This window comes from Pteropus medius, unplaced genomic scaffold (genome assembly GCF_902729225.1).
Source record: "Pteropus medius unplaced genomic scaffold, Ma_sr-lr_union100, whole genome shotgun sequence".
NCBI classification, from domain to species: domain Eukaryota; kingdom Metazoa; phylum Chordata; class Mammalia; order Chiroptera; family Pteropodidae; genus Pteropus; species Pteropus medius.
This window is the reverse complement of record NW_024352787.1, coordinates 28613658-28757836: the sequence shown is the minus strand read 5'-3', so window position 1 is coordinate 28757836 and position 144179 is coordinate 28613658. Positions and strand designations below refer to the sequence as shown.

Sequence of the window (144179 nt, the reverse complement as noted above, 5' to 3'; positions counted from 1 at the left end):
GCCTTTTGGGACACGGGAGCCAGTTCCACCTTCAGCCTCAGGACAGGTATTTAAAGATAGGATATACCCAACCTGCTTGCACAGGTTCACAGGACACTCTCCCCAGCCTCCCCCATCCCTAACTGGCCTTGGGCTTGCCTCTGTCTTTGTTCCATAGAAGTGGGGCACCCAGTCCTCCTGGGATGAGCAGGACTATCCTCTCCTTAGTCCTGGCTGAGGCTACTCCATGAATGCCCTTGCTAAGCGACCTCGGCTTCTGGGCAGTGAGGCCTGTTGATCTTACAGCACTGATGGTTCCTGCCTGCACCAAACAAATTTGGCTGGGTGGTCTCGGCTGACCCAAGAAGGAAGACTGGACATCTCACCTGCTCCACTCTCACAGGTAGGCATCGGGCAAGTCTGAGAGCCCCGCAACACACCAGCTGGGAGAAGCTGGGGCAGAGGGGCAGGTGGAGTGGAATGCTGGGTGCTGGGTGCTGCCTTGAGCAAGCTTTAGGAAAGTGCAAAGTGCCCCCAGGATGCCACATCCCTGGGACTAAGCTGGCTCCTGAATCATCCACGAAGCTTGGCTTCAAGACAAGCAACTGCAAGCTTATGTGCATACCCAGCGACAAACTCTCACATGGCTGGGAGCCTGTCTGCCTGTCAGCAAACAGCCACACTCCTTGGCCTCACCCTACAGGTTTGGGGTCCAGGATGGAGCCTTTTTGTTCAAGGAGGTTTGGACTCAAGACTGAAAGCTAACACTTTCAGGGGTTCTGGAACCCATGTTCCAGAGAGTTCTGAAGCGTCTGCTTTCAGAATAGTCTCGCACAGCCTCTTCTCTGGAATTCAGCTCTGCTCGCCTCTCAGAGATTCCCATCTCACATTCATGATTTTGCCCTTAAATATGATTTACATTAATCGTTTCCCTTAAATCGACTCGCGTACATACATTTCTTTTGAAGAAAGCTTTCTAAAAATCTCACTACCAGAAATAAAAAGCTAGTCTCACATAACATACACAGAAGATGACCATAAAAATATATAGAATGAAACAAAGCTGTGCCGTTCAATCCTGGCCGGCTGCTGTAGCCAAAGGAAAGCTCTTACCTGTGGTCTGCTCCCTGCTTGTTAAGAAGGGCAACGGGCTGGCCAGAGACCAGCACCAACCAGCACCAACCGAGCCTCTCTCCTTGATGTAATCAGGAGTGGACTTCCTGCAAGAAGATTCCCTTTCTCCATCTTTTACCTGGAGGCTTGTCATCATCTCCTCTTTGTCTGCATTTCTCCCACCCAATCTTTAGGTTATTGTCTCCTCCAGCCTTCCAAACTGGATTGGGCATCTCCTTTGTGCTTCCTCAGTTCCACAGGCCTTTTCAGACTTGGTACTTGTCACCCTGAGTTATTAAATTGCATGTTATCATGCCACTCTTGCTGAAATCAAAGTGTCCCTATTCCTGGAACAGCACTTTACCATGGTCTACATAAGTGGCCTACTCCCTCCTCACCTGCCCCTGGCCCATTGTTCACCTCTCTGCCATCTTGAGTCTTTGCGTCATGATGTCGTCACTAGTCATGGTGTCTGCCTTCCCAATGGATGTAGGCTCAGTGGGGGCCCAGATGATAATCTGCCCATCCACCACCGGATCCCTGAGGCTGGCCTGTGTGAAGGAAGGAGCCAACCTGTGAGGTTAGTTTATCATTATCTTCATTTTCCAAATACGAAAACTGAGTCATAAAGAGGTTAGTGACTTGCCCAGGGTCACCAACCTACACGTGGTAGAGCCAGATGCAAACTCAGGCCTTGGGTTCCAGAGCCAGTACAGGTCCCCACCATCTTGGATTATCTTGCTTATAGGACTTTTCTTCCTTTGTCAAGTGAGACATGAGGGCTTTATGTGTGAGACAGACAGGAAGAAACAGACACAGACGGACACTTGGGGGTCCCTGACTAACCCTAGGCCCAGACTAACTCTTGGCCAGACTGAAATCTCGGCCCATTCCAGGGCTCAGCTCTCAGCAGGAATGGAGTAGAATTTCCCACCAAACAGACTGCGGCTATGGAGGCGACCCTCAGAATGTTACCGCATGCCCTCCTCACCCCTGAGGCCTGAAATTCCACTGGGACGTTTCATTGCTCAAGGTCTAGTGTCCCTGGCTGAGGACACCATCAGCACTCCCCACCACCACCACCATTCACCATTAGCCACTTCCTGGTCGTGAAAAAGAAAAGGTACAGAGTCCCCCAGGGTCGCTATACAGACACAGAGTAATGGTGGAGGAACGTCAGGCGGGGTTTCTCCAGCAGCCACGCAGTCCTGGAGGGGCCCCGCCCTCCCGCGGTCAGCAGAGGCTCCCCAGGAGATTCCTGCCCAGCCAGCTCCAAGCCCCTGGGGTCTGTCTTGGAAAGACCTTCAAAGGACTTGGCCATTCTTGAGTGAGCGCCAGGAGGGAATCTGCTCTCAGAGTCAATTTAACCAGCCACACGGGTGGAAGGAATTTGCCGTTTCTCTTAACAGCTACCCCCTCATGATTTATACAGGGGCCACTGTCCGAAGGCCCCGGCTGACAGATCGCAGTGGAAAATAAAATGCCAAGATCCAGGCATCTCCCTGGACTAATTATCCTCAATGAGACACAGCTGGCTGGGGGAGGGAGCCGGTGGGGCCAGGGCAGTGCCAGATTCCTGCACCCAGCTCCCTGGAGATACCAAGGCCTGTAGTGGCCATGCCTGGGCATTGCTGCCCATCACCTACCAGGTCCAGGTTGGGGCCACCAAGAATGCCAGGAGAGCCAGTCTAGCCAGCTCATGAGACATGTTGCCTTTGGTGTAGTACAGCCAGGCAGGCCCAGGGATGGCAGATCCTAGAGACCCCTGAGAGCCACGGAATCCCATTATGCTTGTGGGGAAACTAAGGCCCAGACAGACAGGGCAGGCCCCATGGAGCCCTGGGGATGGATCCGGACAGGCTACAGGCCCTGGGCTAGCCTTCTGGCCTGTAGCATCTTCTTAGAGGCTCAGAGCCTGCAGTGGCTGGTGACAGAAGCTGCCTCTAGGGAACTGTGGAGTACGAGGTCAGCTCTCTGGCCTCCTGGAGTTGGGTAAATGTTTTCCAAGAGGCAACTAAGTGCCAGGCCCTGTGCAGGGTACTGGGGGTACAGTGATAGACAAAATTTAACCCAATTTCAGGCTTACAGCTCTGTAGGGAAACACCGCAAACACCATTATATCTCCTCATAAAAGTGCATGGGAAGGGATGTGACCTATCCCAGGCATCAGGGCCTAGGGATATGATGTGAAGCTGAGAGCAGAAAGCTGAGTAGAGGATAACTGGGCAAAGGAGGGGGTGGTGTCAGATGGGATAGTGTTCCAGGAGAAAGAAGAGCATACAAAGGCCCTGTGGCAGGAAAAAAATGGAAGGCATACAAGGGACAGAATGAAGCTGTGCAGCTAGAGCCCAGAACCAGGAGGACAGTGGTACAGGGGGAGGCTAGGGAGGCCTCAGGAGTTCTTGTCCCTTTAAAAAGTTCTTTCCAGATATGACTCAGGAGAGATGACGTGTCCATCAACATGCGTGCTCCTCCCAATTTCTCTCTGGCTTTTGGGACCCTCAGCCCCAACCCTGGAAGGGGCAGCTCTGCAGACTACCCCAGCTGCCTGGATCAGGGTAGGGCCTGGGGAAGGCAATCTGATGGTCTTGTGGAGGCCATCCAGGTATCCCTCAAGAACCGGATGGAGAGTCATGGAGACTGAAGGCAGATGGTGATGGGCCCAGGTCAGGGTAACCAAAGCCATCAATGACCCCTAGCTGAGGGGAGAGGGGCCATGAGGAAGCAATGCTGTAGAGATGCCAAGAAAGGCAGAAGCCAGGGCCTTGGAGACACCAGCAGTGTCACAACTATCCTGCCACTCCCTCCCTCCTTCTTTTCCCTAGGCCATTAGAGCCCGGTCGCAGCTATGCTTGTGGCTCCTCTATCTAGAGCCTCTTGAGTACAGAGGTAGGCCTTGGAGCAGAGCAGGTATAAGTAGATTCATGTCTGAAAGATGGAGGAATAAATGTGCAAAGGAGCCACACAGAGCCCCTCTGACCTTCCCCACTGATTGCCCCTGTGTCCTCGTGGAGCTAGGTTACTGCAAATCAGGCAGATCTAGTTTTCATAGAGCAGGGCAGCTGGGAGCTGCCAGGCAGGCGAGCAGGTGCCTGTGGCACCCACTCTGCAGCTTGGCTCTGGCCTGGTTCCTTGGGACACAAACAGGTCTGACAAGTTCCTCGGCAGCTGAGTCCTTGATTTCCAGGAAAGTGGAACTCTTAGAGAGCAGAGGGAGTGAGGCCTGGGCGGAGGGAGGGCTGTTTCAAAATACTCCCCTTCCTTATCCTCCAGCCTCCCACCCCTGCTTACGTCCTGAGCTGGGGAGCTCAAGGCTGATGGGGACACCTCTCTCCCCACCTTCCCCAGAGGGAACAAGAAGCTCAAGACAGCCAGAGACAAGGAAAGGGACCTCCTTGTTGTGACCCTAAATTCAGTCCCAGCCTCCCACATCTCCCTGCTTTGAGTGGCAGTATCGGGGAGCACTTAAGAATGCAGGTTCAGAGCCAGGCTATCTGGTTCCACTCCCAGCTCTGCCACTGATCTTGGACAAGCTCTAGACCTGTTTTCTCTCTGGTCTTCACAGGGATAAGATGAATAAGAGCACATGCAGACTTTAGCTTGAAGCCTGGCACATTGGATCCCACGTTGTTGGCATTTTTCCACCTGAAACTTCCCCCTCATCAAATCCTCCAGTCCTCAGTTCCCACGTCCCAGCCAGCTGACTGATCCTCCTCCTGCTCTAAGTGCTCAGGGTTGGTTCATGGCCTCTTCTTGTCCCACTACCTCTCTCCCTGTACAGGCTCAAACAGGCTCTGGCTCTTCATGCCACACCGGCCACTACTTCCCCTTAGCATCCACCTGCCTCCTGGACCTCACCACCTCACAACCAACAGCCCCCAAACCAAACAGCCTTTCTTCCCAGAGCCACATCTCTCAAGTTCTCTGCCCCAGGGCATCATGCCATCAGTCACCAAAGCCATGTCCCCTTTAAACCCATTATCTCCACCCTACTTTCTGACCATGCTGCCTTTTCTCTTTCCTTCCCTTCCTTCCTTTATTCCTTCTTTTCCCTCTTTCCTTCTTTCTTTCTTTTTCTTTTTCTTTTTCTTCCTCCCTTCCTATCAGTATATAACAGAAATATATAAAGGGCATTAATTGCATGAATCTTAATGGTACAGCCCAATCATCTTTCATATATGTTTATACTTGAGTACCCACCACCTAGATCAAGGCATAGAGCATTTCCAGCTCCCGTAAGGTTCTCTTATGGCCCTTTGCCCCAACTCCAGAAGTAACCATTATTCTGCCTTCTAACTCCATAAATTAGTTTTGCCTGGTTTTGAATTCCACAAACATGGAATCAAAAAGTACGTACTTTTAGACATGGAGATCAATGAACTAAAAATGAGAGTCCAAAAATCAACTCCTACATCTCCGATCCATTGATTTTTGACAAGGATGCCAAGACCATTCAATGGGAGAAAATAGTCTTATCAACAAATGGTACTGGAAGAACTGGATATCTACAGGCAGAGAATAAGTTGGACCCTTACCTCACAATCATATATATATATATATATATATATATATAAAAAAAAAACCTCAAGATGGCTCAAAGTCCTAAATTTGAAAGCTAAAATTATAAAACTCTTAGAAGACAAGCATAAAAGAATATTAAGTGAAAAGGCAACCCACAGAATGGGAGAAAATATTTGCAAACCATATATCTAAAAAGAGTCTAGTCTCTAGAGTATACAAAGAACTCTTACAATTTAACACCAAAAAAGACAAATTAAAAATGGGCAATGAACCCGAATAGACCTTTCTCCAAAGAAGATATACAAATGGTCAATAAGAACATGATAAGATGCTCAACATCATTAATCATTAGGGAATGCAAATCAAAACCAAAATGAGATATTACTTCACACCCGCAAGGACAGCTATAATTTAAACAAATGAAAGAAAGAAAGAGAGAGAGAGAGAGAGAGAGAGAGAGAAAAGAAAGAAAAGAAAAAGAAAGGAAGGAAGGAAGGAAGGAAGGAAGGAAGGAAGGAAGGAAGGAAGGAAGGAAGGAAGAAGGAAGGAAGGAAGAAAGAAAGAAAGGAAGAAAGAAAGAAAGAAAGAAAGAAAGAAAGAAAGAAAGAAAGAGAAAGAAAGAAAGAAAAGAAAGAAAGAAAGAAAGAAAGAAAGAAAGAAAGAAAGAAAGAAAGAAAGAAAGAAAGAAAGAAAGAAAGGAAGGAAGAAAGAAAGGAAGAAAGAATAAGAATAAGGATTGGTGAAAATGTGAAAGAGTGGAACCCTTGAACGTTGCTGGTGGGCATGTAAATGATGCAGTCACTTGGGAAAAGTGCTTTGAAAAGTAGTTTAGCAATTCCTGGAAAAGTTAAATACAGAGTTACTACACAACCCAGCAATTTCACTCCTAGGTATATGCCCAAGAGAATCAAAAAAGATGTTCACACAAAAACTTGTACATGAATGTTCATAGCACTGTTATTCATAAAAGCCAAAAAGTGGGAAAATACCAAATGTTCATCAAGAGTTGAATGGATAAATAAAATGCGGCATAGCCATACAATGGAATACTATACACCTATAAAATGGAATAAAGTATTACAACACAGATAAACCATGAAAACATTGTGCTAAGAAGCCACACACGAAAGGCCATGTATTTTCTGATTCCATTTATGCAAAATGTCTAGAATAAGCAAATCCATAGAAAAAGGAAGATTTGTTGTTGCCAGGGACCGGGTACAGGAAGAATGGGAAGTGACTTCTCATGAACTTCTTGGGCTAATGAAAATGTTCTAGATATAGGTAGATGGACATTTGATGGACATTTGTCTTATTTCCAATTTGAGACTCCTGTAAGTCTATAAATTTTACACATGTCTTTTGAAGAATACATGATGGACATTTCTGGACATTGCACAACTCTGTAAATGTACTTACTTCACTTTATGCCAAGGAATTATATACTTTAAAATGGTGAATTTTATGGTATGCGAATTATACCTCATTAAAAAAATTTTTTAAGTAAGCTCTTATAAAAATTTTTTAAATAAATGAAGCAAGCTCTCTTTTGTGTGTGTCTTCTTCCATGTTATGTAATATATGAGAGTGTGACCACGTTATCCTGTGTATCAGTAGTTTATTCTTATTGCTGTGTATTCCAATGCACGAACATATTATAATTTATTTATCAATTCTCCTCTTGATGGACATTTGTCTTATTTCCAATTCGAGACTCCTGTAAGTCTGTAAATTTTACACATATCTTTTGAAGAATACATGATGGACATTTCTGATGGTATACACCTAGGGGTAGGACTGACTGCTGGCTCAGGATATGTATATATTTTAACTTTAGTTGATACTTCCAAAGTGATTGGTCCTCTTTACACTCCTGCTACCAAAATGAAAGAGTTCTGTTGTTCCACGTCTTCAACAACACTTGATATTGTCAATCTTTTTAATTTTAGCCATGGTAAGCATATAGCTTATAAAAGTTTTCGTTTTTTCTTTTCCTTATGAGACACAAAGTTGAACATCTTTTCAGGTCTTTATTTGCCATTTGAATATCCTTTTTTGTCCCCTTCCTGGTTTGTTTGTTTGTTTGGGTTATCTTTTCATTATTGATGTGTAGAATTTTTTAAAACTATATGAGGGATGTGAGACTTTTGTCAAGATCTATTGTTGCCAATATCTTCTCTAGCCCTGTGCCTTGCCTTTTGGGGTTCTTTATGCTGTCTTTTGCTGAGCAGAAGTTTTTAATTTCGATGAAGTCCAGTTTATGCACTTTCATTTTATGGTTGGTGCCAAGTGCGTCCTGTGTAAGAATTCTTTGCTTACTCCTTAAACAGCCCTTGAATCCACCCCCTTCTCTCCACTTCCTTTGCCTCTGCCCAGATTCTAGCTTCCAGGCCTATCCTAAACTGATCCATTTGCTTCCCTACCATGTTCCCATCCCAATTCTTGTCCTCTTCACTGCATGATCTTCCCACCAAGGGACAAGACTGGTTCATCGCTGTGCCTCAGAACTGGCACTGGATCTGGCATGCACTAGGTGCTTAATAAAAACTTCATAAGTGATGGCAGTGTCCTGTGGCCCAGCTGGGGATCATTAAAACTGTCAATTAGTTCTAAACACTAGCTCATCAGGAACATTTGAGCTAAGCCAGGGAAGTAAAAAGTTTTGGAAAAACCAACAACATAGTAATGTTTAGCTTTCTCCCCAGCCAGAGCATTAATCAAGGAAACTCAGACTTTATTAGCATTATTTATTCTTGCTTCGTCCTTAAGCCACAGGGCCCCAGGGTGAGGGGAGCCTTTTTGTCACACACGTTGGCTGTAGGAGCTCCCTATCGGCGGCCCCCACACCCAGTGTTTGCTGCCTCTGGCTGTAGGGGAGGTTCATGATCTCCTTCTAGTCCTTCTCTTCACCATGCGTGATGATGTAGCACAGGTTTCTGTAGTCCAGGTTGCCACATACATCTGGCGGGAAAGCCGCAAACATCTGCTTGATCTGGAGAAGGGGCAGGGAGTCAGCCCGGACCAGGGCTGAATGGGGGCCAAAGCAGGGAGTCACCCAAGGGTGTCAGAGTCCACATAGAGGCATCGCAGAAGAGGGCACAGAGGCCAGGCCAGCAGGCCAAGGTCCCATAGCCACCCCCACCCCATCCTTCTTGTTATCATCCAAGGAGTCAAGGGAGACATCATCTCAGCATCTAAAGGAAAAAGATCTGGGTAGGATGGGGTGGGGGTGACTGCTGAGAAAGGCTGGACTATGCCTCAAAAGAAGACTCTTAGCAGCACTGAATGGCACCCTAAAAAGCCAGCACTTACCTCCTCCTCACTGAATCTGTCTGCCTGGGTCATGAGCTTCTCTTTGATGCTGCTCAAGGGAGAGAAAAAATCATGTTCACGGGAAGGACCACCTTGTGTGAGGACACGCAGATTCCAGGGTTGATGAGGGCAGGTGGGCTGAGGGGAGGAGTCCTGGCCCAGGAGGACACCAGTGGGAGCAGGGATGGGGATGGGGCTGGCTCTAGAGTCCACAAATAGCCATGTGGCCTTAACAGCCACTTCAGCCCTGAGCCTCAGTTTCTTCCTTTGTAATATGGACTTTCCTCTCTGCATTAGGCAAGAACCAAATGAAATGATCTTGGGACCCCAATGTAACCTCGGGGGCCACTCTAATGTTCCATCGTGCACTGATAATCAATCTCATGGTTACCGAGGGCATCCTCTCTGCTTTGGTTCTAGATGCATTGCTTTCCCAGCTTGTGATGGTTGCTGATGTCTGTAAAGTGCTCTATAGCATGCAAAGTGCTGACACTCAGCCCAGGGACAGGAAGGCCTGTTATCCAGGTATATGTCCTCCTGGGCCTGCCCTCAGAAGTGAGGGCCATCATCCCCCTTTACGAAGAAGGAAACTGAGGTTCCTTCTTTGTAAAGAAGAAGGAACCTGTGGTTTGCAGTGGCAGGGTGGGGCCTCTCCCCCTGGGTGGTCCAGAGCAGCTGCCCACTGGGGCCAGAGCTGCCTGGGCCTGGAGGAGTGGCAGGAGGTGGGGCAGGGCAACTGCATTTGAGGCTGCTGGGAGACTGTTGCCCTGGGAGCAGGAAAGGGGGCGGAGCATGGGCAGAGGGTTCTCAGGGGGAGTAGTGGGCAGGGTTGGGATCAGAGGCCTGAGCCAGGGCCCTGAGCACCCTGTCTCCTGTGGCGCCAGCAGCAGCAGGCCCCACTGAGGACCAACACACATTTTCCATTATTTATGTTACTGTAGGACAGTCACAGTTTCCAACTCTCCAAGCTGGGGACTTTCACAGACTCCGTTTTGTCCGGAGCCTCCTCTGTGGCCTGCCTGGCAGGCAGCCACGTCTTCCAGGTCCCATACCCTCGGGGTGGCACCTTTAATTCCCAAATCGAGTCCCCAAAGGGTTCCTCCTGGCTCTTGACTCCAGCTAGTGGGAGTGAAGGTGAATGGCAGCAGAGGGGTTGGTCCAGACCACTTCTAGAGGTGCCCCAGAGCTTCTCTTGGGTCTCTAAGATGGGGGTGGAAACCACAGACCCTGAGGGAGGGGTGAGGGAGAGGGCTGCAGCCTGGAGAAACCCTAATTACCCCCTCCACTACCTCTGGAGATTATGTGACTCACAGCTTTGGGGGGTGGGGGATGGTGAAAATGCTTGAGAGACAAGACAGACTCTCCCTCTTCCCTCTTCCCCGCTGCCCTCTCCCACTCCACCTCCATTAAGTGATGACTCTAATAGGCAGCAAAACTAGCCTCAAAGCCAAGGCCTAAAGCATCGCAGTAATTGGTCAGGAAACCTGTGCCTGAGGAAGAAATCCTGCCTGCCACAGGCCCAGCAAAGCCTTGGAGACTCTGAAGGGATGACCCAGGAATAGCTCAGAGGGTAGCTCAATGTCCCAGCCCCTGGGAAGCTGGTCACTGCCCTACCTGCCCCTGCTAACCACCCTTGGCTATCTGCCCTGTGCTCTCACTGGGCTGAGGCTCCCAGGTATAGCAGGAGTCACTGCCCCCATCTCTATCATGACAGCCCAGTGGCCCACTGGACAGCTGCCTACTGTCATCTCACTCTCTATGCATCCCTAGCTGAGCCAGTCCCTTCCCATGGCCCAGCCTCCATCCTCGCATCACTTCAAGCCCTGGATAACAGCTGGCCCATTTCTCTCTCCAGAAGCCTGGATCCCACTGGTGCTGGCCTCTGGTATTTCACTTACCCATCTACTCCCCTCCATCTCAATGGCCAAGGCCTATGTGGTGGCTGCAACTCTGTCATCCTCCTCCAGACTGGCCTCCTTGTTACCCCTACTTAACTCCTTTCCGGGCTCTTCTATGCTTCCAGGACAGAGCAAGGGTTCAGGGCCTGGTAAGTGGTTACCCCACACAGTCCTTCCCTGCCTCTCTGAACTCAGTCTCCCCCATCCCACGTGCACTTACACCCTCTAGCCGCAGCCCACTCCTCCTCACCAACCCTGCACATGCCAAGCCCTGGCCCTTCACTCACTATGTTCCTGCATCTGGCATGTTCACTGATCTAGCCTAGGCACCCTTAGTCATCCTTCAAAGATCGCCTCTACCCCAACCCCCCTCACCACTGGGGAAGCCCTCTCCTGGTGATCCCTTGGTGATCTTCCACACAGAAATGGGGACACTGAGACCCAGAGAGGGGAAGGGACATCAAGAGATGGCTGAGTTGGGCAGGGCAGTAGCCTTCTGGCTTCTGGATGGACACAGCTTGAGCTGACTAAGTTCTGGGCGTAGAGGAGATGCCACCCACGAGGACCCCACCCCAGCTCCTTCATCACCTGAGCCTTTGCGGAAAGAAAAACCAAAAGAAAGCAGAGGGAACTTACAAATCAGCCTTGATGAAACCTTTCCCTTCAGTGTCGAACACCCTGAAGGCATGGAGAATGGTCTCCTCTGGATCCGTGCCTAGAAGCAGCACACAGGGGCAGGGAGAGCGCCAGGATGAAGAGAACCAGCAGGGGCTGGGCAGGGGCTGGGGGCGGAGGGTCCCATGGCCCTGACAGAAGGCAATGACTTGGGGAGCTTCCTCCCCAACTTCTACTCCACTGTCAAGGCCAAATCCACTTGAAGCAAGAGAAGGGAGGTTTCCGGGAAACAAGAAATCATAGTAATAGTCAAGGGTACTGTATGTAGTTATGCACAATGTGACTCCGACTAAGCACTTATTATGTGCCTAACTCTCCTGATGATTGGCCTGATTTTATGAAGAAACTGAGGCTCTGAGAGGTTAAGTGACTTGTCTGAGTTCTCACGGCTGATGCTGCCACATGATTAGTGAGTTGGGGCTGGCAACTCTGGGGCTTTCTCGTTATCCAAGGTGTGCATGAAAGGTAGAAGAGAAAGAGCACTGCACTGGGAGGCCAAAGGCTGGGCTTCAGGCAGTGGCATTGGAGGGGTCTGCAGGATTGTCCCAGCCAGAGGTGGGGCAGATGGGCCAACAGGCTGTGGGGTGGGGGCAGCGGAGGGGGGCAGTGGGGAGAAGTAATTCTGGTTTGATCACTTCTATAGCACAGGTTATGAAAAGATGTCGTTAGAAGAAACAGCTCTGTTTCCACAATGAAATTGAATCTCCAACCCCCTGGTTGTACAGATGGGGAAATCGAGAAAAAAAGGGTCTCATCCAAGGCCTCTCAGACTGTGTGAACAACAGCAGATGACCTGGTGACCCGTACATAGTACTCCTTCCCCTCTGTCACACTGCCCCCCACCACTCATTGTGGACCAGGAGTTGGCCCCTTCCTTCTTTAAGGCTCAGCTATGTCATCGGTGAAATGGAGACAAAGGTGCTGTTTGCTGCCCACCTCCCAGGATCAGTTAAGATAATATATTGTTAATGGTAAAGATCTGGACAAACATTATTCAAACACATCTGAGTCCTCTGTGCCAAGTTCCATCCTGCAGTTTCACCATTTTATCCCATGAAACTCTCAGAACACTGCACGTGGTAGTTATTGATGTTCCCAGTTTGTCAAAGAGAAAATTGAGGGCCTGAGAGGCTCTATTGTTTGCCTGAGGTCCCCACTAATAAGGGGAAGATGGGGTTTGAAGCCAACTCTCTGGGGCTCCAGAGCACCTGCTTGTTCTGCCACTCTATGTCTTCCCCATGAGACTGGGTCAGAGTTAGTGGCATCTCCCTCATCAGACTGAGAATTCATGTAAGACAAGATGCTGTCTAGGTCATCTGACCCTAGTGATGAAGCTGGCCCAGAGTGATCAAGCCTGGCACAGTGCTGGCCCCGCAGCCAATCTGCTCTGTGTATTGTGAACCTCATCAAATGGGTGCAGAGGGGCTACATCCATCCTTCCACTGTGGGGAATCTCATGATATGTGTCCTCGTCTCAATTAGAGAGATAAGACAGTGCTGCCCTAGGCCTGGCTCTTATGCCAACAGCTGGTTGAGCATGCCAGCTCAGCCAAGTTTGCGTGACATGTTCAGCTGGAGCCCCAGTCCCAGTGCCGCTGTAAAAAATGAGAAAAAGCTGCAGCCCTAGGCCCCCACCTGGCCCTGGGTCATAGCTCTTAGCTCAGCCACAGACCTACATGAGCTTCGGGTCTCACTGGGTCATTGGTTGGAGTCACATGTGCCTTTCCCTGGGAGCATACTCCCACCCCATGTCCCTGGGCTTCTGAGCTCTTCCCGTAAATAACCCCTAATGGCTGCCTGGAGGTAGGCCCAATGGCACTCGTGAGTTAGCCCACAGCCTGTGCCCTCTCCTGCCCTCAGTTTCCTAGTCTCTAAGACAGGAGGGCGGGGCTGTTCAGTCATAGGTCAATTGTTGGCCTCCTTCTAATCTGGGATCAGACAGGGCGTTGTGTGTGGGGCTATTGTAATTGCTAGCAGGTCAAAACTCAAGAGAATATTTGATTTTTTACCAAATAAGATCTGTGTTGTTAGGTAGGATCATCCCCATAGTGGATTGAATCATGGCTCCCAAAAGATATATCAATGTCCTCATCCCCAAAACAGGGAAATGTCACCTTACTTGGAAATAAAAAGGCCTTTGCAGATGTAAAGAAAGGACCTTGAGATGGGGAAATGATCCTGAATTTCCAGGTGGATCCTAAATCTTATGACAAGCATCCTTTCAAGAGTGAAGCAGAAGGAGACAGACAGAAGATGGTGGGGGTTGGGGGGGATGGGCAGTGGACCACGAAGGCAGAGATGAGAGCAATGCAGCCACCAGAAGCTGGAAGAGGCAAAGAATGGGTTGTCCTCTGGAGCCTCTGAGGGATCAGGACCCGACAGATTTCTGACTCTGGGCTCCAGAGCTGAGAGAATGAATACATGGCCAATTTTTTGAGCCGTCAAGTTTGTGGACATTTGTTACGGTAGCCTTGGGAAACTAACATAATGCCATTTTACAGACAAAAAACTGAGATTCAAAGAGCAGACAAACCTTGCCTAAGGCGACCCTGGGGGTCAGTGGGAGGCTAGGTGTTGAACCCAGGTCTAGCTAATGCAGGGAGAGCATCAGGCAGGGGAACCCTGGGAATGGGGGGCTACAAGGCCCACTTCCCATGTCAGCCGCACCTCAAGCTGAGCCTTCCCTCTGACCATGGAACCCTTGAGCCCAAGGGATGTCACTAAGGGACAGGGGGCAGCTCCCCACAGCCCAGAGAGAAAAGGACGAAAATGCTCTGGCCCGAGCCCCACCCCGAGCCCCATCCCAAGCCCCAGGCCTGATGCTGTGTCTCAGGACTTGCAATGGTTAGAGCCAGGAGTCGGGGTTAGGTTCTATCTCCACGACTTTGATGCTGGAACACCTGGGGCAGGTGTGGTGATCCCTCTGAGCCCAAGTTTCCTCACTTGTGAATGAGGCCCCTCCATTCTTTCCCTGGGGGGCTGCACTGGGGTCTGCCACAAGAACTTCCAGAATGCCCTCCCCTCACCCCTGTACCCGCTCCTGCTGTCACAGTGAGTGGTGATGTAGAGCAGGCAAGTTGAACCCAAGGGTAGGGAGGTGGGGCTGGAGCAGTGTCCTGATGGTGGGTAAATTGCCTTGCTGGGCTCCTCACAGCCCTACAAGGCAGGGTTACTACAGTTACCCCTACTCTGTGGTGTAGAGGTGGTGGAAACTGAGGCAGGGCTGGGAAGGTGTGTGCTCCCAGGAGGGACGCCATGCTCCCAGTTGGGGTGTGCATCAGTGTTGGACACATCTGTGCACAGGGACCACCTGCCCACACCCACTCACCCCTCCCTCCTCAGGGCCACCTGGAGTCTCACTCACCCTTCAGCTTCTCCCCAAACATGGTCAGGAAGACGGTGAAGTTGATGGGCCCGGGGGCCTCTTTCACCATGGCCTCCAGCTCCTCATTCTTCACATTGATGCGGCCTGAAGGAGGCGAGAAGTGGGGACACCCAGGAGCACAATGAATGTCAGAAGGAACCCTGCACTCAGGCACCCCGGAAGAACAGGGTGCAGAACTATGGCGCATCCTGCAGAGTCTCCCAGCTCTACCATTCACCCACCCTCACCTCAGCCCTAAGGCCCCACCCACATGCTGGGGGACCTCAGGCGGTGGGTACGTTCAGCTTTAGTCAGCACTGGGCTGCCCCTGGCCTCACTGCCACCACCTCAGCTTCCCTGGAAAGGAGAGCAAGTTGTCTGTCATCCTCATTTTACAGCTGAGGATACTGAGGCCCAAAGAAACTGAAGCTGAGGTACATAGAGGCAAGAAGACCTGGGTCTCAGGCTCATGTGCCCCAGGAGGGGCAACAGTCTGCCTGGCAGTGGGGACTCTGGGATTCCTTATGGTCCCAGGAGACAACCAGATCTCTAGAAGTTCAAAGCTCAGTTCAGACATGACTTAGTTTACCCCATTCCTCCAACCTCAGCCCTTACCATCACCCAGCCCCTCTTCAGGCTCACTCCTTGGGCCTTAGAGAGTACAAAAGGCTTCCCTGGCAGCCAAAGCCCAGCATCCCTGAGAGCGGCACACATCTCCAGCTTCCTCCACACCTGCAGCATCTCTCGACCCCTCACCCTACCCTGGCCTCCCACCCCAGACCTTTGCACAGGCCATTTCTGCACCTGAAATGCCCTCCCCACTTCCCTGGGGAAGTCTCTTCTCATACCTAGAAACACTTTCAGACCTTCCAGGCAGTGGCTGCCCACTCCCTGCACCCTCAAATAGCACATGAGCCCCTCACACCCGCTGTGCCTACTGCCCTGGCTGCCCCCAGTCGCTCTCTCTTTCTGGATGGTCTGGGCTCGGCTCCACCCCAGGTCCCAAGACTCTCTGGCTGCTGATTACCCACCCAGGGCAGCAAAAGTGTCCCTCAGATCCTCCTTGTCGATGAAGCCATCCCGGTTCTGGTCCATGATGGTGAAGGCCTGGCAGAGACACAGGCACTGAGCAGGCATCTACCTATCCGCCAAAGCCCAGCTTCCCTCCCCAGAAACAAACCCCCTACCCAAGGGATTGTCCTCCTGCAAACTGCTGCCAGGCTGCCTCAATGCAAGCCCCTCTGGTCATCTGGTTACATAGCTCAGCATGACACCAGCATGAGAGTGATGGCCAACTTGCACTAAGCTCCAACTGTGCACCAGCATGCTGGCAGGGCTCCGTGTCCACCCTTCATTTCATGCTCACAGCAATCCCCTTTTACAGAGAGGAAAACTGAGGCTCAGAGAGAGAAAGAACTTGCCCAAGGTCACTCAGCAAGCAAAGGCTCAGGTAGAGAGGGGTTGGGACTGCTCAAGCACAGCAGTCACATCTGCAGATTTTGAAGCACAGCATGGTGGTCACTAAGAATTGTGGCATCATTGCCCCCCAGGGACTAAAGGTTGACACCACACCTTCCCATGCACATTACATGAATCTTTCCAATGCCCCCAGGGGGCACTGACCAACCTCTTTAAACTCCTGGATCTGAGACTGATCAAACATGGAGAAGACGTTGGAGATGGCTCCACCTTCTGTTCTTTTCCGGGCTCTTCTTGGTGCCTGTGAGGTACCAGGTGAGGCCTTGCAGAAGTCCCTTTCTTGGGAGGTCAGCTATTTACCATGCTCCCAACCCTCATGCCTCATCTCCCACCGTGTCACCATCCTGAATGACATGCCCACCACACTCCAGCCCACAGCAGACAGACAGACAGAGCTCCTAATGAAGCCTTGCAGATAAGCAGGGTGGTTTCCCAGCCCATGGCAAGAAGCCTGCAGAGCGCCCACCCCACGGGGCCAGACAGCTGCTTCCTGACCTGGGCCCCCGCGCTCCGGAAGGCAGGTTGTCTACGCCCAGGCTGTGAAGCAGAGAGGGGCATCTTTTCTAGCATCAGACTCCAAATGAGACCCACCTCCGCTCCTGCCATCTTCCCCAGTGTTCTTAGGATAATACCTGATCTCAACCCTGCAAGGTCTATCCTTTTTCCTTCTCCCAGAGCTTCTACCTCCACCCACCTCGGTCCCCCACTCTGCCCTAAACATGCTTTGAGCTTCCTTTTCTCCCAACATTTGCTCCTGCCATTTCCACCATCTAGAATGCCTTCCCTGCCTTCCATCTGGTAGAATCCTCATCCCCTAGGCTCAACTACTCTGCCACCTCTTCTGAAAAGACTTCCTTGACCCCCAGGCCGATTTAGAGCTCCCTGATTCTTCCCTGCCCACCAGTCCAGGGCAGCCACACCCTGTAGCACGCATCCCACACTGTCCTGACATATCTCTGTGTCTGTCCACGTCTGAGGTCCCCTACCCAACCCAGGGCCTGGCTCAGAGTGAAGATCAGTTTGGAAATAGCTGCCCAAAGCTCAAGATGAATCCCCAAACAGGTGGAGCAGGTGACCACCATCCACATGGAATAATTCCAGGGTCTCTGGTCAGGCTTCCTGCTCCCATATGTTTCTTTCGGGATGTCATGGTAACTGGGAGGCCACTACTGGGCATTCGCTGAAACCTCTCAGGGGATCTTTTCCTCAGCAGCCATCACTAGGCCCCCATATGCAAGGAGTCCCTGAACTGGCTCAGAGAGGTAGAACAGACCCAGGCTTCCTGCTCCTATCTTCTCTCAGCTTCTGCCTCCACCTCAGCCTACATCACCCTCCTTCCAAACCCTGTCTACCCATTCCCAGAACATGGGCTTCCTGTGCACCCCCCACCCAGTGCCTGTGTGGTCTCCCCTCCCCCCAGCTCACTCTTGTCCCACCACCCAACTTCCCCCACCCCTGCACTCGCCCCATTTCCCTCTGGCGCCTGGGCTCACTTCAGGAACAGCAGCACCCGGCTGACTTATAATTAGCTTTTACTGGGTGCTTTGTCTCCACTAATCCTTTGAAAGGGGGCTGGCAGGGCAGCCAGGACATTATGATGCAGTAAAACCTCTGTAATATTTATAAATCCCTTTAGACATCATAAAGCAAAGAACCTCCGTGCAGAGTTTATCTCACATAATTACATATACATTTCTCTCTGATTAATAAACACGATCACTTCCATCTGTGGGGTATTCTGCCTTTTCTTTCCTCAGACCTGCCCTCGCCCTTGCCCTTGGCCTTGGCGTCACCCATTCCTGCCTCACGCTAGTCTTCCACAACCATCTTGTGAAACATTGCCTTACGGTGTACTGTCTGCCAGGCCCTGTTCCGGAACCTCAAAAGGGAGGACTGCACAGGGGGAAACTGAGGCCTAGGGCCCTGACCAGCTATCTGATCTCCTAGCCAGGACCCTTTGCAACCCAATCATCTTGGAAATTCCCTTTTCTAATGTCCCTCTAAAAAAGAGTCCCGGAAACGATCGCCTCAGGGCAGAAGGAGGTTGCCCAGACCTGAGTTCTAATCCTGACTTTGCTGCTCACAGCCCCTGTGATGTTAAGAAAATCAGTTGCAGGTTGCGAGCCTCAGTTTCTCCCTTTTGTACCTATCTCAAGGCATCAGGACACTTATTAAGTACTTGCTGACCCCCAGCCAGGCTCCGTGCCCAGACTTGGGGACCCAGAGCTGAATTAGGCCCTCCTTGTCCCCAAGGAGCTCACATGGAAGAAAGGACAGGTGCTGAGAACACAGAGAAGGCCCTCTAGCACTGGGGCACTCAAGGCACACCTCCCAGGGGATGTTGTTTCTGAGCTAGAGTTTGACAGCCGAGTCAGAGTTCTCAGGCCAAGAGGGACTGATGAGGATGTGAGACTGGCCTGAAAGAATAGCGTCCTTGAGAGCCCACAGGGCCTGGAGGACAGGGGCAAGGGGAAGGCAGCAGGACAGGCTCCACACAGCCTGAAGCCAGGGCCCCATGCCAGGCTCCTTAGGACCCAGGCTGTCCTGGAATCCCAACCTGGCCTTCACAGGAGCCATGTCCTCTTCTCATGAGCAGAACTCCACTCTGCCATGAAAAGTCCAAGCCTGGCCCACTCTGGTTCCCTCCATCCTCCTCTTCCTCATCACCCCCTTCTCCTCAGCAGCCCTACCCAGTGCAAGAAAATCAACCCAAATCAGGACCCACATGGATGGACCAGCCACCCTTTAAGGGCCACCCAGGATGAGTCAGGTACAGGCATGACACCAAGGGTGAAAAAAAGGTCAGGACCAGGGATATCAGGTCAAGGGTGAGGATGTCAGCAAGGGGAGCAAGGTCAAGGTCAAGGTGAGTTCAAGCAATGCAGTGAAGGTCGGAATTACAAATGAAGTCAAGGTCACAGGATGGGGTCAGGGTCAGGAGGCAGGGTAGCCCCAGCCTACCATGGTGTGGAGTGCTTCCTTGTGCTGTAGCAGGCCTGGGGCAGCTAAGAGATGGGTCTTTAAATAGTGTTCCAAGTCTGGACAACAGTTTGGAAGGTGACAAAGGACAGGATGGGGATCTCCCTGCCAGACACCTGTCTGGGCCATTCGGAGCGGGTGGGGTTGTGGGATCCAGAGACAATCCAAGCCACGAAGATCTCCACCAGCTCTGGGGCAGCTGACTCTCTGTAGCCAAAGGACCAAGGCCCAGGAAGGGGTTCTTGGCAAAGGACACACAGTAAGGGTAGGCCTGGAACCAGCTGAGAAGACTTGGCCTTGGGCCATGCAAGGTCAGCAGAGCTCCCAAGGCAGGGCCGCCCATACTAGCTGGGGAAATTCAGGGCTACAATGTGGTCTGATCCCTCAAGCTGTGTGACTTTAAGTGGGACACCATCTTCCAGAAGGCTCAGTCCTCTCATATAAAAGCACAGAGCACACGACACTCCCTAGTCAGCTCATGGAGAGGGTTTCTGCATCAGCCTGGCCCACAAAGGGCTACTGCCCTGTGGTGTGAGTGCCACCATTACCTACCCCAGCCCAGCCTTCTCAGGGCATTGGAAATAATCAGGGACTTAAAAAGCAGAGACAACAACAACAACGACAACAACAACCAATGGAGGTGACTCTGATGAAGGAGAATTGAAAAATCAGATCTTCGTTCTACTCTGGCCACAACACGTGTCCGGACATGGCCCAGCACAAAAATTCTCTAGCACCTGTGCCAAGCTGAGTCTGCACCTGCCCCTCGTAGGCCTCCCATGTGTCCAGTGCAGCACGGCTGCCCCATCTGTCCAGCCAAGTCGGCCCCCGTGTGGGGCCCAACACATCTGATCAGCTGCCAGGGCCGGCAGCGCTGGGCTCAGGCAGTGAGCCCACCAGTCCCTAGGCACAGGACAGCTTAACTGTCCCCGGAGCTGGCCTTAGGCCTCCAAACCCTGATATGATTGATCCTCTGCCTTGTGGGAGAGAATGTGATAATGATGAGAAGCAACGTAGGTAATATTTATAAAACACAGAAGGTCAGACTATGTTCTAAAACATATGTCTTCACAGTCAATCCTTACGCCATTTTCCAGGTGAAGAACCTAAGGCACACATGGGTCCCCAAGGCTGAGAAGTGGTGGTGCCAGGATGAGAATTCTCTTTCTAGTGGTTCTGCCCATCCCAGTGCTCCCCTCCCTGGGCCTCCCTGGACTGGCTGACTGTGGCCAGCCTCTCTGACCTCCCTGAGACCGATGATGGAACTCTTCACTCTGAGCTGGAGCCAGACCACCATGCTGTACCCTGGCAGAGACCAACCACAGGCTCCACCCAGGCCCTGGATAGGGTGAAGGGAAACTGACTCCGGGGTCAGGGGCCTGGATTTCAGTCCCAGCCCCACCTCGACTTGCTTCAGGAATCAGGCTGTGTGAACAAGGCAGGTGCCCGTCCCTTCTGGGCCTATTTGGAAGAGCAGGTGGCCACGTTCTGCACCAGCCCTGGAGAGAAGCCTTTCCCTGCCCGATCCATGAACTTGGCTGGGAGGGGCCTCCTGGCTCTGAGCTTGCTGAGCAAAAGAGGTGATACCATCCGGTCCTGCTTCCTGCTGGCCAAAGGCCTCTTCATGCAAGGGCTGGATGCCCCTAAGCTCCTGCTTCCAGGATCACTGCCCAGGACCACAGAGGGGCTCCTGAGGGCCCAGGGTGGCCCAGAGCTGGCCAGCCTGTGGGAAGGGGGAGGAAGGGAAATGCAGAGGGAATCACGGTGAGATGGGGTGAGTCACAACAGAGTTCACAAGTGCTTGGCAAATTAGTCCTGACAGTTTCCTGCCCTGGCCTCCTTCTCCTTCATATTATGAAAGCAGGAAGGCAGGAAGAGCTGTTCATAAATCTGGTGGAGCCCGTGGAACTCCTCGTGGAGAGAGAGAGGGTTGGGAAACATTCGTCCCTGAGGTGCAGAGGTTGGGAGTCTGGGGAGCATGCAACAACCGTAATAAGGGGAAGCTCTGAGCTCTGCCCTCACTGTGGGACCCTTGCTCAGCAACACACAGATCCTGAGTTTCTGCATCTGAGAAATGGTGCCAGCGACCCAGCAACCCTGGCCCAGTGCTGTGGGAAAGAGGTGGGCACTGAAGTCATTGCCAGGGTTTGGATGGCAGACCCCCCACATGGATGGAATCCTTGATGAAACCTCACTGCCAAAGTCCCACTCAGCTGGGCGGGTCTGTGGTGAATCTGTTGCCATTGCTGGATCATATTATTTGGCTCAGCTGACTACTTCACCAAACTGACTGCTGTGACAGCCAGTTCTTGGGTCAGAGAGACCCCTGAGGGGTCTGTGCACCCAGCCAGGGGCCTCTAGGAGCAAGTGGCTCCAGAACTGAAATTCTGGGTTGGCTTCAGCAAGTCAGAGGAGTACGTAGCCCCTTATGAAGAACATCTCACTTTCTTGAGGGCAACCTGAGGTCCCTGGGGCGACCAAGCCCAGAAGGAAACTCGAAAGAGACCAATTGCCTTAGGATTCAGCCGCACCCCATGCCGGGTGACCGCTGTCACCCAGAACACTTGAGAACAAGCTGGGGCAGTTTACTTACCCTGTCACCCCTCACTCCTAACCTCTTGTCACTAACTTCTCATGGTCAGCAGGCTGTCTCCTGCCCTCCCAGGCCCACAGCCCTTGGTCCCTTTCCTGGCCAGCCACCACCTTGACTTCCATTGTTTACAAATACTTTCTTCAGTCTCCTTCCTCAAAGCCTTTGCTCACATCACATGCTCCCTTCCCTCCCCTCTTCTACTGGAATCACTGTCTCTCTCTCATCTCCACTCTGCAGAGCCAAGACCACCTGCTTTTCCCTTGGCCTTGGGCCTTACCACCATAGCCCCACCTAGAGCCCTCCAACTACCTGACCTCTAGGAGCACAGGGAAGAATCCATCGGCCCTCTGAATCCAACCCTGCTAGATCTGAGTGTCCTTTGCCACCTCCCCATCAAGTGGTCCTTGCTTGCATATCATCTTTAATGGGGAGCTCACCACTTTTCAAACAAAAGCAAATCAGATAGGCAACTGAGTTGCCAATTAGGTATTCTGGGGGACTAAGAACTCATCCTTGACAATCTGTGGGGTTGAACCATTTTAGTAACCCAGTCAGACAATGTATGCTTTTATTCATTCATTCATCAAATATTTATTGAGTACTTATCGAGTGCTGGGCACTGCAGATACAGTGGTGAACAAAAGACTGAGAGGACCCAGATGGAAAGTACTATTACTCGCTCAGAGGGGACATTATGGGCTGGGGTCCAGCAAACCAAGCCTTGAAGGATGAACAGGACACAACAGGAATTGTCGTTGCTCTGGGAAAGGAGCAGGTGAATGTGTAAAATGTTCCAGGGCGCCCACATTGCTGCTCGGAGATGCAGGTGCATAATGCGAGGGACCAGCGTCAGGCAGAAGAAGGGCACAGAGGCAAAAGGGCTGCTCCAAAGTGGCATCTAAACCACTGAGAGGTGACTTCAAAGGTCCACACAGGACCCAGCAACGGGTTCCCAGATCTGGCTTGGAGGCGTCTCTTCTCCTGGTTTAGGGTGACTCGGCTGGCTGGGCAGATGAACTCTGCCCTTTCTCTTCCTCCAGCCATTAAAACCGCAGCTATTTTTACAGCAGGATGCTGTGGCCACAGGCCCCTTGAACAGGGGGCCTCTCTCGTGCTTCTGCAGAACAAACGCATTCGCCAGCCCTCTCAGCCACAGCTATAAAACAGGCAGGATGCATTCCGGGCGACATTATTAGCTTTAAAGGCTTCCTTGTCTTTTCTAAGTGGCTCCAAATTAGAGGAAGGCTCCAGACAGGGGCAGGCCTGAGGAGGAGGGGACACCAGGGAGTTTGGGAAAAGAAAGACCTCCCCCTAATTGTCCTCAAAATCTCAGTCATCCCATCTGGTAATTAGAGAGTTGATGGATGGGTAAGGCAATTTCCTTTGGGGTAAGAGGGAAAAAAATGCTAATTGGCTCTAAGTCCGGGTTCCGCCTGAAATATTAATTGCAGGGGTGTAGGCTGCTCTGACCTGACCCAGACTCTTGTACTGGTCACTTGGGGGTGGGGTTTGCCTCAACCACCGGCAGGGAGGCTACTGTGCCAGCAGCACATGTTGAATGTCTCTTGACTCAATGCCAGATTCGTTTGTCTGGATTCTGGGTGAGGAAGGTGGGCCTCAGGGAGCATGCAACTCCCTGGTAGTAGGGCCCTGTCTCCCAAGGCTTATTTGGGTAGTCTTCCAGGGGGAGGGGACCTGCTCCTTCACCCAATCTCTGATTGCATTACTGAGGAAGTAACAGAAAGACAGGAGATGGTGAGAAGCAGGTATAAGAACCCAGACCTCCTGAGCCCTGGCTTGACTCCCCATTCCTGATCCCTGAGGAAGATCCTTCCCACATGCTCAAATTGCCTTCCTCAGATATGAGTGGCTACAGTGGTGGACAGGGTGGTCTGGTGACCAGGCCACAGCCAAGAGGACCCAGACGTCCAAGGGTCCAGAGCTCTCTGTGCAGTATCACTTCCCAGAGAGCTTTGGTGACTTGTCCCTCAGCCACAGGGGCCACAAGGCAGGTCGGACCTAGCACTAGCTTGAGCTGAGGAGTTGCAGGGACTCAGAGCAGTACAGGAGCAACCTAGGGATTGTAGTTCGCAGTCAGCTCAACTCAGACGTGTGATTGTAAGAGTGAATGTATTCTTGGGTTGCATTAATAGAGGTCTAGATCCTCAATCCAGGGAGGTAACAATACTACCTTCCACTGACCTATGCAAGCAACAGAAACTTTATGCTTCATCCTAGTACTGTGCTTCAGAGGGAGGACTTTTTGGAGGGTAGTAGTATTTAGTCACATGAATTATGCCTGAGAGGCTGAGAGGCTCAGCGAGGGGAGCATAATTGAGGCAGTTGTGTTAGTTTATCGGCCAGGCCAGGGACTGTTTACCCACCCAAATGAGACCAGCACTCAGCTCTACAGCTGCCATCTTCCATCTCCCCAGTGTTCACAGCCAGGCTCATAGTCCTCTCCAAGCTCAGCCCCTTGGGAAGAACTTTCCTTCCATTACTCCACTTAAATACAACTGTTTGGGTTATTAGCTATTGCTGCATAATGAATCACAAAATACAGTGGTGCTTTCACGGATTCTGTGGGTCAGAAAAATTCAGAAGAGGCACAGCGAGGACAGCTTGTCTCTACTTCATAACATCTGAGACTTCAGCTGAGAAGATTCTAAGGCTGGAGTGGCTGGACGGTTAGTGCTGGAATCATCTGAAGACTTGACCATTCCTGCATTAGGTGTCTGGGCTGGGAAGACTCCAAGTTAAGAACTTACCAAAGCACTTATTGTGGCGTCTCCATAGGACTTGGACTTCCTCACAGCATGGTGGCCCCATAGTAATCAGATTTCTAACATGCTTGTTCAGGGTCTCAGCACCAATTTCCCAGCAAATAAGGTGAAAGTTCCTTGGCTTCTTGTGACTTAAGCTCAGAAGTCACATGGTGTTACTCCTACTCTACTCTTTTAGATCAAAGTAGTCACTAGAGCCTGCCCAACCCAGGTGGAAGGAGAGGTGATATAGAGCCCCTCCCCCCATCTCAAAGAATTTGCAGACACACAACTGCCACTCCCACCCAGCCTGGCTCAGGACACTCAAAAAGTGGTCTATGGTCACAGACCTGGTAGATAGGGGAAGCAGAATTGGAACCTAGGCCTGAGGACCTCTGTCCCACAGCTGAATATGTGGCAGGTGGTTACTCTCTCCACAGCCAAGAAGTCCTGAGTTAGAAAGGGTCCAGGGCAAGGACAGAGGTCGGGCCCCCTTTTCCTGCTGAGAACAACCTCAAGGGTAGACGCAACCTCATCCTATGCCAGCCCTTCCACTTGGCCTGGGCCCGGACATCGCCCTGTGTATCTCAGTGTCCGCATCTGCCCTCCCCATGCTGCCTCTTCCTACCTCACTCTCTGCGGCAGCTGTGGAAATTAAGGCTCAGAATGGTTCAGGGGTGTTAGGCCAGCAGTTTTACCACCTTCCAGCTGGCTCCAGCCCCTTGCTCCTTCTGTTGTATCAGACCCCTGTTTTCCACAAGCGGGACGATGGGAGTCGGGCTCGGGTACATGCATCCCCCCAAACCTCACTGGGCATTTCTGTGCGGGCTCAGAGCAGAAGAGAACTCTGGGGTAGGAAGAGTCTAGGAGGTCAGCCTGGAGGAGGGGAGAAGGGACAAGCAGAGCTATAAAAGATGGTGGGGCCAGGCCCCCTGGTTTACAAAGTGCATCCTTTTCCTTCCCCCAAGACAGGCAGACCTTATCTCATTGGACAGCTGAGGAAACTGAGGCCTGGAGTGAGGAAGGGCTGGTTTAAGGTGCCACTGGAAGACTTATAACCCATCCTCAAAAGGATACCTGAGAGCTGAGCCGGAGGGCAGGGTGGGGGGGGGGCAGGGGGAGAGGTCCAGATGGGCCGTCCCCTGAGAGTTGGGACGTCCTGCACCAGACGGTGGGTTAAGTGGTGCTTAGACTTGGGGCCCTCCCAGGGACCTGGAAGCTGCCAAGTGGGCCCAATTTGCTGTGCTAATGTGTGCTTTCGGCTGCTTGAAGCTTCCTCACACCCTCTCCTGTGAGCCAGGCCAGCAGCAACAAAAGAAACTATAATTATGTCAAGCCACACCCTGTTGCCCTCGCCTAGCAATTAGCCAGGTTGCCCAGCATCCAGCAGCTTCCACTCCAGTTTGGCTCGGAGTGGGGTCAATCAGAAGCTGGGATGGGTGGTGAATCACTTTTTAAACTCCCCTCATGCTCCACCCCCTCCCAGAAATGAGCCTGCAGACAGGGTTCCCTTTCCTAGCTGGTCACCCATGGTCCCAGCAGGATCTCAACCACCTTCCAAGGGAGATCACTGAGCCAGGAACCCCAGCTACCCACCAGGCCAGGTGCCCTTGGGAAGGGGAGCAATGGAGAGCAGAACTCTCCCTGGGTGGCATCCCTCCCAGTGCCCAGATCTGTGGGTTGATCTGTAGGGGAACAGGCAATACACCCACAGTCTGCTCCCCAGGAGACTCTTGGAGCTATGGAAAGACTAGAGCATGAACTTGGAATCAGATAGATTTGGATTCGAGTCCTGCTGGGCCTGACTACTCTGTGACCTCACATATATCACTTAATTTTCCTCAAGGTCTCCATTTCTTCACCTGTAACATGGATTTGGTCGTATTCCCTTCATAGTTTATGAGGATTAAGGTGTTGTGATTGGTGCTTGTAAACTGTGGCTATAAACTCTGTCTGATTATTGGCAGAGGATATGGCTGTCATGACAAGGTCTCCCTCAGTTTCAAGACTGTATGGCCTAATCCTCCTTGGGTCCAGCAATATGTGCCAGCCGTTATGTCACTGTACTTCCAGAAGGTGAATTCCCAGGGAACGCTTCACCCCAGAATGGGCCTGTACCTGAGCCTCAAGCACTGCACCTAATAATCATCATCAGACACTCTACCATCAATGTTTGTGGATTGTTTTCAGTTGGTTCCTTCCACAAAGGCTGGCTCGCCCACTCAAGCCTGGTCCTGCACCTGCCTCTGTTCAAGAATCAGATTAGCTTTGGATTTGTCCAGTTGTGTGAAAACTCTTCATTGGTACCTCTGGTAAGACCAAGGAAGTGGCAACAACTTAGACTGAATGGAGCACGGGTATACCAGGGAGGTTGGTGGGTTGGGAAATGGGATCAGGGTGTGTGTGCGTGTGCAATTTTCTAGAACAGGAGTCCCCAACCGGTACTGGTCTGTGGCCTGTTAGGAATGGGGCCTCACAGCAAGAGGCGAGCGTCAGGAAAGCAAGCATAGCTTCATCTGTATTTGCAGCACTCCCCAGCACCAGCATCACGGCCTCAGATTATCAGGCATTAGATTCTCATTGGTGCCAAAAAGGTTGGGGACCACTGCTCTAGAGCCTGGCCTACGGTGGAAATGATTACCTCTGTAGTTGAGCAGTGTACAACCTGAATGGTTATACATGGCAGCCCTCCAAGACACAGATTCTCAACTCCTTCCCTCAACCAACTATGATACATGTCCTGGAGGCACAGGACCAGCCACCCAGCTGACCTCTCCTGTGGGACTGTAATCCCAGAAGGACAACGTTCTCTGTGAAGTAGGGAAAGGATTCCTCTTTGTTCCCCCTCTCTCTTCTGAGTGGGTACTATCCTAGAGTTCTGAGTACAGTTCTGGGCCCACTTTGGGAGAAAAACAGGAACACTGAAGGAGATATTTCAGGAACTTGGAAGATGGTGAAGACCAAGAACATTGTCCTGTTGCAGGAAACAACACCCGACCGAGGAATATGGATGATCAGACAACTTTGTTAGAGGAAGGAGAATTTATTAGGCCAAAGCTTAACAACCCTAAAGCACGAGCTCCCCTTGGTTAGATTTCTTACAGCTTATATACACTAGCAGTGACCATGCAAGGGCCGCGTGATTCCTTTGTCTGAGATTTCACGTGTGCTTCATGACTCAAGATGGGAGAGAGAGCTTCAAGTGGGTGGCTGCAAGGGGGGAGGAATTTCCAGACTACTGGTCTTATCTATTTACAGGTCATTTTGCCTTGTAGAACCCGCGACCTTGGCGTTATCAACACTGTTATAGGATTCTCAAATGGAGAGACGGAACACCGAGGCTATAAGCAGAAAGTAGCACTTTTTGATGCCAGCACCAGCTCAGCGGATTCCTATCCAAGGGCTGAGCCCCGACTGTAACGTAGCAAGCAGTTTTACACGGTCTTGTTATTCCTACACAGCTACCGAGATAAGGAAGGGCATTAGTTGGATAGCAAGCTCTGAATCAACAGATGTGAGCTGGAGAGTCCTTGAGGTGGGGGAGGTAGCTGTGGGAAACATGTTAGCTGGAAAGCACTGGGCAGAATGGGGGGGAGAGAGCTGTTTTAACCAGCTGAGTCAGTCATTTCTTCAGGCCCTTTCCTTTGTTTTTTCAGATGCCTTCTCTCCTCCCCTCGACCAGGTCTAGTGGGTCTTTAGTCAGAACTTCTTGAACCTCAAGTTTACAGAATTAGATTAATCATGAACTTTAGTTAACAGGACTCTCTATCATTCCTTTTCTCCATTTAATTGATTGGTTGGCTGATATAATGAATACCAATGAAGCCCCACCATCCAACCCAATAACTAGAACACCAATAACTTACATTCTATCCACCTGTCTTCTTCCAAGCGAAGTAACAACCACTCTGAATTCTGTGTATCAAGAGTATCAAAATACTCTTGATATTTTTATTTCGTTACATATTCATGTATTCTTAAATAATGTATTGTTTAACTTGGCTTATTTTTAAACTTTAATATAAAAAGGCAGCAAAAGTCCTCTGGGACTGCTTTTTTCACTCAACATTGTATTACTAAGTATGGGAAATCAATGACTGGCTCTGATCTTTCACATCTCCCAGATCAGCACCCTCACCATGGCCTTATCATGGATTGACTATTTGCCTGTCCCAAGACTGAGCTTAACCATGTAGTGTTGTAAAGCCTAAAAATTCAAGTACTGACTTGACATCTTTGAGCAGAGCAGCTCGGGCCATTCCACAGACCCTCAGTTGAGGCAAGGCCACCATCCAAGCTCAGTCTAGATCAGCCAGGACCAACCAAGCTTCAATCAGGCTAAAGATCCATGAGAATGAATGATTGTTGCTTTCAACATTGGAGACTTGGAGATTTTTTAGGCAGCATTATCGTGGCAATAGCTAATCATTACAGCAAAATTCATTTATCTTATTATATGAATCTCTAAGTGATTTATTCTAAATCATGTGACTATGGCACCATTAATGTGTCCGATTTTCTATTGATGGGCGCCTTTTTGCAGTCATGAACAGTGCTGCCTTGGACATTCTTGTAAGTGTCTCCTGATACACATGGCAAAAGTTTCTCTTGGGAATATAGCTAAAAGTAGAAATGCACATATTCAAGTTTACAAGATAGTGTCAAAACATTTTTCAAAATAGTTGTGTCAATTTTCACTCTCATCAGCTACATACAAGATCCTGTTGAACACATCCTCTCCAATACCTGCCGTCAGACTTGTAAATTCTTGCCAAATCAAAGTTTCTAATCTGATATCTTACAGTGTATGGATGGAATTGTATCCCTTCCCCACCCAAAAGTATGTTGGAGCCCTAACCCCCAAAACCTCAGATTGTGACCTGATGTGGAGATTGGGTCCTTATAGAGTAAAATCAAATTAAAAAGAGGTCATTAGGGTGGGTTCTAGTCTATTAAGACTGATATCCTTATAAAATGGGGAAATTTGGCACAGAGAAATGCATAAAGGGAAGACAAAGAGAAGAAACAACGAGAATGCTATCTATAACCCAAGGGATGCCTGAGGCTACCAGGAACCAGGAGGGAGGCCTGGAATAGATTCTCCTTCACAACCCTCAGAAGGAACCAGTCCTGACCACAACTTGATCTTGGACTTTCACCCTCCAGAACTGAAAAGTGAGACAAAATATCCCTGTTGTTGAAGCTCCCCAGTTTATATGCTTTGTTATAGCAGCCCCTGGATGCTAATACATGCAGAGTGATCTTGAATGATTACTCAGTGAGGCCGAACATGTCCTCTTATGTTTATCGGTCTTACTTTTTCTTCTTGTAGGAGATGTCTGTTCTGGTCTTTTGACTATTTTTCTTTTGGATTTTTTTCTTATTGACTTTCAGGAATTCCTTATTTATTCTTAATACCAAGCCTTTGTTGGCATTTTCTCCCAGTTTGTAGCTTATGTTTTTACTTTCTTTAGTCTGCTTTTGATGAGTAGTTCTTCATTTTAATATAGCCAAATTTCTCCATCTTTTCTTTGAGGTTTGGTATTTCTTGTACCTTCTTTATTAATAGCAAATGTCAGAGAGAAGAAATTTTCCTCTACCCTTTGTCGAAGTAAGAAACATCCAAACCTGTAGAGAATTTTTATAAGAGTTTATTCGAGTCAAACTGACAACATATGCCGGGGAGCAAGATCTCAAATGCTCCAGAGAATATCAATTTTGCAGTTTCTTTTATGCATTTGAGATTAAGGAGGAAACCAAGGAAGATTATGATGAAATAGGAGAAAGCAAGGCAGGAATTGGATTATAAAACAGTTAACAAGTTTATGTGCTTTCTTGAGAGTGGTCACGCTTTAGAAGACAGGGTCTGAAAGGGTGGTCTCATATTAGAAGGAGGGGTCTGAAAAGAGGCAAAGGTGTGTTAACAGAAACAATGGGCGGGGCTTGCTTAAAGCAAAGATAATCCTAAAGAAATTACTGCCTGGGGTGTGACTATTCACCTGACCTGCCCAGTTAGGAATTTATGATCAGATCACCCTGTGAAGTCACTTTCCATAGAACTCCTTTTTCTTCCACACCTTCTAGGTTTTTCTGGCTGGTCTAAGAATTAAATTGACATGTCACAAGTTAACAGGAGAAGATCAATTTGATTTCATATGTTCAGGCATTCCACCAGAAAATGAAGGGCCAAGGACAAATTGGGCAGTTAAAGCTTATATGTCATCTCGAACTAAGAAGTGGGTAGTGGTTTGGGACTTCAAAGAAGAGGAAGGCAATTTACATGAAGATTGAAAAGCAAATGTATGGTAAACAAATATTTGCTGGGCCATGCAGAGAGATGGGGCACAGAACTGGACTCTGATCTCTAGGCTCCACCCAGTCTCCCCCATCACACCTAGTTCTTATTCTTCATAGGTGTCTCTGGTGATGGCTTAATTCCAGGAACAAGACCTTTATCTAAATTTTTGGGGGTAGTTAAGAGAGAGATAACAAGAAAAACTTTCTGAGTCTTCTGTTTCTTAAAATCAGCTTAAATTGGTCCTCATGCCAAAGAGATACATTTTGGGATGGCAAGTTTTGCTCCTCTGCACAAACCACAATGACAACAACTGGGCACTAAATGTTCCACAACAGGGATGAGTTAAATTATGTCAAATTCGCACAATGAAATACTATATTGCAGTTAAAAATTATATTTCAGGTGAATATTATGATATAAAAAGATATTCACATAATAAGTAAAAACGGCAAGTGACAAAATATTACTCATGACTTTGTTTTTGTATGTGTCAGATGAATGGAAGCCTCCTCCACCTTTCATTAGGCCCAGACTTGGAATAAAAGTTAAATAATTCGAGCTGGGTCCATCCTTGCAGGGAAGAGAGCCCTTTACTGCTAAAGTGGGCTCTATTGTGATCAAGCCAGGCTCCCATCAGCAGAACCAATGTTCTGAAGGGAGCAAAGCCAGGGCTGCACTGCCAAGGGAAGTACCTCCACCTCAGTTTGAAATTGGCCTGTGTTCTTCTGAGAAAGAAATCGTGAAAACAGTGCTCACTTTGGCGAGATGTGTGTAGCTCTTGAATTTATAAGGGCGGTCCCACAGCTGTCTCTGGAAGGTTCTTTACCTGAGCCTGGGTGACCATCTTCCTCCTGAGCATCTTAAAATGGGGAGTGAGGGTAGCTGGGGAAGGTGGAGATTTCTCTATCAGAGAAGCTTAAAAGCAACAATCTATTAAAAGGAAAGACTTTGAGATTTATACTGAAGTTATATCTGTATAACAAATGCTCTAATTTATTTATATTGTCTATTTCAGGTAGCTGGGGATAGGAGAGGCACCAAATATTATTAGATGAATTGGGGGGGGGCGCTAAGAACCCCTAAGTAATCACTTACACCATGTCTGTTCTAGAACCAAAAGGACAGCAGATTTCTTTCTCCAGAGCGGGTGGGGAAGAATATCTAAGCCTGGGAGGCGCCCAGGATGCATCAGACAGAGAAACTTTTTTTTTTTTTTAGGTGAGGCAACCCTTGGTTGACCTCACAGATTGCAAGGACCTTGTCAGCTTACGAAGCCTTATTTTTTTTATTTTTTACACCTGTAGCACCTGGTCTTCCTAGGTGGTCTCCCATCCAAGTACTAACCAGGCCTGATCCTGCTTAGCTTCTGAGATCAAACGGGATCGGGCTTGTTCGGGGTAGCATGGTCGTAGACCAGACAGAAGACTTAATGGGGGCTGCAGGCGTAAAAAGAAACAGGAAGAGAGAAGATGGGAGCAAGGCCCTTCCCCCATGGAGAGCATTTCTCTACTAATGATGAAGTTTCTTGTTTCCTTACTCCACAATGTTCTGTCATGCATAGTCTCCAACCTTTGGGAGTCTCTGGCCTGTTGTCTGCATCTCTTCATCGGCCTACCTGGGGGACTACAATAGTTAATTTTATGTGTTGACTTGGTTAGGCCATGGTGCCCAGATATTTGGTGAAACATTATTCTGAATGTTTCTGTGAATGTGTGTTTTGGATGAGATTAACATTTAAATCAGTGGACTTTGTATAGAACAGATTGCCCTCCATAATGTGTGTGGGCCTCATCCAATCAGTTGAAGGCCTTAAAAGAACAAAGACAGCAAAAAAGGAATCCCTCCAGCAGATGGCCTTTGAACTTGGACTGCAACTTTTCCCTGGGTCTCCAGCTGCTGGCTTACCCTGCAGATTTTGAACTCATACCTCCACAAACATAGAAGCCAATTTGTTAAAGTAAATATCTCCTCTCTCTCTCTCTCTCTCCCTCCCTCTCTCTCTCTCTCTCTCTCTCTCTCTCTCTCTCTCACCTATACAGGTACTGAAAAATGAGCTAGCTATGCCTTGTAGGAAGAAAGTTGCAGGAGTCAGTTGAGCCTGGGCTGGCTTAGGTCAGATGAAAAAGTCAGATTTCCACCCCACCTAGGAAGGAATGCAAGGTAGTGAGTTCCCCATTGTTTCCAAAAGCAGTATTGGGAAGAAACATTGAACCCAGCACCTGGTAATTGCTCAGTAAATATCGTCAGATGAATGGTGATTAAATGAAGATTGTGAAGGGGTCCTCGGCCCCCGGGGGAGGAACAAGAACTAAACTCTCCAAAGATAAAGAGAAAAGAAGGGCCTTTCCCTCTCCCTGTCCCACCTCAGAGCCCTGTGCCGAGCTGAGCACACTGGGGTTCTCAGTGAAGCCTCCCAAGGTCAAGCTGCTACTCCCACTGGACCGTGGGGCACAGAGGTACAGCAACACCCTCCTCTGACCTTGGGGTACTCACACTGTGGGGAGCCTGTGAGGCGCCCCAATGAACTAGGGGTATGTTTGAAGTCTCGGCACCTTCTAAGGATTCAGTTTAACAAGCTGGGTGCTGCGGGCACCTTGATGAAAGACGCTACATAAAGACATGAGATAATTACCAATTAAAGCCATTTTCTTAGAAACAAGAAGGTTCCATTTGCCAAGAGTAAACAGTGGGGACAGGCTCTGCCTGGGCACAAGACCCAACGGCTGGGAAAGCCGTTCTGGGTGGGCTCAAAAGTCAGTGTGAGTCAGAGCATGGGGTCAAGTGGGGCCAGAGCTCCCCCACCCAAACCCCACGAGTGAGAAGTCAGCAGAGATCCAGCGGTAGGGTCTCCAGGGGACACGAGGCGCCCCAACCCACTGCCCTGCACTCTGCCTGGCAAGAATGAAGGAACTACTGCACAAGCTTAGCTGGTGAGGGCCATTCTATCTAACTCAGGGACTCCCTGACATCCTCTGGAGGATGTAACTTTGATGAAGAGACAAACACTGGGAAGCTGGCCCTGTGGCTCCCTTTTCATTAATTTCATAAATATCTATTGAGCGTCCCCTGTGTGACACTGGGTGCTTGGGGTGGACAAGAGACAAGCATGCCTGCCCTCCCAGGACTGACCTGGCCGCCAAGACTCACTGGTACTTACAATGGACTAGACACCGTGGTGAGTGCTTTACCTGGGCCGGCCCATTTCGCCCTCACCCTGTCCCTAGAAAGTGGTCTGTTAGGCTCCCCATTTACAGAAGAGGCTAAGTGACTTCCTGAGGTCACCTAACTAGTGAGAAACTCCAGGTTCTGAGCTAGTAACCACTGCTCTGCCCCTGCCCTGCCCGAGCTCTTGGGCATCTGCCCAGCCTGTGTGTTGGAGGTTGGCAAATGAGGCCTTCAGAAGCCTCTCCAGTGTCCAACCCTCGATGGGTGGCATCACCTTGCAGACTCCCAGCCTCCCTGTGGACTCCAGACCACCCCCGAGCTTATGCCTCTCTCCTGGAAGCCCTTAAAAGCCAGATCAGGGAATCAGGCTCTCCCTCCGCACACCCATGCTGACCACATCCCCATCACTGAGAACCATACATTCAACCTTTTAAGCCAGAAAGCTGGGATCAGCTCTGACTCCTATTCCCTCACTTTTTACATTCTACCAGCACAAAGAATAGAGGTTCCATATTTCCCATGGGCCCATTGGAACCTGGAGCCAGGACCCAGAGGCCCAGAGCAATCCAAGAAGGGACTCGGCTCCTTTTATCACCTTGGTTACCTGGTTACCACTAGCCGATGATTAATTCCTGCTTCCCTGCCTACTGGGAAAATTCCTTGTAAACTATAATGTCCCCAATAATGGAAGAAAGTCTTATAACACTCAAGTCAAATGTGCAGGCATAGCCCAGTTTCCCAAAATCATGTAGCACTTAGAGGTGATCGTATTCAACATTTCACAGAGGAAGGCACCTAGTATGTGCCAGCTGCCATGCTGAGTGGATCTCAGATTTAGCTATCCCAGGGTAGTTCCAATTACCCCCTCCTTACAGATGAGGAACTTGACTCTCACGGAATGTAAATACTGCCAGAGGTGAGGGACAGCTACATCAGGGTCAGTTCTTTCCCTGATGCCTCCTGAATTAGTTTTCTGCTGCTGTGTAAAACATAACCATAGATTTAGTGACTTAAAACACACATTTATTATCTGACGGTTTCCATGGGACAGGCATCTAGGCACAGCTGGCTGAGTCACCTGCTCAGGTCAAGCTGTCGGCCACTCTGTGTTCTCATGGGGAAACCTGGCTGGGGAAGAACCCACTCCCAAGCTTATTCAGGCGGCTGCAGAGTCTATTCTGTTTCTTTGTGACTATATGACTGAGGGCTTTTTGTTGGCTGTCCGCTAGAAGCCACCTCGGGTCCTAGAGTCCCCTGCAGTTACCTACTTCAACATAACTATTTACTTTGTCAAACCAGCAATGAGGGGCTCTCTCCACTCAGCTAAGACAGGCTTCTATAAAGTAACATAATCATGGGAGTGACATTCCATCCTTTTTGCCATTTTTCTTTTAATCAAGTCACATGTTTCACTCACATTCAAGTTTATACAAAAGCATGAACAGGAGGCAGAAATCATGGGAGTCACCTTGGGGTTTGTGACTGATATGCCCCAGGAAGGATGAAGGGCACTCCCAAGCCCAGTGGAGTTGTCACAGGTCAGGCTTCCAGAGGCACATGCACACATACACACAGCCCGAGTATCCTCCTGCTGGAAGTGTCACATCAAGATCTGATGACAAGCTCTCATTTTCTTGGATTTTCATCTCAGGAACTTCCTCTGAGTCAAGGTGCCAAGCTATAAGCTGGATTCTGCCACCCCAACAAGAACCTGAAGGGTCTCTGTGACCCTCTAGTCCACCCCCTGGTCTTACAATTGGAAACTGAGGCCTGAGGAGGGAAGGACTTGTCTGTGATCATGAGAATGAGCTAGGGCAGACCCCAGCCACACCTGACTCTCCAGTTCCCAACTACCCCCTTGGTCATCTCAGTGGTTCCTTTGTTCCCTCCAACCTTGACACAACTGGTTGCAACCTGGCTTCAGATCCTCCTCTCCCTTCCAGCCCTCCCCACCCAGAGGTCTCATTAGGGCCTCTCAAGACTAGCCAGAACTAATGGCCACTTCCTGCTCAGACTCCCGGAGAAGGGGCTGAGTGCCTGATCTTTATGGGGACATTTTGTCTCCCCTCAGATCCAATATTAGTCAGCATGGGCTGTCACAACCAAGTACCACTAACTGGTAGCTTACACAACAGAAATCTATTTTCTCCCATTTGCAGAGGCTGGGAGTACAAAATCAAGGTGTAGGCAGGGCTGGTTTCTCCTGAGGCTGCTCTCCTTGGCTTGCAGACAGCTGCCTTTTGGCAATGTGCTCACATGGTCTTTCCTCTGTGCACACACATCCATGGTGTCTCTTCCTCTTCTTATAAGGACAGCAGTCCTATTGAATCAGGGCTTCACCCTTGTGACATCATTTAGCCTTAATTACCTCTTTAAAGGCTCCATCTCCAAATACAGTCACAGTGGGAGTCAGGACCTCAACACATGAATTTGAGAGAAATATAATTTAGGCCCAAACCTGTCCCATTCAAGGGAGGACACGCTCCCCTCTCCTGGCTACTCCAGTTTAGGTTTTGGAGACATCTGTCCCCTTCTTGCTCACTTCCTGCATCCAATCCCAACCATACACCTCTAGCTTCTGCGTGCCATCCCAGGGCCCCTGTCCAGGTCCAGGAAGTGTTCAGACACCCCCAGGGTCTTCACCGTCTCCATGACCCCTGTTCTACAGCCACTCTAGGAAACCTAATGAACTTTTCTAGTCATTTTGGCCCAATACACCTCATCCATTCCCAGAAACACAGGTGCCTCACTCTCCAAGCCCTCCTCATCTTCCAGGACCTAAACACTCCCTCAGGAAGCCCTCTATAATTGTTGTGGCCTACGATAACAGAATCAAATTAGCCACTTAGAACTGAGGGTCTGCTATATGTCAGAACTTGCATATATTATCACTAAGAACAAAAGTCAAGGTAGGGGTTACTTCCCATTTCGCAAATGAGGCAACTGAGGCTCAGAGAAGCTAAGTAATTTGTCTAAGTTCAAATACTAAATAAATGAAAGAAAGATCCAGTATGTTGATTCAGGTCTGTCCTAACCTGGAATGAATGAATGAACAAATGAAAACAGACAAATCTGTGCCAAAGAATTCCAAATAATTTATGTAGCTACTCCGCCCTTATGAAAGAGGAGCATAACCTCCCACTCCTTAAATGTAGGCTGCACATAGTGACTTCTTTCTAAAGAGGGATAAAAAGAAACTTTACAGTGGAGAAACTTGACAAACACTACCTCAGCCAGTTGATCAAGGTCAATATCAACAGTGATGAGTTATGTTGATAAGCACGTAACCTTGATATGATGTGATGAGAAGGGCACTTAACCTCTGTGGTCTTCCTCCCCCAAACTCATAACCCCAGACCAATTATGAGAAAAATACCAGGCAAACTCCAATAGTGAGGCAGCCTACAATATACTTGACTCATACTCCTCAAAACTGTCCAGGTCACCAAAAAACAAGGAAAGTCTGAGAAACTGTCACAGCCAAGAGTTGCCTAAGGAGACATGATGACTGAATGTAATGTGGTATCCTGGATCTTGGAACAGAAGAGGATATTGGGTGAAAACTAAGGAAATTGAATAAAGTATGAACTTTAGTTAATAATCAGGTATCAGTATTGGTTAATTAATTATGACAAATTTGCCGCACTCATGTAAGGTAGTAATAATACGTGAAACTAAGTGTGAAGTATTTGGGAACTCTGTACTATCTTTGCAACTTTTCTGTAAATTTAAAACTATTGTAAAATTTTAAATTTTAAAAAGGAGAAAAAGGAGTACATATTGTATAATTCCATTTATATAAAACTCTAGAAACTGGAAACTAATCTATAGTGACAGAAAACATGCCAGAGTTTGCCTGGGACAGGGGTGAAAGGGCAGAGAAGGAGGAAGGAATCCTGAAAGGGTCTGAGGGAAATTTGGGAGTGATAGATGTGTTCATTATCTAGGATCTAGATTCTAGATTGTGGCGATGGTTTTAAAAAGTTTATACTTCTGTCAGCTTATCAAATCGTGTGCCTTAGATGTATATATTTTATCATATATCAAGCATATATCAATAAAACTGGTTTAAAAAAAATCCTAGGGAAGGAAAAAGTGGTCTTACCTGGGGTCAGGGCCCCCCAGGGGCTGTGCCAGAAAGGTTTTCCCAAGCGTTTGGCTTTCGTTTCTAACATTCCCCTGATAGTATTTCTGCTTTACATAAACTGTGTGCAGTTTCCCAGAGCTGCAAGGAAGCCAGCAGGAGGAAGTGTGTCAGAGGGAAGCAACCATCCTCTGTTCCCAGACTGAGGGGTTTCCCAGGACGTGGACTTGATGAGTGGGTTGCCCTATGTGGCCACGTGGGTTGTCAGGATGGGAGCAGCTGGCGGGATAAGAGCAGAACAGACACAGGGCACTGCAGAAGTCACTCTGGCAACTGCAGCTCAAGATAGAGAGGGTTCAGGGAGTGGCCTGTCTATGGGAGAAAGCAGTATCCCCACTGAAGTTGTCCCCTAAGCTCCTATCCCAGGTCAACCCTCTGAGGAGCTCTCACTCCTCCCTCTACCAGAGCCCTCTCCCTCTCCATGTTTTCCCAGGAGGCCAGAGCCCTGGGAACATGGGAGTCACCAGGTTGATAAATGGCAGGGCTGGGATTCAAACTCAGACAGCCTGGCTCTGCGTCCACACTGTGAAGCACTGCACTCTCCATCTCTCTCTCCTACTGCGAGGAATGTAGGAAACAGGCGGTTTCATCACTCACTCACTCATTGCCTCATAACCTGCTGCTCGTTTGGCAGCCAGCTTTGCCCTCAGAGATGGGGACTCCAGGGGAGTCAGACACAGCTCCTGCCCCAGGGAGCCACATTCCTATGGACAAGAACCAACTCCTTCCAGCAGCTGTGACAGAGGCCAGTCCAGGGGGCCTGTGGAGCCCAGGGTACTGCCCCAACCTAGGCTGAGGGAGGGTAGGCTGAGACACTGTTGGTTGCCCATGCAATACCCGTTCTCCTCTCCTTTCTTCCTAACAGAACTCTGAGTCTGTTAGGGGCATCAATATGTCCAGGTCAAGAGATGACTTTTCTCAGTGTCCCTTGAAGATAGAGGTAACTATGTGATTAAAATCTTGCCCATGACATGTGAAAGGCATTGAATGCTGTTTCTAGGAAAGTGCCTTCAAAGGGAGGCACAGACCCAGGGGGTTTGACACTTTTGCACTTTGCTTTCCTTCTTTGTGCCACTGAGAACATTGATGTGATGGCTGGAGCTGTAGCAGCTATTTTAAGGCTAGGAGAGAACTCTAAAGATGAAAGGCACACACTAAGGATGGTGAGAGAAGAAAAGAAACCAGAGACATTGAGAACATCATGGAGTTCCAGCATCAGCCGTGAACTTCGTCTTTGTTACAAGCTAAACCCCTAGTTTGTTTAAGCCACATTTGGTAGAGATGGTTACTCATAGCCAAACACAGTCCCTAACTAATACAAACTACTTTTTGGAAGAGGTGATGCCTGAGCGTCACCTAGAAGGACAAAGAGTTCAGTGGCAGACTGAGCAGCAGTTAGGACCAGCACCTTTCCAGCTGCACAGCAGCTGTTGACCCATTGCCTCTGGAAATCCTCACGCGTTCCCCAGAGCGGGAAGCAGGGCAGGGGTTGTCATTTCTTTGTGAGCACGAAGACTCAAGGTTCCTAGTAGGTCTGTGGCCACACTGTACCCCGGCTTCCTGCCTCCGCTCAACTCTCCTGCCATCCCTACTGCTCCAGGCTCAGCGTGCAGCCCTCCGCCCTGGCGCTGAGGCTGTGCCATCTCTTCGTGTCCTTCAGAGACAAGTCCCCAGCGTCAGCGCAGCCTCAAGCCACTGTCCTTTCTAAGCCCTGAAGGAGTTAAGGAGTCGCTTCCCAGAGTGTTTCCGCAGCCTCGTTTACAGTTGTTGAACTATTTTCAGCAAATTAATTAAATACATGTTAAATTCTCTCCAATTTGTTGTGCGATAAAGATGCTAAGATTGTGAAATGCACAACAGAACCTGTTGATTCTGATAAAAGCACGCGCGACAGTCCCGAGTCCAGCATTGGACGGTCCTGAGTCTGATTCCGCCGCAGGCTTTGTTAGAGCGGGGCCTCTGCCACCAAGCCTCTCAGCCGCTGGGGTCCCAGTTAGCTTGCATAGCCATTCAAAATGGTGACTCAAGGCTCAAAGGGAGGTCACAGCCCTCAGGTCAACAAAGAAGATGATACACGGAGGCCAGGACTACAAAACATAGAGTCCTTCCCCAGAATCTTCTGCAGGGTTCTTGCCTCTGTGGGGTCAGCAGCTTGCAAGAGTAATAATAGCTAACGTGGATCTGGTGTCTCGGCCCAGAAACTCAAGTCATGCTCATGCAGCTCTCTGAGGGAGGTGTCTCATTGTACAGAGGAGTAAGTAGAAGCACAGCAAGTAACTGGCCAAGTGCACACAGCCTAGGACAGGGAGGATCCCAGAGGGCAACAAGTGATCCAGCTAGAGAGTCTGTGCCAGTTACCATTATACGCACAGAATCCTCCTCCAGCTCTGGCTGCCCACCCCAGGCACCCCAGGCCAGGCCACGCAGGATGTATGCCACCACTACCACCACCTGTCCCACAGCTGGCATCTGTCTCTCTCTATTCCTTCTCTGGGCAAAGGTGCCCCACCGGCCTTTGTGAGCATGGCAGATCCCCTCGAGAATCCCCTTCACTCATGCAGGGGCCTCCCGTAGCTGCCTGGGAGGAAGAGGGCATGGGCATTCCAACCAGAGAAACTGAGGCATAGGGATCCTTGCATCCATCAGCCTGTGGCCCAAACCTCCTTCCCTAAACATGTGGATTTAGAGATTTCAAGTAATTCCACAGCTACTTCCCATGTGGGTCACTTAGCAAATCCCAGAGCTGGGTTTTGTTATTCTTATTTTGTGGATAAGGGGCCTGAGGCCCAAAGAAGAAAAGAGACTTGCCCAACTCTCATAGAGAGAGATGGTGGGAAAACGAAGTTCAGACCCAGAAGAAGCTGAGCTGCCGGTGCCCGAAGCATAGCTTCCCACTCTAGCACACCCTGGCCACCTCCATCACAGGCCCTCCAGCCTAACCAGGCACTCTGGGCATCTTGGAGCTCAGAGCACATGTAAAAGAAATCCAGAAGCAGGCTCCACTCCACTCCAGTCCCAGCTTCCACCCCTGTGAGTGGGCATACAGGACCCCACACACTGAGTCCCCGAGAAGGTCAAAGGAATCGTGTACTGAAAACACCTTATAAATTCTGCTGCTGATGATGATGAGGAAGAGGGCAAAGACAAATTGAGTGAGCTCCTGGCTGTCATCTCAATGCCCTCTGCCAAGGCAGGCACACCTCAACAGACCTCATTTCTGTGTGTCCACTCAGGTGGGCAGGGGCCCACACTGCCCAGAGCCTGGCCTGCCCTGCCCACAGGCTTCCTGGGAAGGGAGGCAGAGCACACACTCTTGGTGATCTCTCCTGGAACTCTCTTGCCCCTTCGGTGGCCATGAATAAGTGCCTCAGTTCTGTCAAAAGCCCTTTGATGACAGGCTGACCACATGACTCCCACCCCGAGACTTCCCTCTGCTCTTCCATCTGATTCCTTCTATGACCCTGGCACACAGTAGGTCCCCAGCCTTTCCTAGGTACCTCCTCTGGGCCTGTGCTGGGCCATGCAAGGACATAGGGGTGGATCAGACCCAGTGTCTGCTGCCTGGTCAGTCATAGGCAGAGGGAGACAGAGAGTAAAAAGGCCACTATCATCCAGTGGTACAGGATTAGGACATGGGAAAGCCCAAGGAACCAGGAGAACAAGAGGTAGTGATTGGTTCTAAGTGGGACCAGTAGAGAGAGTGTGGCCAAGGGAACAGGTGAGCAGAAGTGACACTGAAGCTGAAGAGAGGGCAGGGGGGTGGGGGATGAAGAATGGGATTCTAGGTGGTCTGTCCGCAGGACACTGCTTTCCTTTTCATTTTTCCCAGGACAATCAAATGCTACATTGACTCAGCAGTGGGGGCATTTGGTGTGGCTGACACAGGGCATGGGGCAAGGAAATCGTGAGGACTTGTCTGAGAAGGTAAAGAGTGTCAGGCCCTGCAAGGGGGCTCTGAACCCCAAGAAAGGGCTTGGTACTGTGTGTACTGGGAGCCTCTGTGAGGTTTGAGGCAGAGAGAAATATGAAGCAATCAATCACTGGCCACAGACACAGAGCTGGACTAGAATCAGAACACCAGAAAACCCTAACCTTCTGAAAGACTCTGAGGCAATAGTGCAAGCAAGAGTGGGTAGAGGCCTGGATGGGGGAGCCCATGAGGGGAGGACATCAATTAGGCTAATGGGGTAGAGCCAACAGGACATGGAGAGCAATTAACCATGAACTGAAGAGGAAGGGAGGGATCCAGGCAGACGACCTCCTGCCCTCACAACTTGCTCTGATTTGCCTTGATCGGGTAGGTATCATTCATGCTCAGTCAGGGAAGTAGAACCACGATTAGTATTACAACGTTCACCCCTGGGGAGTGCCTGGGAAGTAAAGGTTTAAAGAAGGGCATTTGACAGGGAACAGGGAAAAGTCACCAGTCAGCCCTCTCAAAGTAGAGGTGTGAGTGAAGATTACAGAGGAATCTGGAAGCCAGGCAGATCTGGCTGCTGGAGTGGGAGGCCAGGGCCGGTGTAGACATCAATGTAAGTCTGGGAAGGGCCATTGTGTCTTCACAGCCTCCTCTTGTGAGATCACAGCCAAGCATTCGGTGGAAGGCCTGGGTCACTGTGAATCAGTGGGGCCAGCAGTGTGGAGAAAGAGCTAGCCACGGATAGGGAGGAGGACACGCAGAAAAAAGAGTGAGGACAAACCTGCTGTCACTTCTGCATCTGTCTCTCCCATCTCTAGCCACGATGGCCCTCAAAGCACAGATTTCTCTTTAGGCCTACTCAGACCCAAAGAGGGGAGGGGACTCTAGGAAACAAGTTTCCAGCTAGATTAACTTGACCCAGCACAAACCACCACAGGAGAAAGACAGAGCCACTTGTTGAGACCAGGCTGCCTGGCATGGTTGTATATGTTGTTCTGAATCTTTGACCCTTGCACGAAGCTGCGTCTTCCTAGAGGAAGGGGTATCTTTTTATAATTTATATAAGATACCCTTTGAACTTGGGCAGGGTGGAGGAAAGATGATATGTCCCAGCTGTGATGGGAGGCATTGACTGTCTGTGGGGATGAGCTTCTCCCAGTACTTGTCTTCCCCATCTGTGGCCAACACTGAAAAAAGGAGGCCACCTACCTTTTGGGGCTGGGCACAGAGGTTCCTTGTTAATGGTTGGACTCCTAACAACAGGCTCAGGGCATATGATGATGGTTCTAAATTCCCCAGAGGGTAGACCTAGGCCCAAGGGAGAGGCGCAAATGGAGGCAGAGGCTGGCTTACTCTGAGGGAGAATTTTGCTCTTTTCAGATAGAATAAGCTGCCTTTTGAGGTGGTGAGCTCCCCATCACTGGAGATGTGCAAGCAGCCTGAATAGGTGCTTGGCAGGTTTGGTCCTCGGGATGTCATGAAGCATGAGGTGCAGTTCAGCTACCTGCCCCTCCTGGGCTGAGTCAAACAAGAGAAAGACCTCTGAGGATGGAGGGTGCGGCTCCTCCCAAGCCTTCTCCCACACTTTCTCCCTGCTCACTTCTTTCTGGAACCAGCTTGGGTATTTAGAAGATTAATTTCATGTTTGTACAAAGCAAGGGATTAGGAGGGGAGGAGACTGGAGTTCTCTGTAGGTTGTAAGAAAACATCATCTAAAAAAAGACTCTGGCAAAATCCCTCTGGATACAAGTTACAGCTGAATGCGCCGCTTACCACCACCAACCCACGGCTTTTAGTCGGTAATTTGCTTTCATTCTCTGCAGTCTCAGAACCAAAACCCTGAGCTCTAGGACATTAAAAGACAGAGCATGGTGGGGTTGCCCCCATCCCTCAGAGCAGCGAGGGTGAGGGTATCCTACCACCACCCCTGTTCTACCAGGGTCCAGGCTGCAGACCTCAGACAGAACTATGCCATGGGCAGAATCCATCCTCTGCTGCTTCCTGCGTTACACCTCAGTGTCTCTGGGAAAGCCAGGGGAGAGAATGAGGCTCAGAGAGGGCATAAGCTCTCCCCAGCACACATAGCAAGTTGCCGACTCCCAGTCCAATGCTCTTCCTCTGAGCTGCCACTTGCACTTAGAGATTGAGACAGTGGGAGCTGCTGGACCACAGCAGAACTTTCCAAAGGCCTCAGGAACACACGCCATCCAGAGTCCTCTTCCTTCTCCTCCTCCTCCTCCTCCTCTTCCTCTTCCTCCTTCTTTGTCATCCTCTTCTTCTTTTTGGTAACAGCATTATTGAGGTATAATTCACATACCACACAATTCGCCCATTTAAAGCATACAGTGCAAGGGCTTTTAGGATATTCCCATAGTTGTGTAGCCATCACCACAGTCAATTTTAGAACATTTCCATCATCCCCAAAAGAATTCAATAATTAAACAAAAAAGAACTCTAGGAAATTAAAAATATCTTTGCTAATATTTTTAAAATGTAATAAAACAGTTATTGATTTAAGTTGAGGAGTCTCTCAGAAAGTAGGGAAAAAAAGAGAGAGAAATGGAAGATAAAAGATTAGAGGAAGCAGGCCAATTAGGCCAATTAAGGAAATCCAGTGCCTCACTTTGGGAGTTCCAGAGAGAATAGAGAATACAGAAGGGAATAAATCATCAAAGACACACTAAAGAGAAGTTCCCAGGACAGAAAGGCCATGAGACTTCAGACTGGATCTGGCTGAGCATTTAGCACAGTAAAAAAGACACATAGAAACATCCCAGTAGGTACCTCAGTAGGTACACCAGTGGTAAACAGACAGTCCGCAATACTTCTGGTGGGCAGAGGTGGGAACACGTTATCTGCAAAGGAACTAGGAACCAACTAGCCACAGAACTCTTGTCCACAGCCCCGTCTACCAGAAGATAATGGAGCAGTGCCTTCCACGGGCTGAGGGGAAATTAGTTTTAACTTTGAATTCTAGACCCAAACTAGAAATCAAACCAGAGAACTAGATAATTTTTTAGACATGCAAAGTCTCAGCAAGTTTATCACCTACCCACTCTAACCCTCAGAAGAAAAATGTAAGTAAACCAAGGAAGAGGAAAAATAGACTTTGGGTTACAGTAGTGCCGACCCAGGGGGGTAATGAAGGAAAGTACTGGATGACTGTGTCCTGATTAGTGAAGAGGATGGGCGAATAGCAAGCACCAGTTAGAACGGCCCGAGAGAAACAGGGGACTCCATAGGCTTGATGTTCCTGCACTGGAATATCAAAAGCACTTAATGCAACTAAACCTAAGCAGAAGAACAGCAATGAGCAACTTCTGGAGAAATAGAAGCTGGACTCCAAGAAAAGACACTCACCGAGCACCTCGGACTATTTACGCAAACACAGCAATGGAAGCACTTTATTTTCAACTTTCATAATCAACCAACAGTCAAAGCAGAGAAGATTTTGTTAAGGTTGAAGAATGCAAATATTTTCAACCATGACAGTGGAAATGACAGATGTAGGGAGAGGAGAGTGAGGAAGAGAGTTGACATAAATGGGAGAGGCATCAATAGCTTATCTTATGCAGCAGGTTGTCAATGATTGATGAAACAATTGAAGTTCTGAAGATAAATAATAGAGTCATTCGAATGGGGTCTAACTATGTTGGGAGGAGAGGTGGGGCTGGAGTGGGGATGAATAAGTTAAATCTTCAAGTCTCAGAGCAAGAAGTCTTCAGCTATCTAAAATTGAAAAATCAGAAAATATCTACATAGTAGACATGCGTCAACCTTATTGGCCACTTAGCATCTGGGTCCCTTTCCATTGTTTGGGGAAAATGCCAATACTCTTTCCCAGCCTCCTCACAGCCAGGGTCAAGTTCATGCCCCAGCTCACCCAATCATTTGCACTCGCTCAGACTATGCTACAAAAGCCAGGAGATGAAGAGGCAGACACTGCAGATTCCATTCTGGAGCCTCTGAAGCCTGCTTGAAGTGGCAGGGATCACAGAGCCGTGTCCAACATTGGGATGCTGGAACCAAAGGTGGAGCATCTGGGCCCTGTGGGGGTCTTCACCAGGTCGATACCAGGCATGAATTGGGGTGCCATCCTTACTGGGGTCCCCCTACTCCTGAATCTCCAGCCTCCTTTTGATTTTATGAACTTCCCCATACACTTCTAATAAATGCCCTTTCTACTGAAATTACCCAGAGTTGGCTTCCATTGCTTACAACTCAAAATGCTGATAGATACAAACGATATGAGTACATATTTAGAAATAGGAAAGTAATCTCCAGGAAGACAGGAAAACAAAATAGTTACAGTGGTGTCACTGAAGAAGGGGACATGTGCAGGGAGGAGTGGGCAGGGGTTTACTGCTTTTCCTTGTATAAGTCCCACTGTGTGATCTTTTTTGTTGTTGTTGTTGGTTGGTTTCTTAACCCATGTGCATTTATTATTTTAATTGAAATTTAATTTACATAATTTTTTTTTTTTAAATTTCAGGGGTCAAATTCTAGTTGATGATATGGCTGAGGTGTGACAGTCATGGAGAGTGGCTGAGTGGTGTGGAAAAGAAGTCTCTGGTCAGGGTATGGTTGACCCAAAAGGCACAGAGGCCATCAAGGTGATGGCGCAAGAGAAAGCCTGTGAACAGGGGATGGAGAGGCGGCTAACATCTTCCATGAACGAGGGGCGATAGGGGAGTGTTGGCTGCCAAACCAGGCTAGTACCTTGCAGCCCTGTATTTGGTCCATTTTCCCAAGCTCCCTGCAGGCCCCCAGGGTCATCTTCCTGCCTTCCTACTGGTCCTTCCTGCCTCATATCCAAGCCCACGCAAATTCTGACCAAAGCCTGTAAGAAACATTCCCAAGATCTTGTAAAGTCTCATACTGGTATGTGCACAAGAGAGAGTGAATTTAGTTTTCAGACAAGTTAGCAATGATGTAGGGAATGAACAGAAACTAAAGAAATTTTCCCAGAATGAGAAGACTTTGGGGGCGAGGGAAGGGATAACCGGGGCTGCTATGGTGACCATCTGCAGAATACACAAGGACGGGAAGGTAGACTGACTGTGGTCTGGGACCCCAGATTGCCGAACCATCAGCAATGAATAAATGCTACAGGCTGTTAGAGTTGGGTTCAAATCAGGAAGCCCACTGGGAGGAGCGAGTTCCCTGTCATGGGAGGTGTGTAAGCAGAGGCTGCGCCTCCACCCAGCTGGGATGGGGTTGGCAGGATTTCTGCATGGAATGAAACTCTCCTCCAGCCCTGAAACTCTAAGAGAAGGAGATGAAGAAGAGTAAGGGAAGGGAGGGGGAGCAAAACAGGGCCCAAGGCAAGAAGGGAGACGCCACAATAGCAGCTGCTGAAACAGCAGCTCAGGATGGAAACATGCCCTTATTTGTGGGGAATTTGTTTCAGCAAATGAGAGACAGTGATGATGCTCAGGCTGTCTCCTGAAATGAATACCATCTGGAAAAAAATACCAAATTTAACAGGACCAAATTTTTTTTCCATTTAATTAACTAAGCCAAATTTTGTGCCCATTCTGATTTATCTATTTAGAAAGAAGCTCCTTATTCCCAGGAACCAGATCACCGCTCCCACCAGATGAAAGCTCATGACCACAGAGAAGTTCCATGTCTAAGGCTTTTTCATAAAACAATGTTTATTGTAAAATATATCAGTTATACACAGAATGGATTAAATGTGTAGGTACAATTTATATGATAAACACTAACTTAGCACCCAAGTACTCACCTTAAGAACTAGAATATTACTAGAACCATAGATGGCCCCCATGTGTCCCTGGGAGTAATCACCGTTTCAAATTTCAGGTTAATTTTTCCCTTGCTTTTCTTTAAAATCACCCATATATGTTTCCCTAAGTAATATATTATTTCGTTTTGATCATCTGTGACCTTAAGATAAATGGACTCATACTGCACACATCCTTCTGTGACTTTCTTCTTTCACTATTAATTGGAGATTCATTTACACTGATGTGTAGTTACATTTAAATTGTTTTTATTCTCTATATTATCCCACCCAATGAATATCAATAATTTTTGATTGACTTGTGGATTGGGAAGGTTTTCTTTCTTGATTTCCAAAAGTAGACTGGTTTTATAGCTATCTATTGTCATTGATTCCTAAATTAATTTTATTGTAGTTTTTATCGTATCATATTGTGAGTTATTTTATCATATAATTTTATTATAAGACTAGGATAGAGTCTAATGATATACATCCTTTGAAATTTGTTGAGCTAGCTTTAGGAACTAACGTGGTCATTTTTCGTAAGCGTTCATGTGCCCTTGAAAAAAATAAATATGCTCCTATTGTTGGGTCCAGTGTTCTCTACATAGCCACTTGATCAAGTTTGTTATACATACCATAAAATCTTTTAAGCATTTTCTTATTTTTATCTACTTGATTTATAAGTTATTGCAAGCAATAATTTTAACTATCCCATTATAATAATAAACTTTCATATTTTTTGTCTGTCAATTCTTGCTATAAATATTTTAGTCCATGTTATTAATATATAAAGATGAGAATTTTTCTATCTCCCTGGTGAATTAACTCTTTTTAAAATTCTTCTGAACTCAATATGTCCTTTCCATTTTTCTTTTCTTTTCTTTTTTTTCATTTGCCTAGAACATATTTTTCCATCCTTTGACTTTTGATCTCTCTGTATCCTTATGGGTTTTTTGTGTGTGTCTTCTGTAAATAGCATATGGTTAAATTTTATTTTAATATCTGTCTTTCAACTAGAGAGTTTAGTCCATTTACGTTATAGTGATTGATGATCAATTTGAATTTATTTCCACCATCTTATAATGTTTTCTTATTTGACCTATATTTTTTGCTTCTTTTCTCCTCATCTTTGCTTGTCTTCTTTTTATCTGTGTATTAATTAAATATGACTACAATAATAGTGCATAACAGACGATCCAAAATCTCAGAGGCTTACAACAACAAAGACGTATTTTTCACTCTCAGGTCTGAGGTTGGCTACAGCTCTACCTGATCTTTTCATTATTCCACATTGTGGGTATATTCCAAGACTATTCTCACTGGGGCCAGGCTGAAGCAGCAGAGTCTATCTGGGGCAAGTGGCAGTGGCAGAAACACATGAGACAAAGCCAAATCGGGCAAGGACATTTATAGCCTCAGTGTTACATCTACTCACATTCTATTGGCTAAAGCAAATCACATGGTCAAGCTCAATATCAATGAAGCGTGGAACTGCACTCCTGCCATGAATATTTTCTGAACAATAATACGTTCACCATGAGTGATTGAAATTTTTAGGGTTTCTTTCTCTCTCTTTTCATTTCATTTTCCCACCTCATCCCCATTTGTTTGAGTTATAGATTATATGTCTATACTATTAGTCATTATGCTAGCTATATCCATACTTAATAATTCTAAAGTTAATTAGTTTCCTCTTCCTGACAAAATATGAGACCCCTCGAACTCTTTAATTTAGATATTCTCCTTCCAATTTACATGCTATTTTTGACTAGCATTTTAGTACTAAACTGTGTTTGCTACACACATTAGACATTATTTTATACAGTCAGTGTTTATTTTTACCCTCACATTTATCATTGTTTTTATTCCTCATTCCTTTTTGCATCTCAGTTGTTTCTCCAGCGACCACACTCATTCTTCAAGTACAACCAAATTTCAATTCATAAGGGTCTGGCTGAACTTTTGTTTATCTGAAAATGTCTCCACTCACACTGAATATAGAATTGAATCATTCATTCAATGTTTATTTGGGGGCCTATGTGCCAGAACCCATTCTAGACATTTGGGACAACTCAATGAACAAAATTCAGAAACTTCCCACTCTTGTGGGCCTTGCATTCTAGAAGAGAGAGTAGGAAGAATAAATAAAATAGACAAATCACGTATTTTATATATGAAAGTGAAAAGCCATGTCAAAAAGAAAAGTAGAACAGGATAAGGGAGATCATAAATGCCTATGGGAGAGAGGGCATATGACAGTATTAAATAAGCCAGTCAGAATAGACCTCACTGAGAAGGCAACATGCGGGCAAACACTTGTGAATATCTGAGTGGTGTGAGTCATTCCAGGTGGAGTGAAGAGCTGGTGCAAAAAGCCCTGAGATGAGAGTGTGCTTGGCATGTTCAAGGAATGCCAAGGAGGCCAACATGGATGGAACAGAGTATGTGAGGGAAAGAGTATAAAAGGCCATCAGAGATAACAGAGGGACCAAACTACATGAGGTTTGTAGCCACTGTAAAGACTTTGAGCAAAACGAGGAGTTACTGAAAAGTTTCAAGACAATAGCATTTACCTGAGTTTTTATAGTAATCATTCTGGCTGCTGTGTTGATAGCTGAAAGTTATCTTATTTCAGCACATTGAAATAGTGTATTATCCACTGTCTTCTGACTTCCATTGCTGCTGTTGAGAAGTCAGCTGTTAACCTAATTGCTTGTCAGTGATCTGTCAGTGATGTCTTTGCTCTTTTTTTGGAGTTCTGCAGTTTAGCAGTGATGTGTCTAAATGCATATTTCCTTGTATTTTTCTTGCTTATAATTAATTAGAATTCCTAGGTCTGCAGATTAGTCTTTCAACAATTCTAGAAAATTCCTAGCCATTATCATTTCCCCATTCTCCTTATTTCCTCCTCCTAGAATTCTGATTAAATATATACTAGACCTTCTCTATATATCCTTTATGTTTCTTTGCTTCTCTTTTATATTTTTCATTTCCTTTTGACCCTTTGCATTATGTTTTGAATAATTTCTTTAGATCTCTCTTCCAGTTCATTAACTTTTTCTCTTCAGTTGTGTTTAGCTTTCCTCTTCTTTTGTGAACATGTATTTGTTTTATTTTTCAGGTATTGTAATTTTTGTTGGGAGAAAACCATTTGGTTCTTTGCTTCTTTTTTCTAATGTGTTTATTTCAAGTTCATATTTTTAAGCTTACCTTATATTTCTTAAACATGTAAACATAGTTATTTTACATTCTGTTGAATAATTCTAGAGTATTAATATATTTGTGGGTCCATTTTTTTTAAGCCTACAGCACCCAGTATTCGTAGGTGGTATTCTGTCCAAGTACTAACCAGGCCCAACCCTGCTTAGCTTCCAAAATCAGACGAGATCGGACGTGTTCAGGGTGGCATGGCTGTAGTTTACGGGTTCATTTTTGATATATGTTTTTTCTGCTGGCTCTCACTCATGGTACTTTTATTCTCTATGGTTTTTGTGATTTTTGACTGTGAGCTGCTCATTCTCCTTGGAAATTTATGAGGATCGTTTGAGGATAAAAGTTGTTAACCTGAGAGTTTCTGGTGTCATAGACAGCAATACTCTACTAGCTTCAAGCTCCTCCTGCTCCCCATCTCTTAGTATCACTTTCCAAAATTCCTTCATCCTCTTTTTTGTGTACAGTCAATTTGCATCATTCATGGTAGTCAAGTTCTATAAACTTGCCACACGCACTGAGTGAATACTGAAATATTGCTCTTAGGAGCAATATGCACACGCATGCGCGCACGCGCGCACGCACACACACACACACACAAACACACACACACACCCCTTTCCTACACGTTATAATTGTAAATCCTAAAAACAATTCATCTTGGTAGATTCAATTTTCTATATTTTAAAAAAGATCAAATGAAGTTCAAATGTGTTAATTGACTTGCTTCGGGCTACCCCACTAACAGGTTCCAGAGTTGGGATTCAAACCCCATCTAATTGGTTCCAGAGCTGGAACTTCTTACACTACACTGCGTTGTGCCTGCCATCTCCATCCTCTGGTCTTCTCTGAATGACAGCTGAAAGAAGAAGAAGAAGATAGAGTGCAGCCTTGTTCAACCTCAGCTGGGAATGTGCACAATAGGCAAATGAAAAATTTCACCAATCTGCAAATGTATACTTATGACAGAGAAAGCACCATGAATATTAACTTTAGGATTACAAATTTTACTGAGTAGGTAAATTCACAAATACAGAACCTGCAAATAATGAAGATTGACTGTATATAATCTTTTATCCAGTACCGCAAGTATCTACTCAATAATTTGTCCAATTCTTTAAGTACATCTCCAGGAGTGGGGGTGCTTGAGCAACTGGTCTACATCTCTATGCTTCAGAACCTTCATCTATAAAATAGAAAGAAAATACCAACTCAGAGGACCAGTAGAATAATGTAAAAGTGCTTAGCAAACAATGAGTTACTGCTGTTTGTATTCTTATAATAGTACTGGACCAAAGTGTGGTGACACCTGGTTCCAGTCACCATTTCTAGTTATCCCCATGGAATTCAAGTTTATGTGGATAATAAATGTCCTCGGAGCTATCTGACCCTATTCTCCTTCTCTTGTTGATCATTTAATAAACTTTTATTGAGCATTGATTATGAGTCGGACCCAGATAGCTGCTTGACAGCAGGAATGTCATAGTTGAACTTAAGAGACAATCAAGTACCAGATCCAGACCTCAGAGGATGAGGCAAAAGAAAGATCTGTTCACAATTGAAAAACTAAGAAAATGATGCATCTACCCAGACTGCCCAGGAGGAGCTGAAAGAACAGTCTGTCCACCCAGACAATACCAGGCTCTAACGTCTGTCCATCCTGCCCACACAGGAGTTGCTGAGGAGCAGCCCATGGAGAGAAGAAGAATGTAGGGTCACAGAGGCCAAGTGGAGAACATGCTTCCAGGAGGAGAGAGGTCAGCTTGTCAAATGCTGCCGAGAAGTACAGTACGATGCAGACTGGGAATGGCCCATTGGATTAGGCATATCATCTCATTTCACCCTCACACAGCCCTCCAGAGGTGAGTTCAGAGGGCAAGTGTCTTGTCGAAGGTCATGTAGGTCATGTAGAGGTAGGATTTAAATGCCTCCATCTGAGGGCTTCCTTCCTGGCCCCTAACATCCTCTGGGCAAGAGACACATGGGCTCTATCAAACGACTCTGAGCTGGATGGTCCAAGAAGGACATTTAACTCCTGGGCAGTCACAGAAAACACTTCCTGACTACTTAATACCCAACAAGCCCAGTTCTAAGGGATTGCCCCATGTGGAGTCTTGTTCCTCACAGGAGTTCCAGAACATTCTATAAGGTGACACTGACTTTTGAGGAGAGGTCTCAGAGTCCAGTCTCACACTCATTTCACAACTGAGGAAACTGAGACAAAGTGTAGTAACTTAGCCAACATCACCCACAAGCCTACAGCAGAGCTGAGACTTGGACCCAGGCAGTCTGGATCCTGAGCCTGCCCTTATTACCTCCAGCGTCAGTCAGAAAACTCTTTTCAGTGAGTTCTTCCTGGGTCACAATCTTCTTATATGGCAGAAATTCAGCTCCTGCCTTGTTCTGTCCAGTCCTGAAGGTCTGGGTCCACTGTCTGAACCGGTCGGGTGCTGGATAGAGAAGGGGAAGGTGCCAGAGATGGGAGAGAAATTGCATTTATCTGAACTAATCTCAGAGGCTGTTTGTTGCCATGAGTGGGAAAGGGGGGAGGGGTTTAGACCCCCACCCCCATTGGCCTTGACAAGCCTGCTTCTGCTGTGTTCATTTGCCTTCCTGGTAAGGTTTCATTTGAAACAAGGTTACTGAGGCAGAAAAAAAAGAGTTTGAAAACCATGACCTCAAATTTATTGGTTTTGAAACTTGAATGCAATCAGGATACTTGTTAACTTGCATATGGGATGGTACCTGGATATCCACCACAGAAGAGGCCTGAGGAGATTCTGGGGGCCTGGTTGGAGGCCCAAGTGGGGAGAAGAGCCTCCTTCCTAATAGGCCTTGTAGCTGGAGGCGCCCTGGCTTCTGCTGGGCTCCCCGTCTTGGCCCTGCCTGCCAACACTGATATTTGAGCCCACCATCTCCACTGCACCTAGACCTTGCAACTCTGGGGTGGAAGGTAGGAACACAACCCACCCTCACCTATGGCCAACCTGGCTCTGAGCTGCCACAAACACTCCTCATTAGTGACTGAAAGGCTGACCTCACCGCCTCCCAAGGCCTAGCAGGGGCTGAGAGAGGCTGAAAAAACAGCCCAGATGCCCTTTCAGCAACCCATCATTATCTCGTCCCTCCCCAGGTCCCACTACCAGGTAATTCCATTGTTAATTAAAATCCTGCAGCCTTAATAACACAGCCCATAATTGCTATTTTCACCAGATTGGATTGGCTGTACAGGCCTTGGGGGGACACATGGTTTTGTCTCCTGGACTTGGCTGTGACAAAGCTCTCCAGCTATATATTTACCCACTGGCCCTCAGTCAAGAATCCTCCACAGGCTTCAACAGTGGGGTAAGAGGGACCAACATCTCCCACCCTGGGGGCCACCCCAGCACCCCCTCGATGTCTCTAAGGAAGGAGGCTGGCTCACCCCACTCAGAGACAGGACTTCAAGGTGCAACCTCCAACAACACAGCCTGGGTGAAGGCTGGCTCCCACACACACACACAGTGTGCACACGCGCTGAGCCTGTCTACATGTAGCCTTGCTCTTTCTCATCCACATCTCCTCTGATGCTCTCCAGCGCCCAAGCCCCCACTGTGCAAGATCAGAGGGGAAGGAGGATTTCCCCAGACCACACAGCAGGCAGGCAGCAGAGCTGGGAGGCCTGGGGTCCAGACCTGCTCATTGTTCCTTGGCCATACTCTCTGCCATTGACTTGAATGAACTTTTCCACTTTGTGGCTCTTGGCCTCTCCCTTCTCCTCCACTCTCCCACACTCCTCCCAGCCCCTGCTGCTCTTCCTAAGTGGTTCTGGGTGAGGACCTGGGGCCCTGGAGAGGCCACTAAGAGAGGCTGAGGGTGGGGAGAGGAAAAATGGGAAGGAAACAGGAGGACCACAGCTAGAGTTCACGGAAGTCAAAGGTTGGGGGTCCTATGGGGCAGTGGAGCCAGGACAGCTGAGTTGGGCCCTGTCCTAATGACCTACTGGAGTGGACACTCTGCTGCCACACCCAAAGTTCTCTTAAGGTCTGAAGGATTAGCCCTAACTGCTGAGAAGGTGAACGAATTATCCTCTGCTGAAGAGAGCCAACCCACCAGAGACTGAGGCCCAGACCTTTCCTGGGGCAGCCTGTTCTCCAATGTGAGTGGTGAGTGTGGGGCTTTGAAGGCCAAGCCCCAGCCATGAGGTCTGGTTGTGACCTCAACTCTCCCCACACCCCTGCTGCTGTCCCTCTCTCCTGGGTGCTGATCCCAAGAGCATCCCCATTAAACTTCCTGCACACTATTTCCATTCAGAGTCCATCTTCAGAGACCATACCTTCCAGAGCCTTCTTTACCTTTGGGATTCCAGGTCCTCCTCCCTTCACTCTGCCCATTCCCTAGGAACCCCTCCCCCAGGAGCCCCAGACTCTACACCCCACTGCCAATTACCTAAGCCCAGCTCATGGTCCTGGATCCTCTGCTCCTTTGGGACAGAGTACATGGACAGTGAGCTCAAGCTACAAATAACCTCAAGTACCCATAGGCAAAAGACTCTAGAGGCCAAGGACCCCTTCAGTGTTTTGTATGCCTCTGTCATCCCTATTTTGAGGATTAAAGAACTGGAAAAGTTGCTGCCTGCCCCAGTCTGCAGAGCTGAGAAGTGCCAGAGATAGAGCTCAGGCTTCCTCTGCTTCTCATAGCTCACAGCCTCAGCCAACCCCCTAAAAACTCCCTTCCCTCACTGCTGGCTTTGTGAGAACGTAAGTCCCTTAACCACCCAGTCCTCACTGATGACTTAGTGGGATAATCATATTTACAAAGAACTGCTTTCATTCATCCACTTTTTCATTCATTCACTCAATCATCCACTCACTCACTCACTCATTCACTAATTCATTCAATCAACAAACATGTCTCGAGTACCTACCCTGTACCAGGCTTTGTGTTTGGTGATGGGGACACCTCAGTGAGGAAGGTGGACAAAGACCCTCTCTTCATGGAGCTCATAGTCTATGAAGGAAGACACATAATAGACAAGAGGAACAAGTGAAATAAACATAAAACAGGTTAGATGATGGTACATGCTAAGGAGAGATTGGGGATGTAAAATGTCTGGAGTGGGGCAGAGGGTGAAAGTTAAGACAAGGTAGTTAGGGAAGACCCCACTGGGAACCCTTTACCTGGGGTCTTGGTGGGGCGGGGAAGCTCCCCCAGGCAGAGTCCAAGCAGAGTGGACTGCCGCTGCACTGGCCCCGCCTCCCTGTCTGTTGTCCTGGCAGGGGGCAGTCGGCAGGACCATGGCCCCACCCAGGGGAGGCAGCTGTGAACAAGCAGTGGGCCCTCTTGTCCCTGGCCTCCAGCCAGTGCACCTGACTTGAACCCAGCCTAGGCCCAGCTCACCATTCTAGGTGGCCTTCCCATCACTCAGGACCTCAGGTGCATCCTAATAAAGAAATGCCTGTGGGCTCCTTGCAAAGACTACTGCATGTTGGCAGGGCACCCTAGGATCCCAGATGAAAAAAAATCACCAACCCAGTGGTATGGTATGTCCCCCCAGTGGGCCCCAACTACTCAGCTTCAACCAGATGCCCCAGCCTCTGTGGGGGTGTGCCTGGCACTGTCATCCTCAGGAACCCCTGAGCAAGTCATCACATTCTGCAAATCTGATTAGCTGGTTTCCATGTGTTCTTTTCTGTTAGGTGCCCAGTGAGTGAAAAGGCCCAGTCCCAGCCTAGAGCCCTGTGACCTGCCACTGGAGACCTTTAGTGAAGTAGGCCAGCCACCCTCTATGACTTCTAACAAGCCTTCTTTCTGAGGGATCAGGGACAAACCCCAAGCTTTCCCCACTGTGTGACCAGAACATCTCCTGGGCTCTTATGTGTGGAGGAAAAGGTGGAAAAGGTGCCAACTAAGGACAAATGGCAAATACAAGACAAACTGCCCAGGGTCCTGTGGAACCAACCTGGCCCTGGAAGGTATCTGAATCTATGAGACATTCAGTGAGAGTTACAAAGAAGCATTCTGCTCAAGACTGAAGGGGAACAGGATGAGGTTAAGCAGTAATGGGAAAGTTATAAATTCACGGAAAAAGGGAACTGCCACGGATTGGGCAGCAGGGACCTTGCCTCAGGATCCTGATACAAAAGTAGGCATCATCATCCCCTTTTATTTATGAGGAAGCTGAGACTCAGAGGAAGTCAGCACCTTTTTCCCGAGTCGTAGTGGGATTCAAACCTGCATTCCTCCCACTCTCACGAGGCATCTTGTTTCAAGAGACTGGCCAACCCATCGACCTGTTGGTAGGTGGGCCCTGGTCTCTGAAACTGGCCTTGCGGTGAACCTTCCTCATTTGGGGTCAGAGTGAGCTGCCTGAAGACTTGAGGAGGTGTTTTGTTCAGAGCTATGGCCTTAAGGGGAGGCCCGCCCATGGCCAACAGGGTCACAGATCCCTCTCTCCTCCATTTGTGTTTCTCCTCTCCATTCCCTCAGACACCCAGTGCCCGCAGCTCACCCCTCTCCCACCCCCACCTACAGTGCCAGCAGGAGGCAGTGTGCAGCAGAGGCAAAATGCCAGGACTCTGGAGTCAAACTGACCTGGACTGGATCTCAACGCTGTGCCATCCTTGGGCAAGTTGCAAAGCCTCTCTGAACCACACTGTATTAATTTCCTATTCTTGTTGTAACAAGTTACCACAAATCCAGTGGCTGAAAACAGCACAGATTTATTATAGTTCCGGGTCTCACTGGGCTAAAATCAAAGTGTCAGCAAGGCTGTGTTCCTTTCTGGAGGCTTTAGGGGAGAATCTGTTTCCTTATCTTTTCCTCCTTCTACACACTTTCCACATACCTTGGCCCATGGTCCCCTTTCACCTTCAAAGCCAGCAGGATAGAATCCTTAAATCCCTAACACCTACCTCCCTTTCTGCTTTAAAAGACCCCGGGATTACAGTGGGTCCACCGGATAATGCAAGATACTCTCAATGTCAGTGGCATTATTCTGCCCACAACACCCACTTTCCTGACTGGGATTATGAAATTAAGATGAGTTTATGTGATAGGAGCCTCACACATAATGGCTATCACAAGCAGGTGTTTAAAAATGATTCCTATGAGTATACGTTTTTATACTAAATTATTCAAGTAAAAACAGTTTGGAGGGAAATGCAAATACATCAGGAAAATGAAAATCAAAGCCACAGTGAGATATCACCTCACACCCAAGCTATCTGGCTCCTGGTCTCTGGAAGTGCTAGTACTTTGGGTCCATCAAGCTTTCTGACTCTTCCTCAGATATTTCAAAAAACGCTGTTCTAAGTGAATTTCCTAATTTAAGGTTTTGTGCATTTAAGCAAAAGTCAAGCCATTGATTCCTGAGTCTGATGTCACCAGCTTGTTTTACAAAAAGACATGCAAAATCCTAGAATCCTTCAGCTCTTCTCCTTAAGAGACAAGAAATCAGTCCTGAGCCTTGAAAGGTCTAGTTACAGGGAGGAAGGAAAGGTTTAGGCTGCTCAAGTTTTTACTGCAGGGTCAAGCCTCCACTCATGGCTACCATGAACAGTTGTGCAGCTAGTGCAGTGCACTAATGTATCCAGCTGGGGTGTCAGGAAAGTGAACATGGGGGCTGAGATCCAGTCCACATTGCACTCGCCAGTGGCATTAATGCCCCTGGGTTGGCTCTTCCCAGAAGGGATGCACAAAGGCACAGTACGTGCTCAAAATCTGCTTTGCAAATTAGATATCCATCTTGGACAATACATGGTCCTTCTGCACATGACCAGGATGCTTCTCAGGTCAAATTTGACATACCTCACACGTTGACAACAGTCAGTTTTACTGTATACTATCTCCTATTCGAAGAGACAAGTTCATATATCGAAGCTTAGCTGTTACGGTGATATCAAATTTCTATCCAAGTGTCTAGACGTGCTCGATGTCTGTGCTCATCTCATCCTGACCAGTTAATTGTTTGCATAGCACTGGGCCTGGAAGCAGCCCTGCTCTCACCCATTATGGGTCCCCCAGGGACACTCTGGGCCCTCCCGTCCTCATTTTTGGGGAGCTGGTCAGAAACCAAGGCCAGAGGTGAGGTCTGAGAGTGACTTGAGGTGAGGGAGGGCCATCCAGAAGGGAAGGGCAGTGAGGCCCTCCTTCCACAGGTCCCCTGCACATGCTCTCAGGGGATTCTCTGTTGGGGTGGAGAGGCCATATCAGAGGAAACACTGACTCTCTGGGCTCTGAGAGGCCACCTGCCTCACCTGTGTCTGTGAGAAGGCTAAGGTTGAAAACTCCATGTTGCCCTAAACTCCTGGTCCAGGCCCAAGTGTCATTAGCAACACAAGGTGTTCTGGTTATCCATTGCTGTATAACAATAATGGCTTTAAATTTCTTTATTATTATCTCTTTCATGGTTCAGCTGGGTGGGCAGTTCTGGCCCAGGGTCATCATGTAGCTTCAGTTCAGTGGCCACAGAGGCTGGAGTTATCTAGAAGCTCAGCTGGGCTGGAAGTCCAAGATGGTTTCTTCACTCACATGTCTGGTGCCTCAGCTGCAATAACTAAAATAGCTAGGGCCTGGCCAGATCTCTCTCCCCTCCAGACTTCTCCACATGGCTAGCATGGGCTTCCTCACAATACGGCAGCCTCAGAGAATTCAGACTTGGTCCACATGGTGACTGGCTTCCCCCAGTGCAAGCCTTACCAGATAGCCAGGTGGGAACCGCAAAAGCTTCTTCCGATGTGGCCTTATAAGTCACTCAGTCACGTCTACTACATTCTACTGGTGTACACGAAGCCAGCCCATATTCACAGGGAGGGGGCTATGCAAGGGCATGAATACCAGGAAGCACGGTTCATTGCAGGAGCCATCTTTAAAGACAATCTACCACGATGGGGCTTCCTATGGCAAGGGCAAGGCTTGGGGAGCAAGGTCAAAGGCAACCAGGGTAGGACGGCCCAACTGTTGAGCTGGACTTTTTCAGAAATGTTGTCATTTATTGATTTCATAGTCATCCTCTGTCACCTGTAACTCAGATCCAGCCTGGCCCTCAGGGTACCCGGAGTCACCAACTATCAGTACTATAAGTGCTTTTTCCTACAGGAAATTATCCTTTCAGGTGGAGAAACGGTATGAGATATTCCTGTCCTCACTACTTAATCCCAATCACTGATTAAAATCTATATTTTATTAACTACGGTCTACTCCATGGTCCAGCTACTTTAGAAATTTTGTCCTCATACAGTCTCAAAATTTTTTAACTCACTAGAGGATCTACAGCCAAAACAAGGAAGTACACAGCTCTATACCCATCCACTCCTGTTATTCTGATCAAGTTCATGCTTTTACAAGTCTCAATTTTTTTTCCTAGAAGAAAAGAGGTTTGGGGAAGGAGATGAGGTTAACCAGATGACTGGATTCCAAGAGACACTATCGTGATCAGTGGGCTCCAACTATCTCTGTGGCCTTGGGCAAATCCCTGTCAGGTTCTAATGGCCCACCTGTAGCATGGGAAGTCAGAGAAGATGGCTCTGTGGTCTCCTTGCACCATGGACTCCAGCACCATCATTCTTCAATTCAGATTTCCATCTGGACCCACTTCAGCACATGCAAGAATGCATCCATCACCTTAGGTGTGAGATTCAAGTCTGGCTGTTCGGCACAGATTTTTGTTCCCAGATCCGAGCCCCCAGCGGTGCAAACATTGCAGACAGGCAGACACTGCCATGGAAACTGACCTGGAATCCATTCACTGTCTCCCAGCTACAGCTGAAGGATGAGCTAGGCTGGATGGCAGGTTGGTAGAGGAGAAAAGATTGAAATGAGGGGTCAGCCAGGCTGGGTAAAAATCCAGCCTCCCACTTGGTTTTGGTGTGACCGCAAGAAATTCCTTAATCTTTCTGAGCCTCAGTTTCCCCTCTGTAAAGTGAGAGCTATAAAGCACACGTCCCAGGAAAGGCCCAAGGATCAAAAGTCATATTTGAGAAATCCTGATGTAGTGTCTGTTATTATTCAAACTGCACACTAGAAAGCAATGTCTGTTTCAAAGGCAGTGGTGCTGATTCTTGTCACCAGTGCAGAGCCTTCCCTGAGATAATTTAGGAGGCCTGGGCTTGAGAGCACTTCCTGAGCTGAGCTGCCATCTCTCTGTCGGCTCTGGGATGGATAGGCCCAGCAGCGGGGCTGGAAGGACTCTGCATGCTGCCGTCTCTGAAGATCTCTGGGCTGTCGCACTCTCCGACACGCTGTGCTAAAAAATGACTCTGAAGAAAAGTAAGCAGACACTCCGGGCCATAAATATTTCAGAGCGGAATGAACGTCCTTTCCCCAGCACTGACTTGCCACATATATTATTTATAAAACCATAACTTGAGTTGAAAGGTAGTCGTCGAAAGAATAGACAGTCTCAGATTCACTTGGTGATTGAAAAAACTATCTAGAAAGGGAGAAAATTGTGTCTGGGCTAGATGAGGTCACAGGAGGTTATCTGGCCTCGCCCCCTGGCTCCAGCCTGGCCCAGGAGATATCTGGCCAGAGTGACAGGATGGTACAGCTGGGAGAGGCCCTGGACACAAGCAAACTGCTGGGTTCACACTGCCCAGGGCCTCACTGGCTTTTGGGGAAGTCTCCATTAAATTACAAATGAAAGTCCATACGTTTAAAAAAAAGTCTTCCATCCACTTTTATAAAAGAAAATGAAGCTATCATGAGAGAAGAGGCTGAGAAGGACTGCCAAAAGCTATTGACTGGGCAGAAAGAAACCTGGACCAGAAATTGGGAGACCTGAGTTCTAATCCTGGTTCTGCTCATTCATGGTGTAACATCTGGCGGGTCACTGTGCCTTCCTGGACCTGGTTTTCTCATCCGTGAAATGAAGGGCTCAGTAGTCCTTACGATATAAGACCAAGCATCCTCTTCCTGTAACAAACGCGTTGTAACATCTTATTTCTCCAGAACTAAAGTTTATCTATAATATAACCTATCTATGCATGTAATTTTATAAAGCAACATAGTAACACCTTAACCTGTGATGTAAAGGAGAAATCAAAGAAAAGTGATTTATAATCAAACAACATTTTAACATGTAAAGGCTTAGGCATGTCTACACTAGAGGATAAAATGAAGCCATGGAATTGGGGCACCTGATCATATACTCAGCACCACGGTGGCATTTCCAAACGCAACCTGTCGTCGTGCTGGTGTATCGGCCACTCAGATTCCATGAGCAGCCTTGCATCGGGAACGTGACTGTCTGAAACAGTGGACACCCTCGATAAAATCCTGTACCAAAACAAAGGACAATCTTGCCTCAGTTTTCACTATAGCTAGATTCTGAGATCATGTATGCTAAAAACCGGCAAAAAAAAAAAAAAAAAAAACTATGTGTTTATATGTAAAACAGAGTTCGATTCTAGGCTAAGGTTTTTTTTAAAAAACAGGTTTTTTATCCACAGGAATGTCTAGTGGGACATTTGCAATTTGTGTGGGATGCAGTAATCATTCCTCACAGAGCAGGGTCATTGGACACATTACAGAGTCATGGGCATCTCTGCCAGCCAAGTGCCAGTCCCCCCACCAATGGTTGTGATGACCAATAAAGCTCCTACACATGTCCAAAACACTCCCAGGCCCACACGGAGCCACTGGACTATCTGTCCCCAAGGCCCTTCTGCACTGCTCTGACTATCTGACACCACTCACCAATGGCTTGATGACAAGCATGAACACTTCGGTTTCTGCCCTGCTGTCATACTTTGCAGAGGTGGCCAGACTTGCCAGACACACCCAACACTGCTTGAATGGAGCCTGGGACCGGCATATTAGAAGAGGTCCCTGATCTTTCCTGTCCCCTAATCTGCCCCCTTGGAAAGTCAGGTATCTGATGGGCACAGAGGGAGTCCAGCACCCCATAAGCCAGGACTTCAAGTCGTCCAAATAGCAGTGCCATGAGCACCCCAGAGGAGGTGAGGGGCCCAAGCCGGTCTCCTGGGCTATGAACCCCACATTACCCACTCCTCACCACTCTCCAACTGTCAGCAGCCAGTCAGTGGGAAAGGGGACAGCGGCCACAAGGAGTGATGAAGAGAGTGTGAGTTTCACCCCTGAGCTTTGGCAATGGCGAGGGCTTCTTGCTTGATCGAATATTAATGACTCTTAACTCTCTTCCACCCCAGCTGGGGAGCAGCTGTCAACCATAAGAGTCAAGATAACTTGAAGACAACAATAGATATGCTCCAGAAGGTCCAGAAGGCTCCTGCATCTTTCCTTTGAGTATGCATCTCCCCAACAACCCCACGGCCCCACATCCCATCCACATCTCTCAGCTGCCCACGCTCCCCCAGACAGAACAAGATACACAGAGCCCTGTGGGGCCACTGTTCAGGCCCAAGAAAGGTTTCCATGACCACTGCCTCAGATGGTTGGGGAGCTGGCTTTGCTTTTTAATTGTTCTATTATGTGCTCATTATAGAAAATTTAGAAAATATAGAAAAGCATAAAGATAAAAATAAAAGTCATCAGTAATTCCATGACCCAGAAGTAATTCCAGTTAACATTTGGTGTGTGTGCACGCACACACATGTGTAGCGTGTACACATATACATGCCTGCACATGTATACATGTATGTATACACATACACACATTCACATACACATATACAAATATGTAGATAGCCTATAGAATAGTCAGAATGAACTTTAATTAATTTAAACTGTCCCCTATTTTTGTTTCCACCTAAGCAGTAGGAGTCCCAGTTGCAGAGAGATAGTCACTTAGGACAGCTCCATGGAGGCCATCAGAGAGGTGAGTCACTGCAGAAACGAGGGCCTCCTGGTGGAAAGCGGAGGTCTCAGGAGACGCAGAAGAAACTCCTGGCATTAAGGCCCAGCCCAACTGCTTGGGGGCTGCACAATATATGGGGGCTGACTGAAGAAGGATCAGGATCCAGTGGTGCTTTTTCTTGGTAACATCCTGTTAAACGTGAACACAACATCATTCTCAGCTTCCTGGCCAGAGAGGTTGCCCTGAATTTCCTACTCTCTTCCAGTGGTCAGCAAGCATTCAGGATGTGGGTGCCCCACCAAAGAAGATCCAAGTCTCTATGAGCCACTTTGCAGGCTGCCTGGCTTCTGCCAGGAATCAAGAGGGTCCCCAAATTCTGAGGGTCTTGCCCAGGCCTGGGGCTCACAGCTACATTAGGGTGGCAACTTATCCATTAAACCATGGAGAGACAATGCACAGCCATGTGCCACCACAGGCAGCCAGTGCGGGGCCTAAGGGCAACCTTGCTGTCAAATGCTCTGCCACTCACCAGTTGCCCTCTAAGCCTCAGTTTGTTTAGCTTTAAAATGGACATAAAAACTATACCCATATTATAAGTTTATTGGGAGGACCATGCATATAAACTGCTCAAAAAATGGTCACCCATATAATTATCACATCCAGAATTTCCCCAGCCAGTTTCTTATAATAAATCCTATTTCTCTAATCCCCTCCCCACCGGCTACTGTAGGACCTCTCTCCCAAAACCTAACCTGGCAGCTAGAAGTGCCATGGAGTGTCTCATATGACCTCACGGTTTTCTCTGTTACCAACAGAACCATCATGCTGCTTTCTCCCTCCTGGCCAAGACCATCTGCGTATACAGAAGCCCCTTTCTCACTGCCAGAAAGAAGGCCTTCCCTCCCAGGGCACTCCCATTTGTAGGCCAAGGTGGGGGTGCCTTCCCATTCTAAGCTCGTCCCCTCTGGCACCCAGGCTCTGGCGCGGAAGGCCTGTATGCAGGTCCTCAAGGCCCAGTGCCCCAGGTCTTGTCTGCGGCTGCTTCCACATGGACCAGACCCCAGGCCAGGGACCAGGCTAGGTGTGGATTTCATCTTCAGCCTCCTGCTTAGACTGATGACTCTGGATGGGTGACACATCCCACCCTACAGCCAATGCATGCTGGAACGTTTTTCTATGATACAGTGAACACAAATCTGATACCCAAAGTTAGCATATCCTGGTACAGAGTAGTGGGAGGTGCAAGAAGGGTGGGGGAGGGTACACGGGCTGGGAACAGTCTGGAAAGCTGCTTGGAGAAAGCAGAACCTGCACCGGTAAGGCCTGGGCAATGATGGAGCCTGATGCCAAGAGAGGGGTGAACCTCCCAGCAGGAGAAGGATGTGCACCCAGGCCCAGTCAGAGACAGATGTCGCTCAGCAAGCTGGGACCCCACAAGACCACAGTGTCCCCTCAAAACGTTAGGTACTCTCGGGCTCTTTAAGATCAAATACCTTTTGTGTCCCCAACATTTGAGGGGAAAGGAGCACGTGCTGTGCCTAGAGACGACAGGAGCAGGGTCTTGCATCTCCGTGTCACTTCTCAGAGGGCAGAGACACCTTACCTTTGAAATGAGATTTGCGATGCCTGCCTCCGGGGTAGGTGTGAGAATGAAAGGCAGCGTGAATATGAAAGCCCTGGAACGGTGGCCGGGCCCTGCAGTGTGCCCACGCCAGTGACTGCAGTGTGGTCATCCCACCCACAGGCAGACCTGGTGGGAACTTCCAGACTGCTGTCTTCTGGCAACGGGACGATACGTCGCGGGAGGCCGGCTCAGGTCCCAGGAAGCCTCACCCACTTGCTCACTTCAGGGCTATTATGTCCTTCTAGTTGGTGAGCATGGGAAAACAGTGTCCAGGAAACGTGCTTTGGGGGCAGTGAAGTTCTTCTTCAAATGCATGTTTCCAGGTCCCAGCAGAACCTGAGGCTGCAATGGCCCCTGCCCTGGTTTCAGTCTGGATCCACCTTCTCTCAAAACCTGTTCTCGGCAGCCCTCCGGGACTTCTCAGAGCAGCCGCCTCAGCTCCGTCCACCTCAGGCCTCTACCAACCTCCTCCCCATCTGTACCCACCCACCCACCCCAATTAAAAAAATAGAAATAAAAAACTAGACGAGTTAATTTGCTAAAATAAAACAGAGTGCAATAACTGATTACATTTTTCCCCAAAGGAAACCAGTTAATTTGGCCGGTGACTCATATGCCAGGCTGCCAGTTACAACACACTATCCCAGACACAACTCCTCACTGGGCCCAGCTGGCAGCCGCCCGCTCCCGCACTCACTGCTGCAGCCCCAGTTTCCCTCCTATGAGGGGTGGGGGCCAGGGGAGCAGAGTGCCCACTGGATAAAGAGCCATTTGTGGCACTTCTAAAAGTGCAGAGCACACACACATAAGGCCATACAAGAGCATGTGCCACAGCAAAACTGTGGCATGGGTCACTCTGTAAATCATTCAGTGATAACCTCCGAATACCAATACCGGGGGGAAATCCAATTAAACTAACTCCTTACTAAGTCATTCCTATTTTCCCAGCATCTTAATGCTCATGGGGAAAGAAGAGGATAGGCAGAGGGCTAATGTGACCTTCAGATGGGAATCCCTAGGCCAGCATCCTGTGGGCTCCTCCATTTGCTTGGCGTGAAGGTAACAGTGGGACTCTGCCTCCACCCCCGTGCTCCTCACATGGCCACAGTGCTATGAAAGCAGCACCCAGTTGGGGCAGAAGCCCTCAAGGCAGGCCCTAGAATCAGAAGATCCAGTAGTCCCCAATCTTGTCGTTCACATACTGTGTGACCTTGAGCAAGACACCCTCTCTGGGCCTCAATTTTTTTTCCTATAACATATCTTGGCAAAGAGCAGGGAGGAGCAAGAATGGGGTCCAAGTAGATCTGATGGGGGAGGACAGGAGCAGAGAGGGGAGAGGGATCCATAGCACCCAGCACTTGGTCCTTTTGCTAAACCCATCTTTCAGAAGAGGAAGGTGAGAAAGAGATAGGAGGTTGGAGAAGTCGGCCAGAGCCCAGAGGCCAGCCAGGAAGAGCGAGAGGCCAGGAGGCCCACAACCCAAGCCCCACCAAACACGTATAGGTGGTCAGAAGCTTCCCAGAGCCAACGCCCTCACTCCCAGATGAGAAAATGGAGGCAAAGTCTACCCCTGAGTTCAGGGCTCTGTGTGCCCTCTCCATCCCCTGGAGTCCCTCTGTTAGAGCTTATACTGTGAGTCTCCCTGGGGCCATGTGGAGGAGCTGGCCAATCTCTTAAAGGAAGATAGCAAGGACTCTAGTGACCCATCCCAGCACTTAGAGTGGGGGTAGGGAAGGAAGTCAAAATAGGTATTGCTGGGAATGGGGAGGGGCGGAGAAACGTCTGCTGGTTTCCCAGGAGGGCCTCTTGCCTCTTTGGGAAACCCAGGAATTGCATCAAGAATGAAAGACAGAGATGCTTGTCCTAGAATATGCTCCAAGAAAATCTCTCCCTGTCGGCTGACACGTAGGGGCAGTGCTCAGAGAGGCAAGACCCCACTCCCAAACTCATGCCTAATCTTGAAGCCTTACACCCAAGCACAGAATTGCAGTCCACCCATGACATCACAGCCTGGGTAAAGGAAGCAGTGTCCAGATCTCTGGGCAGCGGTGCCTAGCCTGAGGCATGCCCTGGTTCCACCATGCCCTTGATACTGATCTGTGCTCCTGACTTTAGGCATCCACGCAGCCTTGGGGGTCATTCAAGCCCAGCTCAAATCCTCCCTCTGTCGCTTACAAACAGAGGGACCTTGGGCAAGTTTTAGTAGCCTCCCTGAGGTTCGGCCCCACCCCCCACCTCTGTAAGGAGATACCTCCACTGGGGGCTCAATGAGCTCATAGCCCTCAGCCAGTGGGAGCTTCTCCCTCTCTGCCAGGGACATCTGTGGCCTGCTCGCTCCTGGGAAGGGCATGACAGAAGGACAAACAATGCTGGTCAAATTTGTGCTCAGCATCCTCCAATTTCCACAACCATTGTCATTTCAAGATATAAAACACATGCTGACATATCCCTTCCTCTCCAGAAAACAGACTTCAAGTGTGGCCGAAAAATAAACAGGCACATAAGTGCCTGGGTCCATGAGGCCCCACTGAGCATCTGGGTCTCCCTTCCTCCTCACTCTCGGGTCTGGACTTTTCCAGTCCTCAGACACTGCAGAAGAAATACTCATGCACCTGGCTTTTTAAAACACACACCAAATGTCTGATGAATGTCCTCATATTTTCCACCTGAATGTCCTCATACAGGACGTTTGGACTGAAGGCAGACAGCTGGGTGGCCCCAGTGTCCAGCTTTAAGGAGAAATTTCCCTCAGTGACCAAGGCCCAAGTGAGCATCCGCTGAGAGTGGGACTGTGGGCATATGTGGGCATGGAGGGCTGAGGCGTGGAGGGGGAGAGGCGGAGAGAAGGAGCCCCCACCGGAGGAGTTTGCAGGTCCCTCTGAGGACAAAAGAGGGCACCCAGCTGCCCCAAGAAGGGGTGCAGAGCATGGAGGGCAGATTGCCCTAAAATGTACTGTCAAAGGGGCGGCTCTGCCCAGTGCTTCACTCATACACAGGCACAGAGGTACGTTTACACGCAGACACACACACACACACGCACACACACACACCCCGCACCACACTAATGTCCTAACATTCTAAAGCAGGTATGTGCAGCCTTGCCTTCCACCGAGGTTCCAGCAGTAATGGGCTCCCACTTACCCCTAGGCCCATGGACCACAGAAACCTCCAGCCTCACCAGCAGGAATTACCCAGCACCACATGCAGGGACTTTTGCTAGTGAGGAGCTGTAGCTTTCCCAAGATCACTGGCAAATTCAGAGCAGAGCCAGAAGAACCTCATCCCAGGCTTGAGAGACAGTGCACACATCTCCCACCCCGACTCCCAGTATCATACAGACTGTGCAGCCCCCATCATCAGGCTCAGTGAAGATGTGTTAGGTTTTTCTTGACTCAAACATGGTGTGTTCCTTGCGTATGGGAGGGAGGAGGAGCAAGCACAGGGCAGGAGAGTCAGGATAGAAAAGGAGCCGTTGAGGGGAGTTCTGTTGGAGAGAGGTGGGGGAGCCCCTCCAGCCTCCTCCTCTGGCAGCCCCAGGCAGGTCCTTGACCTTCCCACTACATCTACCCCATCTTCTGCCTTGGGCCCCCATCCATAGCCTGACTACTTCCAGCGTCACCCTGAGCCCCAGGTTTGTATCCAGACCTCCCCCAGCCCTGCTGAACCCCCAGGGCCTTCCTTCCTCCCCATCGCATCTGCACAACTCCCCCTTTCTCTCTTCTCCTTCTGCCCAGTTGCTGGAGCTGAGGAGGGAGCAAACTCCTGGGACTGGGGTCAAGGCCAAGGCTTAGAGTGCTGCCCCACCTCCCTCCAGCCTCCTCTCCCAGACTCTGCTGCTGTCCATTCAGCCGTAATGTGTCAGGTGTCGCCTCAGACCCGGCCAGCCAGCAAGAACAAGATCGCACCGCCGCTTCCACGAGGCGCCGCTAGGTGGCGACGCGCTAACGGGGATCCAGACTAAGGGGCCAGACTGCGAGGCGAGGGGCAGAAAGCCAGCCGTCCCGCCTAGCCCTCTCCAAGGGCAGCAACCGCCTGGGTTCTCATGGCTTCGGGTCCCTGTGCCAGCGACACCGGCCCAAGCTCCCCTCCAGGCCCTGGAGCTCGCCCTGCGGCCCCCTCTACCACCATCGCTCCTGGCGATGCCTTGCCTCTGGGGCAGCTCCCTTGGTCTTAGGGCCTGGTCAGCAGCTCCAGCCCCAGACCTGGAGGCTTGGCCCTAGTATGGCGTGGCCCCTGCCCGGCGACAATGGGGAGCAGTACAGAAGTGGATAAATGGGAAACTTGGAGAGGGAGAAGAGCCTGAGAGTCTGGGTGGGGGCTGGCCCTCCGGGTGGGTCCTTCCCTCTCTCTAAGCCTTATTTCTTTTATCTATAAAATGGGATCGATACAGTCCATGGCATAGATGAAGTCAGCATGCACAAGTCCTGACACAAGGCATGGCACAGACTCGGTGCTCAATAAGCGGTAGCACCTCAGTTTCCCCTTTACAACTTTCTAGATCGTACCTCACCTCTGCCTTTACCCTCTTAGTTTCAGGGTGCTGGAACTTCCTCTAGGCAATGTAGGCAGCAGCTCAGAAGCATCTAATGAATGAACACCTGCGCCACACCTCTGACACCCCTGTTCTCCTCCTTGGCAAAAATGGCCCAATCCCCACCAGTTTCAGACTCAGAGAGACAAAGGAGGCCTTTAGGACACTCCCATTGATCTGAGTCTGTCCTGTGGATCCACTCCACCCCCACTGCCAGGCCATAGGCCCCTGGAACAGCTACCCCATCTGCTGAGTGTGGCCTGTCACAGGGAGGGGGACACAGTACATGTTTAATAAATGCTTGCTAGTTAGATTCATGTGAGAAACAGGACACGAACAACACATATTGACCCCACTCTGTGCCAGGCACTGTGCAAGGGGCTTCTTTAATATACTTCTTACAATTCTGTGAATAGTTTACCAACAAGGAAGCTGGGCTCATAGAACACGACGTCACACAGGGAGTTGACAACAGCTGGGGTTGGAACTCAGCTCTGGCTGACATCAGTTCCTTCCCCGCAGTCACCCAGGGAGCCCCAGATACTCAGTGCTGTGAACCCCTCCTTCCCTGCCTAAGGCTAAACCCTGAGGCTTGGTGACTGGGCCACTCTCAAGTTTCCCAACTCTGTCCTTCTGAGGCTCCCAATGTCCTCACAGCCTCCCCCTAGCCTTTGCAGAGGCTCGTCATCCTAGGAAAGATGGCTTCCCAGCATCATCATCTCTAGCAGGAAGCCTTCCATTACTAGTCCCTAAGTGGAGGCTTCAGTGGACCCTCCATGGCAGGAGTCCCTGGCCTCAGAGCCTTGCCGGGTCCCTGGCTCAAAGACACTGTGGACTCAGCCAGTTGTCAGGGACCAGCTGAGAATACGCCACCACCATGATGCTGTTCCATGGGGTAGTCTTCACCACACCCAAACCCAGTTCACAAAGAAGCTTTTAGAAGGGCATTTAGGGCATGTTACAGACAGAATGTTTGTGTCTTCCCCAAATTTATACACTGAAGCCCTAATTCTCAGTGTGATGCTATTAGGAGGTGGGGCCTTTCAGAGGTAATTAGGTTTAGATGAGTTCATAAGGGTGGAGCCCCCATAAGGGGATTAGTACCTTTATAAGGAGAGGAAGACAGAGCAAAGCTCTTTCTTGTACACACAAAGAAGAGGTCATGGGAGGACACAGCAAGAATGTAGCTATCTGCAAGCCAGGGGGACAGATCTCACCAGGAACTGAATCTGCCAGCACCTTAATCTTGAACTTTTCTGCCTCCAGAATGTGAGAAATAAATGTCTATGATTTAAGCTGCCCAGTCTGTGATATTTTGTTACAGCAGCCCGAGCTGACCAAGACAGGGTAGATGATGGAACTAGGGCCCATAGGGGCTCAGAGACCAGCACAGTCACACGGCACCCAGAGCAAAGACAACACAAATCAAAGTCTGTCACTACATTTGGTGAAAGAAAAAAAAAAGTAGGAAAAAGGAATTTAAAACACACACATTCACAAGGGGCAGGGCAAACTGAAGTTGTAGAATGCAGCTGGAATAAGGGATAAGTCCATGCTGGAGATGCCCTGCACTGGGCCCCGAGCCTCTGTCACTTCACCACATACCTGTCATCACCTGGCTTGTGTAACTGAGAAAGCTCTAGCTTTCAGTCTCCAGGACTAATGCCCCTGAACGCCTGGGGCCAGGCCAGCACAGGCAGCCCCCGAGACCCTAGAAGCCCACTAGCACCCATCTTCTCAGGGTCCCAGGCTAAAAGACACTGGGCATTGGGAGCATTCTGGAAAGTTCCTTTAAGATGGCATCGTAGAGCCAGCCCCAGGCTGGGGTTGGAAGTCTAGGTTCTCTTTCTGCTTTGCTCCTGCCCTGGGCCCTTCTTTGAGCTTCAGTGCAACAAATAATAGGCTTGGGTGGAGAGCACTGTGCTGGAGGAGGCTCACACTGCTCTAGAAAAAGGTTGTGTGCATCTGGCCTTGGTGGGAGAATTTATACCGTGGAAAGCATCAAACTCTACTACTCCCTCCCTCCCTTACTCCCTCCCTCCTTCCTTCCTTGCTTTCTTTCCTTCTTTCTCTCCCTCTTTGTCTCTCTCTGTCTCTCTCTGTCTTTCTTGTTAGAGCAAGTTGTTAATTATTTACCTTCATGGGCTAGTTGGGCAGCGCATTCCTCCACGCACAGGACTAGCCGGCCCTGGAAGCAAGCTGGCACCTCGCAGCACCCCTCCGGTGCCCTTGCCGCCCACCAGGCCGCACAGAGTAAGGTTACAACATGTTCTTCCACTTGCTAGATTTCTTCTTTCCCATGCACAGTGCTAATCCCCCCGCCCTGCTTGACATCTGCCTCAAGCATGTCCAGTCCCAAAGTGTCCCTAGAGGAGATAATATTTTAACAGAGTCACTTCTGGGCCTCATAGAGACCATCAGTAACAAGGGGGGATGGTTTCTGAGGTTCAATGCAGGGAGACACAGCAACAAACCCAAGCCACGGAGAATCCGTCAACGCCATCCCAGGCGATTGCAGAGCTGATCAATCAGTGAGGTCGGCAGGCAGAGCTGTCAGGAATTCCAGCAGCACCAGCATGGAGTTGGCCTAATTTGGACATGGGCTCGGCTAAAGCTGGCCTTTGAACACTCTAAGGCAAAAAGGGGAAAAAAAAAAAGAAAAAGAAAAAAAGGCTTTGCTAAGCTTATAGCAGGATCGCAACAGAGATGCTTAACCTACTTAAGAAAAGCGATCTCTCTCAAACACTTTTATTTTAATGCAAGCTTTTAGGCACACCATGGCTGATACCCTGATTATGATCTGCCCTTTGTTCCTAGAGGTTGACTCCCTCCTTAGAACTACCCAGAAGTTAAAATTGCTGCCTACACCGGGCATTAAAAAAACTCCCTTTTAAGAATATCCAGCCGTCCATTCAGCCAACCAGCTTTCCTCTCTTTCATTTAGCAGCATTTATTAAATGACAGCTGTGGCCAAGCCTTATTGTGCCTGCACACTCAGACACTGTCTATGTCACATCGGCCCCACTGCCCGCTTTGTGGGATCTGACTGCAGAGGCCCTGGGGATGGGACATCATTGGACCAAACATAGCCCTTATCATTACAGGCGCTGTAGACTGACTTCTCACTCAAGTCTAACTTCACCTAGCGGCTGCTCCGATGAATGTTGACTGGTGCTGCTCACACCCCAAGCAAGTGGCTGGCAGGAAGGCCTGGGGAAGGAAGCCAGTAACTGACTGCTCTGGACTTGATCAGTGGCTTTTCATTATGTCTCAGCAGTTGAACTCGCTTTACAAGTGAAGTCACAGGCAGAACCCCAGGATGTAAAACGCATGAGAACAGAGTAACCCTCACTAAAGCATGTCCTACCAGCTGGCCCTTTTTCTTGGACCTTCCCTGGACTTTCCAGCTCTAATGTCTTTGGTTTCCACTGAGGTCTGATCTTCCCTTCATCTGAGAACCCACGTTTAGAGGTCACTCCAACCTAGGGATATTAAAACAATACAAGGAACAAGAATTGGAGGTTACGGCAACAGCCCCAAAGCACTACTTACTGGGTGCCACCCTCATCTCCTTCACCCTTATTCACTCCATGGACACTGCCTCCTGAAAACCTCCAGACAGAAGAATCCTCTTGTTTTCCACCTGATGGCAGCCCTCTCCCGCTACTGCTCCAGGTCGCTGCGGCGATGACGTTTCTGGTTATAGCCTCTGCCAAACCAATGACTGGGATACTGAGCCCCGCAGAAGACACCATGGCCCCTGCCTCATTCATTCAACAATGTCTATGTATCAGGCCTTGTGCTAGACACCAGGGAGACAATGAGACCTTTTGAGACAAAGCTCCGCCCCCATGGAATGTGAAATGGATACTGGAAAGGATACAGGCAATTCCAGCTTGGAGCCATACGTGCACCTGTGAGGGCAGGAGAGGAGTTTGGGGGCACGGTGGAGGAGCCTCACTCAATCCAGGGCTTAGGGAAGTGTTCCTAGAGCAAGTAGCCTCTGAACCGATAGTTGGAGAATTAGCCAGAAGCAAAGGGTACAGGTGAAGTGGGTTTTTGCCAAAGAGAACGGCAGGTGCAAAGGCCTGGGGGCGAGCAAGAGTTAGAGAAACCTTGGGAGGAGTGTAGGAGCTGGAGTTTGGTGTGGCTTAGAGTAAGACGGCAAGACAAAGGGCCAGGCCAGGTAATGCTAGAGAATGGCCTGCAGGCAGCAAGGGCAGATGGCCTGGGGAGGGTAGCCGCCAGCCTTCATGAGGAAGCAGTCTTTGCAGTCAAGGTTGCACTCTATAGGGTTCAAGCCAAGTTGGCGGTGGGTGAGCCAGGGCCGCAGTGGTCTAGGTGTGCCTTGAAGGACAAAGAAAGGCCGCTGAGGAGCTCATCCTTTGTGCTCCAGTGTCCCAGAGCCCTCGGGAAGCAGGTCTCAGAGTCTATGCGGCTCTTCACCACAGTCTTCCCCTGGGCCTTGGGCACCGATCCCTGGGTTCCTGGGCATGGCTGAGCAACAGGCCCGGGCCACTCATCCACAAACAAGGCGGGCCCTCACTGCTCCAGGATTCCAGACGTTACTAGCCTGAGGGACCATGGACCAGGTCCATGGGGTTGGGTCCTCACAGAATACTTTCTCTTGGACTGCACTGGGCAGAGGGCTGCCAATACCCTCTTGATAGGAATGTTGTCTGCAATGCTGTCTTGGTGTGCGCCTATAAGGATTTGAAGAAAGCCATTCTCCCAGGCCTCAGTCCCTAGAATGAATGTTCCTCTCCCCGGCAGCTATTTGGGTCCCCACAGACTTGTGGATGTACTGACTGATCATTTCCCTCTCTGCTTGGTCTATTAGGACATTAAGATTCCAATTGTCAGGCCCAGCAACTGGCCTGTGGGGCATGCAATAATCAAGTTATTGATTATTGATTGATTGATGATTGGTTATGTATTGAGTGGTTTGTATCAATCACTATATTGACTGCTTTATGGGTTTCATCTCATTTAATCCTCACAACAGCCCAAGATTCTATGTTACCCCATTTTAGAGATGAGGAGATGGAGGCCACAGAATTTTATGGACTTGAGATTCCAACCAGCCCTGCAACCTTCTGCCTCTCACTTCCTTCCCCCAGGGGACCCTCTTATTTTGCCTTCGTGTTCATTTTATCCTATTGTCTATCTGCATTTCTATATGCCTGGTGAAATCCTTTTCTGGACAAGGTAAATATGGCTAGCCAACAAACAAATTTTAAATGACCACCTCCCCCGCTCCTCCGCCTGCCCCAGCACTGAGCCATCATCCTCAACCCAAAGATGTGTGTCTCGAGTCCTGGGTGACTTTATTCCCAGGAAGCTCAAGGCTTCTCACACAAACAAACCCAGTACAGGCCTGTCCTGCTCTCCATGTGTTCTGACATCCCAGGGGGACATGGCTTGGGACCAAGCTAGGATCTTCCTGCCCAAGCCATCCATTCTTTCACTCATTCATTTGTGTAGCACACGACTGATCTGATGAATGGGATCACCATCATGGCTAACCTGAGCCTCAGAGGTTGGCTGATGGGGCCAGTGGGGGCAATACTGCAGGCCGAGAAGGGAAGAGTCACTGTGTACCTCCAGGGCCAGGGTCTGTCCTAGGGCTGCACCCTGGAGCAGATGTAGGCTTTCAGGTTGGGTCTCAGAATGACTAGCCCTGCTCATTGCATGCACCTCCCTCACCTGCTCAGGCAGCCCCAGGCCTCCCTGCAGACAGAGCCTCAACATCCTAGAGCACCACTGCAAGGCTTCCTGAAGAATGGCTGCCACTCCGATATGCACGAAGCCCCTTCCTCTTCAGAACTGTTCAAGGCCGACTGGGGCCTGGAACCAAAGCACTTGGAAAGGACTTGAGATACCCCACCTTGCCCCCTCCTCTTATTTCAGCTTGGCTCTGCCTCCCCAGCATGAGAGGCAGTGGGAGAAGGGAAACTGCCATCTCTCCTCTGTGCCAACAGACAGACAGGCAGACTGGGTCTCAGCACTGCAGGACTTTCAGGCCTGGTAAGGACTCTATGACAGAACAAAGTAGCACGTTTCCTAGGTCCCATCTACTGCGGTGATGAGGGAAGGGGAATGGCCTCCAGAGATGCAGGAAAAGGCGGGGCGATGGGGCCACCCAGGTCTCACCCTGGGCCACCCCAGGCTGCCACCTTATGGCACTCTGCTGGCCCATGAACTCTCCGTGGCTCCCAGAGGCGCTAATTCCCTCATTTTCCAGAAGGGCGCCTTGTGGGCTGAGAGGTAGGGAAAGACTGGCGCGTTATTGTGCACTTTTTCTTAAGTCTGTGATAAGCTCCTTCTATTAGACTATAGATCTCGTCACATAAAATAGATTTGTGGACTCGCAGCCAGGGAGAGCCACGCTCCTGAGCTGCGGAAATGGCTCATTTCTCCCCTTCTTCCTCGAGTAACTGATGGTCATGAATTTTTCACCCAAATGTCGCCACTAAAGATGTCACCAGCCTCCTACCCCTGGAGATTTTATGATCTGGCCCTAATGGGGTGGGGATGGGGGGACAGGGAGAGGGGATGGCTATGTCCTGGAACCAGAAAGAGAACTCTGAATGTAGAGGAGTAGGGGCCCAGTGGGCATAGGCTGGGCTTTCGATGCTGGAGACAGTAGAGCTCCATTTCTTGAGCAGTTACTGTGTGGCTGACCGGAGCCAAGCACTCTATACCCACTATCTTGTTTCATCTTTGCAACAACCTGGCAAAAGAGGTGGCAGCTGAGTTAGGCCTCAGAGAGGTTGAGTAACTTGCCTAAGGTCACAAAGTTTATTAAAGCCCCAGAACCACAGGCAAACCCAGCTCCCAAGGGTTCCAGAGCCTGGGCCATTGATTGCTACATTTCACTGCCACTGTTACAGACTCAGGACCTGGGGCAGGCCGTCTGCCTCCTCTTCTCTGGCTCAGGAACTTGATGAGCAAATAAGACAACCTATGGAACAGCAAGGCTGAGAAGTAAGACATACACTTGCATTCTCACCTAGGTGGGGAAATAAACTCTTTTGCAAGGATCAGAGTCAAAGTCACATTCATTGGAAAAACAGCCTTTCCTCCTGCAGCGCTAAACTCTGAGAAACTGAGATGCTGCCTGTGGTAAGGTGTGTTTTCCTTTTGGGTAACTAGTTAGGGTGATATTCATAGCTGTAGCCAGAGAGGGGATGGAATCGGGACTGGAAACATTCACTGTCTTAGTGCTCGGGGAACCACAGGCAGACTCCCCCATGGTGGGGGTAGGAGGGCTTCATTGGCTTTTGGCCAACACCTGCAGCATCAGAAGGAGGAGCCCCTGACTCTTCACCCTCTGGGAAGGGCTAGGATGCCAGATTGAAAGAGAGGGTTCCGGGAAACAGAAAGAAGAGAGAGCTGGGTGTGGGGAGGGAGGATGTCCTTGGGGTACAGCCCCCAAAGTTTCCAAAGTATCCTCACGTCCACTGTCTACTCAATACCTAATCCTTTGAGATAGGAAGTGTAGGCCAGGGCTACTTTCCCCATTTATCAGTTGAGGACATCAGGGCTACATGTGGAGGTAGTAGAAAAGGCTGGAAGAGGAGGGCTCTGTCCTCTGCACCAGGTAACCATATATAGTTCCCCCCACCTCGTCTCCTCTGTTTCATATCACCTGCTCAGAACCAGCTCCAGCAGATCTCTGGCTCTGCTGTGGGTTAAGCCCTGACCATTCCACGCTCTCTGGTCATGCTCTCCCAGGCCCCAGGCCCCAGGGCACTGACTGAGAAATCAAGGTTATCGTAGGACGCCCCAGGGCGGGGAAGGGCACTGCCAAAACCTTTCCATAGCCTGAAAAGCTGGAGGTCTTGGTTCTAGTCCCTTCCTGCTCCTCCCCAACTCACCTCAGCTTCCTCCTCTGAAAGATGAAGGAAGGTTCTCCAACGAGGTGAGATCCCCTCACCTGCATCCTTTCTGTCTCAGTAGCAGCCAACACAGCAGTCCTTCATGACTTGTTGCCCATGAGGCTGACAGGGCCTGGGGATGGGAGGTGGGGATGTGTCAGCTCGGCCCATGGAAAACTGGGGCAGGCCTGGTAGGCCAAAGCAAGGCATCCAGGAAGAAATTACAGTGGCCCTTCAGCTCTCCAGGGCAAGTGGAGGTCCAGGCCCTCAGCCACTTTGCAAAGCCCTCTCCCCAAGGGTGAGGGTACCCATCTGGGGGTCTGTGTGGAGCCTGTGGTGGTGGGGGTCGGGGGTGAGGGGGTGGGCAACATGGCTGAGGAATGGGAGCTATGGGAAGAAGGAGAAAAATCTAGCACCTAAAGGGAACTAGAAAATGTCCTGGATTGATTAACACTTTACAAGAATCTAACACTTTGCACGTGGCACTCCAGGCTGCAGCCAGATTATTGCCCTATAAATGAGTAAGAAACATCTTGACTGATTCACGACCAGGAGGAATCAAGCCCCAGACAAGTAAACAGGCAATTACAATGCAGCCCAATAGCTCTAATAGGAGCTTTGAGAGAGGAGTGAGCTCAGGGTGCTTGCTGAGCAAGTTGCTAACTCTGCCCAGGGGCAAGAAGATGGCAGGAATACTTCCTGGAAGAGGGGACAACTCAGTTAATAACCATTAGAGGCACTTGGGCTGCAGTTCTGATGATACAGTGACTCACACCTTGAGGTGGGTCAGTTATGTGAAGGAGAGATAGACTGGTGGGGGGATCAAGCTCAGAATTGTTTGGAAGCTGAGAGTTTTAGCTTGAAAATACATTTTTAAATTACTTACCACACTCATGAGACGGTTCAATGGGACAGAAAGAAAGCCCAGAAACGTAGCCAAAATACACTGGAATTTAGTGTTGATAGAGGTGGCCTCTTATATCAGGCAGGTAAAGATGAACGTTTTAATAAATGGTGTCGGCACGACTGGGAAACAAGCTGGAGACCAATAAAGCTGGAGACCAGGACACCAGGACAAACTCCATAAGGATCCAAAATTTAGATGTAGAAATTAAAACTGTAAGAGAATCAGGAAAGCATAAGTGAGTCCCTTTATAACTGTAGCATGGGGAAAGTCTTCCAACAATGACTTGAAATCCAAAAGCCAGAAAAGTAAAGATAATGAATTAAATTAATAACAGTAATAACAAACTTCTACACGATAAAGAGCACCATAAACAAGGTCAAAAGACGAACAGAGAGAAAACAGGGAGCAACTCGCATCATAGCTAAAGGGCTAATCTCCCTAATATGCAAAGAGTTCCTAGAAAACAAAAAGAAAAAGACTAACGACCCAACAGAAAAGAAGGCAAAAGATTTGAACAGAGCATTCAGAGGAAAAGAAATCTAAGTGACCCTTAAACATAGAAAAAAGTACTCTACCTCATTCATATTAAGAGATATATGACTTAAAACTACACCAGAGTACCATTTCTTAGCTATCAGATAGGCAAAAATCCAAAAGTATGACAACACAGTCTGCTGGTAAGGCTGTTGTGTTGGGAAACAAGCACTCTCACATGTTGTTGGTGGGAATGAAAAAAAGTACAATCCGATGAAAGATGATTTAGTCATTTCTTATCACAGTTATAGACACATTTACCCTTTTTCCCAACAATGCCACTTCTGGGAATTTACTCGACAGATACGCCTTGAACACTTGAAAAATGAAGTATGTATAAGCTTATTCGTCGCAGCTATGTGTAATAAATAGCAAACACCTGGCAACAACTCATGTGTCTATCCAAAAGGACTAGTGAAATAAACGTTGGTATATCCACATAATGGAATACTATACAGCTGTTGGAGGAGGAGGAGGAGGGAGAATGGGAGGAGAGGGAGAGAGAGGCAGAGGAAGAAGAAGGAAGCTGCTCTCTATGTTCCGATATACAAAAATCTCCAGTATGTATTATTAGGTCGGAACACGAAGAGTAGAACAGCATATATATATATGTAAATACATGTTGCTTTATGCAGGTACATAAAGAAATACTGGACGGATACACGAGAAACTAATTAAGAGTTTCTCTAGGGATCAGGGGATGGGGTGGCTGGGACATGATTGGAAATGGGACTTCTGATGAATGCCTTCGGATAGCAATTTGGATTTTGAACCACATAAATGTATTTCACATAAAACTTTGATATTAAAATAAACAACTTGCCATGTAAGTAAACATCGATGTTTATCAGGTATGTGTCTGGTGATCAGTTTATCCCTAAATACAAAGTCCTAGACTCATAGCGTCCTGTCTGCGCCCCTTCGCACACTCAGTTTGGGAGAAAGGGCTATAGCACTGGAGTCACTCACTGACAGGTTCTGAGCAGGGCAGACATATGGCAACCCAGGAAAGCTCACAGCCCCACTGACACCTGTAGGGCAAGGGGACTGTGGCTGGGGCCCTGGTGGCAGCTCTGGATCAAGATGAGACCTCCTCAGGGCCCAAGCTTCCACACCCACCATGTTCCATGTCCAAGCTCCCTAGAGGCAGCTTAGCACCCAGCTGCTGACTTCTCTGCAGGCTGCAGGATTCTCTGATTTGGGGAGAGAGGCTACTTCAGTAGGCTCTCAAGTAATCCCAGAGTCCAGAGACTGGGCTGGTTAGGCCCAGGGCTCTCAGCCAATATGATGGTAGGTGGCCAGGAGAGCAGCTCTGTGGGACCTACTGGGTGTCCCTCTTCTCCCTCCCTTTCAGGATGAAGACCTCCTTCCAGCTGCAAACAAAGGATAGGCAGGGAAGAAGGGAGTCTTAGATGGTTCTCTATACCCTGCCTCCTCCAGGAAGCCTTCCCGGATCCATTGGAATGGTGGGATACCTCTTTGGACTCCCTCTGCTGGGCTACAACCTGTCCAGGGTATGCCACCCCATATCCTCCCTCTCAGCACTGGCCTGTTGGTCCCCTGACCTAGAGCATCCAGCCCCTCACCAATGTGAGGCTCTGGAGTACTTTGCAAATAGTAAAGGACTGTGCACCAGAGGAGGGACTGTCAGACGGTTAGTCCCCAACACAGGCCTGGGTTTTAAATGCTGTGTTTGCTTGCACCCCACCCAGCGGCTTGTACACACCTGTGCACAGAAGGCTGTAATTTTTCTTCGTGAGTCATAGGTAGGATCACACCCAAGTTACCGGCACTCCGCTCCTTAGGGCGGGCTGGCCAGGCAGTCCCCTTTGTCTTCCAATTATGCTGTTTTTTATTGCTCTTTTAACCATAACAGAAACACCCAAAGGGGTAAGGTCTGGAGGGCAATTAATGACATACAGAAAAACCACAAAAAGCCACCGGATTTGGGCCCCATAGTATTAGGGCCCTGAGTCTGGACCCTGTGTCTGGGCCTCTAGTTAGGTATAAGGAGGCCGTGCGGGGTAGTGGCTAGTGAATGCATTCTGACATCCTGCATGCTGAGTTCAGATCTTGGCTCTGATACTAGCCACTTTATCTCTCTGAGTCCCCATTTCTTTTTCTATATGATAATGCTGAGGGGATAACTAAGCTGACACTGTGAAACACTTGCAACCTAGTAGATATTTCATCGATACTGAGTCCTCGAAGGCCTTCGCACAGTTAGTGCTTTCAGTTTTATGGGCATATTTCTTCTCCCTCCAACTTCCTGTCATTTTCTACAGTCCCTAACACACTGCTATGCACATAGTAGGTGCACGGGGCAACAGAAAGAGCATGGACTTTGGAGTCCAGTTTTCATTCATTCCATAAATATCAACCAAATACTTGATGTGCCAGGTACTGGGGATCCGGAGACCCAATCTCTGCCCTCAAGGGCCCACCCTCCCTGACAGAGAGGAGATCCAGAGCAATAACAGGCGAGACAAGGCAGGTGGCAAGTACCACCATCAAGGCAAGCCGGAAGGTATGCCTAGGGTGATGCATGCCTGAGTCTGCGCCCTGGAGGAAGAGTTGTAGTGAGCCAGGAAGGGAGAGCCACTTAGGGCAGAACAACATGTGCAAAGGTCCAGAGGCTAGACATAGTTGGAGGAGGTTTGGGGATGGCTGGAGCTCAGAAGGGAGCACAGGGCGAGATGAGGCCTGAGGAAATGCCTGAGGTAAGATCTGAAAAGGCCTTTTCACCCAGGCTAAGGAGTTTGAGCTCAATCTAGTGGAAAGGAGGAGTCCCTGGAAAGATTTAAAGTGTTCTGATGCTCTGGTACTGAGGGTAGGGGAAATGTGAATTACAAGGCCAAGGGCGAAGGCAGAGACAGTTCAGAGGCTGCAGCAGTGATCCAGGAAAAAGATGGACAAAATCTGAATCTGGAGTAACTTTGAATCCCTCCTCAGCCTCTTACCAGCTGCGAGACCTTAGGCGAGTGATTTACATACTCCTGACCACAGTTCCTCATTGCTAAATTGCAGTAGTGATGCCTAGTTCCCAAGGTTGCAAGATTTAATAGGGATTAAAAGCGGCACTTTACCACACTGGTATAAATAAATAATTGAATAAATAAATAAATAGGGGAGAAAGGACAACTCTTCCATACACTAGAATGCCAATTAATACTGTAGGAAGGATGAAGGAAATGGAAAAGTCATCATTAGACAAACACCCTGGTAATAGTTGTTGTAAATGATATACACCAATGGCCATTAAAATTAATGAACAAACGTTTGAAGAGAAATAGCATCTGCCCGGTCTCAAAGTATCGTTTTCCAGATATTTATTAACTAATAAGGGAAGAAGGACAGTAACTTAACAGGGAGAAATCTGGCCAACACATTGTAGCCAAGTGATCACAGCTAAGGCAACGTGAGACATATCACCATAATGCACCAGGAAGGACATAACATTCTCACCCAAAACGCATAACCTCACTCCAATCCTGAGAAAACACTGGGCAAATTCAAATTGACCGGCATTCTTCAAAAGTGTTGAGGTTATGAAAGATGAAGGAAGACAAAGGAACTGTTAGCACTCAGAGTCGAGTAAGGAAAAGTGACGATGGAAAGCAGCGTGGGGTCCTGGGACTGAAAGAGGACAGGAGTGAAAATCAAGCGAAATTCGAGCAAGATCTGCTGTTTACTTAATAGTGTCGCACCAACGTTAGTTTCTTGCTTTTGATAATTGTACTGTGGTTATAGAAAATGCTGACTTTAGAGGAAGCTGGAAGAGGGATATATAGGAACTCCACAATTATTTTTGCAACTTTTTAGTAACTCTGCAATTAGCTTAAAATAAAAAAGTTTTTTTTTGTTTTTTGTTTTTTGTTTTTTGTTTTTTGGGGTTTTTTTTTTTTGAGGATTATATTAGTGGTTCTTAACCTTGGAGACACATTTTAATTAGCTAGAGATTTTTCATACTGATACCCACACCCCTCCTCAGACCAGTCGGACCAACATCTCTAGGGGAGGGACTCAGGCATGAGGAGTCTTTGAAAGTCCCCAGGCGATGACAATGGCAGTCCCAGGTAAAGGGTGCACTCTTTGTAAATCACTTGGCCGATATTAAATCAATAAATCACCATTCCCCCACATAAATGAGTTAGTTCATCAACTGACACCTTTGCACATTCAACAAATATTGCTGACTACTTACTATGTGCAAGGCACAGCAAGGATGCAGTGGTGGGCAAGAAAGTCAAGATCCTTATATTCTAGTGGGGGAGATAATAAATATGTGAGATTATTACACGTGTGACAGAAATTTTAAAGGAAACAAGTGGATATGATAGAAAGTAACTGGAGAGGTGGGAGCTCCATTAGATGGAGCAGTTCAAGAGGGCATCCCTGAGGATAGGTATGACATTTAAGCTGACATTTAAACTGGAAGGATGGGGCCAGGAGAAGAGATTGGGGTGGGCGTGGGGGCACGTGATACAAAGAGAACAGCAAGTGCCAGAGTCCTGAGGCAGCCTTGCAACCATAGGGAGGAAGGGAGCCTGGGAGAGGCGCTGTAATGATGAGTCTGGATTTCATTTTAGGTGCAATGGAAAGACTTCAGTAAGGGTTTCAAAAGGATTAGGTGGGGGGATGTTTTTTGACCTGATTTAGGATTTTAAAAGATCTCTGGAAAATCAAAAGATTACTCTGCTGCCCCTGGAGACTGATCAGTCGGGGACCCTTTAGGAGATTTATAGCTCTGTTCAGGAGAGAGATGATGGTGACCTGGACCAGAGAGGTGGCAACAGAGGAGGTGAGATGCCAACGCTTTAAAACAGGCATCTATATCGAGCCTAACTTTGGCGTAAGTAGCCCCCTGGCTGCCCAGCTTTCCCCTCCAGCCCCTTTGCTGAGCAGTTGAGCCAAATGTTCCTTCCAGATTCAGCCAGCACCTACTGTTAGAGCCCTACTGTCCCCCAGCCCAGCGCGGTCATGGCCACAAGATCCCCTCCAGAAGCACCCATGTACCACATCCCACATTAACACTATAAATCACAGGCTTTCTTGAGTCCCTAATACTGATGAGGAAACTGAAACTCAGAGAGCAGAAGGCATTCACTCAGTGCTACACAGTACGTGGAACCCAGGACAGACTGCCTCACTGGCCCAGACTGGGCCTCTGATTGGGGCCCACCTCTTACTCTGAGCCAGGAGGATCGGGGAGGTGTTGGCAGAAAGCTAGTGCTTTTGACAAATAAGGCAAGACTGGCAGCCCAAGTCAGGTTGGGTCCACAGAGAATGAAGATGGCAACACTGTCAGCCCAGAGATGTGGCTCCAGCCTGGTTCCTAGATTCCTTGACACCCTGGCCCAGAGAAGCTATGTTCCTAGAAAAGTCATTTTCACTAAGGTGTGAATGATTGATAGCTTGTCATTTCCTGAAAGGAAGAGAGAGAGAGGGCATGGGGACATACATTCGGCTCCAGAAATAGGAGAAAGGGAAGGCACTAAAGATAAAAACTTTGTCTCCCCACCCAGGTGTACTCTCTTGGCAACTGTAGTCCCAGTTACTAGCTAAAATCTCCTCCACTTAATTCCAGAAATCAACACCAGACATAGGAGCTCAGTCTCTTGTCCACCCCCCACGAATGCTAGAGTCTCCTCCACAGCTGGTGGTTGTCCCTCACCTGGCTTCGGATGCTGCCCGTGACAGGGCCTTGTGCTTATCAAGAGAGCTTATGTTACATGATAATAACTACTAGAAAAGTCCCTTTGTACAGGTGCGCAATGTAGAGGTTAAGTATAAAACAAACACAGGAGAATCTGTTAGTTTCCCTTTATAGATGAGGAAACTGAGGCCCGGGGAGGTAAAGGGTCGCCCAACATCACACAGGAAAGAATGAACTGGGATGCAAACCCAGGCCAGATAACTGATTCCAGAAACTTTTCTTGTAGGTGATCCGAAGGGTCTATCTAGCCCCAGCCTGCTTGCCCCAGCATTAGCAACCATTTTGGTCAAAGTGTGATCTTCTGAAGGCCATTGCGGGGAATACAGGGTGGGAGACAGCACGATGGAGGCGCAGGCCTCATAGTCACAGGCCCAATTCAAGAGGGCCTCAGGACATCACTTCGCCTCTCTAGGCCCACATGCCCAGCTCCCTGTGGGCCCGGGAGGACATTCCCTCCCAAATCATCTCACTAGGCAAAGCACACACAGGGTTCTCCAGCAGTGATCATGGGACTCTGGGATGAAGGGACGATGGATGCCAGCCTCTCCTCCTCCCCCAGGAGACCCAACCTCCCCTCCGTTCTCACATTCCTCTAAGGCTGACCTACCCCCTACTTTGTTCTCCTGGGGACTCCATATAGACCCTCTTATCCAAGCTTTGGCTGCCTCAGTCCAGGCCCCCTCCCTCTCTGCAAAAGGCTGCAAACGCTTCTGAGGGCTGGAACATCTGGCTAATGATGGGGAAAGTGCTGAGACGACAGGTTATTTCAACACTGTCATCATCCGTTGGGTATTTCAACACTCAGTGCTTGTGCAAGAGACATAATGGGACCTGTCATAAACTCACGCTGTCTCAAAGCTCGGGCACGCCACGGCGGGGCTGACGGGGAGTTGTTGGAGTTTAGCAATAGGTGCTGTCTTGGGGCCTGCAGCCTCCTTAGGGTTATTTCGGCTCTGCCATAGAAGGCCCCTGAGAGAAATCTTGAGGTGTCAGAGAGAATCCAGAGCAATTACCTCTCTAGGTAATTAGATGGTGGCAGAGATTGATAGCCCACCTTCCTACCTTCCTGCCTTCCCACCTCCCATCTGCCTGCCAGGGAGAGGAAGAGGGGAGGACCAGCTACCCCATCCCACTGGGCCAGCCCTCACCCAGCCCAGCCCGGCGCAGGGAGGAGGCCACAGATGACCTCATGAAAGCAGCAGCTGTGAATCATAGCCCTGACCACGTTCTCAATTCCCTAGGGGGAGGCAAGCCTGTGGGTCCTCAGAGGCACAGCTTCACACCCACAGCTGCCCATATCCACCTACCATGGCAGCTTTTCCTAGAGCTGAAGGCAGGCTCCAGGAACCCACCATCCTCTCTATAGCAGACCAGAGTCAGGACTTGGTCTCGGAATCCTTGATTCAGCTCAGCCCCGATCCAAGATTTCACTCGAACCCTGATCAGGAGGCTAAGTGGAGGGTGCAGGGTAGGGTAGCACCAGCTGCAACAGCGGGGTAAGGTCCAGAAGAGGCAGCAGCCAACCACATGGGGACATCTGCAGTTGGGGGCAATGCTGGGCTCTAGCCACCAGCTCTCATGGGGCAACAGGGTCACTGCCCTGAGCTGGCAAAGCTGAAGGGATGAGTGATCAGAGAACCCCAAAGCCAAGTGAAGCTCATGAAGAGCACATCCAGGCTGAGAACCAGCCCCAACCTTCATCTTGACCCTCCATACCATTCCCACCCTACTCCCAACACACATCTCCAGAGTGTTCTGGGAGAGACAGTTCTGGCTGGGTACCTCTGGCCAGAGCACATGGCTGGGAAGGGAGCCGAGGATTCCCATCCCAGGAAATGAGGGGCAGGAGGTGCCAGAAGAGGACATCCAGGGAGAGGGAAAAGTGTGGAGAAAGACACAGGGTCTGGAACATGATACAGGCCATGTGGGTAACACACAGACCGAACAAGGCCGGGTCTTGAGGCAGGGAAGGACCAGGAGCGTGTATTTCTTTAAAGAACCACAGAAGGTCTTTGACCATGGGAGTTTCAAGTGCACCTCAATGCTATGAGACCCTTCTTAGGCTCTATCCGGCAGCAAGAAGCAGGTGGAAAGTTCTGGGGAGGGTAGAGCAAGGTGAGAAACATGGAGCACCACAAGGAGGCTGGACAATAGCTAGATGGGGACAGTGGCCAGAATGAGGGGTTGACGAGAAAGAAAGAAGGGGGTGGGCCTGAGGACATGTAGAAACAGACTCTCCAGGATTGGATCCATGCTGGGAGGACTGGGACCACGAGGGGCTCTTTTCAGAAATGGGCCGAGGACGTGGGGAGGGCTCACGTGGGACTCTGGATCTTTGTGGAAATAGGCCCCTATGGACCTCAGCTGGTACTTGCCCCTCTACCAGTAAGGATATTGATCCTCTGCTTTGATCAGACATTTCAGAGCCAGTCAGACATTCTCCTCCTAAGGGGACACATCATCCAAGAAAATAACTCTACATGGCTCTTGGCTCCTGCTCCAGGATGCAAACACCTTTCCCACGAACTCCTCTCTCCTAAGCCCCCCTCCTGGCCTGTCTCCTCTTTCTCCAGTTTCACCTCCTTGGCCTCTCCTGGGCTTTATTCAAGGTCCCCTGTAGGGTCACCAGGACAGCCCTCCCCAGCCTGTCAGCCCCACCAGCTGGCCCCCTGCTGAGTCTTCAACACAAACCACGCCTGTCCCTCCACTGGTCAGCCTACTGCTCAGGCCCCTACCAGGCCCCCACCTCCTACCTGGGCTCTCACTGCATCCTCCCCTCAGACCCCCTGCCAGGGCTGCAGCCAAGTCCCCTCCCTCCAGACCCCCAGCCTCTGTCTCCACTCAGCTCCTCTGTAGGAAGTATCCATCTTGACTTCAACTAGGCATGTATTGCCTGTACTTGGGGTGGGGACTTGTCAGCAAGGTTGTCACATCCCCTCTGCCAGAGGCTCTCTTCTAAGTGCTGTTTTTACAAGGAGAGTGTCACTACCTTCAGACATACAAAGGCTGTGTAGAGAAATGGTTTCCTCTGACTGGTGCCAGGTCTCAGTTGATGCTCATACCTGTCCTATGTGGCAGATACTCTCATCATTTCATTTTACAGGTGAGGGTCCAGCCATTCCTCCTTTGTTTCCTGGGCAGGCAGCTCTGCCCTCCTCAGCACCTGAGCCTGGCTTCCTCTCAGGCATCTGCCTCCCTTCCAGTGCCTGACACCACCCTTGCCTTCATTCATGGGTATACAACAAAGCAGCTGTGAAGTGGACAGGACTCTGGCCTTGAGGCTGGAAGACATGATTTGGTGGCAGTTTCAGCTCCACCCCAGATTTTTGCTTAATTGTCTTGGGGAAGCTTTTAACCATCCCTGGGCTTCTATTTCCTCCCCTTCGAAAGGAAGCAGTGGCCTCAGTATTCCCGGCCAAGATCATGGCATGATGGAGAGATACCTCCGAGCACAGGCTGGCTGCTGGGGCGGGATTTTAGCTCTGCCTCTTGGAACTAGGCCCCCTCACTGCTCTGGGCCTTGTTTTCTTATCTGTAAATGGGATATAATAACATCTCTGTCATACAAAGCTCATGGCAGGTACGACAGGGGTGCTGTGTGATTTTTTTTCAGTGTGATGGTCAAGGTTCCATCTGGCTCTTGAAAGATCTTTTCTTCCTTGATAAATCACCCTGGGGACAGCTCAGCAGCTGTGAGGCTAGACCACCAACTCCTTACCAAAAACAGGTCCGTAGTCTCAGTAAAGCGACAGCTACCAACCCGGAAATGAGCGCATTTCCCAGAAGCCCTTGGAGAGCTGCCGGGGCCAAGCCAAGGGGTCCTGTGGGGGCTAAACACCTCTGAGACTGAGCAATGACTCAATATACCATAAGCCTCTGCCCACCCACTGGGACAGAACAGCTCAAACACACTCTCTCACTCTCTTTTTCTCTCCCACTCTTGCCCTCCCTGCCCTGCAATAGACAACCCAATCCTACACTTGACCTCCCAATGTAAGGCACCTTCACTGGATTCGAGGCTGATTCATAGAACAACAGAATGGGGAGCACAAAGGTTGGGATGATGGGAGACAGGAATGGCCACATTTCCTGCTGCCTGCTCGATGCCAGGCTGCACGCATGGGCCCTGAGGCCAGATGTCCCTATGCCTCCCACCCTAGAAAACACTCTCAGCCCAAGGGGGGCTGCACATAATATAAGGAGAGGCTCCCAGTCCTGTCAGAATGGGGGCTGCTGTGTGGCCATGGTGCTGTGGGAAGCCAAGGAGGGTGTCCAGCTACCCTGATTACCCTGGGCACAGGACCAGCCTCACCGCCAGGCCTTTTGCTTGAAGGGCAGCCGAGATGCCGCCAAGAGTCCAGGCTCTGGGCCTTCCATTGTCGCTTCTCCCACTGCTCTGCCGGATGGCACAGTCTCCTAATACATCTGCCTGTTTACATTCCCCCAACGAAAAGCAGCTTTGTTTATGGAAAAAAGCTATTTTGGTTCCACGTTTTCTATCTCAACTCCTCCAACTCACAGGCAGAATGGCTGTTGCTCTCTTGGGAAGCTAAGAGGAGTCACGGAGCCCATTTCTACTTCCTTGGGGAAGTGCCTCAGGGCTCCCCCGGGTGGACGCCCAGGACAGAGGACTAGGGCACAGTGCCTTCCCTTCCGACCAAGGCTCTAAGAAAAGGACCAATGCGAGAGCCAGCATTCTGCACAGGACAGGCAAGTGTTGCCGGGGGGCAGAAGAACAGGGTCCTTGAAAGTTGGTAACTCGGTACACCACTGCCTCCGTGCACCCGACCAGCCCTTGGCTCATCAATCAGGCCCTTCTTTCCCTGCTGGGTGAGTAATATTATCCCCATAATACAGATGAGAGATTGAGACCTCCAGAGGTGATATGGCATCTCCAGAGTCCCAAAGCTAGTGAGACCCAGGGGTTTCCCTCCAGATCTCATGCCTGTTTCTCAGCATGTGCCCTGGGATGGAGGGAGATATACACATCTAATGGGGGAGTTCATGGCTATGGCCATTTCTATAAAAAGCCACGGTAAACATTCCATTCCAGGCTCAGGAAACAGTGACTCAAACGTGAGCGGGAATAACAAAGTCCTACGACGTGGAAACTTCTCCAGAGGGGAGCTGCCATTTTCCAGATGAGAATCCCAAAGCTCAGCAGGATTAAGAGAAAACAAGTCACGACATCTTCCAAGAAAAAAACAAAAGGTGGGTCCCCTACACCCAGTGCACCTGCCTCTCCAGGCAGGAGGCGTGTGGGGTGGCGGCAAAGGGCTCTACTGAATGCTTACCACACTCCATGTAGAATGCCTCTCCCATCCTCTTGGTTTAGCGGCCTTCTTCCTTCACGGCCATGCTCCCTTCCTCCATGAAATTTGTGATTTCTGGTGCATGCACATTACCTGGACTTCAGGTCAACAACTGTCACCATGACAACAAAGACAAAGAAAAAGGCTAACAGAGGTGGAATACCCCCTACAGAGACCGCAGGACACCTTCGCTGTCCTAATTCCCCTGCCCCAAGAAGGGAACACTCATGGGAGGCAGGAGCAGGCCACTGTCCGCCCCCCACCTTGGGGAAGGTGATCAGGGAGCGTTTTAAAAAGAGCTTAAAAGTTCTCAGACAAGAAGCTGGATATGCTCACAGCCCTGTGGCTAGAGCAGTATTGTTGGCCCTGGGTCGCCTGTTCTAGAATAAAGCCACTGACTCTAAGCCTTTGAGAGACACTCCCTCCCTCAGGGCCTTTCGCCCCAGGCTCCTCTCACCCTGCCTTGCCCACTGAGCCTGTGGAAAACCACAAAGGAAACTTTCAGACCTTCAGTGGAGGGACATGCAGCATCAGGTGGCCTTGTTCCTTGGGCAGACAGGTGTCTACTTCACAAAGGTGCCTAGAAGCCACCCTGGCACCGAAGCTGGGCTGCCCTGGATGCCTTTCTCCATTGTCTTGGGCTAATCCCTGGAAGAAGAGGACCTGCAAACCAGGGTGACCCCCAGGCAGGGGCAAGCATAAAGGCAAAGCTCTATGATGAGAGATTGAGACCTCCAGAGGTGAGAGGCAGGCAGGCCTTCCCCGTGTGAACCTAGGGAGGTCGCTATGACCAAGTCAGCAATCGGGGCCCTTCTTGGAGTGTCTCCCAAAAGAGAAAAATGTGGCCCCTTGGTTTAGTGGCCTTCTACCTGGGGCAATCTCCCCAACAGTGATTTTTTCAGTCTACTAATGGGAATAGCCAACCCGAATCAGGCCTTCCTTGCTCCCATGGAAAGTGCCATGGTTGGCTGATGGCAATAGTTTGTAAAATACAGTCTAATTCTCAGTCTGCCCCTGCCTTCCTCATGTGTCACCACACCACACATGGGAGGGAGTCCTGTGACATGGGAGGCGCTGAGGCCCAGCCACCTGGATTCGGAGGACCCCTCACACTTGAGTACAGCCCTCTACAGTTTACAGAGAGCTTTTCTCCTGCCTCATACTGATTCACCCGTCTAGGTGGATAAGGAAATATAGGGACATCAAACATCTAGCACAGTGCCAGCACCTGGCCCCCTTCTTTCTCTACATCAGCTTACAAGCAAGTGCCCAAATGCCCACTCTGTGCCCAGCAGCGGGTGATAGAGGCCTGGGGTGGGTGTGGGCCTGGCCCTGCCTCTGAGCCCAGCCCCTGCCATCCAGCCCTGGATTCATCAAGGAGATCTGCCCAAACTCAGATTCAATCCCACCCCTGGTCTGTCCAGGTCCTACAATAATTCCTGCTGCCTAGATGATCAACCAAGTCCTCAGCCTGAATTTGAGGCCCAACACAAGATCATCCCTGTCTGCCTCCCCCTCTGTAAATCCCCCTTCGCCATTTCACCCTCTTTTTCTTTGTCCAAATAGACTCAATTCTTCCTTACTGAGAACTGCTGACATACTGCAAGCACACACCACTTCCTATCCACCAGGACTGTATTAAACTGCCAGAACGTTCCCTGTACACTTTCAGTGAACTCCTCTCCAGGCCTTTGCTTGGGGTTTCATGTTCCCCCATCCACCCACCCATCCATCTATCCACCCATCCATCCATCCATCCATCCATACATACATACATACATACATACACATCTAAATCCCACCTGCACTTCAATGCCCAGCTCAAGCTCTATTCTCCACAAAGTCACCCTACAATAAAAGTAACCACTTCCCCATATCATGGCTGAAGCAAATCACTCTGCCTGGCATCAGAATTGCAGGCCTACTTCTTATTCTTCCCACCAGACAGTAAGCCCCTGGGGTGGTGGGAGAGGTATGCAATGAAAGATATGACTAATCTCAGGGACCTTAATACCCAGGACAAGGCCCCCCAAAACACCAAAACTGTCACTGATGATTGGTTGAATGAATGAATGAGCAAAAGGACAAATGAAAGAAGAAGAAGTAGAGTGGCTTAGGGCAGGCCATTGGGGTACCCATCACGCTCAGATTATGCTAGAAAGTGGGCTCCCCGTCACCGTTTGCATTATAGAGCCCCTGTACATTTTTCTTTTGCCTGTGCAATACCTCTGAATACTCGCCCTGCTTCTGGAGAATTCCCCACATTATGAGTTTCTTCCATCTTCCCTCACAAAGCCAGCCTCCCTTCCACCTCCCTTGTAGCTAGGGCTTAGTCATGAGACCTGGGCTCCACAAGTTTCAGGATGGGAAGGGGTGACCCAGGAAGCAGATGCCATGTGGAATTCATTCTGGCTGTCAGGAGTAGGCTCTCGTGTCCAGTTTCTGAAGACAGAGCTGTGGCTGGTATGGAGTGCTTGGGGGCTGCCTATGAAATCCTACTCCTGTTTCTGGTACTCTGCCATTCCCAGAGATTCTGTGCTATGACATATCCTTGAATAAATTTCTTGTCTGCCTAACCCAGCCAGAGTTGGCTTCTGTGACTGAAATTTCAAACCCTGATTTATGTACCTCACAATGATAAAAGTGCCCCAGGAAGCCTCAGCTGAGCCCAGCTTAGAGAGGCATTTGTGCATGAGCAAAACATCAGGCTGGGCCTCTGGCAGGGCAGCAGACTGGAGGCAGAGTGGAATAGTGGTGTGCCAGGCTGAGTCCTGCCTGGCCTGTAGATGCCAGCCCACCAAAGTGGAACCAGGACAGGGGTCTGAGAGGGGTCGCCAGAAGTCCCAAGGCTGCTCTACTGCTACAGGGCATGGCTGTCCCATCTGTGCCTTCAACCCTGCTCTTGCCTCTGCCTATCGACCCTCTCAACTCTGCTAACTCCTTCTCACTATTCTCTAAGACAGCGATCCCCAACCTTTTTGGCACCACGGACTGGTGCTCCTATGAAAATCTAATGCCTGATGATCTGAGGTGGAGCTGAGGCGATGATGCTAGCACTGGAGAGCAGCTGCAAATACAGATAAAGCTTCTCTCATTCACCCACCGCTCACCTCCTGCTGTGTGGCGCTATTGCTAACAGGTCAGGGACCGGTACTGGTCCGCGGCCCGGGGTTTGGGGACCCCTGCTCTAAGATCAGCTTCTCATTATCTCTTTCAGGAAGCTTCCAGTCCCACCCATTTTGGACTACATGCCCCTTCAATGGTCCTAGAGCTCCCAGACACATCTGCCAATGCCCTTCCATAATATATGTGACTGTCCATTGCTATGTCTGTCTGTGTCTCTACTAGATGAAGACCCCCTGAGTGCAGGGATTATGTCATGTCCACTCTGAGCAGTCCATGCCAAGTGCAGTCCTGGCACACAGGAGATGCTCAAGGAATGTCTGTTGAGGAAAGTGGGGAAGGAGGGAGATAGGGAGGGAGGGAGGAAATATGCTCACTCATGGGAGAAGCGAGAGGTCTCTGGGCTCAGTGAGAGCCAAAAGAGAGTCAGGGTGGCCTGGGGCTTGGTGGGTGCACCCATCCCTACCTGAACCTCACAGGCCAGTGATAACCTGCTCAACTTCTGTCTTTACAAAGGGAACATGTAGGGCTGGTCAGTGCCAGTTGGTCAATGCTTGTCGCTCAAGCTACCATAGGTTTCTTAGCAAATCCGAGGAAATAAATCTGGAGCTACCAGCTGGCTTCAAGGCCCCCTTATCCAACACTGATTTGTATGCTAAGATCTAAGCCTCTCCATTTGTTTGCTTGGGATACTTGTAGAGCAGATGTCAAGGAAGGGAGGCAGCAGTAGCGGTTTCCTGGGCAGCTGTGAGTGGAAGTCAAGCAACATCCCTTTAGAATCGCTCTTCTTCTCCTGATGTGGACAAGTGGAGGAGGTTCCCTAGGGCTTCTCAGGAGGCATCAGGCCACCCCAACCCAGCAGCCCTGCTGCCATGGGCAATGGGCAGCACAAGAACCTAAGTGAGAGAGGTCTTTGTTCCTCCAGTGGTGGCAACCAGAGACCGATGCCCTGGTGTTGCAAGCTGGGGTCAGCAGGGTCATGCTGACCCTGCAAGGCTACACTAGAATGACTCACAGCCCACCCCAGTCTGTGGATGGTGGAAGACTGTGAACTCCTTTCCCAAGATGTCTGTGGAATCTTGATGTGGGGCAAAGACTGGTCACGTCTCAATTTCCTGTGACAGGAGCCCTACTTCCACTGAATTTCAGTTTGGGACAGTCTCAGCTTCTTGCTCAAGTCCTCTACCACAGCCACACAGATGTGCAAGTCCTTTTCCTTAGTTTCCATCCCAAACACACTGCCACCAGGCATTTGCGTGGGTAGAGGTTTACTGGCAGTTGGAGACGCAGAGGGATCGGCTTTGCAATGATAGGAACCTATTAAAATCCTTCTCCCTCACTGTCTCACTGCTGGTCCTGCCCTGTCATCTTCCTTCTTCATCTTCCCGCTCCATCAAACCCTGCCTACTGGCAAAGCAGCAGCATCCAGCCCCCGTGGTTCTGTTTTCTCCCCTAGAAAATCTAATCAATGTTTCTAAACAGGGATGATTCACTTCTAAGGGGAATTTGGTGCCAGTTCTTAAAACAACAGATTTTTATCCCCCCACATTGGTGCTGAACTTACTCTCACAGGAGACAGTTTCTGGCACTTCTTGCATTCCAGGGACCCAGAACTTAGTGGAGCAGTGACCTAGACCTCACGGAGTCTGGCAGTAGGGAACAAGCCCTGAGGAGACGACCATGGCAGCGCAGGAGAGGAGATGCTGGGAAGGGGCAAGCACAACACAGACCCAGGGAGGACACATGAGGGGCAGCTCCCTTTGCCAGGAGGAGCCAGAAAGGGCTTCACCAAACAGGTGATGGGAACAACAGCCTTAAAGGAGTTTCACGATGGCTGAAACAGAATCAGCCATCAATACCTTTCTAAGATACACCACTCAGGCTGGGCTATAATTATCAGTCTTTCATCTGCCTCACCCATTGGACTGGGAACTCCTGGAAAGTAATTGCTCTTCAGAGGCCAAGTTCAATCAGTCTCGGCTAGGCAGGAAGAAAGGGAGGAAGATGAACAGGGGTGGGAGCTGTGGCAGCAGCATAGAGTCCCTGGGCACCTGAAAAGTCCCAGACACTGCAGCAGAGACAAGAGGCAGAATTGGCTGGATTTGTACCCTACACTTGGCAGTGGACACAATCACTTCAAACTGCAAGTGGGCAAGATAGGGGGCTGCAGGTCCTTGGGCCACTCTTATGAAAGGCCTTTCCATCAAGCACTTATGAGCCACCGAAAATCCCATCACAAGACCTCTGCTTTGACAAGGGCCATGAGCTCACATCTGCCCAGCACGCTATAGTTAGGAAGATGTTTTAAAACCCATGAGCTCAGCGGAATTGAGGTATAGACCCTCCAGTCCACCTATGACCCTACAGGATTGAGGGAGGAGATGGACCAGAAACATATGGTAAGCGCTAGGCACAGCACACTGTATGGGATTGTTAGTCACTGGGTTCTCTGATCCCCTCAGCCTCCCTGTTCCTGGAACTTCAAAAGCAGTGAGAGTGGGCAGCGTGTAGTGTAACAGTTAATTACAGGCTGCCTTCCTTGCATTGTTCTCTAATTACTGTTTCAGGCTTGGCAGCCTCCTCACCTGCACTAGATCCTCGAGTGCAAAGGATGTTCCTTCTGTATCTTCTCTGTGCCCACCCAACCCCTGCAGTGCCGACCCCGAATCAGATCCACACACACCCTTAAGACCAGCAGGCGCAGCTGATTTCTCTACACAATTGGCTACGCATTAGAATCATCTGGGAAGTTTGATAAAATACTGATGCCCAGGCCCCACCTCCAAGGAGACCGATTTAACTGGTCTGAGGTGGGGCTCGGGCATCAGTATTTTATTAAACTAAAATGATCATTCTAACATGCAATGAGGGCTGAGAACTTCTGCTGTTGCATCTTCTGCAACAAATGCAACAAATGCCCTAGGGAGTGTGTACCTGAAAGATTGGCTCTTGATAATAAGTTTCGTCCCTTTTCAGAACTCACCTACCTCAATGGCTTCAATTCTCTACTATATCGGTTGCCAAACTTTTTGGCATCAGGGACCAGTTTGTTAGCTCACCTGCTGCTCACCTCCTGCTGTGTGGCCCGGTTCCTAGTAGTCCTTTGCCCAGGGGTTGGGGGCCCCCGCCCTACTACATCAGATAACTTCTAAATCTCAGCGCCCAGCCAGAGAGACTTTAGACTCCAGAATATAACCCCACAGAGACAGACACATACAGTATGGAGCTCCATTTGTACTAGGACCTCAGTGAATGGCACCACCATTGTGGTGAATAAATGCATTCATCATATGCTTTAGGCTCTCGGTGATGGAAAACCAACTTGAACTAGTCTAGGTAACAGAAGGACTTGGGGCATTTATCTGTAGCTATGGGTCTAAGGCTCATTAGCACAACTAAGAACCACACCTCTTCATGCCGAAATATCCTAGGGATGAGCCCTGTTGGCCTGGTCAAGTGCCCACTCTAATCAACTGAGACCAGGGGCAAAGATCACATAGTACAGACAGCGCCACTAGGGACCACTCTCTTACAGAGACAGAGGAACTCCATTTAAGATGGTGGAGTAAAGCCAGATAGCAACAATCACTCTTCCCTCAAAGACTAACCATTTAAAGTGTTAGATGAATAACAACAATAATGACATAATCCAGAGAAGGCATTTTTGTTAACTGGTGTATTAGTTAGGGACCTGGTAAGCAACAGATCTCGCACTCAAAGGGGTAATTGATGAAATTTAATAAGGAGACTATAATTACAAAGGGGAGAGGTAAGAGAATCATACAAAGGATGGTGAGGCACCTACAGATTAGCTGTCACATCCTCCTCTTCAGGCATGAAAAGACATGGAGAGGCCAGCAAGAGCAGTAGCACAGGAGAGGGCTGTTTAACTCATGGCTGCCTTAGGAGGATGAATGCAGCCACTGCCAAACTTGGAAGAGTAGGCACTGGAGAGATACCACAACCTCTCTCTGCCTGTCCTCTAATCTCCTGCTGGTCTCTTGTGGGCTGAACATAACTAGAAGACAACAAGAGCCCAGATGATGCAACCCATATAGGTCGGCCTTCCAGGCACAGAGCTGGTGAAGAAGTATGGAGAATACATCCAAAGGAACAAATATGAAATACCCTGCACATTGGGCAACCACCCAAATGGATGATTTACTCTCTCGGCTTCAGTCACCCAGTGACAGTGACTTTAAAGTCACTCTTGCTTCCCCTTTCTTCTACCATATCCCATTACCAAGTCCTACTGATGTCACCTCCCAAACATTTCCAGACTCTGTCCCTTCCTCTGTCTTTATTCTCTCTCTCAGAATATTGCAAGTTATTTCTCAACTGGCTTCTCTATGTCCAATCAAATCCACCCACCAAGATGCAATTGACTTGACTATGGCCCTTCCAAGCTGAAACCCTTCCAGGGCCCCCACTGCCTTCAGGATAACAGGCAGCCTCACCTTGTCTGCTCCAGAGCTACAGACCTCTGCTCCAGGTGGGCTGGAGCAGGATCATCAAGTTTGGTGACGATCTGGCTAAGGAATTGGGTCTCCTTCCTTAAGCAATAAGAAACTAAAGGAGCTTTGAAAGCAGGATTTTGTTGTTGTTGTTAACTTTTCCTTTCGAAATAATTTCAGACTTCTCAAAAAGTTGCAAAAATAGTACAAAGAATTCCCATATACGCTTTGTCCAGATTCTCTAAATATTAACATCTTACACAGTACAATGATTAAAGCCAAAAAGTACTCTTACATAACCTATAAACCTTACTTGAATTTCCCAGGTGGTCCCACTAATGTCCTTTTTCTGGTCCAGGATTCAATCTAAGATCACCTTGCTTTTGGTTGTCATGAATGTTTAGGCTTCTTTAACCTAGAACAGTTCCATCTTTGTCTTTCGTGACCCTGACACTTCCGAACAGTACTGGGCAGGTGTTTTCTGAAACACATCTCCACTTAGCTTTGTCTGATGTTTCCTCACCAGTAAATTCAGGGTACACATTTCGGGTAAGAAAACTATAAAAGTGCAGTTGTAGCTTTCTCAGGGCACCATACCAGAAGGCACATGATTTCAGTTTTTCTCAATATTGTCGATATTAATTTTGACTATTAATATCGATGGAGACATTGCCTGCCAAGTTTCTCCAGTGTAAAGGTGCTACTTTTCCCTTTGTAAGTATTCTGTGGGGAGAATTCTTTAAGACTGTAAATATTCTGTTTCTCGTATACTTTTTGCCCACCAATTTTAACATCCATTAATGATTCTTACCTGAGACGATTATTACTGTGGAATTTGCCAAATGGTGGTTTTCAAGTCTATCAATTCCTTCTACATTTATTAATTGAAATTCCACTGTAAGGGGGGAAAAAAACAAGATATCCACCCAATAGAAGATGATCTCCAAGGATCAAAACAATATATTGCAAATATATTGCAAATCATATACCTGATAAGGGACCTGTATCTAGAATATATAAAGCACCCTTACAACTCAATAATAAAAAGACAAATAACCCAATTTTAAAATGAACAAAGGGTCTAAAGAGACATTTCTCCAAAAAAAAATTTATAAATTACCAATAAGCACATGAAAAGATGTTCAACATCATTTGGCACCAGGAAAATGAAAATCAAAACCACAGTGAGATGTTACTTCATACCCAACTGGATGACTATAACAAAAAGAATAGACAATAAGAAGTGTTGGTGAAGATATAGGGAAATTGGAACCCTCATATGCTGCTGGAGGAATGTAAAACGGTTCAGCTGCTTTGGAAAACAGCCTTTTCTCAAAAGGTTAAACATAGAGTTACCATATGACCCAGCAATTCCACTCCTAGGTATGTACCCAAGAAAAATAAAAGCATATGTTCACACAAAGGCATATACGCAAATGTTCATAGCAGCATTATTCATGCCAAAAAGTGGAAACAGTCCAATGTCCGTCGAGTGATAAATGGATAAAAAGGATGTGGTCTATCCATACAATGGAATATGATTCTACAATAAAAAGAAATGTCTTACTGACACATACTACAATATGTATGAACCTTTGAAAACATTATGCTCGGTACAAGAAGCCAGTCTCAAAGGACTACATATTGTATGATTCTATTTATGAAATGTCCAGAATAAGGAAATTTATAAAGACAGAAAGTAAATTAGTGGTTGCCAGGGGCTGAGACGGGGGAGTAAACTGGGAGCGACTGCTAATGGGTATGGGGTTTCTCTTTAAGACTGATGAAAATGTTCTAAAATTGTGGTGATGGTTGCACAACTCTGTGAAAATACTAAAGACCATTAAACTGTACACCTTAAACTGGTGGGTTGCATGGTATGTGCATTATGTCTCAATAAAGCAGTTATTTAAAACACACACACATCAGCAACAATCCTCCCAGAGCCCCACCCAGCCTGAGTTCCTGCCCCCAGGGGGCTCTCTGAATACTAAGGTGCTTGCACCCAACAAGTCAAGCAGAAAAAAACCGGCATTCTCTCAGGTCAGGCAAACCCAGCACCAACTTGACAGAGTTTCCCGTGATTAAGACCAGGGAGATTTGCAGCTGCATTTTGACCAGTTATCTCTTTTATTCCCCAGTGAAATATCCTGAGCCAGACTGTGGTTTTATGACTTGAAGTCCAAGGCCCTGAATCAACATAATCTACTTATCAAGACCAAGGCTGTGGTCACCTTGCATGTAAAAGGAACAAGTCACATTTCTTGGCGCCTTCATGCCAGAGGGCTGGGCCGTACCCTGGTGCCCAATGGGAACTGTGGGCATGGACCCTGCTGGACAGACCACATGCCACCCCAGGCCATACCTTTCCCACAGCCGTCACGGCTGTGCTGCTTGGAGCCTGACAGTCTGGCTTCTTACTTACCCCAGTCAGTGACTCCTTGTGGGTTATCTAGGCCTGGCCTGGCCCATGCTGGGTCCTCTGGCTTCGGCTTTCTTGAGTCATTTATATCATGTCGTAAATCACGACTCCATGGGGGGGGCGGCAGAGTGAGAGATGGGGGTTAAAAAATATAAATTCCCAGCTATAAAATAAATAAATCCTGGGGATGTAATGTACAGTGTAGTGACTATAGTTAACAATACTGTAGTGTATATTTGAAAGATGCTAAGAGAGTAGATCTTAAAAGTTTTCAACATGAGGAAAAAAATTTATAACTGTGGTAGCGGATGTTAACTAGACTTAGTGATGATCATTTTGCAATATATACAAATATTGAATCATTATGCTGTACACCTGAAACCAATATAATGTTATATGTCAATTATATCTTAAAATAAAAAACAAGAGACTAAAAACACAATTCCATTCAGGACCCCTTTCTTTGACTGAAAGCCTTTCAATACTTTCCCAGACTAAAGACAGAACTCCTAAACCTGGCCTGGTGTGACTTCTTCCTGGAAGCCTTGCCCTACCAAGACCTCACCAGCTCATTGTCACCATGGTCCCCTCACTCCTGACAACAGTGGCCTTATTTAAGGTTCTCCAAGTTCCCCTGTCACCTCTCACCTCCAAGCCTCTGGACAACCTACCCACCCTGCTTTTCTTTTACCTAGTTAATTAGCTCACTCTGTCTTAAGATCTCTGCTGAAACCCATCCTTCAAGGAAGACTTCCCTGATGCCCCGGGAATCTTACATGTCTCTTTCCAGCACTCGTCAGTGTGTCACTGTTGGTGAGATTATTGAATTAATGTCTGCTTCCCCCTCCATGCTGTGCACACCCTGAGGGCAGGGGCCTGTGTGCTTCACTCGTGCTGATACCTTCCCTGGAGCTGGCCCAGAGCATGGCACACAGCAGACATTGAAAAAGCCTTGTAGTTAGAAGGAAAGAACAATGTTCTCAAGTCTCACTGGAGCCCGTCCCTGTATCCAGCATCCTGAATCATCCCATTCTTCCCAAACATAAGTCAGATCATGGACTCCTCTGCCTAGAACCCTCCAAGAGCTTCTCGCTGTGATTATAATAAAATCCAAACTCTTGCAGGGTTTGGCCCCTATGCCTCTCTCTCCCATCAGTGGGAGAAGTGCCTGGAGGGTTATAAGAAGAGAAAGGCCTTGCCTCCTGAGCTGCCACTTTGGCCTCTTTGTGCCCCTTGACCCCATCCAAGTTCATTTCCATCTCGACCTTGTGCAGTTGAGATAGAAATCAATCTGAAAGTAGAGCCAGCACTGAGTACAAGCTGAAGGGTCACCTGCAGCTGTCCAGGAGCCTGCACCCTCATGTCACAGCAAGAGGCGGAGGGTGGGTGCCAGCTGCCCCAGTCTAGAGAAATCTTACAATTGACATGGTTTAGAATTGTCAGCATGCAGTGATCATAATGAATAGGCCGAGTCTGAGTCAGTTTTATTATTGTTATTAAATTCCCTATAATGATGCACTCCCTTCCCACCTGCACTCAGGTAGGACCACTCACACACCTGCCCGGCCTGGCATGTCACTGCTCTACGGGACAATATTCACAGGTCATTTGCCTCTTGGTCAAGTGTAGGAAGAGGAAGGATAAAACCTCATGTTCACCACTTAGAGGTTATCTGATATAGGTGAGGCAAGCACAGGCATGACTTCGGTGTCATCCCACATGGCTGGTCAGGACAGTCATTTCCTATCAGGGAGGGAAGTGGGGACTGTCACTTGGACACATCGCAGGAATTCAAGCAGTCTTCATGTGGCAGGCTTTCTGGTTGGGACTTGGGAAAGTCTAGGACAGTGGCGGGCCCCTAACAAGGGCTAGATGTGAGCAGCTGAATCTGTCTCATCCACATAGGACCTGTTGGAAGATCCCATCCACATAGGATCTGTTGGCTTCCTATAAGATGGGCAGAGTTATAGCTGATAAGGATGGGCATTCTAGATCCTTCCTTTGAGCCCCTGTAGAGGCTAGGCTGCTGGGGGGCCATAGGAGACACTGCTGATGGAGTGGGAGACAGAAAGAGCCCCCGAACATTCTCCCCGGCTATTCCCTCTGCCCAGCCTTTCCCTCACCCCTAAGCCCTCAACTTACACATATCTCACCCTTATTATCAGGGAGGCCAAGTTCTCTGCATTGTTTTTGGAAGTTAAACTGGGGCAGAGTTATAGCCCATGGGGAGCAGCTGGTCAGACTCCAGTGGGGGTCTGTGCAGTTTGCTCAGCCGCCCCCACCAGGGCTTTCCTTTGCTCTGCTCCCTCCCCCGCAATGTCAGAGAGTGAATAAATGACAGCAGGGAGAAAAGGCAGGATTGGGGTCCTGTTCTCAGAAAGGATCAAACAGGTCCTGCTTAATGACTAGTCAGGCCTTGGAAATCTCTGTGAATTGTAACATTTCAACAGAAACACTAGGGAAGGAAACTCTGGCCAAGTGGGCAGAGAAAACTTGGCCAGAAAAACAGCCTCTATGTTCCAGTTTCCACAGGGGGATTTGAGACAGATTCAGCTGCTCACATCTAGCCCTTGTTAGGGGCTCGCCACTGTCCCAGGCATTAACATTCACTTCATGATTCATTATGCCCATTTTACAGGTGATTGAACTGAGTCTCAGAGAAAGGCAGTATAAGGAAGCCAGGCTCTCTGCCTTCTAGCCTAGGGCTGTTTTCAGGGAAACCGAATTGACCTCCCTATCTAACCCCTCTCCCCACTCTGGCTCCTGGCACCAAACCCCAAATCCCACCCCCCATCTCACCCAGCTGCCTGCATGCCTATAGCTGGCTACTGCAGGAGGAATTCCAGGCAGGACCCATCCCCGAAAGTTTTGTAAGAACAGAGCTGCCAGAACTCTGGGCCCAATGTGAAGGATATTAGTAGGTGTTAAAAAAAATAGTCAAGTGTGAAATGAATTCCTGCAACCCCCAGGGCACGCTGGGAACCTTTATTTCGCCATTTGACAATCCTACAGCTCATAAATCAAAGAGGGTGGCCAAGGCTATAATGATCAGAACAGAGCTGAGGCCCTATCCACACAGAGCTTCCAAGGGGCAAGGAGGGACTGCGCTGGCCACTGGCCTCTCTTCTTCATCTCTAGCCTCTTGAGTTTTCTGAGTTGGAGGTCTTGCTCTCCCAGGTAAACCTAGAATCTGGGCAGCCCCAGGAGAGGACTCCCTCACAGCCAGGGCTGGGGGACCCCATCATAATGGGAGTGTCAGGGCTTCTAGACAGATCAGTTTGAGGGTCCCCAAGAGGGTATACCTCCCCCTCATACACACACAAAGCCTCCTCCTGAGACCTGAGCTTCCCCAATTTATATTCTCAGCTGACAGAGCCCCACCAGTCCCTTCTTACTGTAAGCCCCTCTAACTCGACGAGGCAGGGATCTCAGCCCATGGAGCAGAAGAGACTTGTCCAAAAGCTTACTTTGAGTTTTCTCCCTCTCTGAGCCCCAGCATGTTGGGTCTGTGCCCCAAGGGTGCATTTACAATTTGACTTCTTGTGTAGGCACATGAATTCCATTTTACTGGCCCACCCAGAATCCATGCTCTGGGAAGACAAACCTTGGGTCTGGCCTAATTTTTGCATGCTAGAATGCTAGCTGAGGGCCAAGCTGTAGAAGGAAAGAAGAAATCGAAGAAAAGAGGAAAGGCAGGAGATGAAACAAAGCAGGTGGTATCGTTCAGGACCTAGGCTTCTAGTCTGATAGGGGCACTCTAAAAATGGAAACCATCCATTCAACAAATATTTATTGGGCACCTACCTTAAGCTCAGCGCTATTATGGATGCTGAAGTAACAGCAGGAGACAACACAAAGTCCCTGTTCTCATGGTGCTTATATTCCAGTAGAACTTCCCAAGGGGATAGTAATTAAGACTTTTTGGATGCATGTGACAGAAACCTAACTGGAATAAGCTTAAGCAAAAATGGGAAATCTATTGACTCCAGTGGCCTAAATGAAGGTCAGGCTGGGCGGTGCTGGTCTTCTGGGGGAAGGGGCCTGCATGCTTCAGGCTCTGTCTCTTGCCTCTGCCTCTCTCAATGGGCCAGCCTGGTTCACTCCCACTGCAGACTCCTGGCTCCGTGAGTCAGGGGATGTGGCCATTGGCAGCTTCAGACTCACTTCTACGGAACACAAGAGGGGTTTTGCTCTCTCCACTATAGATTTTAAAGTCCTAGGAAAGATTCATAATAGGTCCAGACAGTATCATGTGACCACCCCTTGGACCAATCAAAATGGGCGGAAGAACCAGTTCTGTTAGAAGAAGCAAGGAAAGGGTGCAGGGCAGACAGACTAACATGTCCACTACCCGTGGATATTATTTAGTGTGTGTCTCATATCAGATCTTAGTCCATTCTGACTGCTATAACAAAAATAACATAGACTGGCTTATAAACAACAGAAATTCATTTATCATGGTTCTGGAGGCTGGAAAGCCCAAGATAGAGGCGCCGGCAGATTCGGTGGTTGGCGAGAAGCTGCTTCCTGGTTCATACACAGCCCTCTTCTCAATATGACCTCGCATGGTGCAAGGGGCAAGGAAGCTCTCTGGGAACTCTCTTATAAGGGCACCAATACCATTCATGAGGGTGGGCAAAGGCTCCAAAGGCCCTACCTCCAAATATCATTACACTGGGGATGAGGATGCAATATATAAATTGGGGGGATGGGGGGGAGCACAAACATTCAGACCATAGCAGATGGCAAAATGAAAGAGTAAGTACTGTGACCCCCCATTCTCTGGCCAAGAAACTGAGGCCTTGAGAACTTTCTCTAATCATATCAGTGCTAAGTGAAGCCTGCACCTATCTCAAAGCCAGCCCCGTGGTGGCCAGGCCACCAAAGAGAAACTTAGTTGAGACTTAATTCCTTCTGCAATTGAAGTGAGAGAAAGGGAAATGAATTTCAAATATGTCTTAAGAAATTTCACTGAGATCAAAATGGCATTTTCTAGCACGTAGCTCAGCATAAATGCAGATGGAGAGAGGTAAGAAACCTCATTCAGATAAGCATCTCATAGTCAAGCATATTAGAACTGGAAGAGGTTTTAGAAATAATATTATGGGTGGAATAATATAGCTAGGAATAATATTATTATATATTATGTAATATAATAATATATGTGGGGGTCAAGGGAGTCTATGAAAAGCTGGAAATAGGATAATAATAGCTACTATTTATTGAGTGTTGGACACTCCGTATATTGGGGAAACACTTGTTCCCCACCCCTGAAGTTTCATTGAGAGTAGAGAGAGCCCCCTCTTCACTTCCTGTTCCTGCCCACTTCCTTTCCTTCCAGGGAAAAGATGGACTCACCGGATTGGTGGATTTGGGAGAAGAGAGTGACCATGCCTGTCTAGGCATGTTCCATTCCAATCAGCTGCCTGCAGAAAGGGTCTAGCTCCTGCAAGTCTCTCTGTCAATTGGGTTCTGAAGTTTGGAGGGGAAGAAGTTGTATTTATTGGTTTCCCTAAATCTCTGAACCTCTCTAGAACTCAGCTTCCATTTTCTCTCCATGGTACCTGCTCATCTCCTCTCACAGAGCAGACCTCAGAGAAGGCCATCAGACATTACCACTGCTTTCTAGAAATATACACTGGAAAACAGACACTGGGGATCTTATCATCAGAAAAGACTCTCTGAGAAGCTGTGTCCAACCTTGTATAAAAACAGCCTCCTAGCTAAGCACTTAGAAATAACACTACCTACCTCACAGGGTAATATGTGAGCATTCAGTATAAAAATACATGTAGAATGATTAGATCTGGGCATGGAATACAGTAAACTTTCAATAGATGCTGGCTCCTGCAGTTATTATTATCTGTGCGACCTCAGACAAATCTCTTGCCTTCTCTGAACCTTGGCTTCTTCACCTGTGTAATCAGTGCACTGACAGCACCCAGTAGGGTAAGTTATATGAGGGTCCTATGGGAAAATGTGTGAAGAAGTACTCTGCAATGTGTCCAGCCCAGGGCAACGGCAGAGGGTTGAGATTCTCCCCTATGCCCTATGGGAGCCCCAAGGAGCAATCCGGGATTTCTAACCCTAAACCAGTACTGGTCTGCCTCACAAAGGGCAGACAGCCACAGCCTGGTAAGCAAGGGTGATTCTGGTGCTCAGAGAATTGTAACTTGGGCTGGGTACTCTGTGTCATTCCCCTCTACAGCCTGGAAATGCCAGTAGGCCAGGACGGCCCTCTGATTCACTTTGGTTTCCTCAAACCAGTATGGGACCTGGCGCCAAGGAGGGGCTGGGTGAATAGCTATGAGGTGAGTGAGTGTGTGAGTGAGCACATCAGTAAAGAGTTAGATCCACAAATATTTACTGAGTGCCTATTATGTGTCAGGCATTTTGAAGTAAGGAGTGAAATGGCCCTGTCTTTGCCCTCAGGGAGTTCACAGTCTGCTGGGGTAGGATATAAAACACCACAGTAGATACATCATTGGTTATGGCAAGGAATTCAGATTTCATCTTAAGTCTCATAGAAAGCTGTTAAAAAGTTCCAGGCAGGAAAAAACATGATCTGATTGACAATTTTAAAAACTTCTATGCCTACCGTATGGCAAATGGATAAAAGGTGGACAGGTGCTGTGGCCACTACAGGTGTCCCACACAAGGGACAATAGCAGCTGAGGCAGACATGGTGGCCATGGAGATGGTGAGGAGTAGTTGGACCAAGAGTATAACTTGGAGCTGCAACCTACACAATGTGATGTCAAATTGGGAGTGGAAGGCGAGGGAGAAGAACGTGTCAAGGATTCTCAGGTTTCTGGCCTGAGCAAGGGTGTGGAGGTGGCGATATTTCCTGAGAGGAGAAAGAGGAGAAAGAGTAAGAGTGGAATGTAGGACTTAGGGAGTTGGGCACACACTGGAGACATCCAGGCAAAGGTGTTGGGGGGTGTCAGGGTACGAGGGTGCTCAGGCGTGAGTGCCAGTGGGTGAGAAGATAAATGAATGACCAAAGGAATTTAATGGGGGGACAGAAGAGTGGGTGCCATCACTAGAGTCTGAGGGACGCCTGCTGCCCTTGGAATCAGCAAGTCAGACTCTCCGGCTACGGGGAGTGGCCCTGACTCATCCTTCCACGTCCCCCTCCTTACAGGTCGGGAGAAATCTAGAGCCCACTAAGGACTTCTTCTAACGTGGTGGTGCACACTTTTGCAGTTTGGGGGAGAGAAGAGGCACTGGCTGAAAGGCAGCATGGGGCTGACTCCAGGGGGAGGGGGAGGAAGGAGAGGGGCACAGAGGTGGGCCTGGAAGCCCCTTCCCCAGTCTCTTTGCACAGCTGTCCAGGTCTAGCCTGCACTTCACGCTCTCCACCTCCAGGGAAGGGCAACTTGGTGACTCTGGCCCTGAGAACCCTCTTCCCCTCTCCCTCCTTCCCCGCCCCTCTGAGCCCCTCACACTGTCCTCCTGTGCCTGAAACGCTCTCTCCTCCCTGGTTCCTCCTAGTCATCTCCAAAGGCCTAGAGCCCTTTTCTTTCCTTTCTTCCACTTTCCTACCTGACTACATGGTCCTCCTCTGCTCTCCATGCCCCCAGTGTACCCTGTATTAGAGTCACCCGTTTCCAGTTCCCCATTAGACAATGAGCAGTTGAGGATACATCCTCAGCAGCTTCGCCATCTTTTTTACCTCTCATTCCGCACATACTCCTTGCTTAATGAATGTTGGTGAGTTGAATTAAAAGTGCTTGATTTATACTTCTCAAGTTATGATTAAGATACCTCCATCTCCGCCCTCCTCTCTAATAAGATGGTGTCAGGCTAGGGTTGGGAGGCTTCTTCTCTGGGTGACCTGTTCCAGCTCTGGATGGTTAAGAAAATTTTTTCTCATCAGATTCCAGGTCTGCAAAATGTACCAACCAAGCCTGTCTGCGGGCCCCCAGCCTTACTCAGCCACCTCTGAAAAGGACAGCAGGTGTTCTTTATTGGGAGCTCACAATATGGCAGGCACTGTGCTAACCTCTTCACCTGCATTATCTTGATAAATGCTCTCAACAGCCCCATGATGTGGGCACTCTTATCCCCACTGCAGAGTTTAGGAGGTACATTCAGCAAGGTCAGGAGACTCAGGAGGGCCAAATAACTTCCCAAGGGCACTGAGCAACTTCCCGGTGGGTCTGTCTGACCTCAAGGTCTCTGTTTCTGATCACTTTGCCTTCTGACTGCCTGCCCCTCAGGAGGCCCCTCAGATGTAGCCACAGAGAGGGACCTCAGCAGGACCCAGAGGATTATGGGAGGAAATTGCATGACTCGGTGACTCTGCTCCCCAGACCCCTCCCCCAGTTGCACAGAGATCTCCCCTCTGAGACTCCCCACCACTCCAGCCTGGGAGCCAAAGGCACAGTCTCTCTTGCCTGGGAAAGAGAGACACAACCCCTCACATCAGTGCCAGTAACGGTTTACCCACTTGGCTTCCTGTTAGGTTTTTTCTTCCTTCCCCGCAGAAGTATCTCTTATCTTAAGCTTCTTAAGGGGGTTTGTGCTGGGCTGTTTACCATTTAGTGACAGTTGGTGTCAGAACCAACCTCTTGGGAAAAGTGAGACAGAGGAAAGCAAGCCCAGGTGGGCCCTCAGTCATCCGCATGACCACAGGGTCTAGACCAGATGCAACAAGCAGGCCCCACACAGTCAATGCCAAAGTCAAGTCCAGCTATCCTGCCAGTGTCAGGCTCCATCTTCCACAGAGGGCTGATTTACGCAAGTGGAAGTGAGCTGGCTTGTCCTGAGCTCCCTCTGACTGCGATAAATAGGCATAGAGCTATAAATAACCCACCAAATGGATAACCGAGGGATGGCTGGGTCTGCTGGGCTAAGGGGCTTGCTTTGGTCCCTGAATTAGGAGCTCTAGGTTATTCATAAGTAATGCAAAATGAGAGAATCAGCTGTAGAATCTGGCCCTGCCTCATCCTTCCCCTCAGGTAAAGACCTCCTGATGCCTGCGGTGTGAGCTCCTTCTGATCCTGTGGCCTAGTTCCAAGTGTCCTGCATCCTCCTGGGGGCTCTATGGTATAGCCCAACCCTGGGTTCACATCACTCTGGGTCCCACCTTGCCCTTGACAACCTGCCCGGGACCCTTGGCAGTTTCGGGCCCCGTTCACACCTGGCCATCCTCACCCCTCACAAACACCAGAGCCCCATCCTCAGCTTTATTCAGTGCTGCCAGTCTGCTCATTCTTCCCCTCATCTGCTCCTGCCCCCAGATATCCATCTACCTGAGGGACCGCCTCCTGCCCAAACATTACTCTGTATCTCACCCTAGGAGGGCCAGGGCCTGGAGTCCTAATCACCAATTGCCTGTAGGCCAGCCAGCTCCCAAGACCCTTCACCATTATTGTTAGGCTGTTCAGAGTCCAGGAGTTCAAGGCCAATCCAGATCTAACTAACCCTGGACTCCATCCAATTCCTCCCAGCTATGCAGCATCTGAGCCATGTATAGAACAGATGCAACAAACAGAGAGATAGAGCTGACTTGGGTTTAATTGGAAGAAACTCTCCAAAAGGAACCAGGGATGAGTACGGCCTAGGGCTAGGTTGGTTAAACTCTGACCGGAGATAGAAAAGAGATGGTCTCATTTGGTTACCCAGAAATGGGATTCCCACAGCCAGGTGGTACTCCAAGAGCTAGACCCTTGGATCCCTCAACTTTAGTTGAGGTGCAACCAAAACTTAGGGGAATGGCCCAGATGGAATTCCAGCAGCCTTACTAACTCACCAGACTGGAACCCTGAGATCTAGGAAAAAAGTCAGCAATTAATCTCTCAGATGCTGCCTTGCATCATGGTCATGGAGAAGACGAGGCGTACATGTAAAAGCAACACCTGAGGAAGGAGGAGCCGGCGTGAGAGCCTCAGGTGGCTGTCCCCAGTGCCTCAGCTGCCTGCCTGCCCCCACAACGAGGCAGGGCAGGGCTACCCAGGAGGTGCTTGAGGGAGGGCTGAGAAACAAGGGAAAGAGAGAGACAACTGAAAATGCAAAGATGGGTTTTCCCAAACCACCACTATGAAGACACACATGGGGACCTCATGTGCCCAGGGCCATGGGTAAGATGAGGACAGTGAGGCACCAGGGAGTAGAAGGAAAACTAGCATATGTAAAAGCCTCTGAAGTCACTCATTCATTATTTCCATTTATTCCATCTATAAATATTTATTGAGCATCTTCTAGGTATACAATAGAGTGCAGAGATAAGAGCACAGGCTCTAGGGCCAAATGACCTGAGTTCAAATTCTGGATCTGCTTTTTTGTTTTGCAAAAAAACTTTATGGCAAATCACACACAGCATAAAATTTGCCATCTTAACCATTTTTAAGTGACTACTTGACCACAATCTGCACAAAAGGACTGTCTGTGTTTCTGGCTCCACCTTATAGTATCTTTCCAGTGGTTTCTGTCTCCTGGTGGGCAAAGGCTGGGAATGACATAATATTAAGGGTAGAAATTCTGGGCCTTGGGAGTGTTCCAGCTCTGCCCTGTTCTTGGGCAAGTCAGGTTGTGTGTGTGTGTGTGTGTGTGTGTGTGTGTGTGTGTGTGTGTGTGTAGGGGAGTCCCCAGGGAGGAGTCCCTGGACTTCACTCCTGCATCTCTCCAGTCCTCCACAGCCTACCTTTTAAAAGCTTTTTTAAAACTCAAACTTTGAAGAGCTCAGAGGCCTTTTGGAAGCCTGAGTCAGCCTGCAATCTGCTTTTGCTCTGGAGGCAAAATCAGCCCCTGGGATGTTCTGGTGAGGGAACTTGGGCCAACTTCAAAGTGACTGAGGAAAGGGAATGAGGAGGGCCGAACCACATGCTGACCACTCTGGCAAAGAAATCCCCAGAGGGAAGGTGGGAGAGAGAGAGACATGCTGAAGACCTAAGAGGTGGGAACAACTAGAAATGAGAAGGTTGGAGGGGCAAGGTCATCTCTTCCTATAGAAGCAGGGCCTCATGCAGTCTTCTGCATGGACTAAGCACCGATTGTCCAGGAAGGTAGATCTGGCCTCGCTCAGGAGACAAACCCTTATCCAGAAGCTGTCATTGACTGTGGAATGCAGAGAAAGGGCCGGGAAGGCAATGACAGAGCTGACAATAACAGGACATAAAGAGGTTTCCTCCTGCAGTTTTCCCACCCAAGAGCTGGTCCCTCTCCCTCCATCAGGGACACAGAATCACACCAGAAGGGACTCGTAGAATGTTCCCAATGGAAGGGCCCTTAAAATCCAGCCACCTCTTATATAGACTGGGAAACTGAGGCTCAGAGAGGTGGCACCCACTCCCTTCCCCATCCCATCCCATCCGACCCACTTCCACACCCACCCCGGCGAGAGTCCCCGCTCCGCCCGCGCCAGGCAGGGGGCGCCCTTCCCCGCCGCCTGGGCTCGCGGCTGCCTGCGCCAGGCAGGTCCCCTAAGGAAAGCCTCTTAAAGAGTTTTTCCTTTCGCGTGAACTCACCGCCTCCATCCAGCCGCACGGTCTCAAAGGTGAACATCACATAAATGCGTTACAGATGTGCTTCCTCCCACTTTAGGCTACCGCGGCGCGGTGCGCCTGGAGCGGCAGCGGCCACAGCGTGATCCAGGCCGCGTTTTCCGTTCCGCCCGCCAACTTTTTCAAGCTGTAGTTATTTGATAATGATTTTTTTTTTTTTTAACCTCTCCCAATAATAGTTATCCACCCCACCCGGTGCGGCTCAGGTGATGGGCACAGACTGCAGACGCCTCCTCCTCTGGGTGCATGGCTGCCGCCCCAGGGTGAGAAGCCACAGCCCTTCTGTAAAGCTAAGGTTGAGGTCCGTGTCTGGCCTAGCCCAGCCTGGCAAGACAATTCCCAACTGCCCCACCACCACCCCGTGAGGTCTCTGCGAGACCACACACACCCCACCAGACCACCACCCCAAAACCCCTCTCCAGGTCCATGGCTGGCTGCTGCGTGACTGAACAGGGCCGGTATTCTGGGTATAGAGTTCCACACAACAGACATTTATTGGGCACCAACTGTATTTACTGCCCGGAGCAAAGTGATGGCCTCAAAAACAAGCAAGGATAGCCCCTAACCTCAGGGCTCCCAGTCAGGAGAACACTGGGGCCACACACCTGTTTTCTGGGAAGTTGAGTGGGGCTTCCAGGGTGGGATTCTAGACAGAAGCTGCTCAAAGTGGCAGGACTTGGCTTCCAGCAAGGCCCATGGCAAAGCTCTCTCCCACCCCTACACCTTCATTCCTTCCTCTGGCCCCTGCAAAGAGTCACCACCACCTGGATGAAGGCCCCTCAGAGCCTTTTATAAGAGGTCATGAAGCTCAGAAAATTGGGTCACACAGATAGAGGTAGGTAGGGCCTGGGCCCAGGCTGCTGGGGTCTCTGAAGTCACCCTAACAGATGGCTGAGGTGGGAGGAGGGGGGCTGACAGAAGTACTAAATCCCTTTTGGAGTTCACCCCCCAAGAAGAGGGGCAGTCTGGGGACCAGCCAGGTGAATCCCTGCTTTCCAGCTAAGGACACACACCTGTGTTGGTTAGTACAGAGCCATCTGCTGGGAAAATTCGTCTACCCTCAGCCTGGTAAGCCCAAAGTTCTTTAGTTAAACCTGAATTAATTTTAACTTTTTAAATTAACACATTTAAGGTGGAATTTGGGCTGTTGGCAGCAGGGGGTGAAGGAGGAGGAAATGAAAGGTTAAGAAAGCAGAGGGCAAGGTTGGGGATGTTGGGAAGAAAGGGGTGCTGTCTGGGCAGCTGCCCTCTTCAGAAAGGAATGTCTCTGGGCAGAATCAGATCGTCTTGTCTCTCCACCCCACCCCCCAGCCCCACTGACTCTGACACAAGCCCTCCAACCTGTGGAAGCATGGCACCTACTACTCCCTCATTCAATGGCCTGTTCAGAGACACGATGTGCTCAGGAGAGACCAGCCAATGGCAATGCATCCAAGGGTAGCTGGGGAATAGGATGGGAGGTATGGCAGCAGCCCGTGATTAGAGAGGATACCCAGGGTGGAGGGGCTTGGGAGGGCCCCAGTTTGCTGATAGTGGCTCTTTATTCTTCACTTGATAAAACCAATGCAGCTTCATAGGCCCCTTAGACCTATACCAACGCGTACCTGGTCAGTGCAGTAGAGGCAATAAATTCCCTGCCCTGGAGTCACACTGGGTTTTGGAGAAGGCCGTAGAGTTACAGGAGCTGGTTACTGCTGAGTGGCACCTTCTGCCTGGGTACACCTCCACCACCACCAGCCTTCAGGCACCCAGAACTCTGGCCACAAGAAGCCACTGCCATCCCTAACACCCCCTACGTTGCTTTTTCTCAGACCCTTCTGTGGAAAGCCACACACAGACACATGCAGGTGTGCCCAGAGTGTCCGCTCAGCCAGTGCTGGACACATACCTGATCATTTGCATACGACGCTAGCGGAACCAAAAAAACAAAGATAGTAAGTCACTGTCGAGCTTATCCAAATTTTCTAATCAGAAAATCTAGAAAGAGCTCTTTTCTTTCGGCATATAAGATTTATGATTTAGGGTTTAGTATTCTTTTCTATTTTTAATTTGCTATGGGTAGGGCATATAATCTGTGCAGTGTGAGGCCTGTACAAGGACCAAATTAGAGCTACCTCTTCCCGGAAGCCTTCCAGGCTCCCCAGGCTGGGTCAGGTCCTCTCTGTTGTGCTCCCACAGCGCCCAGGCTTCCCACTGCCACCCCAGCACACACTATTGGGGTTGTAATCCCTCTCCCACACCCCTGAACCCCTGAGAGCAGGAAATAGATGTCAGTCCTCCCTATGTCCCCAGCAGGCAAGGAGGCTGTCAGGGCCTGTTTGTGGAACTGAGCCTGATAACCCAGCAGGTATAAGTGATTGCTGTCTGCTCCAGCTTGTGCCCCCAAGTCTTGCTAGGATAAGGCGTGCCCAGCTGACCCTTTCATAGCCTGCCAACTCCCTCCATTGCCTGGTGGGACTCTCTTCACAGCCTTGGAGAAATCCCTCTCTTCCTGTCTCCTTGGTTCCAGCTGCAGCCCACACTGCTCTCCAAGAGGGGGCTCTCAGAGACACCTCCCCTCCCATTCCAGCTTGAATGAGGGGATCAGATGCCGGGCTGGAGGCCCCTTGTCTGCGGAGAGGCAGGATTTATCTCAGTTTGGGGAGGTCCGGGGCCTTGGAGCCCTAGATCATCATTAGTTCCATCAAAGAGGCGGCTATGATCTGAAGGGGCAAGATGCATGGCGTTCAAATTGGAAACAGCCTGGTGGGTTACAGGGCAGGAGCCAGGCAGGAGAAGGCTCGGCTGCCCCTGAGGAGCCCTGGGACACTGGAGGAGTCCCACAGACAGTGCACAGGAAAAGGAGGAGGAGGAGGAAAGAGAAAACATTCCACTCGGGCTCCAGGGAAGAGAGCCGTGTGTGATGGAGCGAAGCCAAGTCTGCAAGTCAACGTGACCTCCCTAAGGAGGCCAGGGGAGGAGGCCAACTCCGCTCACGACACAAAGGGCCTCCTTGGGTCTGGCCCCATGCCGCACACCTGCATATGCCCTGTCTTACCTCCTACAGAAACAAAAAGCATTCCTTTTGCTTTACGGACCAGGAAACTGAGGCTGAGAGGAGAGAACTAATGTATGCAAAGTCACCTAAGGGCGCCTGACAGAGCTGGGGCTCCAGCCCAGGTGCTTTGGTCTCCAGGACTTCACCACCTCCCTGAAAAGGCAGAGTAAAAGCAATATTGGGCTTATAAGGCTCTTCATCCTTTTCTCTCCCTGTTTGTGCCCAGCATGGAGACAGTGGTCCAGTTTTAAGGGCTTAACAGAGAGAAATAAGACAGAAATATCTTCTAAATATTGGGAAATGGTGATACTAGCAGGTAGAAATGGAATTTAAATGACGCATTTAACTATAAACCCAAATTTAAATGATCTCACCCATCCTACTGCTCTTTGCTGATGACCACTCTATTTCTAGACATAACCCCCACGATCCCCCTACTCAAGAGAATGTCCTCTAAGCCCTGTACCTCACAGGCCTCCAGACATCTGACACCTCCCCTCACCCTCCATACCAAGCCCCTCTCTCCGGTGGACAGAGATCGGCTGTGCCACAGTCCTAACTACCTGTGGGTCACCTGAGTGCCGCCCTGTCCCTCCCTGGGCTCTAGTGCCCCGCTTGGGAGGGAGGGGCTCTGTCTTAGTGAGTGCCTCCTCCAGCCCAGGAAGGACATTAAAATGTTTGCAAGGCTGGGTGATGATTCTTTAATGGAAGATAAGGCCAGAGAAATGCTCAGGCTAGGAAGCCATCTAGGAAGGGGGATAGGGATGGGCAACAAAACTTCTGCCCCAGGGTATTCCGGAGCTTGACTTATAGGAATGGTGAATGGTCTCAATTTTGTATAACAACCATAACAGCAAGTGCATAGAAAAAGGCAGGAAAGAAATACATAAAAATATTGCTGAGTTGTGAGAATGGAGATTTGGGAGTCTATTTTTCTGTATTTTCCAATTTTTCTGTAAGGATTGAATTTTAAAATTTTATTTTAATTAATTAAATTTTTTCAACATTTTATTATGAACAATTTCAAATATACAGCAAAGTCGAAATGTTGTCATAGTGAATGCATACATATCGCGTCCTGGGTTCTACAAGTAACATTTTATTATATTTTATCATCTATCCATCCATCCCTTTATTCATTCATTCATAAATCCACCTTATTTTTTTCTTTACGCATTTTAAAGTAAACTGCAGACAACGGTACACTTCCCCCTAAATGCTTCAACATGCATGTCAGGAAAAAGTGTTTTTACTGATTATCTAGATGACAGAGGCTGTCCTTACCTCTGAGAAAAGCAGTCCGCAGTCCCACCCTCCTTGCAGCAAGCAGGCTATTCAGGAAGAGTTGGGGTTGGGTTGGAGTGGGACCTAGGCCTCCTGCCTTACTCTCTGCATAAGCTGGTCAGTCCCTGGAGCCCTGTGGTTTCTCCCCATTAGAGGCAGGGATAATGCACATAAATAAACCTCTCCTCTCCCAGTCAGCTGATGGTGCGGTGGAAGTTAACTGAGATAAGGCCAACACTCATCTTGGGCTTCTTACAAGGATAAAATTGTCAGATTTAGCGAATGAAAATATAGGACACCCAGTTAAATTTGAATTTCAGATAAACGACACATTTTTTAGTGTAAGTATGTCCCAGGCAATGTTTGAGACATACTTATACTAATTATTTAGTCCGTATTTTATCTGGCAACCCTACGCAAGACACAAATGAAAGCCTCAGGAAGAGAAGCGTGCCAGAAGTTAGGAACCTGGTTGGGATTAGTCTCCCATTTGTGCTGTACTTTACAAAGTGGTTTTCTGTCTATCATCTCACTTGAGATTCACTATCACCCTCCAGGAGAGTATTAATTTATTCGCATTTCGAAGTTAAAGAAACTGAGGCTCAGGTAAGTCCAGGATCCCCACCAGCAGACAACATGCAGTCAGAGGTCAGCTGGTCTTCAGGGGATGCTCACCCCCACCCTACTTCTTCTCTTTGAGACCTCAGAAGACCACACATTTCTACCCCAAAACCTTCCAGGCCTGCAGCTCCAGTGCTCAGGGTCCACCATCTCTGTGACAGTTAATTTTATGTGTCAGCCTGACTGGGAAATGAGGTGACCAAGTATTTGACTAAACATTATTTCTGGGTGTGTCTGCGAAAGTGTTTCTAGAAGAGATTAGCATTTGAATCAGTAGACTGAGTGAAGCAACTTGCGCTCCCCAATGTGGGAGTGGGCCTCATCCAATCCCTTGAGTGCCCAGACAGAACAAAAGGGTGGAGGAAGAAAGAACTGGCTCTCTCCCTGACTATTTGAGCTGAGACATTGGTCTTCTCAAGCCTTCAGGCTAAGACTTATAACACTCACTTGCCTGGATCTCAGGCCATCAGGCTTGGACTAGAACTTATGCCATCAGTTCCCCTGGCTCTTAGGCGTTTGGACTGGGACTGAAACTACACCAGTGGCTGTCATGGGCCTCCAGCTCACCGACAGCAAGTCATGGGGCTTCTCAGCCTCCATAATCACGTGAGCCAATTCCTTATAATAAATCTCTTTTCTTTCTCTATGCATCCTATTGGTTCTGTTTCTCTGGACAACTCTAATACATTCTCTCTCAGAGGGAAGGAGATTTCTGGGGGCCAGTCAGCAGCCCCACCCTAGGGAGCTAGGAGGAATAGATGTGAGTTAACACCATCCAGCAGAGGCTTTGGCAGGCGGGTCACATGACATATGGTGGGGCTGAGGCTTCCAGAGGTCATGGAGCAAGGCTACAGCAGGACAGAGGGAACACCGAGGCTTCCCAACTCATCAGTGCTCTTTTCAGGGCACCCTCAGGCCCAACGCATGGATTCTGGGGAGAACAGAGCTGGAGGTGGTGGCAGTGTAGAGTGATAGGAGTTATATACCAAGGGCATTTGAGCAGACATCACAAATGGAAACTTAGGTATTCCTGAGAGGGTAAATCCTGCTGAGTCTTTCTTTTAACTCCCCAAACCTGCTCGGTCCCATCCAACGGCAGCCACTTACCTGGAGCTCAATACAAACATCTTCAAAGCAGTCAGACCCAAAATGTTGAGTCTATAGAAAGGAGGCTGGGCCAGTCCTGCCCTGCCACCCTGACTCTCCTCCTGAACCCAGGATCTTTGGTCTCCACCTCACTATCCTGGAGACTCACCCTTTCATTCATTCATTCATTCCTCCAGTAGAATCTGTGTTTGACAGGAGTAGAATGACCCTGTCAAACTTGGACACAGTGATAATACCTTCTCTACCAGTGGACCTAAGTAAGAAGTCGACAAGATGTTACTGCTTAACTATTTTCTAAAAGGCTTATTTTTTAATTACCTATAAACATTTCACAAAATAACACAATGATTTCTATTATGTCATTCCTACAACCATGCCTCATTCCACTGAAACTGGAGCAGCCAGTCTGAAGACATGTGAGTTAGGTTTGAAGGGTAAAATACAGTAACTGGGCCCACTCCAGGGCCAGCTTCCCAGAGATGAGACAGAATTTGTAAAGCTCACTCACTTCTCAGACAGTTCCATAAAGTTCTCCAAGGCACCACGGAGCTCCTTCATTTCCCTCGTTTTGGTACCAGTCCCTACCCAGCTGTTCTCAGTGTCAGCTCTCAGCTCTAACACAGGGTCGAAAATGAGCCTCCTCACCTGTCACAGGGTTTGGCCGAGGCAGTGCCAAATGCAGAAGCGAGACGCAGGCATGACTGGGTGATTCTCCACCTGGACTAGGCATAATGGCATAGGCTAAGCTCTACGCAGCTCTAGTAAGACTCAAGCTCTAGGGTCTTTCTTACATCAGGTCTGCAAATGTATCCCATATGTCCAGTTAACTGCATTTAAACAGTTATTTAAAATATAATTTGTTTTACTGTAATCATTTGCCAAAAAGCATGCATTTAAATTCAGTAATACAGTAACCGAAACTTTATGGGTTGAATATTGTCAGATGCTGTTCTGACAAAGTAGAGAAAAATTCACTATCTGAATTTCTATGATCTCCCCCCACACACATATGCCCTGTCCCACGCCAGAATTTTTCTTCCCTGAAGGGAAGGATTTTTGTTTTGTTTTGTTTTTACTTTGAACCCTGGAGATTAATTTTTGGCAAGTTTCCTTTGCTCTTTACCCAACAGTTTTGAAATAGTCATCAGTTCTCTGAGATGATAAACAATATAGATTGCTTTTACTTTTGAAGGCAATGAAAACATGTCTATGGTTTCACTTTGAAGCTCATCAGGAAAAAACTCCTGTACATTTAGCACGTATACAGGAGTTCTCAATTCATGGGCCACCTGTGTGTCTGATAATCATTAAGTGCTGCTTCCAAAGTTTCAATAATCTCTGGAAGCCACTCAGTCACAGCAGACAAAGCCTGGTGATGTTCAGCCCAATATGACTTCAGCAAACTTCCCTGGCATCCTGTGTGTTTCTTCGCTACTCCTGTTACATGTGTTTTGGGTAATCACCAATTTTTTCACAGATGAATGGATAGCACAGAACAAGAAATTGAATGCCGTGAAAGCACTTCACAGTGTTTTCATTTTTCTGCAAAGGCCTCAGCATCACAAAGTCCAACCAATGGACAAGACAGTATATAAACAGCTTTGGTTCTTCCTCCTTATACCATACTGCTGCATGTCCAAATGTTCCCCACGTTCGTCAAGCTTTCAGTTGTATACTTGACCACCTGCATTATGAACCACACTCTGATTTGTTGCAGATAAGTTTTTATGACCATATAGAAGTTAGTCTTAATCATCTATTCGATACTAGCAAAAGCTATGTGTCCCTGTAATTGAGATAGTGATTGGGATTTTTCTTACTGAAACTTACTGTGGTTCTTTCACTGCCCACCCAGTGGCCTAGTCACATGGTATTCAATCAGGAAACACTGCTTTCATCTGGCGTGCCCTGTAAAATTTTCCTGGTGAGTTCATTTTGAATTTGCTAACCTCTATAGGCATCAACGCATTTATAAGTTAGAACGCCTTGCTTTATCTGTTCCAGCAACTCCCTCCAAATTGCTTTTATTCACAGATGAAATATACTTGTCATGACTTCTTAATGATAAACACTGTTTTCCCAGAAATAAAATATGTTTAACTCTGAATTTCAGGTATGTTCTACTTTCCACAAGCTGTTATGAGTGAGCAGGTAATAATTTGATTGTGACAGTTTCACCAGGAAATCAATATTCTCTCCCCCTGCCACAATTTCAATGATTTCAGATGCACTTTATGTCTTCTGTGTTTTCGGAATTTTTACAGAAATTTTTCTTTTTTCCGAAACAGTAAGTCTTTGTGCCACGTGAATGATTCTCCTCTGCAGGTGTATTTTGTTGGCAAAACATTGGCATGAGTAGTGAAAGGAACATTACCCATTTCTTACCCCTGTAAGTCCCAACACCAGGAGTCCTAAAAATTTCCAGATTTGCCTTATACTGACAGAGTTAAAAGTAAAGTTTAGCTTATCCATCACAAATTTCAAACTATGTACAGTGTCTTAACTTAAAACCATACAATTTTCTATATCTATATTGGCATAATTTGTATAGACATTAATTATTGGTGATAAGGAAATACTCGAAGCACCAAAGCCCACCATTTTTACTCCATCATTAAAGAATAAGAAACAAATATATATATTTGGTGTTCCCAAGGATACCCTCAGGGTCAGACTACCCTGTATTCAAAGTATTCATTGGAGCCACATTTCAACTGTGTGCATGATTTTTAGATTGCCCAAGCTGAACTCCTAGAAATATGAACACAGACTTTGATTTTCACATCTTTTTCCAATAATCACACTTACTGAGAAAGAAACCATAGCTGACCATGACCAATATAACCAATAATTGAAGGAGAGTAAGACATTTGTCTTCTTGGCAACACAAAGCTATACACTTGTCAACATGAACATGGGGTTTACTCGAGTGAGTGAGCAGAGTATTTGTCGAGAGAGAGGGCATAATTGATGAATTCTGCTGCTGTGCATGTGGTGGTGTTAGCTTTCATTTTCTATTTTGATGGGAAGATTGCTATTTTTTATGCTACTACAGCATAAAGAGAAGTACGAATTGTGTTTCATGTGTATGTAGCTAATTCTATATATTTTTGACTCTTCTCTGTCACATTTCTGACAGTTGAAGAAGTTTTTTCTTCTCTCTCTTTGAGATGTTGGGGGATCTCTGTTCATTCACTTACTCCTTGGGCTTTCACGAAGCACTTCCATGCCAGGCCCACAGCTGGGCCCTGGGCACGCAGACAAACCACCCATCTCATGTCCAGGGAAGCTCATAGCTCAGAAAACAAGATAGATGGTGATGATTCTAAACTGTTTTAACCTACAACCCTGACACCAAATGTGTATGTGTGTGTCGTCTGTGTAATGTGTGTGTGTGTGTGTGTGTGTGTGTGTGTGTGTGTGTGTATTCCCTGCACCAACCTGTTCTTTGACTTTCTGGAAACCAATTGGGTATCCTATAGTTCAATTCAATTCTGACTCTAATTACCTGGAGTTAGGGCAGACCCCACACGTTAAGGGATTATTCCCCCAAGACTGCCCCCAGTTTAGACGTCGATTATAAATACTGGGTACCCAAGGTACCTACACTCTTCTGTATGACTGGGCTGCAAAAGCAGGGGCTCCCATGATCCCTTCCTTAGGTTTGATAATTTGTTAGAATGGCTGACAGAACTCAGGGAAATACTTTACTTCCTACTACCAGTTTATCATAAGGATATTATAAGGGGTACAAATGAGCAGCCAAAGAAAAGTCACATAGGACAAGGTATGGAGTATATGGGAGAGGAGTCGTGCACAGAGCTTCTGTGCTCTCTCCAGATGTACCTGGGTATGTTCACCAACCCAGAAGCTTTCTGAACTCTATCCATTAGGGGTTTTTATGAAAGTTCTATCACAAAAGCATAATTGATTAAATCGTTGGCTATTGGTGATGAACTTAACCTCCAGCCCCTCTCCCCTCCCCAGCCAGAGAGTGAGGCTGAAAGTCCCCCTAATCACACAGTTGGTTCCCCTGGCAACCAGCTATCCTGAAGCTATCTAGGGGCCCTAGAGTCACCTCATTAGCATAAACAGGTGTGGCTGGAAGGGCCTTACCTATCTCCCATTCAGGAAACTCCAAAGTTTTAGAAGCCCTGCCTCATATACAAGGGATAGAAACTAAGTACTATATATTTCTTACTATATCATAATGATACAATGTAATAACTGCAGAAAACAAGTGGGTCATTTCTTCTTTGGCTGCGGTGAGGAAGGAGGAATAAGCCGAGATTTCGTAGAAGAAATGACCAGCAATAGAAGGAATGTGGGGTGACTTGTGGTCACCCATAATCTTACCAAGACCCCCGCAAAACCTACAGCTTAAGTAAAAGGAGCATGCAAATTCAGTTTCAAGACAAGTTCTCAGTCTCTCCACCCAATCCGATTTTGGCTTTCAAACCTCCCCCAGATAGAAATGGCGGGGGTCTTTCTCAAGACCTTCTGCCCACTGTTGGGGAAAGACGAGCTCCTCTGCTGGCACTAAAAAGATGCTGGTGTCAGCTAACGCCATCCTTCACATCCAGAGAGAGCCCCTCCTCCTGACCTCCAGGCTGCAAAGGAAGGCTTGGCTGATGTAAGGCATTGAAGGCCATCTAGAAAACCTAGGCCTGGCCCCAGCTCAGACATTGCAGCAGGATCTCTGGGCTTGGGACCTAGGTATCTGCACTTTAAACAACTGCCCGATTGCAGAGTGTACCAACCAAAGTGTGAGAACTTCTGCACTGTGCATTCTGTTTTGAAAAGAGGGGTGGGATTCCCTGGGAAGCCACAGGGACTACCATTCAAGGTCAGTGATGCCCATTTGAGGGCTGGGGACTGCTCTGGAATAGAAAAGCCTGCTTAGTTGTCACCTTGGGCTCTATCCAGGGAGAGTGTCCTTCATCAGGCCAGCCTGACCCCGACCAAAGTCTATCCACAGGGAAGGAGGAAACCAAACGCAGTGTCTAGGTTCATCTGGCAGGCGGGCACTTAGAGAATCTTACTCACTTACTGATCCATTTACTGTGCTCCCAGCTGGCCCCTGCTCTCCATCCCCATCAACACTGCCTGGACAAACCTCATAATCTCCTCATCGCCTCCTCCTAAGCCCACTGCCTCTAGCCTCTGCCCATCCAAACCATATGCCATGCTGCCGCCTGGGCAACTGTCCATGATGCAAATTGATCTAATTTCTCCCCCATCTAAATCCATAAGTGACTCCCCTTTGTCTACCTGGAGGTGTCCAAACTCATCAGCCTGGCATTCAAGACCTTTCAGAATTCTAAAAGACCTTCCTTGTCTCTGAATAATCTTATTTATGCCCCACCCCCTACTCACAAGCTCCCACTACACGTCAGGTTCCGGCATCACCTGTGTAGTATCTGACAGTGGTCAGGAACTCAGCTCTGGAGCCAGACCATTTGGGGCCAGATCCTGGTAGCACCAGTTACAAGTTTTGGAGCACATGAATTTGAGCAAATTGGTTAAATTCACTCTGCCTCAATTGCCATATCTGTAAAATGAGGATAAAAACTCCTACCTCATGGGGTTATAACAAGGGCTAAAATATTTAACACAGATAAAGCCCTGAGAAGCATGCAGGTAGAAGGAGCATGCAGTGTGAGCAAAGGCATAATAATAACGGCCAGAACCCCAGAACCCCTGATTTGCCTCTTAGTAATTTTCCAACCACTAACCCCACCCTGCTCCTTGGCTATAAATTCCCACTTTTCCATGTCGTATTAGGAGTTGAGCCCAATCTCTCTCTCCTACTACAAGACCCCATTGCAGTAGTCTCTGTGCCAACTTAATAATCCCTGCCCCCAACCCCTGAAGAAAGTCTTCCTTACCATTTTTAACAAGTGTCACTGAATAATTTTTTTCTTTAGCACTGGGGAGCTCTTTAGAAATGCAGGATCTCAGGCACCGCCCCGGGCCCACTGAACCAGAGTGCTCACATTAATGAGATACCCAGGTGATTCAGGCACACATTAAAGTCTGACCTTCAATATGCAGAGAGAGAGAAATAGAGCCCAGAGAGGTAAAGGAGCTATCTTCATCACACAGCAAGCGGGTGGCAGAGCCAGCCCAGCACCCAAGCTTTCCCTTTCCACAACTTCAGTCTGCATTATGTACCCCTACCTGGGAGCAGCCAGAGCCTTGTTCACAGGAAGCACTTCATGAGTAGTGTCAGTGAAGGCAGTGCTGGCCATCTCCAAACCAAACACCTGCCTCAGGGCCCTTGCACCTGCTGTTCCCCTGTGTTCGAGAGACTCTTCCTCTCAACATCCCCAGGGCCTATTTTCTCAGGACACGCAGGTCTTCGCTCACAAGTCAGCTCATCCAAGAGGCTCTCCCTCATCCCTTTTTGTAAAACAGCCCCCCTCATCCTGTTCTGTCATTCTTCACAGCTCTGAACCCTCCCTGGTATTGAGTTCTGTATTAATAGTTTTATTTTGTTTAGTTTCTGTCTTCCCCGACCTGAATATGAAAGCCAGAGTGTTAGGAACTTTGTTTTGTTAATTGCTGTATCCCCAGTGCCCGAGCATGACTTAACATTTAAGAGGCGCTTACTAAATATTTGTTCAATGAGTGAATGAATTCAACCCATGCTGTCAGAGTCTGAAGGTGGTAAGGAATTCCCTTCCCATTGGGTCCAGATATCTGTGAACACCTCCCCATTTCCGCCCTCCACCTCCTCCATGCTTTGCAGTTTCAGCCTCGCGTACCTCACTGTTCCCAGGGAATTGCATGAGGGAGATGGGGCTACATCTTCATCTTGCCCCTGACGGCTGGTCTTTCCCTTCCCCATGCGCTCTGACCACCAGCACTACCGCCGTCCCTGGGTCCTTCTAATTACTCATCTAATTACTCATCTGAGATGGACTCTCCTGCCTCCCAGGTAATGTGGCAGTTTGTAATTTCGTCTCACTGCCTGTTTAATCCTCACAACCACCCAAGGAGGCAGACATAATTACACTCAGAATCTAAAGCTCAGAAAGGTTAACTAACTTCCCTGAGGTCACACAGCTAGTAAAAAGCAGAGTAGAAACTCAAACCTGAGTGCCCCGATTCTGAGTTTGTCATCTGTCCTCGTCTATGCCAGCTCTAGGGTCTGGCAAGTTGGAAAGAATGCCAACACTGAACTACCACTGAGGTAGTAAATATGAAGTGTCTAGCAAGTAGTTGGTGCTCAGGAGGACCTGAGAACCCAGACAGGGCTCCACTCTGGAGTCTGTTCTCCTGGAATGTGGTCCGACGGGTCAGGCGACCCTCTTTGGCCCCTGTTTTTAGAACACCCTCCAGGAGCAGGTGGGATGTAGGGAGCACTTGGTAGGAGGCTATGAGCTTACACCACACCCTGTGCTATCCTCCTGGTTCTGTAGGTGATTCCAATTGTTTGGAGCAGAGGGGTCCAAGTGGCTAACTGGGCAACTCAAGCGGGGGCTAGGCTGCCATCCTGAACAGCCTATCTCCCTGGGTCCTGATGCTAGAAAGAGGAGCCCCTGCCATGCTTTCATGACAAGCCTGTCCTCAGCCTCTCTGGAGTAAGCAGTGACAGACAACTCATTACCCTCATCACATTTCCCAACTGCTCTGATGGGAAAGACTGTTCTTCCTTTTACAAACAGAAATTCTCCTTCCTGGAAGCTATGCCTAGGGGCCCTTTGTGGCCTCATAGAACAGTCTTGCATCAGGGGAGGGAGGGGCTCTTGTCCTACTGAGTTTTCTCCCAGTGAAATGATTGTGGGTCCCCTAACCATTCCACACAGGACAGATCTCCCTCATCAGTCTGTTCTTTTTTTAAAAAACACTCAAGTATCTGAGAACAGGACTGTCAGCTCCCTTGTTATGGATACTGGCTTCTAGTAATGCAGCCTCAATTCACATTTGCTCTTTGGGCAGCCATCTCCTAGATCATGAAAGGTATGAGCTTAGCTTTGAAGAATGACACGATTTTAATTCAGCATCCAAAACGGTGGTGAGCAGGTAGTTGGCCTTGAAAGTACAGAAAATAGGCAGAGAGGAGAATGGTATGGCCAAAACCATGAAGTTGGATATGACTGCGACCTATATGGAGAACAAGTAGGTCTGGTTGAGCCAAGGATTCATGATGGGAGTCTCAGGTTGAATAGGGAAGTTGGGACAGATCATGCAAAGCCCTGAACAATAGGTTCATGGGTTTCTACTCCTTGCAGGCATAGAGAAGTGACTAAAAGTTTGTTAGCAAAGTGACATCATGTCCCTTGATTCAGAAAGTTTATGGGATGGACTGTGGGCATAAGTATGGGAGGAAAGGAGCCTATATTAGGAGACTGCTCTGTCACCCAGCAGGAGATGAGAAAGTATAGAATGTCACCCTGGGAGAAATCTATGTCTCCCTTCAATGATAGATGAGAAAATCAGGGCCCAGAGAAGAAAAGTGGCCCAAGGTCACACAGCTATCAAAGAACAGAGAGTGGACCAGACTTGATTTTCTTTTTTTTTTAATTTTTAGACCAGATGTCTTGCTATTACATCAGGCCCTCCCAGCAGGTAACTCGGACGTTGGCACCCAGTAAGGGTTCAATATATAAATGTGAGCTTAGTTCTACGTGCCTCCTGGCCTAGGCTGGTGGCAATAAGGAGGCATTACAGAATAGGTCGCAATGAGAAGCAGTCAGGGCAGAGTTTTGCTTGTCCCATGTAAGGGGGATCTCCTTGCAGGGGACCTCCTCTAGTGATCAAGCTGCTAAGAGCCCTTATGGATACAAATTACCTTGCCTCAAAAATCTCCCTAGTCCTTAGGCCCAGGGTGTGGGCACACAGGGGACATCCATCTGACCTCTGGTAGAAGGCAATGCACACAACCCCTGGAGGGCCTGCAGAGGGACGACCCAGGGCATTTTAAAATCCTCTCTCCAGGGAGGGAGCCCAGTAGAGGAGAATGGACTCCACCACCTCTTGCTAACTGAGCTAGTGGGCTCTCTGGGTGACCTTAAGCTAATCGCTTACCCTCTTTGCATCTTGGCTTTCTCATCCATGAAATGGGGATGATGATACTTACCTACCTCATCGCTGAGTTATGGGAATTAATTAATGTTTATAAAGGACGTGGAGATCCACAGATGAAAGGCACTATAGAACTACAAAGTATCATTACTGTAATTACATTACACTATTATATCTCGGGCCAAGGTTCTCCGCAGCTTTGCTTATTACTGAGAATGGGCGATGGGGTGCAGATAAAACCCAATCTCCCCCAACCATCACTCCAAACTCCAACCAAACTCTATTCAAATCTAAACTCCCAGAGATTCCATCAGGCTTGGAAGACATGACAAGCGTCTCCAGCTTTAGAATTCCCCCAGGGGCTGAGAGACATTGAGAATGACTGACTTCTGAGTCTCCTCTTGAAAGCAACAGTTCTGGGGGGTCTTGGGAGATAAGGGGCTATTCTGAATTCATCCAGAGGCTGCACCCCACCAACCAGTCTGACTCTGGGTCATCTGACTAGGTTTCTCCTTTGAGGGGGACCTTCTTTGTGTTAAATCAGTGACCTTGTGGGTTCTGTCCCACAATTTCCCTGACCCCAAGTCAGACTTGATTTGCAGACCAAAGAAGAGAAGTCCGCTTGGCCTCAGATGTTAAGCTCCCCTGTGTTTATTGAACTGAACCTCCAACGATTCCTGTGTTCACTCATCATCACTCATTTCGCAATACCCCAACCTGACCGAGTAGGCGAAAGCTAGATCAGAAAGAAATATAATTACCTTTTTACAAGCTTATGACATGGTTGCACCCTCCTTGCCTGCCAGCTTGTCCAGTCACTCACAAATGATGATATACATACTATAAATTATATCATTATCAACCTATAATTACAGGCAACATATATATGAATCCCCCTGAAGGAGACAAGGCTCCAAGATTACGTACCCTCGCCCCTCAGTCCCTTGGGAAAAAACTGGCTGCCAGGAGGGGAAGTTATTTCCAAATATCAAAGACGCTTGGTTAAAACAACAGAGACGCCCCCTCCCATCTTCATGTATACACCCCCAGGCACCCCCAGAATGTACCAGCTCTCCCTACAGAACACACAAAGCTTGAGGCTTTGGCATGAACAAATCTGGACATGTGAGGGCAAATTCTCAGGGGGAGATGGAGAGCAGAAGCGCCTGCCTCAGGAAGCTCCAGGGTTAGGGTCTGGCATTCAGAGAGCAGAAGGAGACCCTAGGACACTCCAGTGGGTTGGCTCAGAGCCCTATCTTTCCCCACAGGCCTTAGAGGACACCTTCGAGGACACCTCTGGCTCCCCAGACTAGTTGAGCACTGGTGCTCTCAGAGATGTCCTCAGTCCACTTGGGCGATTCCCAGGGCCTGGCACAGTCTGGCAACATCCATATCCCCTGGACCACCCAGCTGAAGTAGGCCGTGGGCCCTTCTAGCCCCTTGGCTTATAGCAGAAAGCTGTAAGTCACCGAGCCAAGTTCAGTTCCTCATGGCACACCTAGGCAGGAGGGAGGTGATAAACTGGGTGTGGGAACAGGACAAAGACTGCTTCCTTAGGCTGCATCCTCAGTTCCCCACTCAATGCTGGAACCAACCATCCACTCCTTCCTTCCTTCCTTCCTTCTTCCTTCCTTCCTTCCTTCCTTCCTTCCTTCCTTCCTTCCTTCCTTCCTTCCAACCTTCCTTACTTCCTTCCTTCCTTCCTTCCTTCCTTCCTTCCTTCCTTCCTTCCTTCCTTCCTTCCTTCCTTCCACAGGCCTCTTTGCAACTCTGGGCCAGGCTCTGAGAGGTAGGCATGTAAAGGACACAGGCCTGCCCTTAAGGATCTCAGAGGACACAGAGGGGCAGGTCCATGGTCAAAGGAGTGCCTATGCTGAGATAAATGTGATACCAGAGTACCTGGACAGGATTCAGGGGCAGGACAGGGAGAAGTGGGTGAGACCTATCAGGGAAGGCAAAAACTGGAATTTGAGAGATCAGTAGGGATTTTCCAGGTGGACAAATGGGGAAAGAAGATTTTGAAGAGCCCTAGGTAATAACCCCCATAAAGGCATAGAAGGGTAGATGAACAGTATGGTGTGTTTAGGTATCAGAGAGAATTCCTGCAGGACTCATTGGGCAAGCAAGGGGGTAGTAGGAGGAGAGGCTGGATCCTCTGGCTGAGCTCATCTCATACCCCCTTACCACTTCATCTTTCTCATGCGAATCTCCACTTGGCCAAACTGATTCCTCAGCCTCCCCTTACTTCCTCTTATACTCCACTAGTCCTGTGGCCCTTTCAGGCCCCAGCTCAGGGATATCCCCTCCTCCAGATCCCACCAGGATGTCTGGTCACACTGGATGTGTGAGGGCCTGGGTGATTCTCAACCCTGATCCTAAAATAGTTGGGTCCTGGTCAGCTCCTGGAACCAGCCCCCAAGATCGTTTGCCTTCAGTGAGGAGCTGGGGACAGCAGAACTTTGCCTGAAGTCACAAGGGGCAGGCTCAGAGTAACTGAGAGCCTCCTCCATCTGGATGGCAGGCGACCCCAACTGTGGCTCGTCCTTGAATCACATCTTATAAAAAATCATTTGCACATTTGAATTCAAAGACCCTCAAAACAGTATAAACACCGCCATTCTGAGTACCATAAAAACCACGCTGAGCATTTATGGAAACTAAAACATGTGTATTAACATATGGCAAAAATTTCACTTACTGCATCTTTTTAGCATTGGACTGATGTATGAGGCATCTGTGCTAAAAATGTTTGAATGGAAGCTTCAGAAAAGAGCAGAACAAGAAAAAGGCTGTCGCAAAGGCTGGGCTGTTGGGAGGACTGCAAGGAAGCCTGAGGATTGGTCTCTGGCAAGAGCTGGGGGCTTTGGCAGAGAAGCAGGAGGTCGGCCCACCAAGAGGCAAGACGAGGTGCACATGCAGCAAGCCTCTGGGATAGGCTCCCTCCTCTCCTGGCCATTCTTCTTCCTCTTTTCATTTTCCTCTACTCCTACCTCAGGAAGCAGATGGGTCTAAGGGGAGAGGATGGTCAGAGTTGGGAACAGGAGAGGGAAGTTCTCCCAGTTCTTTTCTCCCACCTCAGGTTTGGGCAGGAGAGAGCTGAGTCTTCCAGTGCCCATGTATCCAGTTCTGATGGGGGTCCCAGAGCAGGGCTTTTTATCAGCTTCTACCTGGAACTAACAGTACCTTGCAGCTCTTCTAGGCCACTGCAGACTCCTTGGTTACCCCATCTGATAGGCCAGTCAGGATAATTTCTCTTGTTGCTTAAAGAAGTGTTCAGGGTTCTAGGGTCCCATAGGGTCCCACTCACCAGGCCCAATTCCTCATGCCAGACTCTCTTTCCAGGTGCGGCAGATCCAGGTCAAAATGCCAAGCCCTTACAGAACCCAACATTCTGATGGGCAGTTAGTCCTTGAGCATCTCCCCATACCAACTTCAGTCTCAACCTGGCAACTGGAGGCACCAGGCTTGGAAATGGAACTCTGACTTGATTCCTTAGATCAGCATATGGGCAGAGGTGCTGTGGTTGGGGATTTGCTGGTCTATCTGAATTGCTTTGGAAGAATAAGCCACCCTTGTACATAGCTACTGGCCCAGGGTGAGTTATGACTGTGATGAGACGATTCTTAAAATTTGCTTTGATTTATTTTGTTACTGTGTGTCTTTGAGAAGAGGCCAGGTGGGCTTTCAACTTCCCTGTAAGTAAGAGACTATCCCAAAAGGAGATGCAAAAAGTATTGCCATGTGGCTGTGGAGCATGTGTGCTGAGGGCTTTGCAGTAGATTCACAATTCTAACCTCAAACATGGAGGTACTGGGACCTTGACACCTCAGGTTTAGGCCTAGGGCTGGCCCTCTGCCATCTGACTGGGATCTCTCCTAATGGATGGCATGGGGGGGTGGGGCGTGCGTGAGTGAAAAGCCAGGCTCCTGGTAACAAGTTAGAGCAACATCATTTTATAATCACACTAGCCACCAAGAAGGGCCTCTTTGATGTGGGTGTCAATGGGTCTTTTGGTTTTCTTGTCCACAGCTGAGTAAATCTGTCCATCTGTCTGTCTGTCTGTCTGTCTGTCCATCTCTCTCTCTCTCTCTCACTCTCAGGTGACAAGATCACAACCTAAGGCAGGCAGCATGGGGTAACCAAGCCAGTCTGGAACCGGAAGCCTCTACTGATTCTTCATGATGACAGCTTTCCATCTCCACCCTGACGATTTGCTCCATGCTGGTGTCCTCTTTGTCAATTGGTAACATAGACTGGAGACTGCTGGCATAATCTCTAGTGCCTGTCGAGGGACATGGAGGTCCAGCCTTACAGGGAAAAGAGGAAATTAATCATTGCCCTCTTACCCAAGAGAACACACCTAGCTGCACCCAGACTTGTAATTCACAAAGTTTCACACACAATCACAGTTGAAATGTGTAACCACCCTACAAGGGAGGCATCCTGACGGTCATCTCTCTCTTATGAGGAAACTAAGAATCAGAAAACTGAAATGACCTTCTTAGCCACATGGTTGATGAGTTGTCAGGGGACAGCACTCAGAACTGCAAATATTGTGCCTGACCCCTGGCCCATGGGTTCCTCTCTCCTCAGATGATCCTCAGTCAGGAAATCTTGACTCTTACATTGAAATCCCATCTCCAGAGAGTGGATCCCATCCTACTCCCTTTCTTGCACAGTGAGTGCTAGCTGGGCGCTTGCTAACCTCCTCTCACTGTCAACCTGATTTCCTGGTACTCCATCTCTTCAGCCATTAAAATCTGACTTTGAGACAAAATACTAGTTTTCCTTCCTTGTTTTGATAAAGATTAAAGCCCCTAAGGTAATGTCAAAGATCACCACCCCTCACTCTCAGCAAGCATCCTGGATTTGGGGTTTACCCCAGCCCAATGGGGTCTCTGGCCAAGTAAAAGGGACACAGGGCTTCCCATCTCACTTTTTCTTTCTTGTTCCTGAGAGAAAGCAAGCCAGAGAAAGAGAGAGAGACTGAGATAGAGAAGCCTAGGGCACAAGCAAGCTGTAAGGAGATAAGATAATATCTTCTTGTCACCCTCCTGTTATTTTGATGTTCAGAGATGGTGGCCCAGTGCTTGCATTGGCAAAGAAAGAGGAGTAATTGATCTCCTTCATAACGTCTTTTAGAATGTGCTCCTCCCTGCTTTAATTTCAGGTATGGAGAAGCAGGCTACTCTCTGAAAAAGAAGAAAAACACATCATCCCGTTAACCAGTGTGCGAAATGGCTGCTGGGCTTTCTCACGCCTACAACTTGAGAGAGTCCCCACAGGTCCCCAGGTTGTCTAGGAGCCTTTTCACCTGGATCTATCCCAGCTTCTTCTTGCTGAATGTTCTGTCCCAAGTAGCTACGGGAAGCCACGCTGTGACTTCTGGAATAAAGGTCCAGAGACAAATGCATGAAAAGGGAAAGATAATTGTGGGGTAGGTGGGGAAGGGGAAGGGTGGTGGTTGTGTTTCTGGCACTGAATGTTCCCTGTGATGGGAGGACACATTAGGAAATCAGGAAGGGTCCTCTCACTAATTTCCAAGGGAAATTTTGGGTGGTCTCCTTGGAAGCAGACATGTAGGTGTCCAATGGATATTTGCCAAGATAACCGCATGAGGCAGAGACTGGACCTGGGGTGCAGGAGTGCTTCCTGGGATACTTATGTTGGAAAAGCTATGCTTCACACTGGCTAGGAGGGCTGAAGGACCTACTCAGAACATTTAGTCCACACTGTCCCACTCCATGGATATAACATGATGAGGGAAAGGCCACATCAAGTACCTGACCACCACTGGCTGGGCAAATTCACGTCAGCGAGTCAGGTGTCTGGCCTCAGCGACTTGCTCTATAATAAGAGATGATAACTGACCTGCCAGAGTCTCTAGAAAGCCTAAGTGCGGTGATGGGCTTGCAGGAGACTTACACACCGTAGAGCCCTCTTCAAAAGTCAGGTGGAAGCCAGGATGTGTAAACATTGATGGAGACTGAAGTGACATTTCTAAAGTTCCCCTGAGGATCCACGACCATCAGCATTCTTTTGGGAAGATCCTGTGTCTTAGAACAATCTTTAAGAAGTGGACAGGAGTAGGCACATTTATAATTTTCACAGAAGAAAAGGCAATCGTCTGCACTGGCTGGCTCATGGTCACACAACATTTCTGGGTCCTTCTCAAGCAGGCAATGACATCTGGTAACCCCATTGTCTGTTATCTACAGGGAAGAAAGTGTTAGACATGAGGGGCAGATGGAGTTTGCCTAACGTGTCTGTTCTCTTCTTTGCTGCCTTTTCAACTCTTCTTGGGAATGCAGCAAAATAGCAGCTGTTCATAATTTCATGAATAAAGAACTATGTAAATTTCAACTATGAAAATGTGTTGCATCTCTTGTGGGCAAAGTGTGGTGTATGCTCCCGCGCCGTCTCTATTTCCATCTTGTGTGCATCTTGGAGTTGATCTAAACTACATTCTCTGGGCAACTGCTCAATTTCAGATTCAGTCTTGGCTAACTGATGATAAAAGGTATTGCTACCTCTCCCTACTGGCCAGAGCGAGAGGCTTGCAGGCCAGGCTCCCCGCTTCCAATTCAAGTTCTGTTGCCTCTGAGTGGGGCATCAGTCTCTTTGTGTTTCTTTTTACTGATCTGTAAAATGGGTATAATGATGTTTCTCTCTTTCATAGAACATTTGCATAATAATTATGTATTTGTGAACTAACTTCCAGCAGCCTTTGGTGGAGAGGCCAAGTATGTTTATAGTTTTCTTCTAAATACCTGCATGAGGCCTAACTTGCCAGCAAAGGATTCCAGCCCTGTTTGTGTAGCATGTCAACTGAGTCTAAATGGTACATGCAGTTCTAGACCTGTCTCCCACCTCATTTCTTCTACTCCTGGGGGCTCCCGGGCAGCCTCCAGACATTGTATTTACTCTAGGTTTCTGCAAAGCGTGCTGCACTCTTTAGAAGCAATCGTACCACCTCATCCCCATAATGGCAGGAGGGTCTCTCTCTGTTTTATTTGTGTCATATGAGAGAAATATCAAGCCTATTGTGGATGGATCCAAGGTATGGAGCTAAGATCCATGGATGGAAGCCTTAGTGAATTCAGTTTCAGCTCCTTGGAAGGGGAGTTTTCTGGTAGTGCCCTACGAGACGAACTAGGCTCCTCCAGAAGCACGAGGGCAGAGGCCTGGTGGCAGTTGGTCAGGGTGCTGCAGGGAAGCACTTATCCTTCAATGTGCACACGAATCACCTAGAAACTTGTTAAAATGGAGATTTTAACTCAGGCAGTTCTAAGGTGGGGCCTGAGACTCTGCTCCCAGGTGATACCCATGCTTCTGGTCTCAGGGCCACACTTAGGATTAGCTGATCTTCGACATCTTCTAGAGCCCCAAATTCCTACATTTCTGTGACTCTGTGATCAGGTGGCCCCTGAGTTAATTCTGGGGGTGGGGGTAGGTGGCTGGCAGATTAGGCAAGGGAAGACAGAAACAGGGAGTTAAAGAGCCTCCCTCTGTAGGGCGTTCCTCCTAGTGCCTCTACGTGTATCCTCTTAGAAAAGTGGCTTTCTGTTTGGTGATTGACAGGAACATTAGTTGCTTCTTACCCTCCTTGCTGAGGCCAACTGGGAACTCTTTGACTCCAGTCGCTTTGGAAAGATCTGCCCCAAAAGGTTTCCACCTTGGCTGGGGCTGATGTGGTAAGTCAATTTCAAGGAAAGCAGACAAAGGTTCTTTCCACAATCAAGTTGATCAAAAGAGAGCAAGTTACAAGAATGTCATTGTGTCCACAGGTAACTGGCTGGTTGGGCCAAGGGACTTTGTGAACAAGATCTTGCTTCTCTGCCCAGCTGTCCTTTGTTGCCTAAGGCTCCCTCCACTCTCCAAGCCCAGCCCACTCCTGCCCACTCTCCATCAACATTGAACTCCATCACAGTGGGCCAAGTAAGCATTTTCCAAAGGTTTCCTCCACTTACCAGGTACTAGGTCTGGAGCAGGAGCACAGAAGCGGGCTGAGCAAAAGGCCTCTTGTCATATCGTACCATGAAGACAAAGCAACCATTATGTGGAAAGAAGGAGGAAGATTCCTGTGGACTGTAATAATCAGGGAGGACTTCCTAGAGGAGGTGAGATTTCAGGTGGGGCTTAAGGATAATAAAGATAAAGATCATTGGAAATGGGTCAGAGGTGAGGATGCAGAGTAAGTGAAGAATGTATATCCCAGAAAGACATCCACAGTACAAGCCTATTCAGGAAGCATGAGGGTTAACACTGCTTGTGGAAACGTCAAATGTTTTTAGTTCCTCAAAAGGTTAAAAATAGAGTTAAATTTTGACTCTATAACCTATCACTCCTAGGTATGTACCCAAGACAAAAGAAAACAAATGGTCCCACAAAAACTTAGCCATAAGGTTTATAGCAGTATTATTTATAATAAATAGCCGAACAGTGAGAACAACCTAAATATCCATTACCTAATGAACCTAATGAATAGATAAACAAAATGTATATCATGCAATGGAATATTATTCCACCGTAAAAAGGAATGAAGTACTCATACACGTTACAACATGGATGAACCTTGTAAACATTATGCTAAGTGAAAGAAGCCAGATACAAATGACAACGTAGTGTATGAGTCCATTTATATGAAATGCCCAGAATAGATAACTCTATAGAGACAGAAAGTTAGTGGTCACCAAGGGCTGGGGCAGGGGTCTACATTTGGGAAGGAATAGGGAGTGACTGGTAATTGGTATGAGTTTTCTTTTGGAGGTGATGAAAATGTTCTAAAACTGATTGAGGTGATGGTTGTGCAACTCAAAGCCATTGTATGGTACAATCTAAATGGGTAGATTTTATGTATGTGAATTATATCTCAATAAAGCTGTTAAAAAAGAAAAGAACACAGAAAAGTCAAAATGGTGTAGATGATAGAGGCTTTGTTCATCTGCTCTTATGACCACATCAAAGCTGTGACAAAAACACAGAGCAAACAGCAAGCAGAGTCACCTGGGGTCTAGATGAACAGAAGTCCTACAACTAGGGAGAGAAATAAGAAATCACTCTGCAACAGCGGAAGGTAGAAGTGGGTAAAGATGCAAGGATGCCAGGTCCCAAGCAGCTGAGTGGGACAGGGGCTGCAGCAGTGGTAGCCGGCAACTTCAGATGCCTCTTAAAGGGGCCATGTCTGCTGGACTTTCACAGTGATGGACTTGCTTGCTCTGAGCACTAGCGCTGGGTCAGCTGCATGGGGAACACCAGGGACTTATAGGGCGACACCGAGTTGTCGGAGCAAGGGCCAGAGGTGAGAATCTCTCCTGGGAAGAAGTGCTGGCGGTATCTATTGTTCCTCTGTGGAGCCCTCCCCACTCCCAGTATGTGGACCACAGCACCACCATAGCTGAGACATCATCAAACTGGATAACAGAGGTCGCTCCGCCCAGAGGCTTCCCTGAAGCTCTGCCTTCCCCAGCTCATGGCCCTACCCAAGCCACATTCTGTTGTGTCTTTGGCGAGTCCTGTGCAACTTGCAGAGCTAGCTCTGAGACCCACACTGGTGATAGATGACCTCAGTTTCTGGTGTGGTTTCTTGAGGCAACTGTAAGTATAGCATCTGTGGATTGCTTGCTGAATCTTAACAGATGGCTCTGAAAGGACACAGGCTGAGGCAAATTGGCCTCTGCCGAACCCCTCTCAGGACTGTGCCTCTGGACACCTACTGCACAAAGCCACACTAACAAGACTGGGAGACTTAGGAGCTTTGCTTAGTACATAAAAACAGACACAGAAAGGCAGCCAAAATGGGAAGACAAAGAAGCAGAAACCATATGAGAGAACAGAACAGAGATCCAGGAATAATGAAGTCAAGTAATCTAACAGATGCAGAGTTCAAAACACTGGTTATAAAGATGTTCAATGAACTTAGGGCAAGAATAGGTGAACTCAGTGAGAACTTTAACAAAGAGATAAGAAACATAAAAATGGAAATGGAAATTATAAAAGGGAACCAGACAGAAATGAAGAACACATTATCTGAGATGAAGAGTATATTAGAGGGAATTAACAGAGTGGATGAAGAAGAGGATCAAATCACCAATATAAAGGATAAGGAAGCCAAGGTCACCCAATCAGAATGGCAAGAAAAAGAAGCCAAGAATATAGTAATTTAAGGAGTCTTTGGGACAAAATTAAGTGTAAAAACATCCATTGTAAGAGGGGGATCTGAAAGAGGAGAAGGAGCACAAGAAGTGGAAAAGCTATTTGAAGAAATAATGATGGAAAATTCCCTAACTTGGTGAAGGAAATAGACATACAACCCTAGGAAGCTCAGAGAGTCCTAAGAAAGACGAACCTAAAGAGGCTCACACCAAGACCTATCATAATTAAAATACTAAAGGTTAAATACAAAGAGAGAATCTTAAGCAGTGAGAGAAAAGCAGTTAGTTACCTACAAGGGAGCACCCATAAGACTGGCAGCTGATTTCTCAAAAGAAACTTTTCAGGACAGGAGGGTTTGGCATAAAATATTCAAAGTGATAAAAACCCAGGATCTACAACCAAGAATACTTTACCTAGCAAAGCTATCATTTATAGGTGAAGGACAGATAAAGAGCTTCCCATATAAAAATAAGCTAAAAGAATTCATCGACACCAAGCCATTATTATGAAAAATGTTGGAGGGATTTCTTTGAGAAGAAAAAAAACATATATCAAAATCATGAATAAAAAGTGGTAATAATTACATATCTATCAATGACTCCCTCAAATAGAAAAGAATTAAGTGCTCCAACCAAAGGATAGGGTGGCTGAATGGATAAGAAAACAAGACCCATACATATACTGCCTACAAGAAATTCGCTTCAGATTAAAAGACACACACAGACTAAAAGGAAGGGGATAGAAAAAGATATTTCCTTGATGGACCTGGAAGGTATTGCACTTCATTTAAGTAAGTCAGATAAAGACAAATAACAAGTAATTTCACGCACATGCAGAATCTAAAGAACAAAATAAACAGCAGTAACAACAAAAATGGAAACAAATTCATAGACACAGAGCATATTTTGAGGGCTACTTGACAGGAGGTGGGTTGCAGGGGATGGTGAAAAAGGAGGAAGGGATTAAGAAATACAAATGGATAGTTACAAAATAGTCATGGAGATATAAAGTATAGCTTAAGGAAGATAGACAACCATGTTGTAATAAATATGTTAGGAGAAAGAGGGGTTCTAAATTTAGTGGGGTGATCGCTTGAGCTCTAATCACTATGCTGTACAACTGAAAATAATATATTATTGTATTCCAACTATAATTGAGAAAAAATTCATTGAATTGTACAGTATAAATAAGAGCAACTAATTGTCTATTATATTTCAATAAAGTTAGGGGGAAAAAAAGAAAAGAAGAAGCATAAAGGTAATCCTTGACCCAAGAGTCATTAGTTGTGTTCTCAGAGCTTTACCCTTGACAAGCACATTGGTTCCCCCAGCAGCCAGTTCCCAGTCACGTCCTCTCCCACCTCCCTGCTTGTTTTAGGTCAGGTTCCTAAGGAAGCAGACTCTGAGGCAAAGATTTGTGTGCAGGAAGTCTATTGTAAATGGATCAATACTTCTACATCAATATTTTTAAGGGAAGCAGGTTTGAACAGAGAGAAGCAATGAATTGTCATGTAGTCATAAAAAGGCCTCAGGCAATCATATGGGGTCCTCTGGAAGTTAGATGACCCATCAGAGTCAACCCACCTTGAGGCAAGGGGCTGGGCTTCTATACCCTCTACACTGACTAGCCTTGGGGTGGGGGCCAACCCCAGGGAGGGGAAGGACCTTGAACAAGGTGGCTGTCTTTGAGAAGGGTAGTCCTTAGGATAGGATTCAGCAGAGCACTGTCAGCTGCCAGTACTCCCAGCAGCAAGAGGATGGAAGGTGTCAGTCCCAAGGGGAGGATCCCATCATTTATCACATTGCTCTTTCTAAAGGCTAGCTGAGCCACTCTCTACCTGGGTAGAGCAAGGAACCTCATATCTGAGGATTGAACCTGTCTCCTTGGCCTCACAGCACAAATAAAACAAAAGAAAACAAACTTGTTTTTAAAGGATCATAATAAAGATATTCCTTTTTTTTTTTTGCATTACAATAATGTTTTTTATTATTTTCTTCTCAAATTTCAGAATTCCTCATCCCTGAAATGTTCCTCTCCTAGTTCTTTGCATGACTGCCTCTTCTTCATCCTTATACTCTCTGTGTAGCTGTTGCCTTCTCAGACAGATCTTCTCTGATGCAACCCACCCCATTACTTCAACCATGGTACCCCACTCGAGACTGCCAGAACATGTTCCTCAGTTTGTCAGGCATCCCTGGAGAACAGAAGGCACATCTCTCTCATGACTAAATCAGAGACAGTTTAGTAATTAATAGGGATATTCTTTAAAAGAGCTGCATTACAGGGCATTTCTGGAACCCAATCCTTGAATTCTCTTCAGTTTCTCCATTGTTATTTTTGTTAAATTTTTAATATGGAGATAAAAGCCGCATAACATAAGAATTCATTCCTTCTTGTTTTTTAAGTCTTTTATTTTCTCTCCTTCTGCCTTTGAAGGCATTTTGGCACAAGGCTCACCCTTGAGGCAGCAGCAATTCTGACAGTACACAAATAAAACCAATGGAGAGTTTTTAAATGGCAATAATAATGACAGCAATGAGCCATCTTGCCACTATTGGAAAATTGGTGAAGTCATTCTTTGTCCAAAGAAATGGAATTCTTGGCAAAGTTATGATATGTCCTTTACTGGTTATTGCATAAACCACTGAAAAACATCTATGCAAACTAAAAAGAGATGGTCTATTTCTTTTAAGATTCTTTCAGCAGAAAATAAGGAAAACTGACTTTAGGGTATTGCAGCAGCTTTTTTTTTTTTTTTTAATAATACATAATGTTTCGTCTCACAAATGAAAGCAAATTGGATCATCAAATTGCCTGAGTCACCTGAGAAGCCACAATTTAATACTATCTTTTAATACCCAGATTTCCTATCTCCAAATCAAATTAAGTAGAAAAACAAGTAAAAAAAAAAATCTTTAAATAATTATGGAAGTGGGCAGAGTTTTTTTTGTGATCAAAATGGTTGATAACGCTTGTATAAGGAGCGAAAAACATCTCATATAAAAATTTAATCTGAGTGTTTTTGTTGTTAAAAATCTCATGTGAATCATGAATTATGAAAAACATGACTGGGGAAAGCTGTGAACAAGTTGATTCAAGCATCTCAGGCATCTGATGATCTCACACCCCAGTCCAGCTTGGCTTCTGAGACTGTCAGGATTTTATCAGGTTCAGAGCTTGCTGATGGCCTAATGCTGGCTCCAGGCCTCACCCAGCTCCTTTCACACTGGCGCCAGATGTTTAGAAAGCACTCAGGAAATTATGGAGAGCCAGGGCTGGGGCTGGTCACCAGTGAACACAGTGGGCAGTGGCTGGTATCACTCTCCCATTGTTAAATACAAAAAGACCCTGAAAATGAAGGACACAATAAGAAGGACTTAGAACTCATGACCCTCGACCTTTGACTTGAACTGAAAAGTAAACCTTATTCCTTCATCAAACTTTATTAATTACCTACTATGTGTCAGGCCTACAGGTGTTGGGAATGCAAAGAGAAACAAGACAAGGTTCCTGTCTTCAAACAGCTCATTCCAGTGAGAGAAACCAAAAAATAACTGAACTATGGTCAGACAAACAGATTGCAGGTAACTTCTGATTCTAAGATGAATTCTGAGAATCAGGAGGCCAAAGGATGACTTTGACTTTGAGTGTCGTCGGGATCTCTTGCCTCCCCCAGAGAGCGGTTGGCTGAACTGCCTTGTGAAGGGAGAGGGAAGATTTGCTGACCCTTTGTGGGGGAAGGTGGTGGGGAGTGGTGGTTAACCTCTGGGCAAAGAAAGAAGTCAGCGACAAATCTGGTGTCTGGTGTTAGAAAATTCTAGCAACTAGCTAATTAGAATAGATGGGCCTGACTAATCAGAGTAGACTCTGGCCATTACAGGACACTGGCCATACTGGTGTGTATGTTGGGGAAGCAGGGAAGAGTCTGGTGTAGCTGGAGCATTGACTACAGGACGGGGAAGGCAGGACAGAGGCTGAGATGGATGTAGCGGCTGAGAGGTTTAACTCTGGGGAAAATGGGAGAGAACCTGATAGATAAGCAGGAGAGAGGCCAGATGAGAGCACTTTTGCACACTCACCCAGATGCCCTATGGAGTATCAAGCAGATGATTTAGTCACTATGTCCTGTGTACTTGAGAATACAGAAGCTGAGATTGAGGGAATGAAGGTGTGAAAAGCAGAGCAGCCAGGGCCATCAGTCCCCATCTTCCACTCTTTCTGAATGCAAAGCCAGCATCCAGTCTCTTGATGCCCTCTTCCATCATAATCCCCTTGTCCATGACCTAGAGCCAAAAGCAAGAACGAAGCCCATGCAGTTATGATTTCTGCATCACCTTCTAATCCCGTTTTTTCTAGCCCCACCTAAGACCTGGTGCAGCCATGCCCAATCGGGAAGAGAAGTCCAAATTACCATGCCCTCTGGGGAGTGCTACCTTCACCTAGGCCTGCTGGCCTCCTGTAAGAGTTTGGCCAGAGGGCTTCAGACAGGCCCAGCACACCATGAGCAGACAAATGACATCAAAATGGAATCCCAATGATAAGTCCTAGCTGTGAGAATTTGAGCTTCTACTATGCCAGACACCATACCAGGCATTTTACATGTATTACTTACTTTTTTTCCCCTACCACATTTTAAGTTGTCCCACCTCCAAATCACAAAGTCACAAAATATACTATGCATACTCAAAATGGGTACACAGTGTGAGTGGAGCCCAACAAGATGCCGGACCATATGCTAGATAACTCTTTGGCAAAGTGACCAGCTCCTGTGCACTTGCCTGCTGGCATCTAGTAAAACTGCAAATTAGCACAGATCTCAGACCTCAGGGTTGGTCCCAAATCCTGGAACTCACAAACATGAAGTCACCAGTGCTGAGGGTCTATGGAATTATCACCACTTTAGAGATGAGGAGAATTCCACAAGTGTTAGCCACTAGGACACTGTCACCCAGCAAGACAGTGGTGGGACATGGTTTACACTGTGTCCTTTTTAGTCTAAAGCCTGAGCTGTTTTCTCTTTCTTGCTCCTGTCCTTTCTGTGATGAGAGTACCCAAGTGATCTCGATGTCCAAGATTTAAAATGCATGAAATCTCATAGGAGCTGAGTTGCTACTGTGTTTTCTCTTCCAAGAAGGACCGTTAAGTTTGATTTGACCAGTTTCCTCCTGTGAACCAAGCACTCACACATGCCTCGTCTTCAGATTAATTCTTCCAAGCTAACTGTTATTACCCCATTCTTCAAGTGGAGAATCTGAAGATCACCCAACTGGCTGCTGGGCTTCTTTCTCTCTGTCACAGTTCTCCAATGGTGGGGGATGACCATGCACTCTGACCCTGGGCCTTACTTTGCAGAAGTATCTTTCTCAATTGCCACCCAGGCTCAGAAAACGCAAGCCTCCTTCGAAAGCAGGGAGGTTCCTGTAAGACTTCCCAGGATACCTTGTGAGCCATTTGCAAGAGAGTGTGTAATTCTTACTGCCCTTTTTTCCTCTCTGTCCTGCAGGAAACAGGGTCAAACTGTCCCACCTTTCAAGCACGTTGCTTTCATGGCTTCTCCCTTAATCCTCCAAGCTATAAATGCTCTCAGATCAGAACTGCAAAGGACCATTGCCTCAGCCCCGGCAAGAGATAGTTCTTTAAATGAGATTAGCCATTGATGCCTTCGTTCATTCAACACATCATTATTGACAGAGCCGGGCCCTAGAGACAAAGTGGAGAGATGGAATAAAACATATCTGGTCCCTGCCTCGCTGCTCTTGAAGGTTAGCAGAGAAGATAACCCAATGGATGCTTTAAAAACTCAATGTTACGCATACTGACAACAGGACAAAAATAAACCAAATCCTAACTGAATTCCACTTTGCAGAGTTGCATACGTGTTTTCTTTATTCATTTCCATTCACTTGTATATATACATATATATAGATACACATACATATATACATATATACACACGCATACATATACATATACATATATATGTATATATATACATATATATGTATATGTATGTATATATACATATATATGTATATGTATGTGTATATATATACACATATGTGTGTGTGTGTGTGTGTGTGTGTGTGTATAATATATATTCATTCCTGTGGCATCAGTTAGGGCCTAGCAGGAAATAAGAATCAAACACAAATGATTCAAGAGAAGTTAAGAATGGACTAGATATGATGTGTTAGCAAAACTGAGGAAGCCAATCAAGGGTGTTGAGGCCCCCTGAGATTAGCAGCAGTGGAAGCTGGTACTGCCTTTAGATCAGAATGGGCAGGGGAGGGTGTGACAGCTGGAGCCACAGTGGGGAGGGGGATGGCCCAGTGAGAGAATGGCCTGGTGGAAGCCATATTGTGGGAGGACGCAGCTACTGCCCAGACTCCAGAGGCAAAGCAGGAGGGAGGGAATGGGGAAGCAAAGCCTCAGCCTCTCCTTCCTCTCATTCTACAATCTTCTACAAAGCAGGGACCCCATTAGCCTAACTAAATGGAAAGACAGAGTGGAAGGGGCCTAGCAAAGTGGCCTCCCTGGAGCCCAGGGCAGAGGATTAAAGGATGGAGAGTGGCTGTCAAGGTAGAGGGAGGTAAATGAGAATAACCATGAACCGTGCAAGGGGTGGAGGAAAGATTTCTCAGGGATATGGGCTAAAGGGTTCAGAAGCTAATGTGTCAGGGTGAAATCATTCCTCCTAGGTGAATGCTGCTGAGAAGGTGGAGGTGTTGATGAAGGAAGAGTCTTAACCCAGAAGAAAAAGTAAAGTTAGGATAGCTGTTTATCCGGTGCTGTTTAGATAGTTAGAGTGCGCTAGTTAGTCTCAAAATGGTAGAAATGGAAGGGTGGGGTTACGATGGTAGGATTCCTCCCTATCCTGCCTACACTGATCACTAAACCGATAACCGCCAGCTGTCCCATCCCTTTGTGCTGTAAATTCACAACCATAATGTGTGTGCATCTGGCCCTTAGTGAGAGTTTGTAGCGGCTCAGTAATGTTTGGACAGAGAAAAAAAATTCT

The 144179-nt window shown here is 48.3% G+C and overlaps 1 protein-coding gene, 3 long non-coding RNA genes and 2 pseudogenes across 4 annotated transcripts; all 6 read right to left on the bottom strand.

The window, feature by feature from the left end:
• Positions 1-8375: 8375 nt before the first annotated feature.
• On the bottom strand, positions 8376-17201 carry MYL10 (myosin light chain 10). The gene is given in 8 exon segments (XM_039849042.1): positions 8376-8605; positions 8926-8974; positions 11460-11538; positions 14863-14967; positions 15894-15969; positions 16490-16582; positions 16837-16947; positions 16949-17201. Coding segments are annotated over 8 exon segments (816 nt in total). The 5' UTR covers positions 17153-17201; the 3' UTR covers positions 8376-8506.
• A 15067-nt stretch (positions 17202-32268) lies between these two features.
• LOC120592006 (uncharacterized) lies at positions 32269-32387 on the bottom strand (annotated as a pseudogene).
• An 18863-nt stretch (positions 32388-51250) lies between these two features.
• On the bottom strand, positions 51251-51369 carry LOC120592021 (uncharacterized; annotated as a pseudogene).
• A 732-nt stretch (positions 51370-52101) lies between these two features.
• LOC120591622 (uncharacterized) lies at positions 52102-56549 on the bottom strand. The gene is made up of 3 exons (XR_005649931.1): positions 56067-56549; positions 53476-53610; positions 52102-52346 (listed from the first exon to the last, which is right to left on the bottom strand). It is a non-coding gene; the product is annotated as an uncharacterized LOC120591622 (long non-coding RNA).
• A 3730-nt stretch (positions 56550-60279) lies between these two features.
• On the bottom strand, positions 60280-111961 carry LOC120591621 (uncharacterized). Its single transcript, XR_005649930.1, has 7 exons — positions 111892-111961; positions 78839-79069; positions 77953-78085; positions 73440-73554; positions 72547-72702; positions 72209-72438; positions 60280-61398 (listed from the first exon to the last, which is right to left on the bottom strand). It is a non-coding gene; the product is annotated as an uncharacterized LOC120591621 (long non-coding RNA).
• Positions 63813-66007, bottom strand: LOC120591623 (uncharacterized). Its single transcript, XR_005649932.1, has 2 exons — positions 65521-66007; positions 63813-64106 (listed from the first exon to the last, which is right to left on the bottom strand). It is a non-coding gene; the product is annotated as an uncharacterized LOC120591623 (long non-coding RNA).
• Positions 111962-144179: the final 32218 nt, after the last annotated feature.